This window comes from Perissodus microlepis, chromosome 23, assembly GCF_051167445.1.
Source record: "Perissodus microlepis isolate ML-2025 ecotype Zambia chromosome 23, ASM5116744v1, whole genome shotgun sequence".
Classification (NCBI taxonomy): domain Eukaryota; kingdom Metazoa; phylum Chordata; class Actinopteri; order Cichliformes; family Cichlidae; genus Perissodus; species Perissodus microlepis.
In genome coordinates, this window is record NC_140482.1 from 40297582 (window position 1) to 40439350 (window position 141769).

General features: G+C 41.4%; 7 protein-coding genes and 1 pseudogene across 16 annotated transcripts; all 8 read left to right on the forward strand.

Moving 5' to 3' along the window:
- Positions 1–7539: 7539 nt before the first annotated feature.
- LOC146362179 (vitamin D3 hydroxylase-associated protein-like) lies at positions 7540–16923 on the forward strand. 2 transcript variants are annotated; one of them, XM_084922456.1, is made up of 15 exons: positions 7541–8030; positions 8778–8891; positions 9006–9146; positions 9321–9454; positions 9862–10068; positions 10153–10193; positions 10312–10436; positions 10564–10689; positions 10825–10922; positions 11095–11194; positions 11383–11426; positions 11522–11561; positions 11637–11745; positions 12039–12184; positions 14024–16923. In XM_084922456.1, exons 1-15 carry the CDS (start codon positions 7782–7784, stop codon positions 14144–14146), a joined length of 1797 nt encoding a protein of 598 aa, XP_084778582.1. In that variant the 5' UTR covers positions 7541–7781; the 3' UTR covers positions 14147–16923. The 2 variants fall into 2 exon arrangements, with proteins under 2 accessions (XP_084778581.1, XP_084778582.1); XM_084922455.1 differs by having other exon boundaries at positions 7540–8030; positions 9862–10193.
- Positions 16924–19354: 2431 nt separating this feature from the next.
- LOC146362180 (vitamin D3 hydroxylase-associated protein-like) lies at positions 19355–29533 on the forward strand. Its single transcript, XM_084922398.1, has 15 exons — positions 19355–19786; positions 21892–22005; positions 22599–22739; positions 23068–23201; positions 23339–23545; positions 23637–23677; positions 23790–23914; positions 25499–25624; positions 25705–25802; positions 26043–26142; positions 26235–26278; positions 26385–26424; positions 26500–26608; positions 27506–27639; positions 28731–29533. Exons 1-15 carry the CDS (start codon positions 19562–19564, stop codon positions 28851–28853), a joined length of 1761 nt encoding a protein of 586 aa, XP_084778524.1. The 5' UTR covers positions 19355–19561; the 3' UTR covers positions 28854–29533.
- A 386-nt stretch (positions 29534–29919) lies between these two features.
- LOC146362181 (fatty-acid amide hydrolase 1-like) lies at positions 29920–47714 on the forward strand. 3 transcript variants are annotated; one of them, XM_084922457.1, is made up of 16 exons: positions 29974–29990; positions 30178–30581; positions 42550–42663; positions 42912–43052; positions 43196–43329; positions 43481–43687; positions 43771–43811; positions 43937–44061; positions 44294–44419; positions 44510–44607; positions 44842–44941; positions 45029–45072; positions 45178–45217; positions 45293–45401; positions 46300–46445; positions 47396–47714. In XM_084922457.1, the coding sequence occupies exons 2-16, from the start codon at positions 30357–30359 to the stop codon at positions 47516–47518; spliced, it is 1773 nt and encodes a 590-aa protein (XP_084778583.1). In that variant the 5' UTR covers positions 29974–29990; positions 30178–30356; the 3' UTR covers positions 47519–47714. The 3 variants fall into 3 exon arrangements, with proteins under 3 accessions (XP_084778584.1, XP_084778583.1, XP_084778585.1); XM_084922458.1 differs by lacking the exon at positions 30178–30581 and having other exon boundaries at positions 29920–29990; XM_084922459.1 differs by lacking the exons at positions 29974–29990; positions 30178–30581 and adding an exon at positions 34380–34397.
- Positions 47715–47818: 104 nt separating this feature from the next.
- Positions 47819–56947, forward strand: LOC146362182 (vitamin D3 hydroxylase-associated protein-like). 2 transcript variants are annotated; one of them, XM_084922461.1, is made up of 16 exons: positions 47819–48620; positions 49595–49783; positions 50139–50252; positions 50600–50740; positions 51185–51318; positions 51470–51676; positions 51760–51800; positions 51926–52050; positions 52246–52371; positions 53165–53262; positions 53497–53596; positions 53721–53764; positions 53870–53909; positions 53985–54093; positions 54653–54798; positions 56439–56947. In XM_084922461.1, the coding sequence occupies exons 2-16, from the start codon at positions 49604–49606 to the stop codon at positions 56559–56561; spliced, it is 1728 nt and encodes a 575-aa protein (XP_084778587.1). In that variant the 5' UTR covers positions 47819–48620; positions 49595–49603; the 3' UTR covers positions 56562–56947. The 2 variants fall into 2 exon arrangements, with proteins under 2 accessions (XP_084778587.1, XP_084778586.1); XM_084922460.1 differs by having other exon boundaries at positions 47819–49783.
- A 2685-nt stretch (positions 56948–59632) lies between these two features.
- On the forward strand, positions 59633–67625 carry LOC146362183 (vitamin D3 hydroxylase-associated protein-like). 2 transcript variants are annotated; one of them, XM_084922462.1, is made up of 16 exons: positions 59633–59858; positions 59945–60852; positions 61191–61304; positions 61556–61696; positions 61840–61973; positions 62111–62317; positions 62401–62441; positions 62567–62691; positions 62921–63046; positions 63137–63234; positions 63469–63568; positions 63662–63705; positions 63811–63850; positions 63926–64034; positions 64220–64365; positions 67311–67625. In XM_084922462.1, exons 2-16 carry the CDS (start codon positions 60673–60675, stop codon positions 67431–67433), a joined length of 1728 nt encoding a protein of 575 aa, XP_084778588.1. In that variant the 5' UTR covers positions 59633–59858; positions 59945–60672; the 3' UTR covers positions 67434–67625. The 2 variants fall into 2 exon arrangements, with proteins under 2 accessions (XP_084778588.1, XP_084778589.1); XM_084922463.1 differs by having other exon boundaries at positions 59633–59837.
- Positions 67626–67723: 98 nt separating this feature from the next.
- LOC146362184 (vitamin D3 hydroxylase-associated protein-like) lies at positions 67724–82699 on the forward strand. Of its 4 annotated transcripts, none has more exons than XM_084922467.1 (16): positions 67724–68042; positions 73700–73937; positions 74274–74387; positions 74736–74876; positions 75230–75363; positions 75515–75721; positions 75805–75845; positions 75971–76095; positions 76325–76450; positions 76541–76638; positions 76873–76972; positions 77097–77140; positions 77246–77285; positions 77361–77469; positions 77656–77801; positions 82104–82699. In XM_084922467.1, the coding sequence occupies exons 2-16, from the start codon at positions 73758–73760 to the stop codon at positions 82224–82226; spliced, it is 1728 nt and encodes a 575-aa protein (XP_084778593.1). In that variant the 5' UTR covers positions 67724–68042; positions 73700–73757; the 3' UTR covers positions 82227–82699. The 4 variants fall into 4 exon arrangements, 3 of the variants coding, with proteins under 3 accessions (XP_084778593.1, XP_084778592.1, XP_084778591.1); XM_084922466.1 differs by lacking the exon at positions 67724–68042 and adding an exon at positions 71320–72954; XR_014799508.1 differs by lacking the exon at positions 67724–68042 and having other exon boundaries at positions 70193–73937; positions 77361–77483; positions 82104–82216.
- Positions 82700–103167: 20468 nt separating this feature from the next.
- On the forward strand, positions 103168–119790 carry LOC146362185 (vitamin D3 hydroxylase-associated protein-like; annotated as a pseudogene). Its single transcript, XR_014799492.1, has 16 exons — positions 103168–103200; positions 106035–106190; positions 106402–106515; positions 106832–106972; positions 107115–107248; positions 108843–109049; positions 109135–109175; positions 109295–109419; positions 110421–110546; positions 111507–111604; positions 111803–111902; positions 112089–112127; positions 112205–112270; positions 118316–118424; positions 118855–119139; positions 119323–119790. The product of XR_014799492.1 is annotated as a vitamin D3 hydroxylase-associated protein-like (transcript).
- A 3260-nt stretch (positions 119791–123050) lies between these two features.
- LOC146362186 (vitamin D3 hydroxylase-associated protein-like) lies at positions 123051–137117 on the forward strand. The gene is made up of 15 exons (XM_084922468.1): positions 123051–123299; positions 124263–124376; positions 124617–124757; positions 125088–125221; positions 125437–125643; positions 125729–125769; positions 125889–126013; positions 127244–127369; positions 128321–128418; positions 128617–128716; positions 128903–128946; positions 129045–129084; positions 135068–135176; positions 135607–135752; positions 136101–137117. Exons 1-15 carry the CDS (start codon positions 123120–123122, stop codon positions 136221–136223), a joined length of 1728 nt encoding a protein of 575 aa, XP_084778594.1. The 5' UTR covers positions 123051–123119; the 3' UTR covers positions 136224–137117.
- The last annotated feature ends 4652 nt before the right edge of the window (positions 137118–141769 follow it).

Below are 141769 nucleotides of genomic sequence, written 5' to 3' on the forward strand. Positions count from 1 at the left end.
TAGTCTGCTCCAAGCATTTCTACAAAGGTAAGTCTTCTGTTGTAGTTATTACCTAATTTATCATAACATAATTGTTGATGTACGTTACAAATAAGTCTTATATTGATATGAATTGAATTCGTTGCGCTATGCTGCTTTGTTCGCTGTGGTTTTGCGGGCTAATGTTTGTTGTCTTTTGTAGGAAAACCAGCCTACAAAATGCAAGAATGCGATCCAGACAGCCTCCACCAGTGTGTGAATGTAAGAGTGAATGAATAATGGAATTGTAAAGTGCTTTGGGTGCGAGACCAAACAAAAAACAAGGAGCACAAGAGTCCAAAAACGCAGGAAAGCACATCAAGAGCCAAAACAGTTCAGGGGGCCGACCGTGCGGACAGCAAAGGCGGCGACGGGCAAACAGTTCTGGAGGCCGACCGTGCACACGGCAACGGTGGCGACGGGCAAACAGTTCTGGAGGCCGACCGTGCACACGGCAACGGCGGCGGCGCAGGCAAAACCACCAGGATTCACCAGGTGACGACTGAACAGACCTCCCCGGACCACCAGCAGACGTGAGGATGCGCTGGCTGGGTCCTCCAGGACCCCCAGCTAATGAGGCGCGGTGCTGGGTGGGCTCCTCGGACCCTCCAGCTGACAAAACTTGAGACTGGCTGGGTTCTCCCGAACCCCCAGCAGACGAAACTTGAGGCTGGACGGGCTCCCCAGGCCCTCCAGCCGACGAGGCAGGACGCTGGCTGGGTTCACCCAAACCCCCAGCTAACGAAACTTGAGGCTGGACGGGCAACTCAGGCCCTCCAGCTGACGACACTTGAGGCTGGACGGGCAACTCGGGCCCTCCAGCTGACGACACTTGAGGCTGGACGGGCAACTCAGGCCCTCCAGCTGGAGTAGATGCAGGGCCAGAGGCAATAGGGACCCCTGACTGAGGGTGAAGATGAGTGGCTGACTGAGCAGATGACAAAGCTAATGATTCCTCTACTAACTGCGCTACTTACTGGGCTATGGACTGTAACAAGGTTTGGAGAAAGTCTGATTGTGGTAGAGCCTGAGCTATGGGTAGCGGGGGTGAAGACTGAGCTACAGGTGACTGAATTTGAGATGAAAGCGGTGGTGGAGTAGGTGACTGGGCTACAGGCGGCTGCTGAGCAGGGAACACTGGACACTGGGCTACAGGTGGCTGCTGAGCAGGGGACACTGGAAACTGTGCTACAGGTGGCTGCTGAGCAGGGAACACTGGACACTGAGCTACAGGCGGCTGCTGAGCAGGGAACACTGGACACTGGGCTACAGGTGGCTGCTGAGCAGGGAACACTGGACACTGAGCTACAGGTGGCTGCTGAGCAGGGGACACTGGAAACTGTGCTACAGGTGGCTGCTGAGCAGGGAACACTGGACACTGAGCTACAGGTGGCTGCTGAGCAGGGAACACTGGACACTGAGCTACAGGTGGCTGCTGAGCAGGGGACACTGGAAACTGTGCTACAGGTGGCTGCTGAGCAGAAAACACAGGAAACTTAGCTGAAGGTGGCTGATGAGCAGCTAACTGAACTGAAGGTGGCTGCTGGGCAGCTAACTGAACTGAAGGTGGCTGCTGGGCAGCTAACTGAGCTGAAGGTGTGGAAATGAAAACTGCACCAGTCCGTACTACAGGAGAGAATAGAAGTGTGGTTGGGTGATGATGGCGAGGGTTGCATTTTTTCTTCAAGGATGGATCAAACGATTTGGCGATAAACCTTGGCAAAAAATGCTGCTGTCGTTGAGAGTACCAAGTGGCAAGGGCCTCCAGGAGAACAACTGAATCCTCTTTCTCAGGGCCGCCCATGCCAAACAGTTCAACCTGAAACGACAATAGATTGCGTTGGCCTGTACAGGAGGTAAAGGAAAAAAAATTAACAACAGCTGTGAAATGGAACAGTCCAAATCACCAAAGTAAACTGGACCTGGGCTTGTTGCAGGGATCTGAAGTTACTAAACATTTTGTGAGTGTATGCACTCACACTTAGGACCATATAATAATAAATATGTGCGTGATGAAAGTTGGGCAGCACGCTAACGTCCTTACTCCACTATGCTCGTATGGGTCTGACCCTTTCACTCCTTAGATTTTTTTTCCTCGTACTTTTCTTTTTTTTTTTTGCCTTTTCGTCAAGTCTGTCTTTGTACGGACCTGCCGTGCTCACCGTCGTTTTGTACATAACTGTTTTTGGGGCAAATAAAATGCAAGTAGGGATTAAAACCGCAGAATTAATGATTACCAGTGCTGGAAATGCTAGCGATTGATGCAGTGTTTTGATTTTGTTGCCACTCGTACCTACAATGCAATGCGCGAAATTCACGTGGTCTGTCAATCTCTATGGACTGATTCTTATATAGCACTTTTCTGCTCTACCGAAGTACTCAAAGCGCTGTATACAACATGCCACATTCACCCAATCACACCCATTCTCACAAGCACTGACTCAACTTTGCTTTGCTGTAAATGTTAACTAAATGTGTCATAAACACTTGAGCATGCGCTGCAAGTATAATGTGCATATGGTTTAAAGGTTAAAGAAATGTTGACCAATAAAATTAACTTTCTTAATGCTGTAGAGAAAATATAATATAATATAATATAATATAATATAATATAATATAATATAATATAATATAATATAATATAATATAATATCCATCCATCCATCTTCATCCGCTTTATCCGAGGCCGGGTCGCGGGGGCAGCAGCCTAAGCAGAGAGGCCCAGACCTCCCTCTCCCCAGCCACCTCCTCCAGCTTATCCGGGGGAACACCAAGGCGTTCCCAGGCCAGCCGAGAGATATAATCTCTCCAGCGTGTCCTGGGTCTGCCCCGGGGCCTCCTCCCGGTGGGACATGCCCGGAACACCTCACCTAGGAGGCGCCCAGGAGGCATCCTTGTCAGATGCCCGAACCACCTCAGCTGGCTCCTTTCGATGTGGAGCAGCAGCGGCTCTACTCTGAGCCCCTCCCGGATGGCCGAACCTCTCACCCTATCTCTAAGGGAGAGGCCAGCCACCCTTAGGAGGAAGCTCATTTCCGCCGCTTATATCCGCGATCTCGTTCTTTCGGTCACTACCCACAGCTCGTGGCCATAGGTGAGGGTAGGGACGTAGATCGACCGGTAAATTGAGAGCTTCGCTTTTACACTCAGCTCCCTCTTCACCACGACGGACTGGTGCAGCGTCCGCATTACTGCAGCTGCAGCCCCAATCAGTCTGTCGATCTCCGGCTCCCTTCTCCCATCACTCGCGAACAAGACCCCGAGATACTTGAACTCCTCCACTTGGGGCAGGAACTCATCCCCGACCCGGAGTGGGCACTCCACCCTTTTCCGGCTGAGAACCATGGCCTCAGATTTGGAGGTGCTGATCCTCATTCCCGCTGCTTCACACTCGGCTGCGAACCGTTCCAGTGCGAGCTGGAGGCCCCCACCCGATGAAGCCAACAGAACCACATCATCCGCAAAAAGCAGAGATGAGATTCTGGGGCCACCAAAGTGAAAGCCCTCCGCCACTTGGCTGCGCCTAGAAATCCTGTCCATAAAAATTATGAACAGAACCGGAGACAAAGGGCAGCCCTGGCGGAGCCCATCACCCACCGGGAACGAGTCCGACTTATTGCCGGCAATGCGAACCAAGCTCTTGCAATGGTTGTATAGGGATCGAATGGCCCGTAGCAATGGGCCAGACACCCCATACTCCCGCAACACCTCCCACAGGACACCCCGAGGGACACGGTCGAATGCCTTCTCCAAGTCCACAAAACACATGTAGACTGGTTGGGCAAACTCCCATGCACCCTCAAGTATCCTCGAGAGGATAAAGAGCTGGTCCAGTGTTCCGCAACCAGGACAAAAACCGCATTGTTCCTCCTGTATCCGAGGTTCGACTAGCGGACGAACTCTCCTTTCCAGCACCCTGGCATAGACTTTCCCAGGGAGGCTGAGGAGTGTGATCCCCCTGTAGTTGGAACACACCCTCCGGTCTCCCTTCTTAAAGATGGGGACCACCACCAGGGTCTGCCAGTCCAGGGGTACTGCCCCTGATCTCCACGCAACATTGTAGAGGCGTGTCAACCAGGACAGCCCTACAACGTCCAGAGCCTTCAGGAACTCGGGGCGGACCTCATCAACACCAGGGGCTCTGCCACCAAGGAGTTGTTTAACTGCCTCAGTGACCTCGCCCCCGGAAATTGGCGGGTCATTCCCCTCATCCCCAGACTCTGCTTCCTCCTCGGAAGACGTGTCAGTGGGATTTAGGAGGTCCTCGAAGTATCCCTTCCACCGCCTGACAATTTTCTCAGTCGACGTCAACAGCGCTCCGCCAGCACTATACACAGTGCAGGTAGAGCACCGCTTTCCCCTCCTGACGGTTTGCCAGAATCTCTTCGAGGCAGTCCGAAAGTCTTTTTCCATGGCCTCTCTGAACTCCTCCCACACCTGAGTTTTTGCTATGTATAATATAATATAATATAATATAATATAATATGTTGTCTGTCGCTGTTAGGTTTAATGTATGTGTTGTAGGTTGCCATTTAAAAAGCTACACAATGCCATTTAGAAAGCTAGAATGCTTCTGTTTGCTATCTAGGTAACCTACGCATATGACTACGTGCATGACATTGATAAGGGGAACAAGCAGCCTTGAGAAGAACAGATTCTACCAACAACAATCTGGGAGAGCTGCACTCCCATCATATAACCACACACAATGTATAATCATGCTTGCACAGCACAATCACACTTTGTAACCAGTTATAGTAATTTCTCATAGGTAATACAGCAACAAGCTTTATGAATATTCATGTGTGTAACCAATAAAAACAGCCTGCAGAGGGAAAGCAAGTTGAAGTGGGCTGGAGACAACTGCTTCTGTCTCGCGAGTGAAAATTTGAGCTCTGTGTGACCTCGTTCCTGGGTGAGCTTCTGTTTATCCAGCAGTATCAGGGGTAAAACTCTGACAGTCGCTCCCTTATGACCTTATGATATGTCACGGTGTGCCCTGACAGCACTCGCTTTTTGGCTCAAGCTTTATTTAGGAAGCAATCAATTTATTCATATAGCACTTTCAGACAACTCCCAGCTGAAAACAAGGTGCTGTACACTTGACATAAAAAACCCTATAAATTAATTTAAAATAAAAAATAATAATAATAATGATAATCAAAATTCAATTAAAACAATAAAATCAGCACATTAGATTAAATTAAAGCAGTTTGACCCTGTTTGCCTATGTTTTCTGGGACATCAGTAAGGATGCTCTTCCTTAACTTCAGCTTGGCCTTCAATACCATCATCCCAGACATCCTTATAGCCAAGCTGGTAAACTTGGACTTCCAAAAACTTTCTCACAGACCGTTCACAATCAGTCGAGATTGGCAACCAGAGATCATACACCCTGAACATCCTGCCCTCTGGAAAAAGGTTCAGGTCCATCAGGTTCAAAACCAATAGACTACATAACTGCTTCTTCCCATGCCAGGCCTGCCAGGGCTCTGCTAGGACCAAACACAATCACCTCTGTTTTGCTTGAATTACATTTTAAAAAGTTTAGGGCCATACATGTTTTAATATCTTCTAGACATGCCAGAAGCGGTTTAATGGAGAAAGCATCTTTCTGCTTCAGAGGCAGATAAATCTGGCAGTTGTTGGCAGTGGAAGGATAATCCATGCCTTCTAAGAATGGGGTAAATGGGCTGTAAATGTAATGAAAAGGGCAGAGGCCTTAGAATTGCGAACCTCAAACTGAAGAGCAGCAGAAAAGGTTTCATACACTAAAAAGTTAACACAGTTCTGACAGAAAGATAAGACCTAAACCAATTCAAAGCAGTACCATGAATGCCTGCAAGACAGGTTTCTTGGGTTGTACTAGGGTTGTACTACTGCATGCTTAAAATGAGCAGGGACTACACCAGATATCAAACTGCTGTTTATAATAGTAAGAACAGCCTGCCCTAGGCAATCTCCTTTAAAAATCGTTGAGGGACAGTATCATTTGGAGAACCAGAGGGCTGAACACAGCAAAAAAACTAGATGATAGTAGCACTGAAAATCATCATAGACCTGCACAACACTGACAACACCTCTTTATTGTGGTAACATGAGACTGTATCATTGAGGCCTGAGTTTTGCGAACCTATTGATGACATTTTCAGGGTCAATATTATTCAAGTATTGCTTTTCAATACATAATTTGCACCATATTATTTTTTAATTCTACCAAAGTACACTATTTAGATTCAGAAAAGTTTACATAACTATTTAGCCTTGTTGTGCAAACAAGCCTGCATAACTTAATAAATATAGAATTTGAAAAATAACAAACCTAAAAAGATACACTAGGGACTGGATACATGTTCTGATGAGTTTTGGCAAACAACCATTTGACTAACATGTCTGTCTCACCTGCTCTTGTTCCCTCTCTGTTCCTCTCTCTCCCTCTTTGTGCTGACAATCAAGCCAAACACCAACATCATCAAATATACAGTTTACATACTCTTCAGGTAAAAACACAAACACTTTTTTAATTGTAAAACATCAAATCAGACTAAATGTTTATTTATTTTAGATTGATAAATATAAAAAAACACATTTGTTAAATTTCAAAGTAAAGAGAGAAATTGTCTGTATTTTTTAATTGCAAATGGAACCCAAATTGTATTCAAAATTGAGCCACACTTATGGAGCTCCACAATTCTTTTCCTGGTGTCTTGGTTGATATCTCTTGATTTTCCCATGTCAAAGAAACAGGCTCTGTGTTTTGGGGGTGTCTTATATGCATCCACGTGGACTCTACTAACCTATCAGAAGTTTCTTAAGCTCAGAATGGAATCGTCTGGAGTTTTCTTATTAATTAAAGACACAATAAACTTAGTGCATATATACTCCTAAATTTGATGAAAGTGATAAAAAATAGACATCTCTCTCTCTCTCTCTCTCTTTACTCTGACATTTAACTAATTGAAAAAATATTTCAATATTTATTTATCTAAAACAAAAAAAATTACTAAATTGATGTTCAACAGTAAAAAAATTTTTTTATGTTTTTTTCCCCCTAAAGTGTAAATATCTGGTTTCAACTGTGAATATACTGCTGTGTACTGAAATTCCTCTTGTTTTGCATAGAAATATACTGAACAACATACAAAGCATAATATATAAAATATCATCTACCTGAGTTATTTCTTTGAAAGAAGCCCCTTATGTCCATTGTTGTGGTCATCAGTACATAACTGAAACCGATTTAGAGTGCTTTATTTAGCCGTGGAGGGTAACAACTGAAAATATGAAATAAACATACATGTAAGCTAAGACTGAAAAAAACAGCATTGTTGTTCGGCTTTTCATTTCGCCATTTGTTGATTCACTCGAAGAGCAAGTAACGTAATATGGGTCAAGTGATCAGTTTGATATCAATCTTTTGTGATACACCGTCATATTTACATTATTTGTACAGTAGGAATGATTTGCTTTGGTACCTGGTCAAACTTAAGCTCTCCTCTGTCTGCACTTCTACAGCAAACTCGCAGGCAGCAGCTTCTCCCCCCTCGCTCACGTGCGTAAGTGCTGTGCTCAGTCGGCTGAGCTCGGATCATACCAAATTTAGGGGGAATTTGCGCGCTATGTGCCTCGAATATTGTGTAGTTTTTGTTTTATACAGTTGTCAGTCAGGCATCTAACTATGAAATAAACTAGATTCCAAAAGACCCTGGGCTTCTGAAACAACCCGGGCTTAAGCCCAGTAAGCCCCCCTACCCGCTCCGCCGATGATTTATAGACCTAGGACAAAGACGAAAACCACGCAGAACACTGAACTGTTTATTAAGAGAGTGAAGATGGACAACTGGACAGCGGCTCTGCTCACTGGTGTTGCCTGCATTGTGGGATACCTGGTTGTGCGGGTGAAAAAGATCAACAGCCTCCGACAGGCGGAGGAAAAGATCAAGAGAGCCAGAAACAGGAGAGATGAGAGCTTGCAGCGCGCAGAGCAGGCGGTGCTCCGGTACAAACAGTCGGTGAGAGTTCAGAGCTTTAAACACTGAAATGTTTTTTTTCTTTAGATAGAAATCAAAACAAATTATGTGCTTTTAGTTCAGACCTGGCGGAGGTTTAGTTATTAATTATCAAATTGCTGACACTTTTTTGTCGACATGCTTACTTGGGCTGTTATGGCACCGCTATAATAGCGGACACAATTCCATACATACAATTCCATGGTTCTATGAACTCACCTAGCCAGCATTAGTCCAATTCGGTCCAAAGTCCATCAACTTGCTTGCAGCTGCGTTATTCTCCGAGTACGCCACAGCAAGGAGAGGACGGACGAGCACTCTGATTGGCTAATGGATTGTCCCCAGTGGGGCTCATGCTCCTTCCATGCTGGCAGGAGGGCTTTTAAACATGAGCATTAAAATAAAAGTTAAAAGCACACCAATAATATGCAGCTATTCTAGGTTGTTTGTTTGATTTTGGTCCATATTGACACAATAGCATTACCAGTTGCAGTTGATTTGTTGGTTGCACATCAGTGATGTAAATCTCCTGTTCCACCACATCCTAAGGGTGCTCTGTCAGATTGAAATCTGGTGATTGTGGAGACCATTTAAGCACTGTGAATTGTCATTGTCACGTTTGACAGAGTTTGTAAAGAAGTGGAAAATGGCCAAATGACAAATCCAGAATCTCTACATTCATATGCTTTTATTTGTTTGCTGCAGCTTTTTTAATGACATAATGATTCTGTGTGGGTCTGTGTCTTCTAGCATCCGACAACTGACTCTGCTTTCATCCTGACACTCTCCCTGTCTGAGCTGACACAGCAGCTGAAGGAAGGCTCACTTACCCCTGAGGATGTGCTTTACTCTTACATGGAAAAGGTTCAATGTTTCCAACAAGAGTTCAATATTTTACAGAGTGACTACAAAGATCAAGGTCCCTTCAAGGTAAATAAGTTAATCTCAAACTGTCTGTGCTTGTTTCCTTTCCAACAGACTCTGGCTGTAAACAAAAAGCTGAACTGCTGCACTGAAGTTTTGCTGGAGAGTTTGGACCAGCTGACAACTGTTGGCTCCAACAAGGATGGTCTCTTGTACGGAGTTCCAGTTAGCATCAAAGAAAATCTTGCATTTAAGGTATTACGAAGGTTAAATAATGTAAATATCAATTGCAGGCCTTCTGGTCAGTATTTCTAACTAATTTCTATGTTATGTCTAACTTATAGCATTCCCAAGCATTATTATTCACATCTTCGAAGCACCATTATCATCTTTTTTCTTCTTTCTTTCTCTTTTTTTTCACAACACAAGAATCATGACTGTTCTTGTGGTGTGGTCATTAACCTGGACAAGCCCGCTGAAAAGGACAGTGTGCTTGTTCAAGTCCTGAAGAAACAAGGAGCTATTCCCTTTGTGAAAACCAACTTGCCTCAAGGTCTTTTGAGGTAAATCTTTTATCGGTGATTGGCATAAATCTAGAGCCAATTTAAAAATACCGGTGTCTGCCATTTCTGCCCGTCGGCCTCCTAGATGCACCTATGGCATAAATTTGAAAATCCGGGTAATTTTTAGAAAAGCTGACCTATGACCTTAAGGTCGAAGTCATTGAGATTCAAAGTCATCCAAGATTTTTATATGATACACCAATTCGAAATTCCTATGTCACCTCACTTAATTCTGGAGTTATCACATTCACAAACTTGGGTATCCACTCTGCCCACCTGGAGGGGTGATGATAATACCCCATCTGCCTTTTATGTCTGATGTGGTTAAAACTCATTCAGTTGTCTTTGCTATTCCACATGTGCATAACATGCAAAGACTTCTCACCTTCTTGTCTGTTCAAATTCAGCTGTGACTGCAGTAATCCTATCTACGGGCAGACTGTGAACCCTCATAACCCCCAGAAGACCTCTGGAGGTTCAACTGGTGGGGAGGGGGCTCTCATTGGGGGAGGGGGCTCCCTGCTTGGTATAGGCACTGATCTAGGTGGCAGTATCCGTATTCCTGCATCCTTCTGTGGAATCTGTGGTTTCAAACCAACAGCGGGTCGGCTCAGGTGGGTCTCATTCAGTCAGTTTCCTGGAAAATTATTATACATTGCTGAGAATAACTTTTATCTCACATTTTGTGTAATGATTAGTTCACAGGGAGTTTGTCCAACTTATAGAGGGCAAAAGTCAGGTAAGTGACATATCTACTTAGCATATATACAGAGTCAATATTGGGATACTGATAGACAGTCTGGGGAAAAAACAGTCAGGGAATTTTGTTTACTGCTTCTTGTTTCATGTTAAACTAGTGCTATCTTCACCTGGACCCATGGCAAGAGATGTGGACAGCCTGGCTCTGTGCATGCAGGCACTTCTTTGTGACCACATGTTTTCTTTGGACCCCACTGTTCCACCATTACCTTTTAACATGGAGGTGTGTCCTGTACTGTGGGATTCATGTCACTTGTTGATAATCGTTTTTTGTAATTGCCTGTGCATATATATGCATAAATGGTCTCATTTCATGTGAGCATTAAAAACAAAAAGTGATTCCCTCTTAGATATACAGAACCACCAAACCTCTAAGGATTGGTTGTTTGGAAAACGATGGCTACATGCATCCATCTCCAAGCATGGCCCGAGGCATTAGAGAGGTGAAAGGTCTGTTAGAGCAAGCAGGACACACAGTAAGACACACACACACACACACACACACACACACACACACACACACACACACACACACACACACACACAAAAACAAAAACATATAATAATCATTTTCAAGTCATGTTTTTTAATGTTGGCATTTGTTTCTCTAGTTGGTCCCTTACCATCCATTGAAGATGGATGAAATTTTCCCTGAACTAATGGTAAAGGGTTTTTTAGCAGATGGAGGTACCAGCCTGTTAACCAAACTGTGAGTTTTTTCTTTTAACAGTTTAGTTAATAGGTTTTTAATACCTAGAGATGCTGCCATTGTCTTCTTGAGCACACAATGGTGTTGACTGGTTTTGAAACTATTCCATTAATTAGTTAAGTATCTCAAAATAGGCTTTTTTCTTATGTGCTAATGAGCCCTTTCTTTTTAGGAAGGGGGGACCCGAGGACCCTTGTCTGAAGGGACAGTTTCATCGTTACCGTCTTCCTAAGTGGTATAAGACAATCCATTCATTTCTGCTCAAATCTAAGGTAAGCCCTCCAATTCTGTGACAGACACATACAAAAATAGTCAAATAGATGGTCTATTTATTTAAATCACCGGATTCAGTGATTTAGCAGAATAATGCATATCTATCTATCTATCTATCTATCTATCTATCTATCTATCTATCTATCTATATATCTATCTATCTATCTATCTATCTATCTGTCTGCAGTCTCCTCGTGTCTCTGCCAACATAAGGGCTCTTTGTGGAGTTCGGTGAGAAAGTATTCTTGAAATGTTTTATTTGTACTTCATCCTTTGTTAGATTTTCATATTATACATGTTCTAGGAATGATATGCTTTATTCTTAGATCTGTTCCTGAGCTGTGGAAGCAACATGCTGCTGTTGAGGTACGGTCAGCTGATGATGCATGGTCACGTATGAAAATCTGAAGATGAAATTGAGATTTCCTGTGTTTTCTTTAGGACTACATTCATGAGACAATAGCACATTGGAGGAGCTGCAACATTGATGTACTACTGTGCCCTGTGATTGGACCAGCCTACAACTTGTTTTACTGTAGCAAAATTCCAAGTATGATACACTGAGTACAAGTGACAACATAGTGTTCTGTTTATCACAGTTTGTCCAATTTCAGCCACAAAACACTTGTTGATAAACTCCCTGTTAGAGAATGGATTATTTTTTGTGATTTTGCATTGAATCACAGCACAACTTTGACTCTTTGATTGTAACTGCTTTTTTTTAACATTACTTTGGCAAGAGCAGCCTGACAGCCTTGACAAATAAATTTCAATATTAATTATTATATTGAATATTAATAAATATTCTACATAATAATATATTTATATTTTCTGTTATTTCAGCTGCTATTAGTTACACAGTTGTCTACAATCTCCTTAACTTTCCTGCGGGTGTAGTCACTGTTTCCACAGTGACCGGAAAGGATGAGGAGGAACTCAAGCACTATAAGGGCTGTTATCAGGACATGTGGGACAAACTCTTCAAAGAGGTAGGCAACATGTACCAGTGAGATAAGACTGATTGAAAACATAGTCACTCGTCAGTTTATTTGGAATGCTACACAAAGATGTGATTAAAAACATACAGATTACCAAGTAGGGATGGGAATAGATAAGAATTTAGCGATTCCAATTGCAAATCAGTTCTCTGATCTCATTGGGTTCTCATTGGCTCCACTTTGAGAACCACCATTTCTAAGCAGCGTATCAAAGACATTACACTCATGCAAATTAACTGCATTGTGTGAGGTCAAATGTTTCTGCCTGTTTGAGGTGTATCAAAGTTGGTGTCATTACTCAAAAAAGAGATAAAGAAAGAGGAAAGTAACACATGCCAGTGAGGGATGACTAATTGAACACATAGTGTAGTTTAAGCTACTGTGACAGCAGGTTTTCCTGCAGAAATAATCTTCTGGGAGACACAGATGTAAAGCTTAAACTATAGATAATTTACTATGGCTAGATGAGAGATATCATGTCTCCAGTGTAGCACATGCTTGGAATACCTCACCCAGAAGGTGTCCAGAAGGCATCCTAGTCAGATGCCCGAACCACCTCAACCGGCTCCTTTCAATGTAGAGAAGTGACAGATCTACTCTGGCTTCTCTCGGATGGCTGAACACCTCACACTACTTCTAAGGGAGAGTCCAGTAATCCTTTGGAGAAGGTTTGGATCCGCGATCTTGAACTTTCGGTCACAACCCAAAGCTCATGACCATACTCCTCCCTGACTCAAAGTAGGCACTCCGTCCTTTTCTGGCTGAAGACCACAGTCTCAGACTTGGAAGTGCAAATTCTTATACCCACCGCTCCAGTTAGAGCTGGATACCACAACCTGATGAAGCCAACAGGAGCACATCATCTGTCAAAAGCAGAGATGAGATTGAAATGAGTCATGCAGGAGTTGTTTAACTACATCAGTCAAGTGAGGGTACCAACCGTCTCAACCAGTCAGTGAGAACTCTAACATACAGGCAGCAAGACTGTAGCCACTGCCCATAAGTTTCATACATTACATTCCACCTCCTGCACGTGGGGGGCCTACAGGAGGGCTGCAAAGTAACTTAAATGTGAAAGTAAGGTTGAAGTGGACAGTCTTACTCTGTATCTGATTTATATGAATATGATAAATGAATGAATATTAGCAGATTATTTCAATTGTGCTGTTGTAGACACGGCCGTCAGAGTCATGTTCCTATTACACCTCTGCGAAGATTAAAAAAGGTTTGTTACTGCAATTTAGGCCTCTTGAAATATAAAAGAAAGAATATAAAGTACTAAATAGTTTTTGTTTTTCAAAATCAGCCATTCTCCATTTTGCCAATTTTACATTATATATATATATATATATATATATATATACATACACATATATGTGTGTGTGTGTGTGTGTGTGTGTGTCAGTGTGTGTCAGTCTCTTAATCTCCCCTAATAAATAAAGTCTTCTGAATCTGAATCTCGGTTGTGGGTAACTGCAACTGACAAATAAAGGCCATCTCATCTCATCTCATCTCATAAAGAATGTCCAATAATGGGCAACCCTCCAGTGCTTTCGGAAAGGTCATTGCCCAATTTAATCCATCCCACACAGAACCAAGAACTGAACCAGATCAGACTATTGTGACTCCAAAATTTGTCAGTGTTTTGTATCATTTCCTTGTGGTTCTGTCATTTATTGTCTCATCTTAGTCTTTTTGCAGGTCTTCTGGCCTTGCACTTATACACAATCTGTATCTGAAATTCCACAGTTTGTCAGTAGGTGAAGGCAAAAGACTATGGTATGTTCATCTGCTGAGCGTTAAGTGACAGGTGTGTTTTTTTGTGTTCAGGCAGTGACTGGAGGCGAGGGTCTGCCTGTGGCGGTCCAGTGTGTTGCTCTGCCGTGGCAGGATGAACTCTGCCTGCGCCTCATGAAGGAAGTGGAACAACTGGTCAAACAGAGCAAGAAGTAAAGCTGATTTCTTTCTGAGTCTCACATGAAAGACTGCAGACTTCAGAGGAGACATGTTAACTTGAGTTTTCCCCATAAATGCTATTTAAATGTGTCAAAGGGTTGAGCATCCTTTGCACTGCCAGTAGGGTTGACTGGGGTTGGTTGTCACACTGTTTCACTTGCATGCATTGTTGATGATTGAAACCCTTATATAGGATTGGTTGTCACGAGTTTTGGGCTTTGTTGTCACTTTGTTGTAATTATCAAGTGAGCTTCAGTAAAAAAAAATGTACAAAAAAAATGTAGAACTTTTTCAATTTTTTCAGATTGTAAGTTTGGAAATGGACACCACATAATGCCCTTTGTATTCAAACTGAGTTTGAACCAGTGATAATTATTGTGAATGTATTTTATGAGCAATGGAATTAAGGAATTTACAGCACGTAATAATGTAGCCAAAAAAACAACAGAAGAGAGCAGCTTCCACATTCCACGACTGTATTTTGAACTCATGTATTATTGATATTATTGAAAAAAAAGTTCCAGAAGTTCCATATAGCTTTTAGAAGACAGGCTTTTTATTCAAAACTTCCCAACAGGTAACCTGAGCAGTAGTGAGCAAGGCAGTTTAAACATGTGAGAATTAAAACTGACTCAACTGCTCCATGTTTTAAGTCTTGATGCACGCTAGATAATAAAGGTTTCTCCGTTTTAGGGTTGCTAGTCTTGATCTAGCAACCCTTTAACTTACTCAGCTACTCAAGTCAGTCATGACAAATGTATACCCCTTGATAAAAATATGACCTCTATAAACATTTTTCAATTCAATTCAATTTTCAATTCAATTTTATTTATATAGCTCCAAATCACAACAACAGTCACCTCAAGGCGCTTTATGTTGTACAGTAGATCCTACAATAACAGATACAGAGAAAAACCCAACAATCATATGACCCCCTGTGAGCAAGCACTTTGGCGACAGTGGGAAGGGAAAACTCCCTTTTAACAGGAAGAAACCTCCAGCAGAACCAGGCTCGCCCACTTTGCACCAGAAAGAGGAAACCAGCGGATGTCGCGCTAAACAACAGCAGCACGTTTAAGCTTGATCAGCTGTTGTTAGAATTTATTTAATATTACTTTCTAGTATCAGCTGATGTTTGCTGGAGCCACAGCTGTAAAGCTGCTGGTCATTATGTCGGTTTGGTGAGAGGGAAACATGAAAATGAAACCAGGAGATGTCCTTACTGAATCATCAGAGCTGAACAGGTGATGGAGAAACACGTTTACCTTTTAGGTGACATGAATGAACTGAAGGGAAGTTATGAACTGTTTCTGAGAGACAAATAACACCAGGATCCTTTTCTAAGTAGCCGACAGCTGGTAACTGTGCAGGGGCGGGTCTAGCAAAGTTTTGCCAGGGGGGCAGGTAGGGCATTAACAGGGAAAGGGGGGCACAAAGAAATACTTTTCTTTCATATTCTCATTTACGATGTCTACCTTTTAATAAATAATTATCTGAATCTTACAACCAAAGTTTTTATCTGATGTAAAATGTATAGAAATCCATTATTGTATTCAGTAAATATTAAGTCTAGTATATATCCTAGTAAGTTATGGTATTCTTTCCTTTGGGAAGGTACCATCTGTGCAGTCTGCAATTCTGTTGAAGAAAGATGTTAAATCTATTTAATTACTGGAGAAAAATAACAGATTTCTGTGCATTTGTTTTATACGTGCATTAAATTAAAATCGGTTTTGTCAGTTAAGCATCTTGAGGCAGAGGGTGGGGGAGTGGTTCCCTATTTTTCTTTCTTTTCTTTTTTTGCTGGGAGTTGGCAACCCTATTAGTGAGGTATATGTAATTATAAATTAGGTTGTTTTATAGTTTTGCTAAGTACTGTTTAGAATACCAGAATAGGGAGGATGGTGTAGGTTTAAGTTTATTATAAAGGCTTTATGGCTTTTCCTATAATACCATGGTGGGCCGGTAACTAGTCAAAATGCCCGGGCTGATTTTTTGTCCCAGTCCAGCCCTGATCAGCTGTGTTGGATCAATGACACATCTAAAACCTGCAGGACACCGACCCTCGAGGCCTGGAGTCGCCCACTCCTACTGTAGACATTAAAAAGTCCATAGGAGAGATGGTAGCTGATTAAACAAGTGTTATGAGATAATAATAAAATGCAAAGATTAATGACAGTGCTTGAAACCATAAGGGAACACAACTGTGAGAAATAAACTTTTCTCTGCCTGTGAATCATTCCTTGCCTCTCTTCCTCCTTCCATCTCCTGATCTCATCTATCACTCTCCACTTGCTGTGAATCTGAGAACAAGGCACAATTTGCTATTACATTGATCTATTATTTAATTATCCACACTCTAAAACTCTTGCACCTAATTCATAATAAAGTAATAATAGAAAAATGTTATAGAACCAAAAGTTTGCTGGTGTGTTTATGTCTGGCAAAAGGTGTGGCAAAGGGCTGGGAGACCTGAAGTACCACTGACAGCCTAATTGGATAGCACCACATGCTTCATTGCCTGGGGGGTGTTTCATGTTTGTTTAATTGTCTTGCATTAGTTGGTTATATGGCAGCCATTTTATTTTCCCCGTGTGTGTCATTTGGTTTAGCTAAACCAGTATTTAAGTTCCCCCATTTCAGCAGGTCAGTTTATCTTATGTTTGTTTGAGGTTTTGTTAATTATTATCTTGAGTTTAGTCTATGACCTCTTTTATTGGTCTTCCTGTTTAAGTTTTGGCTTTGTTAAATATATCTTCATGTTTTTGGGTCAATAAAACCCCCTTTTTGAATTAAAACACCTGTGTCCTTTATGCTTTACTGCTTGGTCCCTGACAACTGGAATACCTCTGCAATGCAACAACTGGTACATGTGTTCATGTTACCTGTGCTCTTTTTATTCCAGCTGGTGAGGGATCCACTGCCTTTATCAGCCTCACACAGCTCATTTTGTCACCGTTTCCTCCTCATGTCCTCACAGGGCATGTCTGGACAATGTTATATCATGAGTAATAATTTTTATAAATTCTATATACATAAAATACACACACACACACACACACACACACACATACACGTACATAGCCTACTATGGCCACAAGTTTGCATCATGGTGCTGATCAAGAATCCTTCCCTTATTGTTTATTCCTAGTGCTATAATAATAAAGTAATTTTAAAAAATAAGTAATAAATATAAAATAAAGTATTTATGATGATTCAATTTGTTTGACTATTCACTCTGTGCAGGCAGAAAGCTTATTAAATGTTTAAACTGTAGAGATACAATCATTTTACTGCTGTAAAATCAGCATTTTTTCCTATTTAAAATATAAATCTAATATAATCTGCTTCTTAATGTATTTTCTTTAAAACACAGTGTTTTTTCATAATATCTTAATTACAATAATCCATAATTATGTGGATATGCATATTAGATCGTTTTAAATGAGATATAAGCCCTCCAGAAAGGCAGGGAAAGCCCTGTAAATTACTTTAAAACTAAATATGTTCCCTAAAACGGTGGACAGAGCTACAGACCCATGACATCCTTACCCAATTAACTAGTAGCTATGACCAGCACTATTTCACACAGCAGGCTCATTTGTTTCAGTTTATCATTTGTCACAAAACAGTTTACCAACGTGTACATATATGCTTAAACCTACACCGTACTCCCTATTCTGGTATTCTAAACAGTACTTACTGGAAATGAAATGAGAATAAGAAAGAAAAGTATTTCTTTGTGCCCCCCCTTTCCCTGTTAATGCCCTACCTGCCCCCCCTGGCAAAACTTTCCTAGACCCGCCCCTGCACAGTTACCAGCTGTCAGCTACATAAAAAAAGGATCCTGGTGTTATTTGTCTCTCAGAAACAGTTCATAACTTCCCTTCAACTCATTCATCTCACCTAAAAGGTAAACCTGTTTCTCCATCACCTGTTCAGCTCTGATGATTCAGTAAGAACATCTCCTGGTTTCATCTTCATGTTTCCCTCTCACCAAACCGATATCATGGCTCCAGCAAACATCAGTTGGTACTAGAAAGTAATATTAAATAAAATCTAACAACAGCTTCTCAAGCTTAAATGTGCTGCTCTTGTTTAGTGCGACGTCCGCTGGTTTCCTCTCTCTGGCGCAAATTGGGCAACAAACAAACAAGAGAGACGGGCCTTGCGACAGTAAAACCGATCAGCTGATCATTGATCAGTTTCATGATTGAAGTAGCAACATGAGAGGGAGGGGCAGAAAATGTGAGAAGAAGAGGCAGCTGTGCAGCTTAAAGACAGAATAATTACAGCTTTGTGTCTTTTTTTTCCCCATTCTAGCTGAAGTACGGGACCTTTCGTGTTCCTTTTCACCTCAATATGGAACTTTAAAGTTCAGCCTCCTCGGCTGTAATTGGTCCAGCCCAAAGTTGATCATGACCAATATTGCCAACTCACCACCTTTCATTGTTTATACCGTTAAAAAAACATCAGCCCATAGCACCGCCTCTGTCAGTGCGCCCCAGGGTGGCTGTGGCTACAACGTAGCTTGCCATCACCAGTGTGTGAATGGGTGGATGACTGGTTGTGTAAAGCGCTTTGGGGTCCTTAGGGACTAGTAAAGCGCTATACAAATGCAGGCCATTTACCATAAAAATGAAAAATCCCGATCAGCCTACTGGACAAATGCCCGGTATGCCCGATTGCCAGTCCAGCTATGTGTACAGCCTACTTGCTGGTTTTTGCTGCATCAGTCTGCGTCTCCCATTTAACTTGTGTTTCTCTAACAGCTCCTCACTGCTGAAACCGCAAAAAATGCGTGTGCTCTGTGCAAGCTTCCTGGTTCGTAACTAGCACACTCTGCAGTCAAGGATGATAATTGGTTAATTGTAGTCATTTGACTCATGCAGGCCAGATCCTTTTATTAAGCAAAACTGTGATCAATCGTTAAATATTATTGTTGAGGGGCACAAAACTCTACAGCACACACACACATTAAAACATTTTTTTATAAATTAAAATAAAAATTGCCTCAACAAAAGGCCACTTTGGGCACCCAGCAGGAAAGTTGCAGGTGTTGAGTGAAGCGGAAAAAAAGTGCGAGAGAGGGTGAGAGAAAGGAAAAAAAACAAAAAAAAACAAAACAAAACAAAAAAAACCCCAGGGCTCGCGATAAGGAGCCGGCTCGCGTCCTTCACGTCAAAGACCCGGCTCTAAGAGCCATTTCGTTCGCGACCGACCCATCACTAGTCACTTGCAATGTTGATCCTGGAACAACATTTACTATGTTGTTCCAGGATCAACACCAACACGACGAGATCATCCATTTGGCCGATTTAGGCACAACAGCGCCCTCTTGATTAGCATACTTAAGCCTGACTAAGGCCGACCTGTCCCGTTTAAAACTGGAGTTGCGGTGACAGGACAAAAATGCAAGCCTTGCAGAACATCCAGGATTTTCTCAAGGGAGTGAAGATGGACAGTCAGACGGCGGCTCTGCTCACTGGTGTTGCCTGTGCAGTAGGATCTGTGGTTGTGTTGGTGAAAAAGATCAGCAGCTACCGAAAGGCAGAGGAAAAGATCAGGAGAGCCAAAAACAGGAGAGAGGAGAGCTTGCAGCGGGGAGAGCAGGCGGTGCTCCGATACAAAGAGTTGGTGAGAGTTCAGCCTTAATTTAGGGTTTTTTTTGGGGGAAAGTTAAACATTGAATTTTCTGCTTTTAGTTCGAACCTGATGGCGTTTTCGACATAATTTATCAGATCACTGACAGCTTTTGTTGTCAGCAGGCTTACCTTGAGCATTAAAAAAATAAACTTAGCCGGACAAACACAGCGATAATAACCTACTGCTATTTCTAGATTGTCTTTTGCATTTACACTCTGTGGAGAAGTTATTTGAAACACCTTGCTATTATTGGGTTAGATTGCCTTTTCTTTTAAAGGCCACCCCCCACCCCCCAAATTCTTCCTGGCAGAGATTCAACTAGTTGTTTTCTTAGAGTTTTGATCCAAATTGACACAATAACATAACAGTTTTGGTGAGTTGTTGGCTGTACATCCATAATACAAATCTCCTATTCCAACACACCATAAAGGTCCTCTATTTGATTAGATTCTGGTGACTTTAGAGACCTGAATCAGAAGAAGAGTACAGTGAACTCAACACCAAGAAGAAGATTTGAACTTTGTTACATTAGTGCATTATCTTGCACAAATGTAACCGAGGACAAGGGGTGAATAAACGGGGCAAAGAAATAAATCGATCATTTATTTATTACATGAGTTAGACATACAAACTCCCAGTCATTTCCAGACAGGACTTACAACACATCCTGCTGATATCCCAGCTGCACATGAGACTTACCACACAAACTGTGCGAAAATAACAACACTGCAACCGCGTCACACCCCGCTTAGCGACACTGCAATCGTGGCACACACTGCAAACAATTCGGGTCTCGGCGCAGCTGGGAATCAGTGCTATGCATGGCCTGCGATCTGGGAGATAAAGGGAAGTGGCACAAACAATTAAACAAAAAACAAAAAGGGAGGTTAGTCCGCCCTTACACAGCTTACTCTCAATCAATAGCCGCCTTTACGGCTGGACGGACTAACCAAAACAAAATTACAAATCAATCAAAAGAACGAAAAAAGGACAGCAGAGACAGCACAGCTGAAAAACAAACAACATTATCAATTAAAATATTACCCAATAAAATATCAATTTTATGAAACCATTCAAAATCATGAAGCTAAAACAAACACTCAATATACCTACAATATTGATCAGTTTCCCTGCGCGCAGTCGATCTAGGGCTTGATCAGTTCTTCTATTAAAATTCGTGGTCACACTAAAAAAGTCCAATGACACATTAAAAATAGGCACATGCAATAGCAAACGATCCAAACAAAAATGGCAAAAGTCTCTTACCGACAGTATACCCACTCGCACCTGAGTGAATTAATTGCCTCTGGTTTTTTCCACAGAAGAGCGCTGACTTCACCCCACACACCCACTACCTTTTCATAGCTCTTCAGCCAATCACCTGGCAGAGAGCAACAAACTGCCAGGTGACACTTGTTGCACTAATGTAGCAAAGCAGCCATCCGAAAACGAATACAGTCAGGTATTTGTTTTTTTCTTTAGAAGTAAATATGGTTTTTCTGTTATTCTAAGGAAACCCTTGCAGAAGCTACTTTTCTGCCCGTGATGTGATTTATAAGCATAATAAGAAATACAGGAGCCTGTAGATGTTCTTGTTGAGAAGCCACTAAACGTTTGAGTATATGTATATCAACATCAACAAGGCATTTTCAAAACTTCAGTAGCATTTAAAATACTGAGATCGGAACATCTGGCACTGACAGTCATGCCACGTTTAGTCACATAAATCACGTTTCTTCACAATTTTGATGAATCTGAGCAGGTCATCTTGAACATGCTTCCTTGCCTAAATGCAGTGAGTTACTCAAAATGCTTTTGAGCAATTCATCCCTCTGATAGGTCCATACAAAAGTCAGTGCTCAGTTTTATTGAGCCTGTTCTGGTTCTATTCACATTGTTGTCTACACAATTTACGATGGGTTTTTCCTTCTATATGTCTTCATTGCTGTTTATTTCATTATTAGCAAGCTGTCTTTTATTAAATTTGGTAGGGAGATGCAACACTGGCAAATAAAGAATCTTGATTCTGTAGATCCATACCATTTTAGTTCTTTGTTGCAGCTTTTTTCTGACATGGTTCTTTGTGTGTCTTCTAGCATCCAACCACTGACTCTTCTTTCATCCTTGCCCTGTCTTTATCTGAAGTGACAAAGCAACTGAAGGAAGGCTCACTTACCCCTGAGGATGTGTTTTACTCTTACATGGAAAAGGTTCAGTGTTCAGCATGACGCAAAGGTTCACTGCCTAACACAGGAGTGGGCGACTCCAGGCCTCAAGGGTCGGTGTCCTGCAGGTTTTAGATGTGTCCTTGATCCAACACAGCTGATTCAAGAGGCTAAATGACTTCCTCAACACGTCCTGAAGTTCTCCAGAGGCCTGGTATTGAACTAATCATGTGATTCAGGTGTGTTGACCCAGGGTGAGATCTGAAACCTGCCGGACACCTGCCCTCGAGACCTGGAGTTGCCCACCCCTGACCTAACATAACACAGAGCTTACATAATGGATAAAATAGAGCAAAAGCTAATGTCTACACTAAATAATCAATTTCATTTTCCAGTCTTGTATCAGTGTTCTACTTTAGGTATACTCTCAGCTAACTAGGTATTTCTTATTACTTACACTTGTGTCTTTGCTACGGTTAAGGTTTATAGACATTTGGTCATAATATTTATGAAAGCAAACCAGATTCATTTGCCAAAGAAATATTTGAGTTTCCAAAAAGACTTTAATATTCCACAGAGGGCTTACAAAGATTGATATGTTTGTCTGAATCTGTCTGTGCTTGTTTCCTTTCCAACAGACTCTGGCTGTAAACAAAAAGCTGAACTGCTGCACTGAAATTTTGCTGGAGAGTTTGGACCAGCTGACAACTGTTGGCTCCAACAAGGATGGTCTCTTGTACGGAGTTCCAGTTAGCATCAAAGAAAATATTGCATTTAAGGTATTTCCCATCTACGGAAGAGGATTAGGACCAATGAAAAAAAAGTGGGCACGTCTTTTTTTTTCTACTTTTCTCAGAATTCTGGAAAAGAAGAAAAAAAAGACGTGCCCACTTTTTTTCCCAGTGGCCCTAATCCTCTTCTGTACCCATCAGCATTAGTAAGTATGTCATAGAATAGAACAGAATGCTTTTATTGTCACTATACAGATGTACAATGAGATACAGAGCGTCTCCTACTCAGTGTAAACAGTACTGAGTATAGTATTCTTGAGCATCATAGCTCAGGTATTTGATGTACAATTATTGTCTTTGTTTTTTCCAACACTAGAATCATGACTGTTCTTGTGGTGTGGTCATTAACCTGGACCAGCCCGCTGAAAAGGACAGTGTGCTTGTTCAAGTCCTGAAGAAACAAGGAGCTATTCCCTTTGTGAAAACCAACTTGCCTCAAGCTCTTTTGAGGTAAATCTTTTATCAGAGATTGACATAAATCTGGAGTACATTTAAATACTATGTGCACTTATTTAGTTGTCTTTGCCCATTACAAGTGTGCATAATATGCAAGGACTCATTACCCATATGTCTTTGGCCACATTCAGCTATGACTGCAGTAATCCTATCTACGGGCAGACTGTGAACCCTCATAACCCCCAGAAGACCTCTGGAGGTTCATCTGGTGGGGAGGGGGCTCTCATCGGGGGAGGGGGCTCCCTGCTTGGTATAGGCACTGATATAGGTGGCAGTATCCGTATTCCTGCATCCTTCTGTGGAATCTGTGGTTTCAAGCCAACTGCAGGTCGGCTCAGGTGGGTCTCATTCAGTCAGTTTCCTGGAAATTTATTATACATTGCTGAGTTAAGCGTTTATGTTTGTTAACACCTTTTGTGTAATGATTAGTTTACAGGGAGTTCGTCCAATTTATCGAGGGCAAAAGACAGGTAAGTGACATATCTACTTACTAAACAAAGTAAAATGTGACGTTACATAACTGCTGTAATATTCCACAGTCTGGGAATATGGTTTACTGCTTCTTGTTTTATATTAAACTAGTGTCGTCATCTCCTGGACCCATGGCAAGAGATGTGGACAGCCTGGCTCTGTGCATGCAGGCACTTCTTTGTGACCACATGTTTTCTTTGGACCCCACTGTTCCACCATTACCTTTTAACATGGAGGTGTGTCTGTTGATGACAATTTTTGTAATTGCCTGATAAGCTAGCGTATGATCTTTTTTTCACTCTTAAACAACAAGATATTGTTTACATAAATAAACATGCTTTTGTTTGCTTTGGATATTTTTGTAGGTGGTTTGTTGGATTTTCTTATTTAAACTCCTAAGACCCGAACTCTTCCATGGCATGCATTTTTAATTTCGCTTTGATATTTGGGCATATTGAGACCCGATGAATGTAAAAACAAAGAATTACCAGATTTTATTTTATTTATTTTTTTACCAGATTTTTGATTTTAAGAAAAATGAGAGCCACATATGAGGATATTCATTTAAAATTTCGATAGAACAGTGGCAGTATAACACCCTTGTAAGTGGACATCAGGCCCTTGTAGAGCAAAATGTAGTATTTTGGTCTACACAACCCAAAATGTGATGTCCACATATGTGGACGCCAGGTGCTAGGAGGTTAACCTGAAAGTTGAAGGTGAAATGAAGACTGTTCAGGATTATTTTACTGGACTTTGACCAGATAGTTACTAAATGTTCAAACTTGTAAATTAATGAAATGGCTTATTGTCTTAACACACTTATTAAATGTGTTAATGTCTTAGAATAAACAATACATTAAGATTTATATTTAAAAACAAGTTAACTAAAGGCCATCTTTTCCTTTCTTCTTTGGCTCTCGGAGGAGGCGGGCGCACTTTTTCTCCTCTCCCTTATCTTCCCTGCTTATGTCCTTGTCTAGTCTCGTGTTTTTTTTTGTATTTTCCCTGGAACATTCTCTCACAGTCTGTTCTCTAAAACCTAAAAGAGGAATTATGGATTGGATCAACTGGTCCCTAAATGCAATTGACACCCCTTTCTCAACGAGAAGTTTGGGCTTGGGTGAGCCTGAGTGCTGAAGATATCTACCTATTCGGAACCATGGTAACAGGGTTCTGGCTGATCGGAGCTGGCTTGGCCCTGACTTATCGAAGAATTAAGAAAGCGGAACCGGCTGTTCAAACCCCCACAAGGCTGCCCGCTGGGATTGGAACGATGGGAGAGGCGTGAGTTTCTCAAAATGGGCTCATTGAGTGCAGCACGGATAAGATCTTGGAGAGGCTACGGCTGCTGTGAATACTCAGAATAAGAGCTCTGACTGCAGACTGGATACATCTCGGAAGGGCTAGCCCGGAATAACATCTCTGGGTGCAAATTGGATGACATCTCGGGGAGGCACACTGCCGTGAGTTCTCAGAATCGGCTCCTTGAGCACAAGAAATGACAACATCACAGAACGCAAGTATGGCGAAGCTCGCAGCTCTCCAACGGGAGATTGAGAGACCAGTGTTGGACTGTAGAACTGCTTTGAAATTCATATGAGCTGTTCGCACTAAAGTAAAAAATACCATCACTTATGCGGATACCCCTTTGGCGCCAGCTGTTTACACAGCTGTTTTGGCTGTTTACTTAGCCTGGCAGGGCGAAGGACACTGTCTCAGCTGAACTATGGACACGCACACACATACATATACTGATACTGCAACTGACAAATAAAGGCTATCTCACCATCTCATCTCTCAAAATGATTGACCCTTAGATATACAGAAGCTCCAGACCTCTAAGGATTGGTTATTTGGAAAGCGATGGCTACACACATCCATCTCCAAGCATGGCCCGAGGCGTCAGAGAGGTCAAAGCTCTGCTAGAGCAGGCGGGACACACAGTAAGACGTCACCACACACACTGATTGCGGTCAAGTGTGTTATGTGAGCCATATGTCTTTAATATTATTTATGTCTTTAGTTTGTCCCTTACTGTCCACTGAAGATGAATGAAATTGTCCCTGAGCTGTGGCTTAGGGGCTTATTGGCAGATGGAACTACCACCCTGCTACAAAAACTGTGAGTTGGACCTTTTTTTTTTTTTAATAATTACTTAATATGTTCTTGTTAACTTACATCATCTAATAGCTAGAAATGTAATTTTTGTTTCAGTGCTAACCAGTGAACATCACCATTCTGACATTATCTATAGGGCACATGGGCTTGTGCTTCTTTTTGGAACCATTACAGTAATTTTTACTTCAGTTTCTCTGACCAGACTACTTTCCCATGTGCCAAGGATTCCTTTTTTAATTTTAGGAAGGGGGGACCTGTGGATCCTTGTCTGGAGCCACAAATTTTTGTATACAGGCTTCCTAAGTGGTTGAAGAAACTAATTTCATTCCTCCTCAAACCTGTGGTGCGTTGTTTCGTCTTCTGACAGATGTATATGAATTCATACATCAGTTTGATCTTGACAGTTTAATCTGATGAAACTTTTTTTTACCCCAGTCTCCTCACACTTCTGCCAGAATGAGTGCTCTTTGTGGAGTTGGGTGAGAAAGTATTCTTGAAATCGTTCATTTGTGCTTGAATCTCAGTTTCTTTGTTACATTTCCATGTGCTAGGAATTATATCCAAACGTTCTGCTTCATTTTTTAGATCTGTTCCAGAGCTGTGGAAGCAACATGCTGCTGTTGAGGTACTGTCAGCTGATGATGCATGGTCACATATGAAAGTCTGAAGATGAAATTGAGATTTCCTGTGTTTTCTTTAGGACTACATTCAAGAGACAATAGCACATTGGAGGAGCTGCAACATCGATGTGCTGCTGTGTCCTGTGATTGGACCAGCCTACAACTTCTTATACTGTGGCAAAACCTCAGGTATGGTACACTGAGTACAATAAAACAGCATAGTCTGTGCGTCACTTTGTTTTCAACAAATTGTAATCTCAAGGTAAACTATAAGATGTTTAGTTTTAAACATAAGTCACAAATAAGATCAGAAATATTTTTAGGTGACTGTTAGTTTTCTAAAATGTACATGTTCCAGAGATTACAGCTTTCCTGTCATTTATTTTGGAAGAGCCATTTCTGAGAGATGCTAGTCTGTTACCCCCGAAGGATGTCACCTGACATACAAAAAAACATGATGCAGAAAGTAGTGTTGATTTTGGGATCTTTTTGTTTTTACAAGACATTCCCTCTTAGTATTCAGTGAAGTCCCGAGGAAAGCGGTGTACTAAGTTTATGGAGAGCATTCTGCTGTGGTTCAAACCTGACACTGACAAATTTTTGAAATTTTGAACCGGAGCTGACTTTGTTACATTTGCATTGAAATATACACTGGGAGGTGTTGTGACAAGAAAGGCAAAGACATTCCAAAGCCCTGCGATGCTGAATAGAAGGCATTTGTACAACTTGATGAAGGCTTTCATGGGAAAGTTGCAATTTTATTTCAAGCCAGATGGAGAGCAACATTCATCCAGAGCTGGTTTGTTTAAAGATTCACAAAGTTCCACTTATTAGTGCAGCCCTCCAAGGCAGTTGTAGTTTCACATGTAGCCCCTTGGGAAAATTAATTGCCCACCATTGCTATAGAAATTACTCAGTTAAGAGAATTACATGTAGATTAGAACATTAAGACAAATGGCAATGTGAATGCATTTTTATTAAAATTTCCAAATCATGAGTTGATGAAATGGCAACAAAATTTGTAAGGGTTAAAGAAAGAATTCTCTTTCAGTATTCTTCATCATTCAATGTTTTGTTTTTTTTCAGTCAATACCAATTACACATTTGTCTACAATCTCCTAAACTTTCCTGCCGGTGTAGTCACTGTTTCTACAGTGACTGCAGAGGATGAGGAGGAATTCGAGCACTATCCCGACAAATTTAACAAGGTTTTGAAAGAGGTAAGTGAAACATACCAGTGAGGGAAGACTGATGAAATATATGGAGCTGGATCTACTGTAAGACTAGGTTTTCATGCAGGCATAATCTCTCAGGAGACACGGATGTGAAGCCTAAACTATAGATGAATTTATTATAGAATAAATTTCTGGGGGGGTTTCAGTCACCTGCATCTTTCTGTCCTGGACCAGCCTGGCTTGTTAGTGGAAGTTAGCGCTCTTAGGTTTTCTAAAAGTGAGGTCATTTCTGAGCTTCTTTAACAGGATAGACCTGTGATGACCATGATAATGTTATCATGCCATAGAACTTACAGCTGTTGACCTGTTTCACTAATGTTAAATGTCCAATATGGGTGACCAATCAATAGTGTCAGTAAGAGATCAGTGGACCTTTTACTTAATGTCATTCCCCAAATCCTCTGTGTATTTCAAAATGGCAATTAAATCAATGCAACAGCTCTATATTGCAGCCCTGATAAGTAACATCATGTGAAACATTTGTGAGGCACGTAATTTTATTCTGAATGTTACCGATTGGGTAAGAGAATTTTTTTTAAGTGTTTTCACAGTGTTGGTTGTTTATTCCAATAGTTGGATTGAGAAACCTCAATGGGCACTCAAAAGCATCTCCACTAAATAACCAACAAATTAACAAACAGATGACCAAAACTTTGACAATATGTTTAAAGTTAAAAAGCCCTTAGACTGGGAACATTGAAACCAGCATTTTTTTTCTTGCATTTTATTAAAGAAAATGCTGTATAAGAGATAGGGAAATCAACTGCCTTTACATGACTTTACATCATGGTTCCGGGAGCATTTATGTACTTAGAGATGTCCAGTGTGGTGGTGGTGGGTATAATGATAAAACAGACTCTTTAACACCAACATGTAAAAGGCCCATCCATACACAAAACCAAGAAATGAAACATATCAGACTATTGTAACTAGAAATATTGTCACATTCCTTGTTGCCATGCAGATATACACACAATGTATTAGTAGTTTCAGAGTTTGTCAGTAGATGGATGAAGGAGACTGTGGTGTGTCCAGCTGCCAAGCGTTAAGTGACAGGAGTGTGTTTTTGTGTTCAGGCAGTGACCGGTGGTGAGGGTCTACCTGTGGCGGTTCAGTGTGTTGCTCTGCCGTGGCAGGATGAGCTCTGCCTGCGCCTCATGAAGGAAGTGGAACAACTGGTCAAACAGAGCAAAAACTAAAGCTGCTTTCTCTCTCAGTCTCACAGGAGAGGCTGCAGACTTCAGAGGAGACATGTTAACTTGAGTATTTCCTGTAATAATGAGCTAATCGAGTCATAAATGGTGGATGAATCTTAGTAGTACAAGTACAGTCTATTCATTTTGTGTTTATTTTGGTCTTTGATTGTTTCCTAAAGGCTTTAGGAACTCTAACTCTTTCATTTTTCATCTTTCTTTCATACATTCATTTAATAAACCATGTGGTTTTTTTTGTCTTGCTATCCCCATCTATGCTTTATATTTCTTTATATCCATAACAGCAAACATGCTAGATCTTGTTGAGAAAATAAAATGTGAAATCATTAGGCAAGTCTGCTTTATTTGTATAGACCAAAATAACCTCACAGACAATAAAAAGACCAAAAAGCATACTAAACAATATTACAAAAAAGTCACAAATTTATTCAAACGGTTACAAGTAAACAAACAAACAAACAAGCAAACTATGTGAAATACTTAAATATGTACACATACAATATATGCAGACATGAGGAGAATGAGACAAGAAAAGCGGTCAAATATCCAGACAGAACTATGCCAGAAGCTTGTTGAGGGTTACCAAAACTTTCTGAGGTACAACTTGCAATCGGCCCACCATGGAAAAAAAGGACATTTCAAAGAAATTATTAGCCCAAAATGACCATAACATTCACTATATGTGTATTGTTCATCTGCTAATGACATTAAAACAAACCATTTATTTTTCTAATATAGTGGTTTGACATTGATATTTATAAACGAATAAAATAAATAGTTCCTGTTTTATAAGCCGTATTACATTTGATTTGATCTTTCAAACCTGCCCCGAAGATCTCTGATGGAGGGGAGGGGGGACTTTGTTTGGGGGTTGTTGGTGATTTTTGTGTTTTTGTTGTTGTTGTTTTTTTGTTGTAAAATGTTTCATATATTAAACGGAATTATGACATGATCATCGTGACAATAATAAAGGTTGAAACTGTTGTTATATATTTAATAATATTAAAAGTAACTAAACTCGAAACACTAATATCCGTTGTTCCGGAGGGAGAACAATTTCCGGGTCACGGAAAGCTAACGGCTGATGCGGTGCAGGAAGGGGAAAAAGAGGCAAGTTAGCGAGTAAGCGGTCGGCTCTCCTTTATCCTAATATAAAAATTATAATAATCACTATAAAATCCAGAACTTACGTGAAAATGTTTAGGTGATCGTTCTAAGGAGAAGTCTTAAATGGACTTTCTGTAATTAATTTGGATTCACACGCACTTCAACACATATTTGTTGTTTTTGTTTACTCTGTCATTCACAGTGTCGCGTTATTTGGAAGTACGCACGCGCAGTGAGTGAGCGTCATTGTTTCATTAAAGTAGGAGCTATTACTTGCTTAACGCGCCTATTTATTTTGCTCAAAGGTCAGCCTGCCCCATTTAAACAACCGTGTGTAAAGTCCACTTGTCATTTAGTCGAGTTTGCAGCAACAGGACAAAAATGCAAGCCTTGCAGAATATTGAACAGTTTATTAAGGGAGTGAAAATGGACAACTGGGCAGTGGCTCTGCTCACTGGTGCTACCTGCGTTGTCGGATCCGTGGTTATGCTGGTGAAAAAGATCAGCAGCCACCGAGAGACGGAGGAAAAGATCAAGAGAGCCAGAAACAGGAGAGAGGAGAGCTTGCAGCGGGCAGAGCAGGCGGTGCTCCGCTACAAAGAGTCGGTGAGAGTTCAGAGCCTTGGACTTTGAATTGTTTAAGTTAATCTTTGGAGATATTAGTTCAAATCCGGTGAACTATGGACAAACAATTTGGTAAATAATTATGTATTATTTCCGAAGTGCCTTAATTTTCAGATATTATATCAATAAGGTGCTGAAAACATTCCTCAGAGGCTTTGCTCCATATTGACATAAAAATCATGTGAATCGTTCGTTCCCACAGTTCTCCAAAGGTGCTTTATTGGATTTATTTACTATTGCAAAACATGGTGTTAAGTTGCAGACTTGCTTAGATTTAGCTTATTACACTGAAACACACTGAACGTTATCAGTATTTTATTATTTATTTCATTTCTTTGGATTTTTTTTATTTTAAATTCAGTCGTAATTAGTTGTTTATTGTTTTTTAGATTAGTTTTTATTGTATAAACATTTGTATTTTGGGGTTTTTAGTATTGCTTCATTTTTAGTATTACAATAGGGGTATTTGTTAAAGGCACCATTTAAGAAGATGATATATTTTTTACAATAGAAATCTGGAATTTGTAGGTGGTGGGTTTGATGGTCTCAGAATCTCATCTCTGCTTTATGCAGATGTGTTTCTGTTAGCTTCATCAAGCCATGATCTCAACCTTGCACTGGGGTGGTTTGTAGCCAAGTGTAAAGCCACTAGGATCACAAATGGCATCTTCAGTTCTGAGGCAACTGATGCCATTTGGGAAATGACGGAATGCCTGAGGTACCAGCACTGGGCACAATATTTAAATAAACCTCATTCTTGTTTACAAGTGAGAGCAGAGTAGAGCAGGAGAGTGACACGGGGCAGTTACTGTTCCATTGTGGTGAAAAGAGCTGAGCATTAAATTCATGATGCCACAGCACTTTGTCATTATGGGGCCTTGTGTGTAGGAACAAGCAAAGTCAAAAGCATTTGGTATTATTATTATTATTATCACCTGGCCAATACCATATCTACTGTGAAGCACATGAAACTTGTGAAACCAATCGACATACAGGCTAAGCAACCATAAGGAAATATATTTTTTGAAACATTAATCCTTTAGTTGTTCAAAGACGTGGAGACATAGGCCAACATGTCAGGAAGCTGTCTGAATCATAGTCATAGAAGTACCAAATGAGTGACTATACAGGGAGTGCAGAATTATTAGGCAAGTTGTATTTTTGAGGAATAATTTTATTATTGAACAACAACCATGTTCTCAATGAACCCAAAAAACTCATTAATATCAAAGCTGAATGTTTTTGGAAGTAGTTTTTAGTTTGTTTTTAGTTTTAGCTATTTTAGGGGGATATCTGTGTGTGCAGGTGACTATTACTGTGCAGAATTATTAGGCAACTTAACAAAAAACAAATATATACCCATTTCAATTATTTATTTTTACCAGTGACACCAATATAACATCTCCACATTCACAAATATACATTTCTGACATTCAAAAACAAAACAAAAACAAATCAGCGACCAATATAGCCACCTTTCTTTGCAAGGACACTCAAAAGCCTGCCATCCATGGATTCTGTCAGTGTTTTGATCTGTTCACCATCAACATTGCGTGCAGCAGCAACCACAGCCTCCCAGACACTGTTCAGAGAGGTGTACTGTTTTCCCTCCTTGTAAATCTCACATTTGATGATGGACCACAGGTTCTCAATGGGGTTCAGATCAGGTGAACAAGGAGGCCATGTCATTAGTTTTTCTTCTTTTATACCCTTTCTTGCCAGCCACGCTGTGGAGTACTTGGACGCGTGTGATGGAGCATTGTCCTGCATGAAAATCATGTTTTTTTTGAAGGATGCAGACTTCTTCCTGTACCACTGCTTGAAGAAGGTGTCTTCCAGAAACTGGCTGTAGGACTGGGAGTTGAGCTTGACTCCATCCTCAACCCGAAAAGGCCCCACAAGCTCATCTTTGATGATACCAGCCCAAACCAGTACTCCACCTCCACCTTGCTGGCGTCTGAGTCGGACTGGAGCTCTCTGCCCTTTACCAATCCAGCCACGGGCCCATCCATCTGGCCCATCAAGACTCACTCTCATTTCATCAGTCCATAAAACCTTAGAAAAACCAGTCTTGAGATATTTCTTGGCCCAGTCTTGACGTTTCAGCTTGTGTGTCTTGTTCAGTGGTGGTCGTCTTTCAGCCTTTCTTACCTTGGCCATGTCTCTGAGTATTGCACACCTTGTGCTTTTGGGCACTCCAGTGATGTTGCAGCTCTGAAATATGGCCAAACTGGTGGCAAGTGGCATCTTGGCAGCTGCACGCTTGACTTTTCTCAGTTCATGGGCAGTTATTTTGCGCCTTGGTTTTTCCACACGCTTCTTGCGGCCCTGTTGACTATTTTGAATGAAACACTTGACTGTTCGATGATCACGCTTCAGAAGCTTTGCAATTTTGAGACTGCTGCATCCCTCTGCAAGATATCTCACTATTTTTGACTTTTCTGAGCCCTCAAGTCCTTCTTTTGACCCATTTTGCCAAAGGAAAGGACGTTGCCTAATAATTATGCACACCTGATATAGGGTGTTGATGTCATTAGACCACACCCCTTCTCATTACAGAGTTGCACATCACCTAATATGCTTAATTGGTAGTAGGCTTTCGAGCCTATACAGCTTGGAGTAAGACAACATGCATGAAGAGGATGATGTGGACAAAATACTCATTTGCCTAATAATTCTGCACTCCCTGTATTTGGGTAAAAACACGATTCCTCCTTTTAATAGTTGACACAGATTTAGAGAATCAGTGCTGAGGTCTATCAGAATCAGAATCAGAATACTTTATTGATCCCTGGGGGAAATTATTTGGGGCTATTGGGGCTTTTCTGCTGACACATGGTTGTCTACAATTTTTCCAATCTCATTGTAATGGATCAATACAACAACAACAATAACAACAAACTTTATTTATATAGCACATTTAAAAACCAGTGGTGTACCAAAGTGCTTAACATAAAGAGGATAAGATGAAGTAACAGGGTGGATGAAGGCTATGGCAAAGTACCAACATGGTAGCATGTTAAATGGCATTAAAAACACAGATATATATTGTTACGGATTCAAATATTGGGGATGGATACAAGAGGAAAAACCACAATAACAACACTGGTCCGGCCGGGTTGAGTCAAACGATGATTTTAATGATCACACGCGTGGGAGATGGACACCGTACGCAGACAGCATCAGATCTCAAAATGGTGGAGCATTGATCAAACTCTTATAGCCTCTAGTAGCCCCCACCTAATCATAAAAGCCTAAACATTCACATTCTTTCGCTCACACAGTGCCTAAGCTACGACCTTGGCTCCCTGTTTATCTGCTCCTGCTGAGATGGGGGCAGAAAACTCCAGTATGTTCCGTTCTCTTCTAATCAGACAAATAAGGCGATGACTTTCTGCAAACAGTATTTCTCATAACTCAGCAGTATAATGCATCATAAAACAATATCATTCATTCACAATCAACCAGCAGTCTAATGTAATGCAACTCAGCTTAACAAATGCAATAGTTATCACCTTCTTCTAATTCAGGAGAATAATGCAAACTAAAACTACATAATAATTCACCATCTTTAATTAAGGATTTAACATGGCATAAAATAATATTATAATCTGACACTCCCCCTTTTGTGCTCTTTAGAATAAAGAGCACACCTACACCCTGTAGTCCAATGCGGCCGGGTTCATTTCTTCTTACGCCTGAGGCCCTTTGTCCCCCTGTTGGGCGAACCCTATGTGAGATGACCTCCGTGTTTGCGCAGTCCAGGTGCAAGAAGAACTATTATTCCAACAGTAGCAGGTACAGATGACACTCCCCAGTTCTCCCACAGCTTTATTTTGGTGCCACCTTATACCCTTCAGACGTACTCAGACTAGAACCTCTGTCCGAGGAGCTTTTAGCCTTTATTTTATTGCTGCAGCCACCAGTGTCTTCCAGTTGGGTGATCCACTGCTCTTCTTTCTTTAACCTCAGGGGTTAGACAACCCTTCAGTCGTTGCACAGATCAGGGGATTATTCTGCCCCGATGTCAAACAACAATCTGTGTATCCTCGGGTCCTGTGTATCCCGTGTATTCCCCAGAAAAAGGAACAGGAACGTGTCCCCCTTTTGCCCAAGAGCCTCTCGAACCTCGTTGGTCTGGTGTTCCTGGATCTCCGCCAACCCATTCATGGTTATTGCTGTGTTTATGGGATCCATCCTTTTGAGGTGACTTATCAGAGCCCAAAATGCCATGACACTTGGACCCAGTTGGTGTCTCGGCAGTCACTGTGTCTGCCTCTGCTGCGAAGCTTCCTCGTATATCTGTGACCTCGTCTGGTGTCTCTTCCTTTCTCTGTAAGAGACAGAAAACCAAAACACCTCTCTGCCTAGCCCTAATAATCTACTGTTGTTATCTACTGACCTTCTGGTGATTCAGAATTGGTTTAGAATATTCAGAATGTCCCAGGGACTTATTCTAATCATATCCTATGTGTGTGTAAGCGTGTTTGCATTTAGCCCTCTGCACTCAAAGTCAATACCTGCAATATATCAGTCCGGACCATCACGCCGGACGAAGCTTATGACCTTCAAAAGACCAAGTGCCAACTCCTTATAAGCACATTTGCAAGGTGTGTAAGAAATTATCAAAACCACTCATGTGTTTCCTTCCGCCTACTGTCCCACGGTTTCCTCTCCAGTGTGGTACTCAGCTTCTCGTGAACACAGGCATTTTATCTTCTAAACGCTATTCAATTCATTTCAATGATTAATGCTTAAGCATGGAAAAATGATTTATGCTTCTCACTGGTTCTCTAAAAAGTCCGGAGACCTCTTGGGTCACTATTAGCCCAAGCTTTACCATACCTAAGTTATTAAAACACAAATGAAGTCATAAAAATGTTCATATAACCCTTGTTTGATGTTAAAACCCAACTTCCCCCCCTTTTTTGACACATTCCAATGTGTCAAATCAACGGAGATAGAAAATTAAAAGAAAAGGTTAGTGACTTGTGATCTGTGTGCATTGCTCCAGTAGGCTCCGCCCGGAGCCAAGAAAAGCATGATATTTGTGTTGTGTAAGCGCGTGCGGCCTTCTATGCTCAAAGTCACTCCAGTCCATAGATCAGCCAGACATCGCGCTGACTGTAGCTCTTAACCCTTATTAACTTGAGCACAACTCTATAATGAGCAACAAACTGCAATATGTATAAAATGATCATGGTTACACCTGCAATGAAAGATCATACGATTATCCTGACACCTGTAAATAGAAGATTAACCTGAGGTTATGACAATCACCGGAAGACAAATGTTAGTATAATGTCAAAAGCTTCAATAAATCATTAATGCAATGCTTGTTATCTGATTCTGATGCAATAATAATGCTGATGCTAAAATAACAGTAAAACACCCCCTTTTATCCCGTTTACAAACTTCACAAATAAACGTTTATCCATGCCTCTTTTCAATTTCATTTCCCCCTGTTTTTCCCTCACTGACCACAGCAGGGGAACCTATGTTTTGATTCAGCCATGAATCCAGCTCACCTGATTCATCACTGAGCCCCATCGCCACTGGCGTCTGACAGGGTGGTGCTGCATATTCTTCCTTTAATGTCTCTATTTTCAATCTGTTAATTAGAGTGCTTAAACATGAAGTAGACTATGTCCACAACAAGTCAATACAGCTGTAAATGTGGCCAATTATCAATCTATAACCAAGCAACAACGAAAAATAGCTTTTATTTTATGCATGTTTTTAGTCAACCACTCACCCAGAGGATCTTCAATCCCAGAAAATTCCTTCTCCTCATTTAATAAGTCAGTCCTCCTTCCATGCCCTGGTAACTGGTCCATCCAGAGCCACATCATCTCGAAATATACATACAACAAGCCAAACCACACCTTGGTCACACCAACCTTTTTCCGCCCTGAAGATGTCCAATGCCATCTTAGTCTGGATCAGGGTTCTAATAGATTTGCAATTTTCATTAGTTTTGACTATGATTTAGTTTCGACTTCAGATTTTCAATTTTATATCAGTTGTAATTAGTTTTTACCAATTGTTTGCTAGTTCAGTCTAGTTTTTTTTTTTTTTTTTTGAAAATCCTTAGTTTCAGTTTAGTTTTGATCAGTTTCAGTTATAGTTTTAGTTGTGTTTGCAATAATTAAGTGTAACAAAATCCCAGTTTCATCATATCAGTCATGCTCTTCTGCTTATCCTTGGGTATTGAGACTATTAACTCTTGCAGCACCAGGTGTTCGCAATTTTGGTTCAAGTGAATTGATAATCTTTTTGTCGGCAATTGACTCACACAGTTATGTAGATGTCCCAGTCCTGTTGTCTTGGGATGCATCACTCTGCCTTGCATGGGGTTAGCTTCTGTTTTCTGGGGATGAGGGTTGAGTGGGGGAGCTCTCTGAGGAGGGGGAGTGTGCTCCCCCTTACCTTTTCAAGGTAAGCCAGGTCAGCCTTCTTGTGTGGGCTTTTCAAGTGCACTTTAAGGTTTGTAAAGTGGGATTTTTCCCCTTAGAAGTGTCCCTCATAATTTGTCTGTTTCCACTACAAGACACTTGCTTTATCCAAAACACAGTCATATTCAAAGTAATCCCAAATTGGACTCTGGCGCTTTCTCCCGACTTTTCCTGACATGATTCTGCGCGTGGACAGAGCAGCAACACAGACGACTCGACTAACGTACTGCCACCTGCTGGCCTAATGAGACACAGCAAGAAAAAAAAAATCTGGAAACTAAACTTCATTTCCACCCATGACTATTGTAGGACACGCACACCTCAATGAAAACTAAACCTATTTTTGCTATAAATTCAGTTAATTTTAGTTAGTTTTGTGAACACTCATTACAGTTTTAGTTAATTTTCCTTTTTTGTTCTTATTTTTATTTCTGTTAATGAAAATGTTTTTTCTTTCACTTCTAGTTTTCGTTATTTCGTTTACATGTACTCTATTTGAACAGGGATTTATCAGTGTCAAATGGGATTTTTTTTTTTTTTAGTGTGTGTCTGTAAATGCAAATCAATTTATTTATTTATTTATTTTTCTGAAAGGCAAATGTTAAACGGGCTCTAACAAATCCACTTCATTGCGTGCTCATAGATTTTCTTTTGTCAGGGTCGCTCACCTAATGTGGTTTATTTAAATTTGTGAATTATGTCACGCTTATTAGTGGCTCATGATTGCTTAAGGCCTATGTCTGAACTTGACTACAGAGGCAGAGCATCACTCCATCCTTTCAGGGTGAAGGACTCCACTTTCTTTGTGTCAAGGCAGCTCATAATTATCTTAATAGCTTTACCTAATCAAGTTATGGCTTACCATCACTTGTGTTATAAGTATGAAGTGTCCTAAATTCATTCAAATTTTGTTTCCAATTCACTTGCAGCATTTTAGACCGAATTATTAATGATAATAACCTTGCTCTGGACTGTCAAAGGTGACTTTAACGCTGACTGTTCCGACAATTCATTTTATAACATTCCCTGGTCAGATTAGCCAATCTCTGCACACTTGAATAAACATAATCAACATGGTCAATATTTTCCTGCGTGTTATTTCACCATGGTATCGATTCCAACTCTCCATCCGCATGTGGTTTGGCACATTATATTTATCTAAAACTCCACTCTGTCTCTAAATGCTTTGAAGAATTTTTCAAGGCGGGGATCAAATTTTGAGAATTTGACCATAAGTGAAAGTTATGGTGTTATCACCCCCTTTTGGGGCTTACCTTTCCCAGTTTTGATGATATTCCTTCCTATTCTTTGCAAGTACCCCCTTTTGGTGGCGAGAAACTGTTGGTGTGGTCAAGTGGGTGCTGTAAAAACAAAAGCCCAGGACAGAACAGTCACCAGTCATGTACTTCATACAAAATTAGCATATATTTGATTTCATCTTGATCCTCTGCGTGTAATGGTACATTTTAATTTGAATTTATCAAAGCTAAACACAATAATTTTTCCTTGTTTATTTTTCTCTTGTTCTTGTGCAGCACCACCTCTCAGCACATGCCCCTGTCGGTTATATCTCTACTTTTCTGAATTATTGACTATTTCAATGAAAGGACCTAAAAGATAGGGACCAGTGTTTATCCTTACATATCTCCATTTTGAATGTGACAAGTCTATCATTCCCCTGTTATTCACAGACCTCAATAGAGTGGTTTTTTTTGGCTTTTTTCTTTTCTTTTTTCGTCTATAAAAGTTAATTGACTTTTTACAGTGGGCTGCTATGGTTAATAATAACATGTTCAGTCATGAGTGAAATCAAACCTTTTCTTCAATTTAGCATTTAACCTTCCCAACAATATAATGTGATACATTAATCGAAACACAGCTACTAAAACACAATTTTCTTAATGCAAACATCAGTAACTCAAAATTAGCCACCAAAGGGTTAAGTCTGCAGTTCACGCTCATGTGAAGATACAGCCTCCCCCTTTAGTCTCTGTCATCCTTCTGTTCTTGTAAAAACAAATCAAAGTAAGACAAAACATCCACCCTTCTTTTACAGGCTGGGTGAATTGTTTGTGGACATTTACTAATCCTAAAGTCGGCACCGTTTTTGTCTCAGTATCAAATCAGTTAAAACTTTTAGTCGTCAGTCCATCACAGTCCAGTCACATGCATACATCCACACACATTCATACCAGAAGTTGCTGATAATGGAGTCTCACGCGCAAGCTATTCGAGCCTCCCTCACCAGCAAGATGACGTCATCATTTTAAAGGAAAACAGTTCCTTGTTTTTTGACTGGATTGACTCGCTGCAATCCTTTTAGGCTCAGGACTTCTCATGTGATCAATGTCCCATATAAGTGAATTTTTCCCCAGCCCATTATAATCATGGAGAAAAACACTTTGCGACTGTTTTCAGTAAGAATATTTTATAGCGCTTTAAAGTTCAATCTCTCAGGCCTGGATTAAAAGAGCTGATTTGTTAAATCAGGAACTCACAAAATACCAAAATATCACCACCGGTGGATCACACCTCTCAGATGTTCTTATTTCAGTGCACTGTAACAAAAGCAAAAACAAACGTAACCAATAAAATACTCATATAATAACAAATACTGGGGCCCATTGCAAACATGTCCAAGCATAAAACCATCTTTCTCTCTCTTAGAGAAAGAAAACAATCCAAACCTCACTGATGAAATCAACCTAGTGTTAACCAAAACCCAGAAATCAACCAAAACTTCGCCAGAAGGTTTTTCTCCCTCCTGGGACAATATTGTGTAGGAATACAGGGACCGTAACTCCTTTTTGCCCTGACAAAAGCATGTTGGATTTACTTGATTTTTTAATTTATATAAAAGCATAAAAGAACAATATGTGTAAAGGATAAAACAGTCAAAAATTTTAAAAGTAGTTAAGAATAGACCGGAGATAGAAATAAGCATTAAACTAACTAACAAGCATTAACTGGTAGAAAAAGGCAAGGCTAAATAGGTGGGCTTTTAACCGCGATTTGAAGGATCGAATGGAATCAGACTCACGGACAGCGATGGGGAGGTTATTCCATAGATTGGGTGCAGCCTAGGCAAACGCTCGGTCACCTCTAGTCTTCAGCTGGGATCTCGGCAGCACCAAGAGTGACTGGGAAGATGATCTTAGTACTCTAGCAGGGGTGTATAATCTAAGTAGCTCAATGAGGTAGCTTGGAGCTATATTGTTAATAATTCGGAAGGTGAGCAGCAGGATTTTGAATTGAATGCGATACTTAACAGGAAGCCAGTGCAGGTCGGCAAGGACAGCGTTAATAGAGACACGCCCCCCACTACCAGTAAGGAGACGAGCAGCCGTTTTCTGAACAATTTGCAGTCTATGGAGAAGAGTAGAGTTAAGACCAAAGTAAAGGGAGCTGCAATAATCCAACCTAGATGTCACAAAGGCGTGGATAAGCTTTTCCAGGTCTCTATGTGGGACATAATGTCTGGCCTTGCTAATAAGACGCAATTGAGAGAAGCAAGATTTGACAAGAGCAGACACTTGTTTGTCGAATTTAAAAGAGCTATCCAAAAACACACCCAGGTCACTAACAGTGTCGGTGAGGAAACTATCAAAGGAACCCAAGGCATCACGGAGTTGGCCACGGGGGATACTACTGTCAAACACGATGATTTCATTGAGCCAATTTTTGACCTCGCGCATGCACTCACGAAAACCGTGCTATGACATAGCAGGATCATCAGTTAATTCGAAATAGATCTGTATGTCGTCAGCATAACAGCCTAAGGGGAGCATATACAGTGAGAAGAGCAGGGGGCCAAGGACAGATCCTTGAGGCACGCCGGAGACAGGTGCAGCAGAGGAGAAATAAGGGCTGAAATTGATCGAGAAAGATATGCCTTAAACCAATCTACGGCGGCACCTCTAATGCCAACTGTATGTTCAAGCCTCGCTAATAGGATGGTATGATCTACCATATCGAAGGCCGAGGATCGATCTAGTAGGACCAAGACTGAAGAGCGTCCAGAGTCAGCAATCAGAAGGAGATCATTGAGGACTCTGAGCAAGGCCGTTTCAGTACTATAACAGGGTTTGTAAGTGGACTGAAATTTATCATTAATGGCATTCGCATCCAAAATACTGGAGTTGTGAAAGAACGATCCTCTCCAGTATTTTGGACAGGAATGGAAGCTTAGAAATCGGCCTATAGTTCGCGAGATCGTTATGATCAAGGTTCCTTTTTTTAAGAACAGGCTGGACAACAGCATGTTTGAAGGCTAAAGGAACAGAGCCTGCAAGTAGGGATAAATTCATTAGAGATAGGATGCTGGCTCCAATTACACTGAAGCAATCCTTAGCTATACAAGATGGAAGGATATCGTAGGCAGGAGAGGTATTGTTTGATTGGTCGATAAGTCGCTTGAGAGTATGGAGTGACACCGGCTCAAACTGTTGGAATGATGATGAACAACCAGGGCTGGGAATAAAACTGGACACTAAAGGGACCGAGGACTTAAGATATAGAACTTTATGAATAAACTGAGTTAGAAATTGTTCACAGAGAGCAGGAGAGCACGCCAGTGGCATATCAGGACAGGGGTTAACCAATGAATTGAAAATATTCAACAGGGATCGGGGTTGTGACCATTAGCATGAATAATTTTAGATAGGAAGGCAGCTTTGGCCATTTTAGCAGCAAGTTGAAATTGCAACCGGCTGGTACGCAGGATATCATAAGAAACCTGGAGTTTATCTTTCTTCCATCTTCTCTCATCGCAGCGGCACACATGTTGCAAGGCACGTGTAGAATCGTTTAGCCAACATCGGGAAATTATCTAGGGCGCTTCATTTTAACAGGGGCAACAGTATTGAGGATGGAGGAGCATGTGGAAAAAAGGGTGCTAGCAAAATCATCAACCATGGGAGATAGGGAACAGTCAGGAATGGAGGAGGCAAGTTTCGGAAAAGACAGAAAAATTCTCCACAGTTGCAGAATTAATTATACGTGTAGGGCGTAAGAGAGCCTCAGGGTGAGGATATTACTTAATTACATAAGTAATTAAGTAATACAGAGGTGGAACACAGACAAAGGAAAAATCCTGGTTCAATGCTTTTTTTGTTTAATTTAATTTATTTTATTTTATTTATTTTTGAACCAGAAAAATCCCTTGAGATTAACATCGGTTTTTCAAGGATAAATTGGTCAAGAGGACAAACCCTTACATTGTTACAAGTTACAATTCAAATATAACATCAAAACACTTAATAAGTAGTTAGAGACAAAATAATACAAAAATACATGATCCAGCTTATGAATGCCAATAACAGTCTTCGGTTACATAAGTCTTTTTGAGTGTTATGAACTCTGTCAGGGAGAGCTTTAATGTGTTCTGAAGGTTGTTCCATGACTAGGATGCAAAATTAGAGGTGATACTAAGCCTTAAATTCTTGCTTTAAATGTTTTTTTGAAGTAATGATTCTGTGTGGGTCTGTGTCTTCTAGCATCCGACAACTGACTCTGCTTTGATCCTGACGCTCTCCCTGTCTGAGCTGACAAAGCAACTGAAGGAAGGCTCACTTACCCCTGAGGATGTGCTTTACTCTTATATGGAAAAGGTTCAGTATCCAACATGACACAAAGGTTCACTTAATATAACAAAACAAATCTTTCATAATAGCTCAAATACACCAAATGCTAATTTTTAGAAGTAAGTAATCATTAGTAATCAAGTAATCATTTTAATTTTCAGGACTTGTCTCTCTTTTTTATTTTTGACAGGAATGTTCATCCCCTTGAAGCATGAAAATTTCTTTCAGGGAAAAACGTTTCTCTGAATCTGTCTGTGCTTGTTTCCTTTCAACAGACTCTGGCTATAAACCAAAAGCTGAACTGCTGCACTGAAATTTTGCTGGAGAGTTTGGACCAGCTGACAACTGTTGGCTCCAACAAGGATGGTCTCTTGTACGGAGTTCCAGTTAGCATCAAAGAAAATCTTGCAATTAAGGTATTACAAAGGTTATGCAATGCAAATTTCAGTTACAATTAAAGTATTTCCCATCAGTATTTATAAGTATGGTACAGTATTCTCGAGCATCATAGCTCAGGTATTTGATGTAACATTATCATCTTTGTTTTTTCCAACACTAGAATCATGACTGTTCTTGTGGTGTGGTCATTAACCTGGACCAGCCCGCTGAAAAGGACAGTGTGCTTGTTCAAGTCCTGAAGAAACAAGGAGCTATTCCCTTTGTGAGAACCAACTTGCCTCAAGCTCTTTTAAAGTACATCTTTTATCAGTTACTCACATAAAAATCTACAGCACATTTAAAACTGAGTGCATGTATTAAGTTGCCTTTGTCCATTCCAAATGTGCAAATAATGAAAATATGAATGAAAATAATATGCAAAGACTCATTAACTGTCTGTCGACAGCTATGACTGCAGTAATCCTATCTACGGGCAGACTGTGAACCCTCATAACCCCCAGAAGACCTCTGGAGGTTCATCTGGTGGGGAGGGGGCTCTCATCGGGGGAGGGGGCTCCCTGCTTGGTATAGGCACTGATATAGGTGGCAGTATCCGTATTCCTGCATCCTTCTGTGGAATCTGTGGTTTCAAGCCAACTGCAGGTCGGCTCAGGTGGGTCTCATTCAGTCAGTTTCCTGGAAATTTATTATACATTGCTGAGTTAAGCTTTATTAACACTTTTGGGTAATGATTAGTTTACAGGGGCTTCGTCCAATTTATCGAGGGCAAAAGTCAGGTAAGAAACATATCTACTTTACATATAAAGTAAATGTAGTTACATAACCACTGTATAGCAATATTTCACCAACACAAACTGTCTCAAATATTTGAGTCACTGCTTTATATTTCGTATGAAACTAGTGCCGTCATCTCCTGGACCCATGGCAAGAGATGTGGACAGCCTGGCTCTGTGCATGCAGGCACTTCTTTGTGACCACATGTTTTCTTTGGACCCCACTGTTCCACCATTACCTTTTAACATGGAGGTGTGTCCTGTACTGCGGGACTCATATCATCTGCTAATGTTTTTTTTTTTTTTGGTTAAAAGCTACAAATTAAGCCGATACATAGTTGTCCTAATGCTTCACTTTATATTACTCTTACCTCACCTGTTATTAATCTCCTGAGATACAGAACTAACTTTACAGGCTGTAATCTTAACCTTTGCAAACTGATTATGTTTAATTGACTGAGGAAGTAAAAATGATTGACCCTTAGATATACAGAAGCTCCAGACCTCTAAGGATTGGTTATTTGGAAAGCGATGGCTACACGCATCCATCTCCAAGCATGGCCCGAAGCGTCAGAGAGGTCAAAGCTCTGCTAGAGCAAGCAGGGCACACAGTAAGACGTCACCACACACACTATGATCACTGTCAAGCCACGCATGTGATATGAGTCATAGGTCCTCAGTGTTGATATTTGTGTCTTTAGCTCGTCCCTTACTGTCCACTGAAGATGGATCAAACTATCCCTGAGCTTTTGATAAAGGGTTTATTTGCAGATGGAGCTACCACCCTGCTACAAAAACTGTGAGTTGTTCCATTTAATAAGTCAGTTATTACCATTTGTTTTCTAAACTTAAATCATCTAACATTTAGAGATTTTGTTTCTTTTTAATTCTAACCACTAAACATCACCATGCTGCCATTGTCTTTATGAACAACATGGGGTTGTGGTTCTTTTTGAAACCATTACAGTAATTCTCAGTTCAGTGTCTCTGAACAGACTGTTTTCTCCTGTGCCAATGATCTCTTTCATTTTAGGGAAGGGGGACCTGTGGACCCTTGTCTGGAGCCTCAGGTTTTTCCTTACGGCTTTCCCAAGTGGTTGAAGAAAACCATTTCATTCTTGCTCAAACCCGTGGTGAGTCCTCTAATTCTGTGACAGAGATGTAGACATTTAGATCTAAATTGACATTTAAGATTTTGGTTTGGTTTTTTTTTTTGGCAGTTTCCTCGTGTTTCTGCCAACTTTGATGCTCTTTGTGGAGTTGGGTGAGAAAGTATCCTTGAAATCGTTCATTTGTGCTTGAATCTCAGTTTCTTTGTTACATTTCCATGTGCTAGGAATTGTATCCAAACATTCTGCTTCATTTTTAGATCTGTTCCAGAGCTGTGGAAGCAACATGCTGCTGTTGAGGTACTGTCAGCTGATGATGCATGGTCACGTATGAAAGTCGGAAGATGAAATTGAGATTTCCTGTGTTTTCTTTAGGACTACATTCAAGAGACAATAGCACATTGGAGGAGCTGCAACATTGATGTGCTGCTGTGTCCTGTGATTGGACCAGCCTACAACTTCTTATACTGTGGCAAGCTTTCAAGTATGATTCACTCAGAATGACAGACAACTTAGTTTCTGTATTTATCACTTTGTTTTCAAAAAAATTTAATTACAGGACTTTAAAGATGTTTAAAGTGTGAAGCAAAAGTCACAAATTAGATCAGATATTGTTACTTTAATAGTTTTTGAAAATTACAAAGATATGTAAAATATAAATGGCAAAAGATAACAGTAACTAATTTTTAGTTACTGTTTAATTTTTATTGTGTTTAGTACTTCTATTTGTAAATGAAGTTTAGCTACAGGTGTAATTCATGTTGTAGTGGATTCAGAGGGTTTCATCACTGGGGAACCGGATAGACATGATAAAAAAAAAAGAATGACAGTGTACAAAACATGTCTGTGAACTCAGTCATCCAGGTCACTGTAGTCTAAGGAGCTTGGAAAGAAAAACGTCATTGCTGCTTGTGACTTACACCCGTTTTCACACCTTGGATGGTGTGATTAGGTATAGGATCAATGGGTGGTCCATGACCCTCTTGGGGACACTCCCATGGGGCTTAAAATCTGGGACTCTCCACCAGCTGCTCTTGGAACTGAAGAAGCTTCTCGAATGAGAGGTGAAACGTCTTCAAGAAACCTAAAGAAGTCCAGACACTTTTATTTCCAAGCTCCTTAGTGTACAAAACAGTTACACGTTATAATACAACTGAACTTTGAAAAGAGGAAAAAAAAGAGACATTTCATCAAAGATGAGGACGACTCTCCAGACATTACTTGATTTAAAAAGTAACCTGGATCTGGATATAGAGCAATGCAAAGGCATTACTGCATTAACTAAATTATATTTAAATTAAACAATAATTGCATTTGTAAAGGTTAAGAATAGTGTTTATGTGTCTTTATAAGTAATTGATTTTTCTTTTCTGCGTTTTAAGCTGCTGCCAGCTACACGATACTCTACAATCTCCTTACCTTTCCTGCGGGTGTAGTCACTGTTTCCACAGTGACCGCAAAGGATGAGGAGGAACTCAAGCACTATAAGGGCTGTTATCAGGACATGTGGGACAAACTCTTCAAAGAGGTAGGCAACATGTACCAGTGAGATAAGACTGAGTGAGAACATAGAGCCAGATTTACTAACACGTTGTGTCAGGACAAACTTTTGGCATGAAAAAAAATAGATTTTTCCAAAGCGAGTGCAGTAAGAAGACTTCGGTTAAGAAGTGGGGGCTCAGAGACTTTTGTAAATAATCCATTTGCACGTGTTTAATGTTTATATCCACGCTGTAGACTGCGTCACTATTTTCCTCTTCTGGCATATGAACTGAAATCAGCTGATTGCAGCACATGTGCAAGTGCAACCATTGAGCAGGATCCATAGGCAAGCAGACTAACAATTCCAAGGTACAGAGCTACCAAGCCACTTAATGCTAAATTTGCTCAATAGCTTCAGAGATGACCTGGAGCCTCTAACCTAAAGGAGTCACACAATGCCAGCGGCAACAAAACTGCTTCCAGCTCTTCAGTTTCACAGCCTGTGCAATAGGGTTCAAAGGGAAACGGCCAAAAAATGGAGAAACAGGCAGGAGGACAGCACTGATTTTAGACCCCATCCTCAGAAGAATCAGACCTTTGATGGACATTAAAGCAATGTATTTATGTTGATAAACTTTAAAAATACGTTTTTCCTTAATAAAGTTTTATCACACTCCACTTAAACGGTTATAATTCCAGGAGTGTAAACAGCACACGGTTTTCAGCACATCAGCTGTGCTCCAACACCATTACTTATTACTGGTGGATCTACACAAATTCAGCTGCATGCACTTTGACAATACATGAGATCACAGATAAACACATGTACACACATGACTTCCCCATGAAATCAGCAAATCCATTTTTTTTTCCAGGTAAACACCTTTCAGCACTATTTGGGGATTGTGCTCTTTTGCCCTGTTTAGTAAATTACACATTTAGGTGGTGCGTTCAGCTGCTGAGCATTGAGTGACAGGAGTGTTTTTTTGTGTTCAGGCAGTGACTGGTGGTGAGGGTCTACCTGTGGCGGTTCAGTGTGTTGCTCTGCCGTGGCAGGATGAGCTCTGCCTGCGCTTCATGAAGGAAGTGGAACAACTGGTCAAAGAAAGCAAGAAGTAAAGCTGCTTTCTTTCTCAGTCTCACAGGAGAGGCTGCAGACTTGAGGGGAGACATGTTAACTTGAGTATTTCCTGTAATAATGAGCTAATTGTGTGATAAATAGTGGAGTATTCTCTACACTACAAGCTTAATCTAGGCACTTTTTGTTTTTTGGCTGTTTGTTGAAGGTTAAATAAAAGGTAATTGGTAAAACACATTTTTTGTTCTTATTGTTGTAGGTCTTTTGTCGTATTACCATCCATTTCATGTAATAAAGTATGAAAAGGCACTAAAAGAACGAAAACTGGAATCATGTCAACAGTAGGCAAAGAGACAGTGCTAGTACATGTGTAAAAATGTTAAGAATTAGCATTAAATAATAAGTATGTAAAGTAATATTACTGTTTGTGCACATAACTCTACAATTTACATTGTATACATATACCAATTAGTACATACTACATTTGCTTTTGTTTACAACAACAACAACAAACTTTATTTATATAGCACATTTAAAACCAGTGGTGTACCAAAGTGCTTAACATACAAGAGGGTAAGATGAAGTAACAGGGAAGGATGAAGGCTTGTTACGACCCGTCTAGGGCCAGGCAATAACATGAGTGAGGCACTCGCTCCCCCCCCCCCAAGACCCAAGCAGCCACAGGAAACAAATCCGTTAGTTATAATGTGATTTATTTACAAAGTGAAAAAAAGGAACAACAAAACGGGAGTGTCAACACTTCAGGGTGAGCCAAGGCCAAAATAATAAACAAAAACAAATCTACACAAATCCCGCTCCCCTGACCTTACCAAAACAAAGTCAAAAGTAAAGACAGAGTCTGACCTCCTTAACTAATTCAAAACAGGAAAAAACGGGTGATCAAAAGAAACGGCAGCTCACCCCTACCCACTCCACTTCCACAACTTTTAAGCCGCACTGTAGCCAGCGGCTGCCACAGTTACACCGCTGGGTCATGAGGAGAAACGCGAGGACCTCTCCTGCTGTAGCACTCCAGACTCCTTTTAATGGGCGGGTCCTCCAGCTGGAACCAGTCACGTCGGGGCGGTGTATCCACGCACCAATCGGAGCAGGGCCCTGGCACAGCTGAATTAACATAAAAAGGTACATCACCTGCACAAAACAAACACATGAACATGCACGTTTGTAACAGGCTATGGCAAAGTACCAACACGCTAGCAGGTTAAATGGCATTAAAAACATAGAAGCAAAAGAAATGCATATAAAAGCATAACAGAACAATATATGTAAAGGATAAAACAGTCAAAAATTTTAAAAATGATTAAAAGTAGTTAAGAATAGACCAAAGATAGAAATAAGCATTAAACTCACTAACAAGAAAAAGGCAAGGCTAAATAGGTGGGCTTTTAACCGCGATTTGAAGGATTGAATGGAATCAGACTCGCGGACAGCGATGGGGAGGTTATTCCATAGATTGGGTGCAGCCAAGGCAAACGCTCGGTCACCTCTAGTCTTCAGCCGGGATCTCAGCAGTACCAAGAGTGACTGGGAAGATGATCTTAGTACTCTAGCAGGGGTGTATAATCTAAGTAGCTCAATGAGGTAGCTTGGAGCTATATTGTTAATAGAGCTGGGCGATATAAGATTTTTTCATATCACGATATGCTTTTTTCATTTCAGGCGATAACGATATATATCACGATATAAGCCAAATAACTATATTTGTAGTTGTATCCATAATTTCTTGGAGCTAATTAATTTTAAAGTGTTGAATGAAGTTTATTATTTATGTTTTTGTGCATATAGGCTAAGTTAGTACTGTGTTATGCTATTAATTACATAGCATATTGATTTTTTGTTAGTGGGTTAATCACTCTTTCTCACGCTCATATTAGTTGTTGGTGGCTACTGGTTAATGAGTAACTAAAAAAGGCTTTTTGTCTGTCCTGAAGTTAATCAACCCTAAATGCTCACCACGCCCACTTTAGTTCACAGCTAAAACAAGGCAAGCCTGTCGCGTTTAAACAGCTGTGTGTTAGGTCCATGTGGCATTTAAACCACTTTGCAGCCCCAGGACAAAGACGAAAATCATGCAGAACACTTTACTGTTTATTAAGAGAGTGAAGATGGACAACTGGACAGCGGCTCTGCTCACTGGTGTTGCCTGCATTGTGGGATACCTGGTTGTGCGGGTGAAAAAGATCAACAGCCTCCGACAGGCAGAGGAAAAGATCAAGAGAGCCAGAAACAGGAGAGATGAGAGCTTGCAGCGGGCAGAGCAGGCGGTGCTCCGGTACAAACAGTCGGTGAGAGTTCAGAGCTTTGGGGGTTTTTCTACTTTCTCTTTATGGAGAAATCTCAGCTAATGATCTGCTTTTAGTTTAACCTGGCAGAGGTGTAGTCATTAAATACCAAAATACTGGCACTTTGCAATGTCTCCATCCTTGGGCCTACTTGAGCATGAAAATTAAAGTTATGCCTTTGCAGACCGTTTAAGTGCAGTGAACTCATTGCTGTGTTTGAGAAAGTTTGTAAAAAAAAAAAAAAAAAGTGGAAGGAAGAATCCTGAATCTGTACATGGATGTGGTTGCGTCTCTTTGTTGCAGCCTTTAAAAGAAATAATAATAACATAATGATTCTGTGTGGGTCTGTGTCTCCTAGCATCCAACAACTGACTCTGCTTTGATCCTGACGCTCTCCCTGTCTGAGCTGACGCAGCAGCTGAAGGAAGGCTCACTTACCCCCGAGGATGTGCTTTACTCTTACATGGAAAAGGTTCAATATCCAGCATGACACAAATCTTTCATAATAGATCAAATACAGCAAAAGTCATTTTTTAAACAAGTAATCATTTAAATTACTCAGACTTATCTTAATGTTGTTTATTTTTGACATTACTCCTACTTATAACTCACTGCTTTTTAGTTCTTTTTACACAGAATTGTGTCTTATTACAGTTAAAGTTTAGACACACTGGATAATAATATTCATATAAGCAACACAGACTGATGTGTCAAGTAATGTTTGTGTTTCCAACAAGAGTTTAATATTTTACAAAGATTAAAATCCCTTTAGGTAAATAAGTTAATCTCAAACTGTCTGTGCTTGTTTCCTTTCAACAGACTCTGGCTGTAAACCAAAAGCTGAACTGCTGCACTGAAGTTTTGCTGGAGAGTTTGGACCAGCTGACAAGTGTTGGCTCCAACAAGGATGGTCTCTTGTACGGAGTTCCAGTTAGCATCAAAGAAAATCTTGCATTTAAGGTATTACGAAGGTTATGCAATGCAAATTTCAGTTACAGTTAATAATAATAATAATGGATTGGATTTATATAGCGCTTTTCAAGGCACCCAAAGCGCTTTACAATGCCACTATTCATTCACACACTGGTGGAAGCAAGCTACGGTTGTAGCCACAGCTGCCCTGGGGCAGACTGACAGAAGCGAGGCTGCCATATCGCGCCATCGGCCCCTCTGGCCAACAGCAGTAGGCGGTAGGGTAAAGTGTCTTGCCCAAGGACACAACGACCAGGACAGAGAGCCCGGGGATCGAACCGGCAACCTTCCGGTTACAGATGACCGTGGCTCAGGGGGTTGGGAGTATTGAAGTATTTCCCATCAGTATTTATAAGTATGGTACAGTATTCTCGAGCATCATAGCTCAGGTATTTGATGTAACATTATCATCTTTGTTTTTTCCAACACTAGAATCATGACTGTTCTTGTGGTGTGGTCATTAACCTGGACCAGCCCGCTGAAAAGGACAGTGTGCTTGTTCAAGTCCTGAAGAAACAAGGAGCTATTCCCTTTGTGAAAACCAACTTGCCTCAAGCTCTTTTAAAGTACATCTTTTATCAGTTACTCACATAAAAATCTACAGCACATTTAAAACTGTGTGCATGTATTAAGTTGCCTTTGTCCATTCCAAATGTACAAATAATGAAAATATGAATGAAAATAATATGCAAAGACTCATTAACTGTCTGTTGACAGCTATGACTGCAGTAATCCTATCTACGGGCAGACTGTGAACCCTCATAACCCCCAGAAGACCTCTGGAGGTTCATCTGGTGGGGAGGGGGCTCTCATCGGGGGAGGGGGCTCCCTGCTTGGTATAGGCACTGATATAGGTGGCAGTATCCGTATTCCTGCATCCTTCTGTGGAATCTGTGGTTTCAAACCAACTGCAGGTCGGCTCAGGTGGGTCTCATTCAGTCAGTTTCCTGGAAATTTATTATACATTGCTGAGTTAAGCTTTATTAACACTTTTGGGTAATGATTAGTTTACAGGGGCTTCGTCCAATTTATCGAGGGCAAAAGTCAGGTAAGAAACATATCTACTTTACATATAAAGTAAATGTAGTTACATAACCACTGTATAGCAATATTTCACCAACACAAACTGTCTCAAATATTTGAGTCACTGCTTTATATTTCGTATGAAACTAGTGCCGTCATCTCCTGGACCCATGGCAAGAGATGTGGACAGCCTGGCTCTGTGCATGCAGGCACTTCTTTGTTACCACATGTTTTCTTTGGACCCCACTGTTCCACCATTACCTTTTAACATGGAGGTGTGTCCTGTACTGTGAGGTTCATATAATCTGTTAATGATTTTTTTTTTTTGGTTAAAAACTACAAATTAAACCGATACATAGTTGTCCTAACCCTTCACTTTATATTACGCTTTACAGGCTGTAATCTTAAACTTCGCAAACACATCTGATTATATTTAATTGACTCAGGAAATGAAAATTCTTCACCCTTAGATATACAGGAGCTCCAGACCTCTAAGGATTGGTTATTTGGAAAGCGATGGCTACACGCATCCATCTCCAAGCATGGCCCGAAGCGTCAGAGAGGTCAAAGCTCTGCTAGAGCAAGCAGGGCACACAGTAAGACGTCACCACACACACTATGATCACTGTCAAGCCACGTATGTGATTTAGGGCTGTGCGATATCACCAAAATCTCATATCCCAATATAGGACATTTTTCATCCCGATAACAATAGATATCACAAAATAGGGCATTTTCTGTAAATTCTGTAAATCCCGGGCAACTCGACTTGCGTGAAGTATTTTCAGCTGGGCGTTGTGTACCTGGAGTCGAGTACTTTGACCGATGCATGAAGCTATACATTTTTAAACATAAGTAACAGGGGCTCCAATTTCTATTTGTATGTATTTATTACACGGCGTGCTGCGGGGAAAAGCCTGTTCTAATGTTTGAGTCTAAAGTTTATTTTGAGCACCTGATGGCTCTTTTTTGCTTCCCATCCATAAACTCGCTCCATACGCTTTCACATGATTCTTGTGTAGGTGGTAGAAGAAGTTTGTCGTGTTTGAGTCTGTGGTGGTGAGCGGTTTGCAGCGTAATTTGCATAGTACAGTTTTCCGGTCCGCGTCAGTCTTTTCATAACCAAACCATGTCCATGCTTCAGATTTGTTTTGACTGGTCCTTCCCTTTGAAGCTACCTGGTGTTGCCTCATTTTCACTGGCTAAGCTGGTATTCTCTGTGCCCCGATGAAAAAATATTGCTGTAAACAGTTTATTTTGCGACACCATGACAAACGATAGCATATAATTTGAAATGATAGATGTTTTCATATCGTCATCTGATATATTTCGACATATCGCATAGCCCTATGAGTCATAGGTCATTAATCCTGTCATTTGTGCCTTTAGCTCGTCCCTTACTGTCCACTGAAGATGGATCAAATTATCCCTGAACTATTTTTAAAGGGTTTATTTGCAGATGGAGCTACCAACCTGCTACAAAAACTGTGAGTTGTTCCATTTAATAAGTCAGTTATTACCATTTGTTTTCTAAACTTAAATCATCTAACATTTAGAGATTTTGTTTATTTTTAGTTCTAACCACTAAACATCACCATGCTGCCATTGTCTTTATGAACAACATGGGGTTGTGGTTCTTTTTGAAACCATTACAGTAATTCTCAGTTCAGTGTCTCTGAACAGACTGTTTTCTCCTGTGCCAATGATCTCTTTCATTTTAGGGAAGGGGGACCTGTGGACCCTTGTCTGGAGCCTCAGGTTTTTCCTTACGGCTTTCCCAAGTGGTTGAAGAAAACCATTTCATTCTTGCTCAAACCCGTGGTGAGTCCTCTAATTCTGTTCCAGAGATGTATAAATTTAGACATTGGTTCTTAAGTTAATTTGACAGTTCAGTCTAATAAAACATTTAGACTAGAATAATGCTGGGCTATAATTTTTTGGGCAGTTTCCTCGTGTTTCTGCCACCTTTGGTGCTCTTTGTGGAGTTGGGTGAGAAAGTATTCTTGAAATTTTTCGTTTGTGCTCAATTCTTCGTTTCTTTGTTACATTTCCATGTGCTAGGAATTGTATCCAAACATTCTGCTTCATTTTTAGATCTGTTCCAGAGCTGTGGAAGCAACATGCTGCTGTTGAGGTACTGTCAGCTGATGATGCATGGTCACGTATGAAAGTCTGAAGGAGAAATTGAGATTTCCTGTGTTTTCTTTAGGACTACATTCAAGAGACAATAGCACATTGGAGGAGCTGCAAAATTGATGTGCTGCTGTGTCCTGTGACTGGACCAGCCTACAACTTCTTATACTGTGGCAAACTTTTAAGTATGGCTGATTATGATAGCTGTAAACTATAAAAGGCAAAAGATTGCAGGGACTAAGAAAATAACCGCTCTACTTTTCCAGTTTAATTTTTATTGTGTTTAGTACTTCTATTTGTAAATGAAGTTTAGCTAAAGGTGTAATTCATGTTGTAGTGGATTCGGAGAGTTTCCTCACTGGGGAACCGGATACATATAAGAAACAAAACAGAATGACAGTGTACAAAACAGTTACATGTTACAATACAAGAGTGTGACAGGACTTAAAAAAGTGAAGAAAAAGAGACATTTCATCAAAGATGAGGACGACTGCTTTTGTCTACTGCTGAGAAAACTGGGCATTAAAGGACAGAGTGCAGCACAGTAAGAGTAATGAAACTGTCTCCAGACATTACTTGATTAAAAGGTAACCTGGATTACAACATCTGGATAAAGAGCAAAGCAAAGGCATTACTGCATTAACTAAATTATATTTAAATTAAACAATAATTGCATTTGTAAAGGTTAAGAATAGTGTTTATGTGTCTTTATAAGTAATTGATTTTTCTTTTCTGCGTTTTAAGCTGCTGCCAGCTACACGATACTCTACAATCTCCTTACCTTTCCTGCGGGTGTAGTCACTGTTTCCACAGTGACCGCAAAGGATGAGGAGGAACTCAAGCACTATAAGGGCTGTTATCAGGACATGTGGGACAAACTCTTCAAAGAGGTAGGCAACATGTACCAGTGAGATAAGACTGAGTGAGAACATAGAGCCAGATTTACTAACACGTTGTGTCAGGACAAAACTGGGTTTTAGCATTAAAAAGGCATAAAGTAGATTTTTGTAAAGAAAGTGCAGTAAGAGTAAAATTAGTGCTGGGTATCGATTTTGACTCGAGTTGATTCAGTTTTATCGCAGACATCCAGAAATATTATAATTCTGATCATTTATCAGTACATATCCCTATTGCTATATCTATGTATAAAAACAAAGCTGACACATGTGAGACCTCATTAGAGGTGTAAGCATCACAGCAGATGCCTTTGTGTCAAAGTAACTGAGGATAAAATACAGAGAATGTGAATGAGATTTTCCTGGCCTGTCTTTTTATAGCAGATAAATGCCTTAAAATATTGTGCAGTAGATTAAAAACTGTTGCAGTTGTTTCTGTTCTGGACGTTTTCACTGTACCTTAACGCTCGTTCTTTTCTGCAATTTAAAATAAAAGTAATGTTTATATCCACGTTGTAGACTGTGTCACTATTTTCGCCCTGTGGCATATGAATTGAAATCAGCTGATTGTATCTCATGTGCAAGTGCAACCGATAAGCAAGATCGATAGGCAATCAGACTAACCATTCCAAGGAACTGACTACCAAACCACTTAATGCTAAATTTATTCAATGAAGTCAGAGGTGACTTGTAACCTTCAAGCTAAACGAGTCACACAATGCCAGCGGCAACAAAACTGCTTCCAGCTCCTCAGTTTCACAGCCTGTGCAATAGGGTTCAAAGGGAAACGGCCAAAAAATGGAGAGACAGGCAGGAGGACAGCACTGATCCTCAGAAGAATCAGACCTTTGATGGACATCATACTAAACAATGTATTTATGTTGATAAAATTTATTAAGTAAAAGTGTGCTTTTAAAGTTTTATTATACTCCACTTAAACAGTTATAATTCCAGGATCATGAACAGCACACGGTTTTCAGCACATCAGCTGTGCTCCAACACCATTACTTATTACTGGTGGATCTACACAAATTCAGCTGCATGCACTTTGACAATACGTGAGATCACAGATGTACACGCGTACACATAAATCTGGTGTTTTAGACTCAGTGTCAGGCTAGCTTTTCATGCAGCAACAACAAGTCAGGAGACCCTGATGTAAAGTCTAAAATATAGATTTTATTTTTTGAATACTTGTAAATGTGCGTCAGTGTACTTTAATGTGGTTTCAATCAGCTGCTGTAGCACATCTGTCTCGGGCTATGGAGAGCTCATCGTTTGATGTTCCCTATTACTCATCTGTGCATGTTGAAGTAATAATAAACATTACTTGCTTGAATCTAATTTTCCCTTAGTATCAGTTTTATCTTGTAATAGCTAAATTAAGAAATGCAATTTAATGCAATTTTTTTCTGTGGAATGTTATTTAAAAATGTGATGTATTACTCTGGACATTCACTTCAATTCTATGTACTTAACATGACTTTACACAGAACCAAGAACTGAACCACATCAGTCTATTGCGGCTCCAGTATTTATAGAGGTTTTCTTTTTATTACAGTAGGTGGATGAAGGAGACTGTGGTGCGTTCAGCTGCTGAGCATTGAGTGACAGGAGTGTTTTTTTGTGTTCAGGCAGTGACTGGTGGTGAGGGTCTACCTGTGGCGGTTCAGTGTGTTGCTCTGCCGTGGCAGGATGAGCTCTGCCTGCGCTTCATGAAGGAAGTGGAACAACTGGTCAAAGAAAGCAAGAAGTAAAGCTGCTTTCTTACTCAGTCTCACAGGAGAGGCTGCAGACTTCAGAGGCAACAAGTTAATTTGAGTATTTCCTGTAATAATGAGCTAATGGTGTCATAAATGGAATATTCTCTGCACTACAAGCTTAATCTGGGCACTTTCTGTTTTTTGGCTGTTTGCTAAAGGTTAAATAAAAGTTAACTGGCAAAATTATGCATTTATGTTTTTTGTTCTTATATTTTAAAGGCGGGTCTTTTATATTGTCTTGCTATCACCATTGTTCTCATGATCATTTATCCACTTTTAGGAACCAGCAGTCAAAACGCTTCATCTTTTAGTGTATTTATTAAAGCATTGGATGATCAAAAATCAGCACATACATGGATCTCTTCTGTTCAGAAAACTACAGTCTGCAAGCAGTCAACTTCCAAAAGAGAGTAAACTATATTAGCAGTTATAGAAAGATTTACATTTTTTTTACATTACATTTTTTAATTATATTAAAAAAAATGATAAATTACTCTTTCTGGACTTTAAAGTGGGCTAATTGCCTGTTGACCGCTCCTTTCTGATAGTTAACATGTTCCCTGACAGCACTCACTGAATTACTTTGAACTAAAATTATTGTAAAATAATAATAAGAAACCCCCAACTTATTTTCATTGATGGTGATATGAGTTAGTACATAGTACATTTGCTTTTGTGTCATATGTCATTCATTATGTAAACTTTTGGGAAAATATAATTTATTTATGATAAAATTAAAAAAATCAAAATGTTGCATTCTGAGCAGAAGATGATACAAAACTGAGAAGGCTGACAGAAAGAGTTCTATTTGCTAGGCCTAATATGATGAACCACATCCCCTAAAATCGAGAGAGTCACAAGCTCAAACTGAGTAAAAACAACAGAGACAGAGAGGTCAGAGTCAGAAGCTGTATGAGAGCCCTGGTGGTGACATCCTTTACTATAAAAAAGCTCAGAAAATGATTGCACATATTAGCAGAAACTTCCAAACAGACATTCAATGGAGTATTAAGAACAGCCTCAATGGTTTTAAATAACACAAGTGGGTTATGACTGTTGGAAGAAATAATATTTGCAAAGTATTCCCTTTTTGCCTCTTTGGCAGTGTTCTAGTAGCAATTCCAGCAGTCTTAGAGTTTGAAATGACATCTAGAGCCACAGATTCCAAGATAGTTTGACAGCAAGAATAAGACCAGGAATTAAGGTCTTCTGTATCAGAGGAGACAAAGTCAGAAGGGCCACAGGGCTGATTAAAAGCAGCAGAAAACTGCGTGGCAGTGGAGGGGTTAATAACCCGACAGTGCAGAGCGGCAGCGCGAGATTTAACTGCAGTATGTATAAAAGCAACATTGAATAACACAGGCATATGATCTGAGTGCACAGAGTCACAGATCTCCAGGTTAGTGACAGGCAGACCACATGAAAGAACAAGGTCCAGTGTGTGTCCGTGCTCATGTGTAGGGCCAGGCACGGACTATACCAGGTTAAAAGAGTCAAAAGGCCCAAAAAGTCCTTTACCAGTGGTTTATCAGGACAACACACGTATATTAAAATTGCCAGCAATAAGAACATGATCATAGTTGGGCATAATCCCAGCTGGAAAATCAGAGAAGTCGTTTATGAAGTTCTTGTTGTATTTCGGGGGGCGATAGATGAGGCGCAGAAAACCGGGTTTGTGTGACTCACCTCAAGCGAGGTAAGTTCGAAGCTGGAGAATGAAGGCTTCAGAAAACACTGCTTACATTTGTCATCCTTTTTGTAAATAGCCGCTGTGCCTCCACCTCCGCCTGACGTCCGTGGCGAGTTAAAGTAGCAGCAATCCACTGGTAGAAGTTCAGACAGAGCACTGGACTCACCACCACTCAGCTACGTCTCAGTCACACACAGGAAATCCAGATCACGGGAACCGAAAAAGTCCAGAAGATCAACAAAAGTGTCGTTCAAAAGCGATCTGTCACTCACCAGGCCAATCCTGGCAGGAGCTGGAGCAGGAGCAGGAGCAGGAGCTGGAGCAGGAGCAGGAGCAGGAGCTGGAGCTGGAGCTGGAGCTGGAGCAGGAGCAGGAGCTGGAGCTGGAGCAGGAGCAGGAGCTGGAGCAGGAGCAGGAGCTGGAGCTGGAGCAGGAGCTGGAGCTGGAGCTGGAGCAGGAGCTGGAGCTGGAGCAGGAGCAGGAGCTGGAGCTGGAGCAGGAGCAGGAGCTGGAGCTGGAGCTGGAGCTGGAGCTGGAGCAGGAGCTGGAGCTGGAGCAGGAGCAGGAGCAGGAGCTGGAGCTGGAGCTGGAGCAGGAGCTGGAGCTGGAGCAGGAGCAGGAGCAGGAGCTGGAGCTGGAGCAGGAGCAGGAGCAGGAGCTGGAGCAGGAGCAGGAGCTGGAGCACGGGCTTCAGCAAGTCGAGAAATCCGACGCAGCGGCCTCAGGTTTCACGGCGGAGGTCATCAAAGCCGACCACGGGCACTAAGCAGACATCAACAGGAAGCAGGAAACGCCGAGACACAAACAATCTTGGGAACAATCCATGCGCTGGTCAGAAAACAGCAGAAAAATTCCTTCGGGAAACCTTTAGCTTCAACAGCCGATATCATTAATGTAAATTGCAATACAAAGTTATGTGAACGTAGTTTCAAAAGGATTACATCCGAGGCTTTTATTCGTTGTGAAGTTATTAAAGTTTAAATCGTGTAACAGATACATATATAAAATAAAAATATGAAATGTTGATTTGAAAACATTTAAAACATTAAATAACACCAGCTACAGTAGTGGTGGTTTGTTGTTCGGGAGAACAGTTTCCAGTATGTTGGCTGATCAATTTTTTGCGTTTAAAAATAATCGTTACGCTGATTTAACGCTTTACAAGAAGTGTTTTTCATTATTATTTTGTATTCATATTTACATACACTTTATATATTGTTTATTGTGTTGTTGGACTAGAAATCTTTTAAGTCAACAGTGATACCAATTTAATGGGATTTAGTTGCATTTAATTTGTATGTAAGTGTAGCCGGATGGGCTACTCGCCTTTCTTTTTCTCTCTCCCTCGCTCGCTCTACTGCGCCACTAGGTTAATTGGGAACCCACTTGCATATTGATTGCAGGGTGGCGCCAGTCCATATAAAGTTAAGCCGGTGTTCTCCTGGTTTATTCCTCCCATCCGTTTGGCAAAAAGCAGCAGTCAATGCTGGCACACCACAACGGATTGATCAGCAAGCGAGTAGATCATATGACAACTACAGCGCGGCAGTTTCTGTTTTATTCCGGCGTTGCGGAGAGAGGTGCTCGAGTTATCTCCACCAGTGAGAGTATAGCGCCTCCGGCCCTACTACTTTTATTAGCGTTCACAATTACCGGAGGCTAATGTTATATTTATCTGTTGTTTTAGGGTTTGATTGCTGCCTTCACATCTCCGTGGCAAACTGCCCGACCTTAATCGGAAGAGTGAAACGCCTTCCCAGCTGCTGTTGTGAGGGCTCCTCCTCGGTGGAGCCTGCTGTCTTGTCTTGTCTCGTCGTGAAACTGTAGGCTTATCTTTTTCTCGTTCGCCTGGTTTTATTTTATTTTTTTCTGGATTGTTGCTTGTACCTACGCCTCTATGATCGGGCTGGAGCGATCCTCTGCCCGAGTGTCGTGCTGGGAACCGTAAACTGCCTCAGTTGCCGATCTCAGCCTGTGGGGAACCAGACCGGCTTGTGATCGACGCCTAATTTAGCTGAACAATAAATGTTTATGTCAGTGGATAACCATTTAGTATTTCTCACTCAGAAAAATCAAGCTATTCTTACTGCTGTGTACTCACAATGAATAAGTTGCTCTAACTCAGCAATCTTAAGTAAGCTGTACTTTTCTTTAAGGCAACGATTTTGCATAATTTCTTTACATTCTGAGAACTAATTAGATTTTACATTTTAGAACGTGGGTTATTATTGAAATGAATGGCCATGTTGCTGTGCATGTAGATTAGGGAAGCTACGGTACATGCACAACACGGCCACGCCTAAAACAAGACAAGCCTGTCGTCGTGTTTAAACATCTGACTGTTAGGTCCACTTGGATTTTTGCAATTTGACGAAAGCCACGCAGAACACTGAACTGTTTATTAAGAGAGTGAAGATGGACAACTGGACAGCGGCTCTGCTCACTGGTGTTGCCTGCATTGTGGGATACCTGGTTGTGCGGGTGAAAAAGATCAACAGCCTCCGACAGGCAGAGGAAAAGATCAAGAGAGCCAGAAACAGGAGAGATGAGAGCTTGCAGCGGGCAGAGCAGGCGGTGCTCCGGTACAAACAGTCGGTGAGAGTTCAGAGCTTTGGGGGTTTTTCTACTTTCTCTTTATGGAGAAATCTCAGCTAATGATCTGCTTTTAGTTTAACCTGGCAGAGGTGTAGTCATTAAATACCAAAATACTGGCACTTTGCAATGTCTCCATGCTTGAGCATGAAAATGAAAGTTATGCCTTTGCAGACCGTTTAAGTGCAGTGAACTCATTGCTGTGTTTGAGAAAGTTTGTAAAAAAAAAAGTGGAAGGAAGAATCCTGAATCTGTACATGGATGTGGTTGCGTCTCTTTGTTGCAGCCTTTAAAAGAAATAATAATAACATAATGATTCTGTGTGGGTCTGTGTCTCCTAGCATCCGACAACTGACTCTGCTTTGATCCTGACGCTCTCCCTGTCTGAGCTGACGCAGCAGCTGAAGGAAGGCTCACTTACCCCCGAGGATGTGCTTTACTCTTACATGGAAAAGGTTCAGTATCCAGCATGACACAAAAGTTCACTGCCTAAGATAACGCAGATCTTTCATAATAACATATTTTAAAAGCCAGTATTTTTGGCCTATGATGAAATACAGTGATATAGATTACTTTGTGTATACACTAAGTCTTCCATGTTTCCAACAAGAGTTCAATATTTTACAAACTTTGATTACAAAGATCAAGGTCCCTTCAAGGTAAATAAGTTAATCTAGATTTGTCTGTGCTTGTTTCCTTTCAACAGACTCTGGCTGTAAACCAAAAGCTGAACTGCTGCACTGAAATTTTGCTGGAGAGTTTGGACCAGCTGACAAGTGTTGGCTCCAACAAGGATGGTCTCTTGTACGGAGTTCCAGTTAGCATCAAAGAAAATCTTGCATTTAAGGTATTACAAAGGTTATGCAATGCAAATTTCAGTTACAGTTAAAGTATTTCCAGTCAGTATTTATAAGTATGGTACAGTATTCTCGAGCATCATAGCTCAGGTATTTGATGTAACATTATCATCTTTGTTTTTTCCAACACTAGAATCATGACTGTTCTTGTGGTGTGGTCATTAACCTGGACCAGCCCGCTGAAAAGGACAGTGTGCTTGTTCAAGTCCTGAAGAAACAAGGAGCTATTCCCTTTGTGAAAACCAACTTGCCTCAAGCTCTTTTGAGGTAAATCTTTTATCAGAGATTGACATAAATCTGGAGTACATTTAAATACTATGTGCACTTATTTAGTTGTCTTTACCCATTAAAAGTGTGCATAATATGCAAGGACTCATTACCCATATGTCTTTGGCCACATTCAGCTATGACTGCAGTAATCCTATCTACGGGCAGACTGTGAACCCTCATAACCCCCAGAAGACCTCTGGAGGTTCATCTGGTGGGGAGGGGGCTCTCATCGGGGGAGGGGGCTCCCTGCTTGGTATAGGCACTGATATAGGTGGCAGTATCCGTATTCCTGCATCCTTCTGTGGAATCTGTGGTTTCAAGCCAACTGCAGGTCGGCTCAGGTGGGTCTCATTCAGTCAGTTTCCTGAAAATTTATTATACATTGCTGAGTTAAGCTTTATTAACACTTTTGGGTAATGATTAGTTTACAGGGGCTTCGTCCAATTTATCGAGGGCAAAAGTCAGGTAAGAAACATATCTACTTTACATATAAAGTAAATGTAGTTACATAACCACTGTATAGCAATATTTCACCAACACAAACTGTCTCAAATATTTGAGTCACTGCTTTATATTTCGTATGAAACTAGTGCCGTCATCTCCTGGACCCATGGCAAGAGATGTGGACAGCCTGGCTCTGTGCATGCAGGCACTTCTTTGTTACCACATGTTTTCTTTGGACCCCACTGTTCCACCATTACCTTTTAACATGGAGGTGTGTCCTGTACTGTGAGGTTCATATAATCTGTTAATGATTATTCTTTTGGTTAAAAACTACAAATTAAGCCGATACATAGTTGTCCTAAGGCTTCACTTTATATTTCTCTTACCTCACCTGTTATTAATCTCCTGAGATACAGAACTAACTTTACAGGCTGTAATCTTAACCTTTGCAAACTGATTATGTTTAATTGACTGAGGAAGTAAAAATGATTGACCCTTAGATATACAGAAGCTCCAGACCTCTAAGGATTGGTTATTTGGAAAGCGATGGCTACACGCATCCATCTCCAAGCATGGCCCGAAGCGTCAGAGAGGTCAAAGCTCTGCTAGAGCAAGCAGGGCACACAGTAAGACGTCACCACACACACTATGATCACTGTCAAGCCACGCATGTGATATGAGTCATAGGTCCTCAGTGTTGATATTTGTGTCTTTAGCTCGTCCCTTACTGTCCACTGAAGATGGATCAAATTTTCCCTGAACTATTGATAAAGGGTTTTTTAGCAGATGGAGCTACCACCCTGCTACAAAAACTGTGAGTTGTTCCATTTAATAAGTCAGTTATTACCATTTGTTTTCTAAACTTAAATCATCTAACATTTAGAGATTTTGTTTCTTTTTAGTTCTAACCACTAAACATCACCATGCTGCCATTGTCTTTATGAACAACATGGGGTTGTGGTTCTTTTTGAACCCATTACAGTAATTCTCAGTTCAGTGTCTCTGAACAGACTGTTTTCTCCTGTGCCAATGATCTCTTTCATTTTAGGGAAGGGGGACCTGTGGACCCTTGTCTGGAGCCTCAGGTTTTTCCTTACGGCTTTCCCAAGTGGTTGAAGAAAACCATTTCATTCTTGCTCAAACCCGTGGTGAGTCCTCTAATTCTGTGACAGGAACATATTAATTTAGAGATTGGTTTGAAAATTAATTTTACACCTCAGTTTGTCTTCTTCTTTTGGAAGTTTCCTCGTGTTTCTGCCAACTTTGGTGCTCTTTGTGGAGTTGGGTGAGAAAGTATTCTTGAAATTGTTCATTTTTGCTTGAATCTCAGTTTCTTTGTTACATTTCCATGTGCTAGGAATTGTATCCAAACGTTCTGCTTCATTTTTAGATCTGTTCCAGAGCTGTGGAAGCAACATGCTGCTGTTGAGGTACTGTCAGCTGATGATGCATGGTCACGTATGAAAGTCGGAAGATGAAATTGAGATTTCCTGTGTTTTCTTTAGGACTACATTCAAGAGACAATAGCACATTGGAGGAGCTGCAACATTGATGTGCTGCTGTGTCCTGTGACTGGACCAGCCTACAACTTCTTATACTGTGGCAAGCTTTCAAGTATGATTCACTCAGTATGACAGACAACTTAGTTTCTGTATCTATCACTTTGTTTTTAAAACACTGTAATCTAAGAACTTTAAAGATGTTTAAAATGTGAACACTTTAAACAACAACATTTAACAACATTTTTAAAGCTAAGAATTGTGTTTATGTTTCTTTATTTTTGTTTTCTACACTTTCAGCTGCTGCCAGCTACACGATACTCTACAATCTCCTTACCTTTCCTGCGGGTGTAGTCACTGTTTCCACAGTGACCGGAAAGGATGAGGAGGAACTCAAGCACTATAAGGGCTGTTATCAGGACATGTGGGACAAACTCTTCAAAGAGGTAGGCAACATGTACCAGTGAGATAAGACTGAGTGAGAACATAGAGCCAGATTTACTAACACGTTGTGTCAGGCCAGGCCATCCAGTACATTACTTAATTATTCCCAGGTGAAGCCAATTTGTTACACAACTCATTACATTACATTCGTATTTCTCCATAAAATTAGTGCTGCGTATTGATTTTGACTCCAGTCGATTCAGTTTTAACTCAGATCTCCAGAAATATTATAATTCTGATCATTTATCAGTACATATCCCTATTTTTATATTTGTATAAAAAAAGCTGACACATGTGAGACCTCATTAGAGGTGTAAGCATCACAGCAGATGCCTTTGTGTCAAAGTAACTGAGGATAAAATACAGAGAATGTGAATGAGATTTTCCTGGCCTGTCTTTTTATAGCAGATAAATGCCTTAAAATATTGTGCAGTAGATTAAAAACTGTTGCAGTTGTTTCTGTTCTGGACGTTTTCACTGTACCTTAACGCTCGTTCTTTTCTGCAATTTAAACTGACTGTGTCACTATTTTCGCCCTGCGGCATATGAATTGAAATCAGCTGATTGTATCTCATGTGCAAGTGCAACCGATAAGCAAGATCGATAGCTAATCAGACTAACCATTCCAAGGAACTGACTACCAAACCACTCAATTAATGTTCCCTCTAAGCTAAGCGCGTGCGCAATTGCGCACTGCTGGCACGGCCTCTGCGCACAGAAAATCTGCGTTGCGCACAAAAAAATTCTAACCTGAATGAAGTCAGAGGTGGCTTGTAACCTTCAAGCTACATGAGTCACACAATGCCAGCGGCAACAAAACTGCTTCCAGCTCTTCAGTTTCACAGCCTGTGCAATAGGGTTCAAAGAGAATTGGCCAAAAAATGGAGAGACAGGCAGGAGGACAGCACTGATTTTAGACCCCATCCTCAGAAGAATCAGACCTTTGATGGACATCATACTAAACAATGTATTTATGTTGATAAAATTTAAAAAATACATTTTTAAACAGTTATAATTCCAGGAGTGTAAACGGCACACGGTTTTCAGCACATCAGCTGTGCTCCAACACCATTACTTATTACTGGTGGATCTACACGAATTCAGCTGCATGCACTTTGACAATACGTGAGATCACAGATGTACACGCGTACACATACAGGTCCTACTCAAAAAATTAGCATATTGTGATAAAGTTCATTATTTTCTGTAATGTACTGATAAACATTAGACTTTCATATATTTTAGATTCATTACACACAACTGAAGTAGTTCAAGCCTTTTATTGTTTTAATATTGATGATTTTGGCATACAGCTCATGAAAACCCAAAATTCCTATCGCAAAAAATTAGCATATCATGAAAAGGTTCTCTAAACGAGCTATTAACCTAATCATCTGAATCAACGAATTAACTCTAAACACCTGCAAAAGATTCCTGAGGCTTTTAAAAACTCCCAGCCTGGTTCATTACTCAAAACCGCAATCATGGGTAAGACTGCCGACCTGACTGCTGTCTAGAAGGCCATCATTGACACCCTCAAGCAAGAGGGTAAGACACAGAAAGAAATTTCTGAACGAATAGGCTGTTCCCAGAGTGCTGTATCAAGGCACCTCAGTGGGAATGTGGGAAGGAAAAAGTGTGGCAGAAAACGCTGCACAACGAGAAGAGGTGACCGGACCCTGAGGAAGATTGTGGAGAAGGACCGATTCCAGACCTTGGGGGACCTGCGGAAGCAGTGGACTGAGTCTGGAGTAGAAACATCCAGAGCCACCGTGTACAGGCGTGTGCAGGAAATGGGCTACAGGTGCCGCATTCTCCAGGTCAAGCCACTTTTGAACCAGAAACAGCGGCAGAAGCGCCTGACCTGGGCTACAGAGAAGCAGCACTGGACTGTTGCTCAGTGGTCCAAAGTACTTTTTTTTGGATGAAAGCAACTTTTGCATGTCATTCGCAAATCAAGGTGCCAGAGTCTGGAGGAACACTGGGGCGAGGGAAATGCCAAAATGCCTGAAGTCCAGTGTCAAGTACCCACAGTCAGTGATGGTCTGGGGTGCCATGTCAGCTGCTGGTGTTGGTCCACTGTGTTTTATCAAGGGCAGGGTCAATGCAGCTATCAGGAGATTTTGGAGCACTTCATGCTTCCATCTGCTGAAAAGCTTTATGGAGATGAAGATTTCATTTTTCAGCACGACCTGGCACCTGCTCACAGTGCCAAAACCACTGGTAAATGATTTACTGACCATGGTATTACTGTGCTCAATTGGCCTGCCAACTCTCCTGACCTGAACCCCATAGAGAATCTGTGGGATATTGTGAAGAGAAAGTTGAGAGACGTAAGAGCCAACACTCTGGATGAGCTTAAGGCCGCTATCGAAGCATCCTGGGCCTCCATAACACCTCAGCAGTGCCACAGGCTGATTGCCTCCATGCCACGCCGCATTGAAGCAGTCATTTCTGCAAAAGGATTCCCAACCAAGTATTGAGTGCATAACTGAACATAATTATTTGAAGGTTGACTTTCTTTGTATTAAAAACACTTTTCTTTTATTGGTCGGATGAAATATGCTAATTTTTTGAGATAGGAATTTTGGGTTTTCATGAGCTGTATGCCAAAATCATCAATATTAAAACAATAAAAGGCTTGAACTACTTCAGTTGTGTGTAATGAATCTAAAATATATGAAAGTCTAATGTTTATCAGTACATTTATCAGTACAATTTTTTTTCTGTGGAATGTTATTTAAAAATGTGATGTATTACTCTGAACATTCACTTCAATTCTATGTACTTAACATGACTTTACACAGAACCAAGAACTGAACCACATCAGTCTATTGCGGCTCCAATATTTATAGAGGGTTTTTTTTATTACAGTAGGTGGATGAAGGAGACTGTGGTGCGTTCAGCTGCTGAGCATTAAGTGACAGGAGTGTGTTTTTGTGTTCAGGCAGTGACTGGTGGTGAGGGTCTACCTGTGGCGGTTCAGTGTGTTGCTCTGCCGTGGCAGGATGAGCTCTGTCTGCGCTTCATGAAGGAAGTGGAACAACTGGTCAAAGAAAGCAAGAAGTAAAGCTGCTTTCTTACTCAGTCTCACGTGAGAGGCTGCAGACTTGAGAGGAGACATGTTAACTTGAGTATTTCCTGTAATAATGAGCTAATGGTGTCATAAATGGAATATTCTCTGCACTACAAGCTTAATCTGGGCACTTTCTGTTTTTTGGCTGTTTGCTAAAGGTTAAATAAAAGTTAACTGGCAAAATTATGCATTTATGTTTTTTTGTTCTTATATTTTAAAGGCGGGTCTTTTATATTGTCTTGCTATCACCATTGTTCTCATGATCATTTATCCACTTTTAGGAACCTGCAGTCAAAACGCTTCATCTTTTGGTGTATTTATTAAAGCATTGGATGATCAAAAATCAGCACATACATGGATCTCTTCTGTTCAGAAAACTACAGTGTGTCCGAAAGTCTCCTTATATTTCAATCGCATCGCCATAAGTGCAGTGTTCATTTCTGCCGATAAGTTCCACTTTGTTCTTACTGTTTGCTACGGTGATGACGTCACATGCTTTTACGACGGTCCTGCTGTATCACGAGTCGGAGGAGCACTAGGCATGTTTTTCTCCATGAGTGTGGGGGAATAGCGATCTCCAGCCGTGTGCGTTCCTGTGCAAATGTAAGTCAAAATCCCTCCAGTTCTACGAGTCCATTTCCACTTATAGCACGGGTTGTACTTTGACGTTAATTACAGGGGGTTTATGCTAGGAGATTTATCGAGATTGATAGAGGCATGTGACTTACCACCGTAGCATTTGTTGCGGGTTGGATCTGTGCACCGCAGTTGGGTTATTTAGCCACTAGAGGGCACTGAAGACCACGTAATTGCTGACCTTTCCTAATTTGGGGGCATTAGGTCTTTTCTGTTGCCTGAGATATGCAGATATTCTTGTTTCCTGCCTGTTCAAATGGGATTGTGGGACTTTCTTATGTCAGAGCATTCAGCTGATTATTTGTGTTACAGTTCATTATATTGGCATGATGTTGGGAAGTGACGATTGTTATATTTACATGTGAAAATTGTTTCTTCTTGCTTCTTGTTATTCAGAACCACACGTCTGTCCACCACTCCCACATTCGTTAAGTATGCCTACTGCTGTACTGTTGAGCTGCTGTTAACTTCCATTAAAGTATATCCGGACATCACTCTCTGTGCCCCACTCTCTGACCGGAGTTTAAGTCCTGAGGGAGCTATCATCCCAGCATCCCAGAGATAACTCTCTAACATACAGTCTGCAAGCAGTCAACTTCCAAAAGAGAGTAAACTATCTTAGCAGTTATAGAAAGATTTACATGAGAATGTGCATCTGTCTGATTGGTTGAAAGAATGACACAGGGAAAGAGCCGTGGTTAAGACTTGGCAGTCCCTGATTTGTTCTCCTGATAGTCTTTCCACGTGGCAACAGTCATTGGCTTACAGTGAGAGATCTCACTTGACAGAGTGCCCCGTGTGAGAAAACACCTTACCTCGGTTGTTATCAGGGATGTTTTATTGTCATGCTGATATCAGCTTTAACCGACACAATAAAGTCTCTCTTTATTATTGCAGAGAACACTATGTTATCACACCCAGAGCCAAGAAGGTTTCTCCTGTATGAAACTGTGTTGTTCATATACACACACAGGCCCTGAACTATTACATCTTTTGGCAACAACAAGTTGTGGAATGGCTGATTCCACTTTCCTTTATCCCTGCAATACAAAAAATATAGAAGTATAAAAGGACATCTTAACCATACATGAAAATATTTCTCCCTAACACCATCCATTTCATGTAATAAAGCATGAAAAGGCACTAAAAGCTTGAAAACTAAAAGCATGTCAATATTAGGCAAAGAGACAGTGCTAGCACAAGTTTAAAAATGTTGAAAATTAACATTAAACAATAGGTATCGAAAATAATCTGCACAAAACACACCTATATCTCTTTGCTCTAAGCTGTCTGTAACATTAGTTTTATGTATTTTACTAAAGTCAAGTCAGTTGTATTTGTACAGGCTAAAGCCATGTGTGTTTAAATTGCTTCACAGGTAATGTTTAAAAAATAAGCTCACTAACATATAAAACAGAAACTGTGTGTGTGTGTGTGTGTGTGTGTGTGTGTGTGTGTGTGTGGGGGGGCAAGGTGTTTCTGCGCAGTGTACCAGGGGCACGGAGAAAAGTTGTCGTACTATAGGCACGAGCAGTGTGTGTGTGTGTGTGTGTGTATTTTAGTTAATGAATGGCAATGAGCAATCTGTGTTGCAACATCTGTGTCCTGAATGTGCAGCAACTTATAGATACTAATCTTCAGAAAAAAGGTTTTGAGGTCAAGGTACCTGGTGCAACCCAGTTTATTTTTTAAATATAGTTGGGATACCATGATATTTACCCAACAGCATATGTTTCAAAGTATTTTGGATGGAATTATATTATAAAAATGATAAATTACTCTTTCTGGACTTTAAAGTGGGCTAATTGCCTGTTGACCGCTCCTTTCTGATAGTTAACATGTTCCCTGACAGCACTCACTGAATTACTTTGAACTAAAATTATTGTAAAATAATAATAAGAAACCCCCAACTTATTTTCATTGATGGTGATATGAGTTGGTACATAGTACATTTGCTTTTGTGTCGTATGTCATTCATTATGTAAACTTTTGGGAAAATATAATTTATTTATGATAAAATTAAAAAAATCTAAATGTTGCATTCTGAGCAGAAGATGATACAAATCTGAGAAGGCTGACAGAAAGAGTTCTATTTGCTAGGCCTAATATGATGAACCACATCCCCTAAAATAGAGAGAGTCACAAGCTCAAACTGAGTAAAAACAACAGAGACAGAGAGGTCAGAGTCAGAAGCTGTATGAGAGCCCTGGTGGTGACATCCTTTACTATAAAAAAGCTCAGAAAATGATTGCACATATTAGCAGAAACTTCCAAACAGACATTCAATGGAGTATTAAGAACAGCCTCAATGGTTTTAAATAACACAAGTGGGTTATGACTGTTGGAAGAAATAATATTTGCAAAGTATTCCCTTTTTGCCTCTTTGGCAGTGTTCTAGTAGCAATTCCAGCAGTCTTAGAGTTTGAAATGACATCTAGAGCCACAGATTCCAAGATAGTTTGACAGCAAGAATAAGACCAGGAATTAAGGTCTTCTGTATCAGAGGAGACAAAGTCAGAAGGGCCACAGGGCTGATTAAAAGCAGCAGAAAACTGCGTGGCAGTGGAGGGGTTAATAACCCGACAGTGCAGAGCGGCAGCGCGAGATTTAACTGCAGTATGTGTAAAAGCAACATTGAATAACACAGGCATATGATCTGAGTGCACAGAGTCACAGATCTCCAGGTTAGTGACAGGCAGACCACATGAAAGAACAAGGTCCAGTGTGTGTCCGTGCTCATGTGTAGGGCCAGGCACGGACTATACCAGGTTAAAAGAGTCAAAAGGCCCAAAAAGTCCTTTACCAGTGGTTTATCAGGACAACACACGTATATTAAAATTGCCAGCAATAAGAACATGATCATAGTTGGGCATAATCCCAGCTGGAAAATCAGAGAAGTCGTTTATGAAGTTCTTGTTGTATTTCGGGGGGCGATAGATGAGGCGCAGAAAACCGGGTTTGTGTGACTCACCTCAAGCGAGGTAAGTTCGAAGCTGGAGAATGAAGGCTTCAGAAAACACTGCTTACATTTGTCATCCTTTTTGTAAATAGCCGCTGTGCCTCCACCTCCGCCTGACGTCCGTGGCGAGTTAAAGTAGCAGCAATCCACTGGTAGAAGTTCAGACAGAGCACTGGACTCACCACCACTCAGCTACGTCTCAGTCACACACAGGAAATCCAGATCACGGGAACCGAAAAAGTCCAGAACATCAACAAAAGTGTCGTTCAAAAGCGATCTGTCACTCACCAGGCCAATCCTGGCAGGAGCTGGAGCAGGAGCAGGAGCTGGAGCAGGAGCTGGAGCAGGAGCTGGAGCTGGAGCAGGAGCTGGAGCACGGGCTTCAGCAAGTCGAGAAATCCGACGCAGCGGCCTCAGGTTTCACGGCGGAGGTCATCAAAGCCGACCACGGGCACTAAGCAGACATCAACAGGAAGCAGGAAACGCCGAGACACAAACAATCTTGGGAACAATCCATGCGCTGGTCAGAAAACAGCGGAAAAATTCCTTCGGGAAACCTTTAGCTTCAACAGCCGATATCATTAATGTAAATTGCAATACAAAGTTATGTGAACGTAGTTTCAAAAGGATTACATCCGAGGCTTTTATTCGTTGTGAAGTTATTAAAGTTTAAATCGTGTAACAGATGCATATATAAAATAAAAATATGAAATGTTGATTTGAAAACATTTAAAACATTAAATAACACCAGCTACAGTAGTGGTGGTTTGTTGTTCGGGAGAACAGTTTCCAGTATGTTGGCTGATCAATTTTTTGCGTTTAAAAATAATCGTTACGCTGATTTAACGCTTTACAAGAAGTGTTTTTCATTATTATTTTGTATTCATATTTACATACACTTTATATATTGTTTATTGTGTTGTTGGACTAGAAATCTTTTAAGTCAACAGTGATACCAATTTAATGGGATTTAGTTGCATTTAATTTGTATGTAAGTGTAGCCGGATGGGCTACTCGCCTTTCTTTTTCTCTCTCCCTCGCTCGCTCTACTGCGCTCGCTCTACTGCGCCACTAGGTTAATTGGGAACCCACTTGCATATTGATTGCAGGGTGGCGCCAGTCCATATAAAGTTAAGCCGGTGTTCTCCTGGTTTATTCCTCCCATCCGTTTGGCAAAAAGCAGCAGTCAATGCTGGCACACCACAACGGATTGATCAGCAAGCGAGTAGATCATATGACAACTACAGCGCGGCAGTTTCTGTTTTATTCCGGCGTTGCGGAGAGAGGTGCTCGAGTTATCTCCACCAGTGAGAGTATAGCGCCTCCGGCCCTACTACTTTTATTAGCGTTCACAATTACCGGAGGCTAATGTTATATTTATCTGTTGTTTTAGGGTTTGATTGCTGCCTTCACATCTCCGTGGCAAACTGCCCGACCTTAATCGGAAGAGTGAAACGCCTTCCCAGCTGCTGTTGTGAGGGCTCCTCCTCGGTGGAGCCTGCTGTCTTGTCTTGTCTCGTCGTGAAACTGTAGGCTTATCTTTTTCTCGTTCGCCTGGTTTTATTTTATTTTATTCTGGATTGTTGCTTGTACCTACGCCTCTATGATCGGGCTGGAGCGATCCTCTGCCCGAGTGTCGTGCTGGGAACCGTAAACTGCCTCAGACCGGCTTGTGATCGACGCCTGGACAATTACTACCAGCACGAGTTGTAGTTGACTCGTGGGGCGTAAGCCTTCCAGTATGGTGTGTGTGTGTGCGTGTGTGAGTGCGCGCGCGCGTGTAATTTCTTTTATTAAAGTTGGTTTTAGTTTTTTATGATCTGTAGCGAGCCGGACGCTCAGTGTCCTTTTATTCTTTTAACGTATTTCTGTGTTTTATTTCAGTGAACTGAGGACGTGCCAGTGGCCCTGAGACCTCAGGTGGTCATTTTCGCACTTTCTTTTGTACAGCACCGGGTGGGCTGTAGTGATTTTCTTCTTGTGGTGCGTCGTTGTTGACAGTGTCCTAAAACTTTAGGACACTGTCAACAACGACGCTACATTTGGTTTTCTAATATATATATTTTTTTTTTACTATAAATAAAACAGTTTTAATATTGGAGCCAATCTGCCTCGGTGTGCATCGTTGAATCTGTGCGGCCTCTCTTTATTCCTTTTATCTATTTTTCTTAAATATATATTTCCTGGGGGTGAAATTCCCCTAGGTAGCGTTGTCATTTTATTATTCTTTTATAACCCCGCCGACCACTTGGTCACATAAGCAAAATGTTAAAACGTAAGTTACCACAAACTATTTTTTAATTTAGCTGAACAATAAATGTTTATGTCAGTGGATAACCATTTAGTATTTCTCACTCAGAAAAATCAAGCTATTCTTACTGCTGTGTACTCACAATGAATAAGTTGCTCTAACTCAGCAATCTTAAGTAAGCTGTACTTTTCTTTAAGGCAACGATTTTGCATAATTTCTTTACATTCTGAGAACTAATTAGATTTTACATTTTAGAACGTGGGTTATTATTGAAATGAATGGCCATGTTGCTGTGCATGTAGATTAGGGAAGCTACGGTACATGCACAACACGGCCACGCCTAAAACAAGACAAGCCTGTCGTCGTGTTTAAACATCTGACTGTTAGGTCCACTTGGATTTTTGCATTTTGCAGCCACAGGGCAAAGACGAAAGCCACGCAGAACACTGAACTGTTTATTAAGAGAGTGAAGATGGACAACTGGACAGCGGCTCTGCTCACTGGTTTTGCTTGCATTGTGGGATACCTGGTTGTGCGGGTGAAAAAGATCAACAGCCTCCGACAGGCAGAGGAAAAGATCAAGAGAGCCAGAAACAGGAGAGATGAGAGCTTGCAGCGGGCAGAGCAGGCGGTGCTCCGGTACAAACAGTCGGTGAGAGTTCAGAGCTTTGGGGGTTTTTCTACTTTCTCTTTATCGAGAAATCTCAGCTAATGATCTGCTTTTAGTTTAACCTGGCAGAGGTGTAGTCATTAAATACCAAAATACTGGCACTTTGCAATGTCTCCATGCTTGAGCATGAAAATGAAAGTTATGCCTTTGCAGACCGTTTAAGTGCAGTGAACTCATTGCTGTGTTTGAGAAAGTTTGTAAAAAAAAAAAGTGGAAGGAAGAATCCTGAATCTGTACATGGATGTGGTTGCGTCTCTTTGTTGCAGCCTTTAAAAGAAATAATAACATAATGATTCTGTGTGGGTCTGTGTCTCCTAGCATCCAACAACTGACTCTGCTTTGATCCTGACGCTCTCCCTGTCTGAGCTGACGCAGCAGCTGAAGGAAGGCTCACTTACCCCCGAGGATGTGCTTTACTGTTACATGGAAAAGGTTCAATATCCAGCATGACACAAATCTTTCATAATAGATAAAATACAGCAAAAGTCATTTTTTAAACAAGTAATCATTTAAATTACTCAGACTTATCTTAATGTTGTTTATTTTTGACATTACTCCTACTTATAACTCACTGCTTTTTAGTTCTTTTTACACAGAATTGTGTCTTATTACAGTTTAAGTTTAGACACACTGGATAATAATATTCATATAAGCAACACAGACTGATGTGTCAAGTAATGTTTGTGTTTCCAACAAGAGTTTAATATTTTACAAAGATTAAAATCCCTTTAGGTAAATAAGTTAATCTCAAACTGTCTGTGCTTGTTTCCTTTCCAACAGACTCTGGCTGTAAACCAAAAGCTGAACTGCTGCACTGAAGTTTTGCTGGAGAGTTTGGACCAGCTGACAACTGTTGGCTCCAACAAGGATGGTCTCTTGTACGGAGTTCCAGTTAGCATCAAAGAAAATCTTGCATTTAAGGTATTACAAAGGTTATGCAATGCAAATTTCAGTTACAGTTAATAATAATGGATTGGATTTATATAGCGCTTTTCAAGGCACCCAAATCGCTTTACAATGGCACTATTCATTCACTCACTGGTGGAAGCAAGCTACAGTTGTAGCCACAGCTGCCCTGGGGGATCGAGCCGGCGACCTTCCGGTTACAGATGCGCTTCCCAACCCCCTGAGCCACGGGGCGACCGTGGCCCCTCTGGGGGTTGGGAGTATTGAAGTATTTCCCATCAGTGTTTATAAGTATGGTACAGTATTCTCGAGCATCATAGCTCAGGTATTTGATGTAACATTATCATCTTTGTTTTTTCCAACACTAGAATCATGACTGTTCTTGTGGTGTGGTCATTAACCTGGACCAGCCCGCTGAAAAGGACAGTGTGCTTGTTCAAGTCCTGAAGAAACAAGGAGCTATTCCCTTTGTGAGAACCAACTTGCCTCAAGCTCTTTTAAAGTACATCTTTTATCAGTTACTCACATAAAAATATACAGCACATTTAAAACTGTGTGCATGTATTAAGTTGCCTTTGTCCATTCCAAATGTGCAAATAATGAAAATATGAATGAAAATAATATGCAAAGACTCATTAACTGTCTGTTGACAGCTATGACTGCAGTAATCCTATCTACGGGCAGACTGTGAACCCTCATAACCCCCAGAAGACCTCTGGAGGTTCATCTGGTGGGGAGGGGGCTCTCATCGGGGGAGGGGGCTCCCTGCTTGGTATAGGCACTGATATAGGTGGCAGTATCCGTATTCCTGCATCCTTCTGTGGAATCTGTGGTTTCAAGCCAACTGCAGGTCGGCTCAGGTGGGTCTCATTCAGTCAGTTTCCTGGAAATTTATTATACATTGCTGAGTTAAGCTTTATTAACACTTTTGGGTAATGATTAGTTTACAGGGGCTTCGTCCAATTTATCGAGGGCAAAAGTCAGGTAAGAAACATATCTACTTTACATATAAAGTAAATGTAGTTACATAACCACTGTATAGCAATATTTCACCAACACAAACTATCTCAAATATTTGAGTCACTGCTTTATATTTCGTATGAAACTAGTGCCGTCATCTCCTGGACCCATGGCAAGAGATGTGGACAGCCTGGCTCTGTGCATGCAGGCACTTCTTTGTGACCACATGTTTTCTTTGGACCCCACTGTTCCACCATTACCTTTTAACATGGAGGTGTGTCCTGTACTGTGAGGTTCATATAATCTGTTAATGATTATTCTTTTGGTTAAAAACTACAAATTAAGCCGATACATAGTTGTCCTAATGCTTCACTTTATATTTCTCTTACCTCACCTGTTATTAATCTCCTGAGATACAGAACTAACTTTACAGGCTGTAATCTTAACCTTTGCAAACTGATTATGTTTAATTGACTGAGGAAGTAAAAATGATTGACCCTTAGATATACAGAAGCTCCAGACCTCTAAGGATTGGTTATTTGGAAAGCGATGGCTACACGCATCCATCTCCAAGCATGGCCCGAAGCGTCAGAGAGGTCAAAGCTCTGCTAGAGCAAGCAGGGCACACAGTAAGACGTCACCACACACACTATGATCACTGTCAAGCCACGCATGTGATATGAGTCATAGGTCCTCAGTGTTGATATTTGTGTCTTTAGCTCGTCCCTTACTGTCCACTGAACATGGATCAAACTATCCCTGAGCTTTTGATAAAGGGTTTATTTGCAGATGGAGCTACCACCCTGCTACAAAAACTGTGAGTTGTTCCATTTAATAAGTCAGTTATTACCATTTGTTTTCTAAACTTAAATCATCTAACATTTAGAGATTTTGTTTCTTTTTAGTTCTAACCACTAAACATCACCATGCTGCCATTGTCTTTATGAACAACATAGGGTTGTGGTTCTTTTTGAAACCATTACAGTAATTCTCAGTTCAGTGTCTCTGAACAGACTGTTTTCTCCTGTGCCAATGATCTCTTTCATTTTAGGGAAGGGGGACCTGTGGACCCTTGTCTGGAGCCTCAGGTTTTTCCTTACGGCTTTCCCAAGTGGTTGAAGAAAACCATTTCATTCTTGCTCAAACCCGTGGTGAGTCCTCTAATTCTGTGACAGGAACATATAAATTTAGACATTGGTTCTTAAGTTAATTTGACAGTTCAGTCTAATAAAACATTTAGACTAGAATAATGCTGGGCTATAATTTTTTGGGCAGTTTCCTCGTGTTTCTGCCAACTTTGGTGCTCTTTGTGGAGTTGGGTGAGAAAGTATTCTTGAAATTTTTCGTTTGTGCTCAATTCTTCGTTTCTTTGTTACATTTCCATGTGCTAGGAATTGTATCCAAACATTCTGCTTCATTTTTAGATCTGTTCCAGAGCTGTGGAAGCAACATGCTGCTGTTGAGGTACTGTCAGCTGATGATGCATGGTCACGTATGAAAGTCGGAAGATGAAATTGAGATTTCCTGTGTTTTCTTTAGGACTACATTCAAGAGACAATAGCACATTGGAGGAGCTGCAACATTGATGTGCTGCTGTGTCCTGTGATTGGACCAGCCTACAACTTCTTATACTGTGGCAAAACCTCAAGTATGCCAAACTGTGTATGACAGACAACTTAGTTTTTGTATCTATCACTTTGTTTTTAAAACACTGTAATCTAAGAACTTTAAAGATGTTTAAAATGTGAACACTTTAAACATCAACATTTAACAACATTTTTAAAGGCTAAGAATTGTGTTTATGTTTCTTTATTTTTGTTTTCTACACTTTCAGCTGCTGCCAGCTACACGATACTCTACAATCTCCTTACCTTTCCTGCGGGTGTAGTCACTGTTTCCACAGTGACCGCAAAGGATGAGGAGGAACTCAAGCACTATAAGGGCTGTTATCAGGACATGTGGGACAAACTCTTCAAAGAGGTAGGCAACATGTACCAGTGAGATAAGACTGAGTGAGAACATAGAGACAGATTTACTAACACGTTGTGTCAGGCCAGGCCATCCAGTACATTACTTAATTATTCCCAGGTGAAGCCAATTTGTTACACAACTCATTACATTACATTCGTATTTCTCCATAAAATTAGTGCTGCGTATTGATTTTGACTCCAGTCAATTCAGTTTTAACTCAGATCTCCAGAAATATTATAATTCTGATCATTTATCAGTACATATCCCTATTTTTATATTTGTATAAAAAAAGCTGACACATGTGAGACCTCATTAGAGGTGTAAGCATCACAGCAGATGCCTTTGTGTCAAAGTAACTGAGGATAAAATACAGAGAATGTGAATGAGATTTTCCTGGCCCGTCTTTTTATAGCAGATAAATGCCTTAAAATATTGTGCAGTAGATTAAAAACTGTTGCAGTTGTTTCTGTTCTGGACGTTTTCACTGTACCTTAACGCTCGTTCTTTTCTGCAATTTAAACTGACTGTGTCACTATTTTCGCCCTGCGGCATATGAATTGAAATCAGCTGATTGTATCTCATGTGCAAGTGCAACCGATAAGCAAGATCGATAGCTAATCAGACTAACCATTCCAAGGAACTGACTACCAAACCACTCAATTAATGTTCCCTCTAAGCTGCGCACGTGCGCAATTGCGCACTGCTGGCACGGCCTCTGCGCACAGAAAATCTGCGTTGCGCACAAAAAAATTCTAACCTGAATTGAAATTAAAATTAATACTTTAACAATTCTGTTTTGTAGTGTTAGTCAGTGAGTGACTGGCTGCTCCCGTATGGGATTAGAACGATGCCACCTTATCCCATAGTCCAGCCAATGATGCGATTCACATTCGTATATACGCAGCTAATCAACGTGGTTGACAGGCTATGACAGCGTCCTTATGTGCCGACACCGGTCTTTTAGCTGGCAAAGCGGCGTGGCTGATGTGGAGTGAAGACATGTTAATGACAACGTGTACAACCATTGGAGATGTGAGCAGGACAGACGGAGAAATTGACGGAAAAAGTGAGGACTTTATACCAGTTTTTAAATTGTGTTGATAGGCCACGTAAAACCAGAGTTATGATAAAAATATCTGCAATGTTTGGTTTTCTTCCTTCCTCTATCGTGGTTTACATTTACTGACCGAGGCGAGGCTGCCATATTGCGCCATCGCCGCCAGTAGGCGAAGTGTATTGCCCAAGGACACAATGACTGAGACTGTCCGAGCTGGGGCTCGAACCAGCAACCTTCCGATTACAAGACGAACTGCCAACTCTTTGAGCCACGATCGCACTATAACTGTATAATTAATTGCCCAGCATTGGTGGTTATTTACTGTATTTTGCAGACAGAGTTACAGGACTCTCTCCCAGACCACAGACTCAGACTCATAATACAAGTCAGAGCTATATAAAAAAACTAATAAAAAAAAAAGAAAGTTGTGTTTTCGAAATTGGAGTTCAAGTTATTTTTACTTCCAATAGTGTTAACATACTACACAGGTCAATGACTAGATTTTTTTTTTTACATTTTCATTGTAGGTGGGCTAAAGCACTTAATTAAAAGTAGTGTAACATAAATGTAAATACTGTAATTTGATTATTTTAATAAACCATGTAACTTGGATGGATTCGATGCTGGCGTGACCACAGTGCACACGTCTGCTGTTGCTCACAGTGGTCCAAGGGACCGCTCAGGGAGTTTTTGTGTTCGCTCAGACACGTGAAAAATTGAGGGAACATTGCACTCAATGCTAAATTTATTCAATGAAGTCAGAGGTGGCTTGTAACCTTCAAGCTAAACGAGTCACACAATGCCAGCAGCAACAAAACTGCTTCCAGCTCTTCAGTTTCACAGCCTGTGCAATAGGGTTCAAAGAGAAACGGCCAAAAAATGGAGAAACAGGCAGGAGGACAGCACTGATTTTAGACCCCATCCTCAGAAGAATCAGACCTTTGATGGACATCATACTAAACAATGTATTTATGTTGATAAAATTTAAAAATACATTTTTCCTTAAAGTTTTATCACACTCCACTTAAACAGTTATAATGAGTGTAAACAGCACACGGTTTTCAGCACATCAGCTGTGCTCCAACACCATTACTTATTACTGGTGGATCTACACAAATTCAGCTGCATGCACTTTGACAATACATGAGATCACAGATGTACACGCGTACACATACAGGTCCTACTCAAAAAATTAGCATATTGTGATAAAGCTCATTATTTTCTGTAATGTACTGATAAACATTAGACTTTCATATATTTTAGATTCATTACACACAACTGAAGTAGTTCAAGCCTTTTATTGTTTTAATATTGATGATTTTGGCATACAGCTCATGAAAACCCAAAATTCCTATCGCAAAAAATTAGCATATCATGAAAAGGTTCTCTAAACGAGCTATTAACCTAATCATCTGAATCAACGAATTAACTCTAAACACCTGCAAAAGATTCCTGAGGCTTTTAAAAACTCCCAGCCTGGTTCATTACTCAAAACCGCAATCATGGGTAAGACTGCCGACCTGACTGCTGTCTAGAAGGCCATCATTGACACCCTCAAGCAAGAGGGTAAGACACAGAAAGAAATTTCTGAACGAATAGGCTGTTCCCAGAGTGCTGTATCAAGGCACCTCAGTGGGAATGTGGGAAGGAAAAAGTGTGGCAGAAAACGCTGCACAACGAGAAGAGGTGACCGGACCCTGAGGAAGATTGTGGAGAAGGACCGATTCCAGACCTTGGGGGACCTGCGGAAGCAGTGGACTGAGTCTGGAGTAGAAACATCCAGAGCCACCGTGTACAGGCGTGTGCAGGAAATGGGCTACAGGTGCCGCATTCTCCAGGTCAAGCCACTTTTGAACCAGAAACAGCGGCAGAAGCGCCTGACCTGGGCTACAGAGAAGCAGCACTGGACTGTTGCTCAGTGGTCCAAAGTACTTTTTTTTGGATGAAAGCAACTTTTGCATGTCATTCGCAAATCAAGGTGCCAGAGTCTGGAGGAACACTGGGGCGAGGGAAATGCCTGAAGTTTTTTCATTTTTCAGCACGACCTGGCACCTGCTCACAGTGCCAAAACCACTGGTAAATGATTTACTGACCATGGTATTACTGTGCTCAATTGGCCTGCCAACTCTCCTGACCTGAACCCCATAGAGAATCTGTGGGATATTGTGAAGAGAAAGTTGAGAGACGCAAGAGCCAACACTCTGGATGAGCTTAAGGCCGCTATCGAAGCATCCTGGGCCTCCATAACACCTCAGCAGTGCCACAGGCTGATTGCCTCCATGCCACGCCGCATTGAAGCAGTCATTTCTGCAAAAGGATTCCCAACCAAGTATTGAGCGCATAACTGAACATAATTATTTGAAGGTTGACTTTCTTTGTATTAAAAACACTTTTCTTTTATTGGTCGGATGAAATATGCTAATTTTTTGAGATAGGAATTTTGGGTTTTCATGAGCTGTATGCCAAAATCATCAATATTAAAACAGTAAAAGGCTTGAACTACTTTAGTTGTGTGTAATGAATCTAAAATATATGAAAGTCTAATGTTTATCAGTACATTACAGAAAATAATGAACTTTATCACAATATGCTAATTTTTTGAGAAGGACCTCTACATAACTTTCACGTGAACTCTGCAAAACCATTTTTTTTTCTAGCTAAACACCTATCCGCACTATTTGGGGATTGTGCTCTTTTGCCCTGTTTAGTAAATCTGTTGTCTTAGACTCAGTGTCAGGCTAGCTTTTTATGCAGCAACAACAAGTCAGGAGACCCTGATGTAAAGTCTAAAATATAGATTTTTTTTTTGAATACTTGTAAATGTGCGTCAGTGTACTTTAATGTGGTTTCAATCAGCTGCTGTAGCACATCTGTCTCGGGCTATGGAGAGCTCATCGTTTGATGTTCCCTATTACTCATCTGTGCATGTTGAAGTAATAATAAACATTACTTGCTTGAATCAAATTTTTCCCTTAGTATCAGTTTTATCTTGTAATAGCTAAATTAAGAAATGCAATTTAATGCAATTTTTTTCTGTGGAATGTTATTTAAAAATGTGATGTATTACTCTGAACATTCACTTCAATTCTATGTACTTAACATGACTTTACACAGAACCAAGAACTGAACCACATCAGTCTATTGCGGCTCCAATATTTATAGAGGGTTTTTTTTATTACAGTAGGTGGATGAAGGAGACTGTGGTGCGTTCAGCTGCTGAGCATTAAGTGACAGGAGTGTGTTTTTGTGTTCAGGCAGTGACTGGTGGTGAGGGTCTACCTGTGGCGGTTCAGTGTGTTGCTCTGCCGTGGCAGGATGAGCTCTGTCTGCGCTTCATGAAGGAAGTGGAACAACTGGTCAAAGAAAGCAAGAAGTAAAGCTGCTTTCTTACTCAGTCTCACAGGAGAGGCTGCAGACTTCAGAGGCAACAAGTTAATTTGAGTACATTCTGTAACAATAAGCTAATCAAGTCATAAATGGTGGAGAATTCTTAATCTCGACACTTTTTTTTGGCTGTTTGCTAAAGGTTAAATAAAAGTTAACTGGCAAAATTATGCATTTATGTTTTTTGTTCTTATATTTTAAAGGCGGGTCTTTTATATTGTCTTGCTATCACCATTGTTAGCATGAACAACTGGTCAAAGAAAGCAAGAAGTAAAGCTGCTTTCTTTCTCAGTCTCACAGGAGAGGCTGCAGACTTCAGAGGCAACATGTTAACTTGAGTATTTCCTGTAATAATGAGCTAATGGTGTCATAAATGGAATATTCTCTGCACTACAAGCTTAATCTGGGCACTTTCTGTTTTTTGGCTGTTTGCTAAAGGTTAAATAAAAGTTAAATGGCAAAATTATGCATTTACGTTTTTTTGTTCTTATATTTTATTTTATTTATTTATTTATTTATTTATTTTTTGTGTCCCGTTTGGATCTTTAGCCATCAGAATTGTTGTCTTAAGGCCAAGAAAGATGCCAAGCAGATTTATTTTACCAAGTGGATCATCATGGCCTTGCCATATTGGTCCATTTGATTGACCTTTATTATAATTATGAATTTATTTTATTTTCAGTTGCTACAAACGGGACAGACATGACTGGGGGATAGGACAGGGAGAAAGAATGAAAGAAAGAGAGGGAGAGAAAGAAAACCAGAGGGGAGAAGAGACGTGAGAAAGGGGGAAGAAAGGAAAAAACAAACAAACAAACAAACAAAACACCTGGATCACCTGTATGGAGAAAAAAAACAGAAGAGAAAGCAAACAACAAAGAGCAACATAATAAAAAACAGCACCATCACAATAAACTAGCTAGCAGTAGATAACAGTAGATACTAAATAATAAACGATATTGTGCAGCACGCAAGATAGACAGCGCACAATGTGCTTTGAGGCAGCAGCCAAGAAAGGTGTAGTCCGCGTCTGTGAACACCCGTGTGTACACCTGTGTGGATCAGCATGCTTGTATTCCAAAGGTTTCTCCATGTAACGATCTGCTAGGGAGTGTGGGGAGCCATAGCCCCGTCCACCAGGGTATGAAGCAGGTATGGAGGAGATCCAGGCCCCAGATATCCAGAGGCCCCAGAGTACAAGGACCCGAGGAGGACCACCAAAGGGGGGGGAACCGTGCCACCCTCCTGGGAAGAGCTGAGTAGAGCCCCAAAGGAGAGGTCACCCCGCAGCTACGGAGCAGAGGCCAGAGGGGGTTGCAGTGGCGTGCCCGCGGGCTCTGCCGGCAGCCAGCTGTGCCAGAGAGGACCGAGCTTCAGGCCCAGAGGCCAGAGGCCTGAGGGCATCCCACCCCCCGGAAGGAGCCCAGCCGGGCCACAGGCGCCCGGCCCCGCCAATCGGCCACCAGGAGTGAGCCGGTACATGCGTGAGCGCCCAGCCCCAGACGACAAGGACCACCAACACACCAACGTCTGAGGGCATCAGCCACCGGCAGGGAGTGTGGTGAGGGGAGATAGGCCTCCATACTTTAGAGGGCCTGAGATGTACCCAGAGAGGTTGAGTCTAAGACCCAACCTGACATATAGACACAGACGAACAGGCACACGCGGACACAGACGTGCATTCCCACCCCCATATGCACAACCAAATACTCGGCACTCACCCAACGTGTAGACAGACACAAATAGACACTGCACAGACAGTCGCACTCCCCAAACATACTCTATATCCCAGGTCCAGGTACCCCCGCCCCCAGAGGGGCAAGCCGCACCTAGACCCAGGAGATGTAACCCTTCTCTCTGGGATGGAGGCAAGCGGACCACCTCCTTATCTGCAGTAGCAGGGAGGCCCCGCATCCCAGACCCCAGTCTGACGGCTAACAGAACCGGGGTGAGTGAAGACCTCAAACCTCCCTACGCCCGCTCATATGTAGTGTTGCTGTGTGCTGTTCTAAAGTGCATTTAAAACTCAGGAGAGCATGGTACTAGCTTCCTCTCAGAGAGCAGCACGGCTCCTCCCGAAAACCCTTAGTGTCTAAATGCATTTAAAATTGAGGGTAGGGCACCAGCGCCAGAGGTGGGTTGGAGTACAACGACTTTATATTCTTATATTTTAAAGGCGGGTCTTTTAAATTGTCTTGCTATCACCATTGTTAGCATGATCATTTATCCACTTTTAGGAACCTGCAGTCAAAACGCTTCGTCTTTTGGTGTATTTATTAAAGCATTGGATGATCAAAAATCAGCACATACAATGATCTCTTCTGTTCAGAAAACTACAGTCTGCAAGCAGTCAACTTCCAAAAGAGAGTAAACTATCTTAGCAGTTATAGAAAAGATTTACATGAGAATGTGCATCTGTCTGATTGGTTGAAAGAATGACACAGGGAAAGAGCCGTGGTTAAGACTTGGCAGTCCCTGATTTGTTCTCCTGATAGTCTTTCCACATGGCAACAGTCATTGGCTTACAGTGAGAGATCTCACTTGACAGAGTGCCCCGTGTGAGAAAACACCTTACCTCAGTTGTTATCAGGGATGTTTTATTGTCATGCTGATATCAGCTTTAACCGACACAATAAAGTCTCTCTTTCTTATTGCAGAGAACACTATGTTATCACACCCAGAGCCAAGAAGGTTTCTCCTGTATGAAACTGTGTTGTTCATATACACACACAGGCCCTGAACTTTATACATCTTTTGGCAACAACAAGTTGTGGAATGGCTGATTCCACTTTCCTTTATCCCTGCAATACAAAAAATATAGAAGTATAAAAGGACATCTTAACCATACATGAAAATATTTCTCCCTAACACCATCCATTTCATGTAATAAAGCATGAAAAGGCACTAAAAGCCTGAAAACTGGAAGCATGTCAATATTAGGCAAAGAGACAGTGCTAGCACAAGTTTAAAAATGTTGAAAATTAACATTAAACAATAGGTATCGAAAATAATCTGCACAAAACACACCTATATCTCTTTGCTCTAAGCTGTCTGTAACATTAGTTTTATGTATTTTACTAAAGTCAAGTCAGTTGTATTTGTACAGGCTAAAGCCATGTGTGTTTAAATTGCTTCACAGGTAATGTTTAAAAACTAAGCTCACTAACATATAAAACAGAAACTGTGTGTGTGTGTGTGTGTGTGTATTTTAGTTAATGAATGGCAATGAGCAATCCGTGTTGCAACATCTGTGTCCTGAATGTGCAGCAACTTATTGATACTAATCTTCAGAAAAAAGGTTTTGAGGTCAAGGTACCTGGTGCAACCCAGTTTATTTTTTAAATATAGTTAGCATACCATGATATTTACCCAACAGCATATGTTTCAAAGTATTTTGGATGGAATTATATTATAAAAATGATAAATTACTCTTTCTGGACTTTAAAGTGGGCTAATTGCCTGTTGACCGCTCCTTTCTGATAGTTAACATGTTCCCTGACAGCACTCACTGAATTACTTTGAACTAAAATTATTGTAAAATAATAATAAGAAACCCCCAACTTATTTTCATTGATGGTGATATGAGTTAGTACATAGTACATTTGCTTTTGTGTTGTATGTCATTCATTATGTAAACTTTTGGGAAAATATTTTTTAATTTGATCATAAATAAATGATCAAAGAACATGATCATAGTTGGGCATAATCCCAGCTGGAAAATCAGAGAAGTCGTTTATGAAGTTCTTGTTGTATTTCGGGGGGCGATAGATGAGGCGCAGAAAACCGGGTTTGTGTGACTCACCTCAAGCGAGGTAAGTTCGAAGCTGGAGAATGAAGGCTTCAGAAAACACTGCTTACATTTGTCATCCTTTTTGTAAATAGCCGCTGTGCCTCCACCTCCGCTTGACGTCCGTGGCAAGTTAAAATAGCAGCAATCCACTGGTAGAAGTTCAGACAGAGCACTGGACTCACCACCACTCAGCTACGTCTCAGTCACACACAGGAAATCCAGATCACGGGAACCGAAAAAGTCCCGAAGATCAAAAGTGTCGTTCAAAAGCGATCTGTCACTCACCAGGCCAATCCTGGCAGGAGCAGGAGCTGGAGCACGGGCTTCAGCAAGTCGAGAAATCCGACGCAGCGGCCTCAGGTTTCACGGCGGAGGTCATCAAAGCCGACCACGGGCACTAAGCAGACATCAACAGGATCCAGGAAACGCCGAGACACAAACAATCTTGGGAACAATCCATGCGCTGGTCAGAAAACAGCAGAAAAATTCCTTCCGGAAACCTTTAGCTTCAACAGCTGTAGCAGTCCCCTGGACCAAGGAAGAAATAGAGAGAGCCTTGATGGGTGCAGTAATTTTTACATTGAGATTCATTCAGAATCTAACAGTGCTGAGGTACGCCAATGCACCGTGAAAACTAAACAAAAACACAAAATATTGTGGCGTGTTGGGGGAACAGCTAGTTCTCTCCCATCATGCCTTGGGACATGTGCTGCTGTTTAGATGTTCTTGTTTTATTGTTTATGGTTACGTTACTTTTAACTGTTATCTTGCATGTTGTGTTTACGCTGTGGTGCAGAGTCACTGACAGATGTTGTTTTGTAGAGAGTGCTGTACCATGAGTGACTTCTGTTGTGCTGTTGTTGAACCTTGAAGCACATTGTAGCACAAGCAAGTGTTATAATAAAGAGCTCCCCCTACCTGCTTGGGGTTGAATAACAAGCTCAATTTCTCTCTGTGAGCTTCTCTGTTAAGATTCCTCTGCATGCCACATTGGTGTCAGAAGTGGGATTCCAAGAGCATGGCCACTATTCTGAAAGAGGAAGAGGAGCTGAGGAAGATTGAGGAGCTTATCACTCGCCTGGAAGCGGTGAATGGGGGAGAGCCCCGGGCAGCAGCAAGTCAGCCAGGGGAAGATCTGTGGGGCTTACCAGATGGAGCCTCACACCCCTGCCCACTGGGGAGCTGTTGGAGCCGCCAAGGCATGCTGCAGGCTCCAAGACCACGAGCAGCCAGCCAGCCTCCACTCATGGTGATGCCTGGGAGCAGCACACCCTCATTGCTGGCAGCCAAGGGGGACAACGCCAACTGTCTCCAGGACCAAGTGCAGCCACCACTGCCATCAGGGGCTCCTGTCCAGGGGAGCATGAAGCTGCCACGTTATAATGGGGAGGCACCTCCAGAGACCTACCTTATCCAGGTACAGCTGGCTGCTCAGCTAAATGGATGGTCAACAGAGGAGACAGCTGTCCAAGTCGCCCTCGCCTTGGAAGGCAGGGCCCTGCAGATCCTCACAGATCTTCAGCCAGAAGAGCGTTTAAGTTGGCCTCCTGTTGCCAGAGCAATGCAGAGCAGGTTTGGCCTCCGTACACATGCAGATGATGCCCGGGATAAACTTGCTAGCTGCCCACGGAGACAAGAGGAGAGTCTGGGTGCTTATGCTGCTGACCTACGTCTTTATGCACGTAGAGGGTACCCTGCTTTTGATGCTGCAGCACAAGAAGAGCTTGCTCTCCAGGCTTTTGTCCGGGGTCTCCAGCCAAAACGACTACAAGAGCACATACGTCTGCATGCACCAGAAACCCTGGCAGCAGCTCTAACTGAGGCCGAAAGAGTGGAGCATGTGCTCAGCCCAGGTGCACGCAGCCCTGGCATAAGTCACCAAGTGCGCCAAACGGACTACAAAAGGAGCGACCAGGAGGAGGAGGCCCGCCAAACCACCAACACACCACCCTGGCGATCTCGGCGAGGGAATAGGCGAGCAGGAGGCCAATCCAGTGGTAACTGCCATCGGTGCGGAGAACCAGGCCACATCGCACGCTACTGTCCAGCGCCAAGCCCACAAAGCCTGGCACCCCAGCTGCCGTTAAACTAAGGCGGGGTGGCACAACGGAGGAACTGCCCCCTGCCACCACTCTGTCCTCCGAATCACACTTGCGGGTTGGCCGGCTCGGCCAGACACGGGGACTGTATCTGGACTGTGACCTTGCCGGCACCACCTGTAGAGCCCTGATAGACACTGGATCCACGCTTTCCTTGGTACAGGCCGGAGTCCTCCCTGGTACTGATGGCCCAATACCGCAGGGTTGGCAGCCTACTCAGCGCCACATCACCACAGTCACGGGGGAGCGTGCCAAAGTTAAGGGGGAAAGATCCCTCCCGGTGACTGTTGCTAACTGCACTGTGGACCACCAGTTCTGGCTAGCCAGCATCCAGGACCAATGCATCATTGGCCTGGACCTGCTAGCCAAATGGGAGGCCACAGTGGACGTGTCCCGAGCAATCCTTTACCTGGGCACGGAGGCTGTGAAGCTCCACACCACAAAGGAAGTCCCGCTGCCTGCCTCCACTTTTTCAGCCAGTGTCAGGAAGCCTGAGGACCTGTCGCCGCTGGCGGGGGAAGGGGCCTCCCCTTCACCAGCAGTACCGCAACTGTCTACAGAGACCAAGCAAGCTATCGAGGACCTATACCAGAGGAGCTGCGAGGGTCTTCAGGCTGAGCAGCGACGGCAGCTGCGAGAGATACTCGACTTGTTTGCCGACATCTTTGCGGCCAAGGATGAGGACTGCACGCAAACCAGCCTGGTGCAACACGACATTGACACTGGGGATGCACGGCCCATTCGCCTCCACCCTCGTCGCCTTCCCCTTGCCAAGCGTGCCGCAGCAGAGCAGAAGATAAGGGAAATGGCAGAGGCGGGCATCATCGAACCCTCAAACAGCCCCTGGGCAGCCCCGGCTGTACTGGTTCGGAACAAGGATGGCACCTGGCGGTTTTGTGTCGACTATCGTCTACTCAACAGCATCACACGCAAGGACTCCTACCCATTGCCCCGGATTGATGATGCCCTCGACGACATTGCTGGGTCCTGCTGGTTCAGTTCCCTCTATTTGCGCAGTGGCTACTGGCAGGTGGAGCTGACGCCAGAGGCCCGCCCAAAGACTGCTTTCTCCATTGGCCAGGGACTGTGGCAGTTTAAGGTGATGCCCTTCGGCCTCTGCAATGCCCCAGCCACATTCGAGCGCCTAATGGAGAGGGTTCTGGCTGACATCCCCCGCGACCGCTGTGTGGTCTACCTGGATGACCTCCTCGTTCACGCGACAGACTTCGAGAAAGCCTTGGCTAACCTGACTGCTGTTTTCCATGCTATCCGCCAGGCTGGCCTTCGCCTCCACCCCAAAAAGTGCCACCTCTTCCGAAAGGAGACGACCTTCTTGGGTCACGTTGTGAGCGGAGCAGGGGTTTCCACTGACCCTGCGAAAGTGGCCGCTGTGAAAGACTGGCCCATTCCGGGCAACACTGCCGAGTTGCGGAGCTTCCTTGGCCTGGCATCATACTACCAGCGTTTCGTCAAGGACTTTGCTACCATTGCAAGCCCCCTGCACTGGCTCACACAGAAGGGCCGGGAGTTCCACTGGAGTGAGGACAGTGCCGTGGCATTTGATCGGCTCCGATCTGCACTGGTTGAGGCACCGGTGCTAGCCTACCCAGACCTGCAGCTCCCTTTTGTCGTGGACACCGATGCCAGCAACACAGGGGTGGGGGCTGTACTGTCGCAGGAAGGCCCTGAGGGGGAGCGGGTCATCTCCTACTACAGCCCTTCCCTCAGCAGACCGGAGAGGAACTATTGTGTCACCCGTCGAGAGCTGCTGGCCATCATCCTGGGTCTCCGCCATTTCAGACCCTACCTTTACGGGAAGAAGTTCCTCCTGCGCACAGACCATGCGTCCCTCACTTGGCTGCTCAGTTTTAAAGAACCGGAGGGACAGCTAGCCCGGTGGTTGGAGACGTTGCAAGATTACCACTTTGAGGTTCGTCACCGGGCGGGACGTCTCCACACCAATGCAGATGCCCTCTCCCGACGCCCTTGTGAGGAAAAACAGTGCATGTACTGCCAACGCTTGGAGGACCGGGAGGGCATGACTTCAGTGATCGCGTCACCACAGGGCGGCCCTGAGAATGACTCTGTTCCAGGTGGGCATTGTAGCAGTCTTCAGGTCCAGTCCGCCGCAGGGGATACTGAGGGTCTGGAGGCCATGGATCCCCAACAGCTGCAACACGACCAGAACCAAGACCCTGCCCTTTCCCAGGTTCAGTGTTGGATTGGAGCTGGTCAGAGACCATCATGGCCAGAGGTATCTGCACTGGACCTCGAGACCAAGGCTCTCTACTCCCAATGGGCCAACCTCACAAACCAAAACGGCCTCCTCTATTGCCGCTGGCAGGCTCCCGGGGGTCACCGTGAGGTCTTCCAGCTCGTGGTACCTCAACAGTTGCGGTCCAGGGTGCTCCAGCTGGTCCATGGTGCAGCGGGGGCAGGACACTTTGGAGTTACCAAGACTCTGCGGCGGCTTCGGTCTCGGTTCTACTGGCCTGGGTGTCGCCAGGACGTAGAGCTCCATGTCCATCGGTGCGATGCCTGCACGGCTCAGAAAGGGCCTTCCCAACGCTCTCATGCCCCCTTGCAGCAGTATCAGGTGGGGGCTCCCATGGAGCGGGTTGGTGTGGACATCCTGGGACCCTTCCCCACCACTGACCAGGGGAACCGCTATGTCCTGGTTGCCATGGACTACTTCACTAAGTGGCCTGAGGCCTATGCAGTCCCTGACCAGAGTGCTGTTGCCTACCGTTCTGCAGTCCAGGAATCTACTAAGTGCACTCCAGCGGCCTTGATGTTCGGTCATGAGCTTCGTACCCCAGTGGACTTGGTGTTTGGATCCCCCCCCGAGCAGGAAGTGTGCGGGGACCCCGGGTTGGACTACCTCCACAACCTCCTCGCCCGGCTCCGAGAAGTGCATCAGTTGACCAGGCAGGCTCTCCGAGATGCAGGCTCCCGGCAGAAGCGAGCTTATGATACCCGCTGCAAGGGGGAAGGACTTTCGCCCGGTCAGCATGTGTGGGTCTACAGCCCAGAGAGGAAGAAAGGGCTTTCTCCCAAACTGATGAGCCAGTGGGTTGGACCCTGCACTGTTCTCGAGAGGCTGTCCGACGTGGTCTACAGGGTGCGGCTGGTCAAACGGAACAGGGTGGTCGTACTCCATCGTGATCGCCTGGCACCCTATCAGCCCTTGAGTCCATCCAGGGAGGAGTCAGGGTCCCAGCTTCAACTGCAGGCCCCCAACCTGGCCTCGGAGGCGGCTGGGGGACCCACGGAACGTCCTCAACGAAGCCGTCGCCTTCCCCAACACCTCAGAGACTTTGCTATGGACATGCCGGTTGCTGGGGACAGCTAACCACTCAGGTGGGGGCTGTGTGGCGTGTTGGGGGAACAGCTAGTTCTCTCCCATCATGCCTTGGGACATGTGCTGCTGTTTAGATGTTCTTGTTTTATTGTTTATGGTTACGTTACTTTTAACTGTTATCTTGCATGTTGTGTTTACGCTGTGGTGCAGAGTCACTGACAGATGTTGTTTTGTAGAGAGTGCTGTACCATGAGTGACTTCTGTTGTGCTGTTGTTGAACCTTGAAGCACATTGTAGCACAAGCAAGCGTTATAATAAAGAGCTCCCCCTACCTGCTTGGGGTTGAATAACAAGCTCAATTTCTCTCTGTGAGCTTCTCTGTTAAGATTCCTCTGCATGCCACAATATATTTTCTTAGATGCTTATTACAAATATGAAATCAAACAAAGCAGAAAATACAACAAAATATCAACTAAGCAATCAAATACAACTTAAAACATGTACCTCGCTCCGCATTCCAAGGGCTGCAAATTGTTAATTTCGCTAGAGTCTGGTATCACGCTGCTTCACGCTTCATTGAGAGCTGCCTACTGGCCCATGTGCGCCACAAAAACCGGTCTGAGCCGGAAGTGCAGCTTGCTGCTAACCAAGCGACAGAGCCCTGTACTGGCTACTACGTGTAGCTGCTCAGGCTTAGATCAATAAACAAAACTGGACCTTTACACTCCCACCAAATCATGTATTATAAACAACATTCTATACATGATTTCCAGCTTTAACATATGCACATTACTACAAGAACAACACAATTTCAAGTACATCATCAATAAACCTTCTCTAAAATACGCCTGGTGTGACAGTATTGATTGAAACATCAATTAGTTATTTTCTAATAGAACTACAAGCTTTTGAACAGGTCGCTCAACTATGTGAGGTTTGTGTGCTGTTCCCTGCTTCTTTGTTAAGCTTCGATCACCAACTTGAAGCTTGACTCTGTGGACCAAACCGTCATCTTCTTCTGGTGCTTCAACCACTCGAGCCAGTTGGAGTAATCTGGGTCCAAAACTCCGTCCAAAGTCAGGTCCCAAAGTCAAACAAACACTGAGAGTTAAAAACGGTCTAAATTCTTTCATCTTTAATAAAATGATCAGCGTTGCTGCTTTACCAGGTGTAACAATTAAGTTTAACATCCATGCATCCATGAAAACAGAAGTTATTAAATTTAACGGAGTTACAAGTTAACAGGAAGTTAGCTCGCTAGTTTACACCTAAACATGACATACCATGTTCTGACCGAGAGATTTTGGAAACTAATTAAAACGTACAGTTCTGCTATCACTTCCGACATAAATGAAGACAGAAAACTAAACAACAGTGGCGTTTGTAGGGTTACTGAAGTTGGACTACCTGGTATATAATGTTGTGCTACGTGATTGCTAGCGACACAGCTATGTTAGCATAACATAACATAACTGTTAATGCTGATATATAGTGACACAGTTACATGGGTGATTAATCCTTTTGGTTTTTTGTCTTTAACTTTATCAATAAAACAGCTGCATCTTTCATTAACCTTTGTACTATTTTCATCAGTTCATTTTGCAGTTAACATATGAATATGTTGGATGATCTGTCTGCTGTCACTGGGTGGTGCTGAGGTCTGAATCTGAGGGCAGCTCCTGTAATCACAAAGACAACAGAACCATCCATCCATCCATTCGCTTCCGCTTATCCTTTTCAGGGTCGCGGGGGGCGCTGGAGCCTATCCCAGCTGTCATAGGGCGAGAGGCGGGGTACACCCTGGACAGGTCGACAGTCTGTCGCAGGGCTAACACACAGGGACAGACAACCATTCACACTCACATTCACTCGCACATTCACACCTAGTGGTAATTTGGATTATCCAATTAACCTATCCCCACAAGCTGCATGTCTTTGGACGGTGGGAGGAGGAAGCCGGAGTACCCGGAGGGAACCCACGCAAACACGGGGAGAACATGCAAACTCCACACAGAAAGACCCCATCAAGCTCAAATATAAATTTTATCCCTCAAAATTGAAATAAAGCTGATTCTTCTGTCCTCACACACTCAGGATCTGAAGTTCTTCTCTTGCATTTTTTTCAGTATTACAGTACACTACAGTACTTTAATCCATAGTTCCTGATTAATGAGGAGTTACTGAAGTACAAGCTTTTAAAAATTTTTTCACTGTCTTTACAGATGTGGCAAGAGACTGAAAAGATGCTGTTGTTTGCACATATTTAATATTCAGCTCTGCACAGGAGCTGCAGCAGGGTGCAGCCTGTTGTTTATAAAGTATAATACTTGTAATAAAAGTACAGTAACAGTAATTAGTGACTGAGCAGCCCGGGGTGTTTCTCTTGATTTCTTTAGTCAGGGTAAATTCATTCACCTGCATGGGTTAGCTAAACGAACCCTGACAGCTGAGTGCTCATAGCTAGCTAGGTCTCAGGAGCTAGCTAAGGACAGTAATTACGGAGTAGTTTACAAACACATTTAACACAGCGGGGCCTCGGGTCCTTCAGTCGGGTAGTCCAGTTTACTGAAGAACACCTCAGGCTGTCAGGTTAAAACACTCGGTCGTCTTTTCGTAGCATAAACGCTGTCCCTCCTCTCAGAGCCTACGCTCTATCTGCTATTCCCGAACAGAGATACGCAAGTTTTTGAAACTGAAAGTGTCATTTTTGATTAACCACTGGATGCCAAGCACATGTCCTTCAGCTGTTGTGTCAGATTTGAGATCGAGCGGTTCTGTGGTGTCTGCTCTGTCTGAGGGTTCCAGCTGTGAATCGCATCGCTTTGGTTTTGAGTTGAACTCGTGCAGATGCAGACCGCCAAGTCTACAAAGTGCTTGTGTTTCGGTGATGAGTTCTTGTGCCTCTTTAACTGATGGGACACTAGTTAGACCATCGTCTACATAAAAGTTCATTTCAACAAACTCTGAGGCCTTAGGATTGTCTGCTCTGTGCTGTTGTGCTAAGTATTTCAGACCGAAATTAGCACATCCAGGGGAAGAACTGGAACCGAATAGATGTACAGCCATTCTGTATTCTCTGGGTTCTGTATCTAATTGTCCATCCTGCCATCACAGAAATCTCAGATAGTTGCGCATATCTGGACATAGGGCTGGGCGATATGGCCTAAAATCCATATCGCGGTATAATTTGAAGCACGTGCGGTAACGATATATATCGCGATATATTCTTTTCTTCTGTATAACGTATTTTCCACACTATAAGGCACACTTAAAATCCTTTAATTTTCTCAAAAATCGAGAGTGTGCCTTATGTATGAATTCTGGTTGTGCTTACTGACCTCAAACCGATTTTGGCGTGTAGAAATCTGTTAAAAAATGTTTTAGTACGACTTTGGTAAGCCGCACTGCTTGATGGATTGTCAGAGCATTACGGCTGCTGTGGTGAGGAGCTTCACGGAGTAATCTGGGTCCAAAACTCCGTCCAAAGTCAGGTCCCAAAGTCAAACAAACACTGAGAGTTAAAAACGGTCTAAATTCTTTCATCTTTAATAAAATGATCAGCGTTGCTGCTTTACCAGGTGTAACAATTAAGTTTAACATCCATGCATCCATGAAAACAGAAGTTATTAAATTTAACGGAGTTACAAGTTAACAGGAAGTTAGCTCGCTAGTTTACACCTAAACATGACATACCATGTTCTGACCGAGAGATTTTGGAAACTAATTAAAACGTACAGTTCTGCTATCACTTCCGACATAAATGAAGACAGAAAACTAAACAACAGTGGCATTTGCAGGGTTACTGAAGTTGGACTACCTGGTATATAATGTTGTGCTACGTGATTGCTAGCGACACAGCTATGTTAGCATAACATTAGCACAGTGAAGCTGGAGGATGAACGCCAACTTTTTTTCCACTCGATAAAAGTTAACGTGACGGATTCTGGTGGTCAGGGACAAATGCAATCGCATAGCAGGATGCTATACACGGGGCAAACTTCAGTCAGGAGAACAACTGAGATTATTCATCCACAATACGAGGTTAGTTATTAACCCTTTATGACCTACCATAGAACCAAGTCCGCCAGAGCTTACTTTATATTTTTACATGCTGTAGTGCCATTTTTTGGGAGCATTTCAAGTTGCTATACATCAATACAACTGTTATAGCCCAAATTTTAATAATATTTATGCATTAAATCCATAGTAACCACATAAATTGCAAAAAAGTGCAATAAACTACAGAAAATCTTTTTTTTTTTTTTTTTTTTTTTACATATATTTCTAATTAGAGAAATTTAAGAGGTTTAGCCCTCAAAACTTTAAATACAAAAAAGTTCCAAAAAATTGTTTACAACCACAGGAAATTTATTTTGAGTGTCTTCATAGTTTTATTTTTGAGATACACCAATTTTTATATACTGCAGAAAAAATGAAAAACAATCCTATAATGCAAATTTGCAAAGAAAACAGCATGTGCATCAAAATAAACTATTTAAAGCAGTGCAATTTGAGTTCCAGAAACTATTCAGAAAAGCATAAAGTCAAACATGACAAACACCAGTATAGGCTTTTAAGGCCTACAAGTAAAAAACTACATTTTCTGCGAAAATGACGTCACTTCCGGTTTCGGGCAGGTAATGGCGGAGATGCGATCGTTCGCGCTGACGTCTATGTCAATGTAGGAAGTGTTACGAAAAGACGATTGAAGTGTGTTTCTGGATTATTATGTTTTTGTTCCTGCAAGTGCTTTTTATGCAATTTTTGCAAAGCTATATGTGGAAGGAAACCGTGACCTAGCACAAGCTGATGGCATGAGATGTAAGTACAACTCCTCCGGTTTCATATGCCAAAAAAATTATTGCGCTAGCTTACGTGGTTCCGGTTCTACAGGGATATAAAAATAGTTACGCAAAACGGAGCATGCCCGCTCCGACCGGCTTTAAAGGGTTAATATACTGCAACAATATGGGAATAGAACAGCTGCGAGAGAATTCAACATTAATGAATCAATGTTACGGAAGTGGAGGAAGCGCAGTTTTTGGCTTTCCTCATATTTTAAAAGTGCTTCACTTCTTTGCTATGACTGTCGCCCGGCATAATTTGCAGATGATAATGATTGTAGCCGCTGCGATGCTTTCGACCATTGACTGTAGAAAAGATGGATGACGCGACACCGCCTCCTACCATTGTGCAAAAATGAAGCCAAAATACCCCGCTTGTGGAGGCTGCCATCTTGCAAATTTGAAGCCAGAGTCTGCGCAGTAGTGACTTGAGGTGGAGCGACTGTGTAACGCTCCCGCCCACGCACCCGCTGGACGTGACCGCTAACACGCCCCTCTACACTTTTTACGTAGCCCGGCGACTCAAGTTTTTTTGCTGGTTTACCGCGACTGACGACTCGTTTAATTAAGGTAAATACAACCACGTCACTGTTATAAAAAAAGACACACAGCTTATCATGTTATAGTTCTAAAATCGCTGTTGTTAATTCGTTTGCTAGATTAGCCGCTAGCATACGCACTGTGTTGGAGGCTTGTTGCTAGCTAGTTAGTGATGCTACACACCTGTTACTCTAATAGTCTGTGTTATTGAAGGATTCAGCACTTCTTATGTTTTTTTTTTATCCATTTTTAGACAGCGATGAGATCAGCTGCACACTCCACAGAGGCCCAGAGTTACTGTTAATATCAAAAATATATGCTGTCCTTTGAGATTTTAACATAAGACTGTGAGTTTAATGGATCTAAAACTGTTTAAATCTTCAGAGCCCTCTACAACCTGGTAACATGGAGACTTTAAAAACAGCAGCATGAGGTTTCAGTAGTGTAGTGTGATTTGTTCTTTTCATTTAATAATAATCCATATTATATCAACAGCTACATTCACCCTGGAGAGAAACTAGTGAGGAAGACCATCAGGACCAAGCTGAGTTTCCTGGGTCCAGAGGTTTGGAGAAACTTCTTCCCTTTCTTTCATCACAGCTGTCCTGTGCCAGAAGTTCTGTTAACCCACTGAAAGAGGCATCATTTAAGAAACAACAGGAAGACTGAAGCTCATCGCATTGATCAAGCAGGACTCATGATCTTCACCAGCAGCTCCCTGACAGGGAAATCTTCAGCACTCCTCCATAGGCCCGCCCCAGGAGATGAATAAACCCAGCATTTCATGAACACTGTGATGGAGACCTTTGCTTTGTGTAATGTTATAAATACTCAGATACTCCCCAGAGACTCCGGACTTTTACATAAACATAATATATTCAGTCCTGTAGAAAGTGATATATATAAAAAAATATATGATCCTCTCTGGTTACTCTGGTATGAATAACTCTGAATTACTTTATGGTAAATAACACTATCTGCAAAAAACTGTGAAAGAATTCCAGATGACAAGTTTGTAGTTCAACATACAAGTGACAACCTTTGACCTTCATCAGGTTTTATTAAATTGTGTTAGAGAAAATCTCATATGCTCTTCATGCAGCTGAGTACATCAAGTGTTTAAAACGGAAGCTGTGCAGGTCTGAGATCAGCAGCTCTCTGAAACACCAAACTGAGGTCCTGTTAATGCTGATATATAGTGACACAGTTACATGGGTGATTAATCCTTTTGGTTTTTTGTCTTTAACTTTATCAATAAAACAGCTGCATCTTTCATTAACCTTTGTACTATTTTCATCAGTTCATTTTGCAGTTAACATATGAATATGTTGGATGATCTGTCTGCTGTCACTGGGTGGTGCTGAGGTCTGAATCTGAGGGCAGCTCCTGTAATCACAAAGACAACAGAACCATCCATCCATCCATTCGCTTCCGCTTATCCTTTTCAGGGTCGCGGGGGGCGCTGGAGCCTATCCCAGCTGTCATAGGGCGAGAGGCGGGGTACACCCTGGACAGGTCGACAGTCTGTCGCAGGGCTAACACACAGGGACAGACAACCATTCACACTCACATTCACTCGCACATTCACACCTAGTGGTAATTTGGATTATCCAATTAACCTATCCCCACAAGCTGCATGTCTTTGGACGGTGGGAGGAGGAAGCCGGAGTACCCGGAGGGAACCCACGCAAACACGGGGAGAACATGCAAACTCCACACAGAAAGACCCCATCAAGCTCAAATATAAATTTTATCCCTCAAAATTGAAATAAAGCTGATTCTTCTGTCCTCACACACTCAGGATCTGAAGTTCTTCTCTTGCATTTTTTTCAGTATTACAGTACACTACAGTACTTTAATCCATAGTTCCTGATTAATGAGGAGTTACTGAAGTACAAGCTTTTAAATTTTTTTTTACTGTCTTTACAGATGTGGCAAGAGACTGAAAAGATGCTGTTGTTTGCACATATTTAATATTCAGCTCTGCACAGGAGCTGCAGCAGGGTGCAGCCTGTTGTTTATAAAGTATAATACTTGTAATAAAAGTACAGTAACAGTAATTAGTGACTGAGCAGCCCGGGGTGTTTCTCTTGATTTCTTTAGTCAGGGTAAATTCATTCACCTGCATGGGTTAGCTAAACGAACCCTGACAGCTGAGTGCTCATAGCTAGCTAGGTCTCAGGAGCTAGCTAAGGACAGTAATTACGGAGTAGTTTACAAACACATTTAACACAGCGGGGCCTCGGGTCCTTCAGTCGGGTAGTCCAGTTTACTGAAGAACACCTCAGGCTGTCAGGTTAAAACACTCGGTCGTCTTTTCGTAGCATAAACGCTGTCCCTCCTCTCAGAGCCTACGCTCTATCTGCTATTCCTGAACAGAGATACGCAAGTTTCACCGTGACCGCAGCTGCCAGTCAAAGCTGCTACGATGACATTTCACCCCAATTTAACATCACCGCGTTCGGAATTAGAATCAAACTTATGGGAAAGGAGACCTCTTGGACATCAATCAGCGTGATGAGAACTATTGAAAACAAAAGAAAGAATCTTTGGAAAAAAATTAGCCAGACACCAGGGTGCGATAGAGACGTTTTGGCTTCATTTTTGGGGTGCTGTCACGTTGTCCATGTTTTCTACAGTCAATGCTTTCGACCAAAACAGGCGCAGCTTGATGACATCATCAACATGTGCTATCGCGATAGAGCGGTATAATCAAAATCTCTATCGTTGGCCAAATTTATATCGTTTATATCGCCCATCCCTATCTGGACAAACAGAGAACTGATGGAACATTCTCTCGATATCACAGATTATGGCTACATTTTCCTTTCTGAAACGACAGAGTACCCCCACCAATGAGTTGATCATATCTGGACCTGTGAGAAGAGTGTCGTTTAATGAGACACCGAGAAATTTTGCTGAACAGTCAAAGACGACTCTTAGCTTGGCTGGTTTTTTCGGGTGATATACCCCATGGTGTGGGATGGACTATGCAGTCTCGCCATCAGACAAAGGAAGGGCTAATTCTGCATCACCACTGCTGATAATGTCTCTCATAAAGGAACAGTAATGTTCATTATACTGTTTATCAGCCTTTAGCCTTTTCGTCAGGTGTTGCAGTTGGACCGTGGCTAGCCTTTTGTTGGGAAGAGCTGGTGGATCATTGCCCTTGAAAGGAAGCGGCATCTCATAGTGCCCATCTGGTCTTTGTTTTATTGTATCACTGAGGATTTATATGAAGCGAACATTATCCTGAGATACATACTTATCCTCATAGTTTCTCTCATTAAAGTCAGTCTCAAGGACTTTGAGTACATCTGTAGCTGATGGTATGGGCATTTCTTTGACTGTGATCCTGTGCACATAACTCTGGTTACCTTCTCTGTCTAGGTGGGGATTACCAGAACCAATAATACTCCATCCTAGTAGGATTCTTTGTGCGAAAGGTTCGTTTATTTTGCCTGTGACAATCTCTAGGGGGGCTAGTGCTGATGGGCAGTCATAACCAATCAATAGACCTACTTCACAATTCTGCAATGGCTGTAACTTGTTAGCTAAGCCTTCAAGGTGTGGCCACTGAAGTGCAGTTTCCTTGGTAGGGATATGAGACTTGTCAACTGGGTTAAAGTCACGAGAGTAGGCTTGTTCTATTCGGACACGAGTCTCAGAGTCAAACCCACGCACCTGTAAGTTGTTGGCAAGTTTACTTGCAACAACTGTGTCGACGGAAGTCATGGTGCTAAGCTTTAACTGCACTGGTTGGGCATCTACATTTAGTTCTGAGGCCAAATCCTCTAAAATAAAGGATGAGTCACTCTGGGTGTCAAGCAAAGGTGGAAAGTAACAAATTACATTTACTTTTTATTTTTTTATTTTTTAAAAAGTATTGTACTTCGCTACATTTTCAATCACACCCGTTACTGAGTAAATTAAAAGAACAAACAAAAAAACAACAACAACATTGCGCTTCGGAAATACTGCAGGGAATGATGGGTAGTAGAACAAATTAGCGTTGGGTCACGATAAAAATGGAGTCTGACATCGGTGGTACGGATCCAGCGAAAAAAGAAACCCCATCGAATTCTGCTGACCCTGAACTCGAAGAAACCGATGTGAACCCCTGGCCGTATTTAAGGGACCATTTCGGCTTCAAGTGCAAGAAAGGCAACAGCTTTATTACGCAGTGTAAGCTGTGTTTGCCCAGAGAGACCGAGTTAGCAGCTTTTAAAAATTCCACATCAAACCTGCGCAAGCATGTAGAGGTAAGTTAAATGAAACTTGTACATTTATTTTAGCAAAAAAGGCTGTGCTCAAGTTAATCACATTAAGTTAAGACATAAGCTGTTATTGGGCACGTTGTTGTCCACGCAACTTAAAATATCTTTACTTGATTGGTAAATTGCCAAAAGAAAATGTGTTCACTTTTCCTGTTTGTTAATAATAATAATTTATTTAAAAAAAATTAGTTAAATTAGACAGAAGACAGACGCGGCTACTTTCTTACTTAAGTCACATATGTTCACACTGCAGGCAAAAGAATAACATGTGCTATGTGCAGAGGTGTTTTTTTTCTGTTCTCAAACTGATCTCCCTGTTGGAGCTCAGTCTAGCGGGACTTATTTTTTTCTCCTTATCTTTCCTCACGTGGTGCATTTTCCATCGTTATACCTCTCTGACCTGTCTTCCCCATGTGATGTTTGTATAATGTATGTATGGTCGGAGGGTAAGATGACGCTGGCAAAGGTCGGCAACCTTAACCCAATTTCCTTCGGGGTCAACCTTCAGGATCAATAAAGTTTTATTGAATTGAATTGAATTGCTCCTCAAAATTAATAGAGCAGGGCCAAGTTTAAAAAAATTAAAACACATTTTTATAGCAGCTGCCGTACAGCTCAATTCAGTACTTGTTCTCTTATTTGACAGTTTAAAACACATTCACATGTAAAAGAATTATATGGTTTTGACAGTTTGGTTGGTTGGTTTGGTGACCATTATCCATTTTGATGTATAGACTTGCAGTTTAACTGCCACTGCGCTTTAATTTGTAAAGTTTTTCTTTTAATTAAAAAACAACTACTTTGAGATTTATCCCATTGTCTTTTTTGCACTACTCAGAAGAGGCTGTCCTCCTGCTGACAAAAAAGTAACTATGTAACTTTTACTCTGAGTAAATTTTAAATGAGCTACTTTTTACTTTTACTTGAGTAAATTTTTAGACAGGTAATTTTACTTGTACTTGAGTAAAATTTCAGCAAAGTAATAGTACTTTTACTTGAGTAAAATATTTTAGTACTCTTTCCACCTCTGGTGTCAAGCAGGGCATATGTAAGTATTTCTTTCTCAGGCTCAGATGCAACTGACACAAATACTGGTACTATGCTGGATGTGGAAGATGTTTTGCTTGTTAGTACATGAGTCATAACATTATGCACTTCCTTGTTTGCACCTTCATCTGGGGATTTAGAATCCTCAGTTTTCCTTTCTTTAGGTTCATTCCCTCTTTTTGTGTGTAGACAGGTGGGGTGACGCCGGCCACACTTACTACAGGAGTGACGTCCTCTGCATTCTTTGGTTACATGACCCCTTCTCAAACATCCAAAGCAGAGAGGATTTTCCTGAATGAAAACTTTCTTGTCATCACTAGTTTTCGCTGCAAAAGCAGGACACTTAGCTATGCCATGCGATTCTTCTTTGCAAAACAAACATGGGGGTTTAGGTCTAGAAGTGGATACTGAGCTTGGTGGAGACTTTGGTTGAATGGTAGTACTGAGTGCCTTCGCTCTTTTAACGTGCTGCTCTTCTGATGCCCTTTCGTTCATTAGGAATGGTGAGGCAACAGGATTGCAAACTACTTTAGCTTCGTTTTGTATGAACTTTGTAAAGCGAGCGAAGTTGGGGTAGTCTTGGCTTTTGTCTAGCTCCTCGACTACAATGCGGCTCCATCTCTGTACTATCCACTCAGGCAGTTTTCTTAGAAGCTTGTGATTTTCCTCACAATCAATAAGGATATCTAGGCCTTTGACTTGAGGGATAGCCTCTGCACAGCTTTGGAGAAAATCTGCAAACTCCCTAAGTGCTATAGGATCATTGACAACTATTTTAGGCCATTTTGTGAGTTTAGCCCTAAAGGCTCTTTGGATAACGAATAGGCTGCCATACCTTTCCTCTAGAACGCTCCAAATGCCTGCGTATGCCTGCTCACTGTTGCGGAAGAAATATCCCTCTACTGCCTTTCGTGCTTCACCTGCAAGATAGCTCTTTAGATACAACATTTTCTCACACACAGGTAGAGGTTTGTCACCAATTAGTGCCATAAAGGATACCTTCCAATCCATAAACTTTAGGGGGTCACCACTAAAGATGGTGGGCTCATGTACAGGAAGCCTGTTTAGGGTAAGAGAGCTGGCAAGGGCTTGAACTAAGCTAAGTTCTTCTCATTCTGGAGTAGTATTGTGAGGTCTAAATGTCGGTACTCTTTCCTTTTAAAGTCGATCATTAAAGAGCTGATTGATATTTTCCTGTCATTTAGCAATAACTTCACAAATGTCAGTTGTAAGCACTGCACAAGCATCCATTCGCTTAACAATGTCTGGTGTCATGGATTGGCTGCGGCGAATGGGTTCATAATGCTGTTGTACTACAGCGTGCTTGTCTCTTATGTCATGACTAACATTATTTAGTTCTTTAGGTGAGCAGAAAGTTTTCAGCTTTGTTCTGATTTCTTTAGCTGCCTTCTTCCAAGTGTCATAAACTTTGTTAAATGCCTTCTCATTTTTCTTTGCCTCATATTCCTGCATTTCTTTACCTTTTTCAGTTAAATGCCTTTCCCGATTGCTGGTTCTCACTCCTTGTTGCTGTGAGTCGTCGGCTTCTTCAGCAGGGTTCAACATTTTGTTACTGTAATCTGTATGTTGCTCTATGTGATAACGTCTGGACTTACTTTAACTTTTTGGAAACAATGCTCACCTCAGACGTTTACATCACATAAATAAACAGATTAGCACCCACATATTAGACAAAATGTAACTGTAAATCCTGCTGATATACCATAACGTTACTTTCAAGAAGAATAAACCCATACAATTTAAAGATTGTAATTACTTAGTGCAATGCAGTATACTTTTAAGGCTGTAAACCACAAAATATTTAAGGCAAGTAACTCTGAATTAGTGTGCAGACATTTTAACTTTGTTATCAGCAAAGTCCTTAATGGGCATAACACCTGCACCTTTGTAAAGTGACCATCAGAGTTCAAAGTGGAGGTAGGCGACGAAGCAATGATGATGTTGACTGGTGTAGAAATCTCTCACAGCTGACACACGGACCCAGCTCGACAGGCACGGGCTGCACTCATCTGGCATGGTAGCTAGCAAGTAGTCTTCACTCTGTGACCGAGTTTTCACTGTAGCAGTTCCCCGGACCAAGGAAGAAATAGAGAGAGCCTCGATGGGTGCATTAATGTTTACATTGAGATTCATTCAGAATCTAACAGTGCTGAGGTGCGCCAATGCACTGTGAAAACTAAACAAAAACACAAAATACATTTTCTTAGACGCTTATTACAAATATGAACTCAAACAAAGCAGAAAATACAATAAAATATCAACTAAGCAATCAAATACAAGCTGGAAGTGCAGCTTGCTGCTAACTAAGCGACAGAGCCCTCTACTGGAAACTACGCGTAGCTGCTCAGGCTTAGATCAATAAACAAAACTGGACCTTTACAACAGCCAATATCATTAATGTAAATTGCAATACAAAGTTATGGGACGCTTAAACGTAGTTTCAAAAGGATTACATCCGAGGCTTTGATTCATTGTGAGATTATTAAAGTTTTAAATTGTGTAACAGATACATATATAAAATAAAAAATATGAAATGTTGATTTGAAAACCTTTAAAACATTAAATAACACCAGCTACAGTAGTGGCGGTTTGTTGTTCAGGAGAACAGTTTCCAGTATGTTGGCTGATCAATTTTTTGCATTTAAAAATAATCGTTACGCTGATTTAACGCTTTACAAGAAGTATTTTTCATTATTATTTTGTATTCATATTTACATACACTTTATATATTGTTTATTGTGTTGTTGGACTAGAAATCTTTTAAGTCAACAGTGATAAAAATTTAATGGGATTTAGTTGCATTCAATTTGTATGCAAGAAAAATGTTAAAACGTAAGTTACCACAAACTATTTTTTAATTTAGCTGAACAATAAATGTTTATTCAATTCAATTCAATTCAATTTTATTTATATAGCGCCAAATCACAACAAAAGTCACCTCAAGGCGCTTCATAGATACAGAGAAAAACCCAACAATCATATGACCCCCTATGAGCAACATGGGATCATATGATCAGTGGATAACCATTTAGTATTTCTCACTCAGAAAAATCAAGCTATTCTTACTGCTGTGTACTCACAATGAATAAGTTGCTCTAACTCAGCAATCTTAAGTAAGCTGTACTTTTCTTTAAGGCAGTGATTTTGCATAATTTCTTTACATTCTGAGAACTAATTAGATTTTACATTTTAGAACGTGGGTTATTATTGAAATGAATGGCCATGTTGCTGTGCATGTAGATTAGGGAAGCTACGGTACATGCACAACACGGCCACAACTAAAACAAGACAAGCCTGTCGTCGTGTTTAAACATCTGACTGTTAGGTCCACTTGGATTTTTGCATTTTGCAGCCCCAGGGCAAAAACGAAAGCCACGCAGAACACTGAACTGTTTATTCAAACAGGAGAGATAAGATAAGATAAGATAACCTTTATTAGTCCCACACGTGGGAAATTTGTTTTGTCACAGCAGGAAGTGGACAGTGCAAAAGTTATGAGGCAAAAATTAGGATACAATAAGAATAAATACAGTACACAACTGTACAGAATAGAATAAAAATAAAATACTATATACAGTAGAATAAAATAAAATAAATATACAATAAGATAAAAATAGAATACAAATACAAATGCTATATACAACTGAGTAAACGTGGCAGAAAAGATTATTGCACTTAGTGTTATTGCACATTTGTGGATGTGTGTGTTTGATCAGTTGAAGTCTTTGTTGTGGAGTCTGACAGCAGTGGGGAGGAAAGACCTGCGAAATCTCTCCGTCCCACACCGTGGGTGCCGCAGTCTCCCACTGAAGGAGCTGCTCAGTGCTGTCACAGTCTGCTGCATGGGGTGGGAGATGTTGTCCAACAGGGATGACAGCTTAGCCGCCATTCTCCTGTCACTCACCACCTCCACTGGGTCCAGAGGGCATCCTAGAACAGAGCTGGCCCTTCGGATCAGCCTGTTCAGTCTCTTCCTGTCCCGGCAGAGATGAGAGCTTGCAGCGGGCAGAGCAGGCGGTGCTCCGGTAAAAACAGTCGGTGAGAGTTCAGAGCTTTGGGGAGTTTTCTGGGGGCAAACCGTTTAAGTGCAGTGAACTCATTGCTGTGTTTGAGAAAGTTTGTAAAGACGTGGAAAATTGGCAAAGGAAGAATCCTGAATCTGTACATGGATGTGGTTGCGTCTCTTTGTTGCAGCCTTTAAAAGAAATAATAATAACATAATGATTCTGTGTGGGTCTGTGTCTCCTAGCATCCGACAACTGACTCTGCTTTGATCCTGACGCTCTCCCTGTCTGAGCTGACGCAGCAGCTGAAGGAAGGCTCACTTACCCCCGAGGATGTGCTTTACTGTTACATGGAAAAGGTTCAATATCCAGCATGACACAAATCTTTCATAATAGATAAAATACAGCAAAAGTCATTTTTTAAACAAGTAATCATTTAAATTACTCAGACTTATCTTAATGTTGTTTATTTTTGACATTACTCCTACTTATAACTCACTGCTTTTTAGTTCTTTTTACACAGAATTGTGTCTTATTACAGTTTAAGTTTAGACACACTGGATAATAATATTCATATAAGCAACACAGACTGATGTGTCAAGTAATGTTTGTGTTTCCAACAAGAGTTTAATATTTTACAAAGGTGATGGAGATGATGATGTTTCCTTTCAACAGACTCTGGCTGTAAACAAAAAGCTGAACTGCTGCACTGAAGTTTTGCTGGAGAGTTTGGACCAGCTGACAACTGTTGGCTCCAACAAGGATGGTCTCTTGTACGGAGTTCCAGTTAGCATCAAAGAAAATCTTGCATTTAAGGTATTACAAAGGTTATGCAATGCAAATTTTAGTTGCAGTAAAGGCTTTCCAGTCAGTATTTATAAGTATGGTACAGTATTCTTGAGCATCATAGCTCAGGTATTTGATGTAACATTATCATCTTTGTTTTTTCCAACACTAGAATCATGACTGTTCTTGTGGTGTGGTCATTAACCTGGACCAGCCCGCTGAAAAGGACAGTGTGCTTGTTCAAGTCCTGAAGAAACAAGGAGCTATTCCCTTTGTGAGAACCAACTTGCCTCAAGCTCTTTTAAAGTACATCTTTTATCAGTTACTCACATAAAAATCTGCAGCACATTTAAAACTGTGTGCATTAAGTTGCCTTTGTGCCTCAACACCTAAACAGTAAAAAAAAATATCCATCCACCCATCCATCCATCTTCTTCCGCTTATCCGGGGCTGGGATGCGGGGGCAGCAGCCCAAGCAGAGAAGCCCAGACTTCCCTCTCCCCAGCCACCTCCTCCAGCTTATCTGGGGGAACACAGGGGAATTCAGCTTTGTTGGCCTGGGTATTCCCAGGCCAGCTGAGAGATATAATCTCTCCAGCGTGTCCTGGGCCTGCCCCAGGGCCTCCTCCCGGTGGGACATGCCCAGAAAACCTCGCCCAGGAGGCATCCTTGTCAGATCCCCGAACCACCTCAACTTTCTCCTTTCAATGTGGAGGCGAGCGGCTCTACTCTGAGGCCCTCCCGAATGGCCGAACTTCTCACACTATTTCTAAGGGAGAGGCCAGCCACCCTTCAGAGGAAGTCCATTTCCATGGCTTGCATTCGTGATGTCGTTCTTTTGGTCACTACCCACAGCTCGTGACCATAGGTGAGGGTAGGGGCGTTGATCGACTGGCTTCACCAAAACAGACCGGTACAGCGTCCGCAACACTGTAGCCGCTGCACCAATCCATCTGTTGATCTCCCGTTCCCTTCTCCCATCACTCGGGAACAAGACCCCGAGATACTTAAACTCCTCCACTTGGGGCAGGGTCTCGTCCCTGACCCGGAGTGGGCACTCCACCCTTTTCCGGCTGAGGACCATGGCCTCAGATTTGGAGGTGCTGATTCTCATTCCCACCGCTTAACACTCGGCTGTGAACCGTTCCAAAGCGAGCTGGAGGCCATCACCTGATGAAGCCAACAGGACCACATCGTCTGCAAAAAGCAGAGACGAGATCCTGAGACCACCGAATTGAAATTAATGTATTTGTAGTGCAAACAAATGGCAGTTACGCTATAGGCAGTATAATAATGGACGAATGCAGCTAGGACACCAACCATTGCTTTCTGGAGTCCAACCTCAAGGTGAACTTTTCCACCATTGCCAAGTTGGTTGCAAAAAGCTAAACCTGACATGGAGGAGTGGGTCTAAATGTGAAACTGAATTAAGGTCTTAATAATAATGTTATTTATGATCTCTGAATTTCACTTACAGGTTTTCAAAATATTAAGGTATGGCATTTGTGTAGTCTTTGATGCACTCTCGTGTTCTTTAATTTACATCACAAGGATCATGACTGTTCTTGTGGTGTGATCATTAACCTGGACCAGCCCGCTGAAAAGGACAGTGTGCTTGTTCAAGTCCTGAAGAAACAAGGAGCTATTCCCTTTGTGAAAACCAACTTGGCCCAAGCCCTCATGAGGTACATTTTTTAATCAAGAATTCAAATTTAAAACAAATTATAACACAGTTAAAAACTCTGTGTACTCATGGGTGAATGAGGAGAGTTCTTTAAGTCCCCTGATAGAGTAGAAACACACTATATAAGAACCAATACATGTACCATTTGCATCTTCCATGTGTGTATTTTATGTAAAGACTCATAACCTGTCTTTGTTTCTCTGCATCCACCTTTAGCTATGACTGCAGTAATCCTATCTACGGGCAGACTGTGAACCCTCATAACCCCCAGAAGACTCCTGGTGGTTCATCTGGTGGGGAGGGGGCTCTCATTGGGGGAGGGGGCTCCCTGCTTGGTATAGGCACTGATCTAGGTGGCAGTATCCGTCTTCCGTCTTCATTCTGTGGAATCTGTGGTTTCAAGCCAACTGCTCACCGACTGAGGTAGATCCTTTTTAGTCATAGAAAATGATTGTAAATTGATGAGTTAAGGTTTCTTTATTTGTTAACACCTTTGGATAATGAACAGTTTACAGGGTTTTCGTTCAATTTGTCGAGGACAAAAGTCAGGTAAGGAACTAGCACATGAAGTAAATGCAGATTATATATAACCAGTGTCTAATAATATTACACAAATTTTCTGGAACATTTTGTTCAAAACATTTGCTTTATGCTTCTTACTAAACTAGTGTCGTCATCTCCTGGACCCATGGCAAGAGATGTGGACAGCCTGGCTCTGTGCATGCAGGCACTTCTTTGTGACCACATGTTTTCTTTGGACCCCACTGTTCCACCATTACCTTTTAACATGGAGGTGTGTCCTGTACTGTGGGATTCATGTCCTCTGTTGATGATCATCTTTTCTATATATTTTCAGATCATTCATAGATATTAGAAACTAGAAATTAATCAAGTTAATTTTCTTAACACATCTCTCTATGCTAAAAGACGAAGTTCTAAAGGACAAAGTTAATAGTCTTCCTATAACATTTCCAAGTGCTTTTTTTTATGAGAGCAAAGGATTTTCAACATTTTCACCATTTCTAAATATACCGGTTTTCTTTTGAACACATACACTATTTCTGTTTACACACAATCTTTGAACTGTAGCAGAAATACAACAAAATTAACCTGGGCCAATAATATAATAACCCCCGGAAAAGCTGACCTTTTTAAAAGTCATTGCATTTGTAATGTTCAAAGCTCTTCAAGTCAAGTTAAAACTGAGGGCTATTTTCCAATTTACAGTACAAAAACCTCAGGAAGGGTTTGTGCTGTTGAGAAAGTGTCATGTAAAAAAAAAAGCAAATAAATACATAAATAAAGTTTTAGACTTGAGAAAAAGAATTGTTAATCCTTGCAAAGGATGAGATGGTTATACAAAGTTATCACAGCATTTCCAAGTGTCACAATGTGGAGTCAGAAGTATCAAGAAATTCAAAGAGAGCCACAGAGTACAGAACAAGCCTGGCAGAGGTGAAAACTGAAAGATTTCATTGATTCTGGGAAGAAAACTAGTGAGAAATATGTCTAAAGACCTTAGCCAAGACACTAGGGAATGTCTTAACCAAGCCTGGAATTGTAATCTCAAAGAAAACATTCGCTATAACCCTGCATACAGTCAGGTCCATAAATATTGGGACATCGACACAATTCTAACATTTTTGGTAAAATAATGTAACCATCCAAAATAAAATTAAGATGCTTGGAAAAAAACGTGTTAACAATCCCTTGCTCTTCTTAACAGCACTTGGGAATACTTTTAAAAAGCTGAAATTTTCTTTGGTGGGCTAATAATTCTGTCCTCATCTACAGATATACAGAAGCTCCAGACCTCTTAGGATTGGTTATTTGGAAAATGATGGCTACTTGCAACCGTCTCCAAGCATGGTCCGAGGTGTCAGAGAGGTCAAAGCTCTGTTAGAGCAAGCGGGACACACAGTAAGACGTCACCACACACATGTAATCGTTACTGTCCTGAATTGTTATGAACCCCCTGTTATGTTACAGGACAATCAATCAATCAATCAATCAAGGCTTTATTCGCCACGTGCACGTTGCCCTGCTGTGAAATGGGACCCCCCCCCCCCCCCCCCCGATCTTACACACACAACACAGACATCACATGGGGATACAGGTCGGAGATCGGTAGCGTTACAGAAAAACACTGAAATATACACTACAATGGGAAAGTACAAGAGGAAAAAAAGAGACCTCTACTCATGCTGGGCTCCTGCGAGGACAGCATGAGAACAGGAAACAAAAAAAACTCCTCTGCACAAAAAGCACATAAATGTCCACAGCACAACATTATGGAACACGTGACAAGCCACAGGGTTGGGTAGGGGGTGAAGAGTAATCCGAAGCAAACGCAGCAGCCATCCTGCCCTGCGCTATTATTCCAGCGCGGGCCCAGACCCGCCGTGTTCCCAGGAGGGAACAAGCATCGAAGGCGTTTGGAAAGGGAGGGGGGATGAGTGAGTGCATATCAGTGTATGTGTATGTGTGTGCGTGTCCAGAGTTCAGCTGAGACAGTGTCCAAACTGACCCTTTTAAAAGTTAAGCCATCTAAAAAATCAAAAAAATTGTTAAAAGTATTTTTTTTATATAAAACTTCTTCTGCTTGGCTTAAAGAGTGTAATGAACTAATAAAATCTCTCTGCATGTTTATTTTACATAGATATTGTTGGGGTCAATTTGACCCGTCAGTAACTCATACACTGACGGGTCAAATTGTCCCCATAAGTGACCATTGGTCCCCACAAGTATAGTCGCGTGCCAATTTTCTGTCCTCACAAAGATGTCTAAATATGTACACACACACACACACACACACTAATAATCACTGCCTAGTATTTGATATGAGCCATACATCTTTAATGTTCTCTTTTATGCCTTTAGTTGGTTCCTTACTCTCCACTGAAAATCAGCCAAATTGTTCCTGAGCTATTAATAAAGGGTGCATATGCAGATGGTGCTACCACCCTTCTACAAAAACTGTGAGTTGTACCTTTTAATAATTCATCTAATCACTTCTCATGAACTTAAAACATCTAATAAATGTATGATTTTTTTTCAGTGCTAAGTTGCAGGTGCTAGCATGATAAACTAAAATACTGTAGAATACTAAAATCATTACATGTCATTAAGTGTCAACACAGTTATTTTGTGTGTGTAAATAATTCATTTCATTTTAGGAAAGGGGGACTTCTGGACCCTTCTCTGAAGCGGCAGGTTTTTATGCACTCGCTCCCTAAGTGGTTTAAGAAAATCCTTTCCTTCCTACTAAAACCTGTGGTGAGTTTTCTCATTTGGTGACAAACATGTGTAAATTCAAGCACAGGACTGAACATAATCTTGGAACTTTTATCTGATAGAGCCTATGTTGTAAAGTGCCAGAATGTTTAAACTCACAGATTTTCAATGGGATTAAAGCCATGGCTTTGTGCAGGCCAGTCAATAACGTTCACTTGTTTTTTGCAGTCACCTCGTCTGTCTTCCAACATGAGTGCTATTTGTGGAGTTTGGTGAGAAAGTATTGTTGAAATTCATCATCTGTACATGATTCTTTTTTCATATAATACATGTGATGGGCAAAGTCACAAAATAATGCTTTATTTTTTAGATCTGTTTCCGATCTGTGGAAGCAACATGCTGCTGTTGAGGTAACTTTAACTTTCAACTAATGATGCATGGTTGAGTATCACAGTACAATTTCAAAAGAGGTGGGACACTGTGTATAATGTAAATTAAAACAGAATGCAATGATTGGCAAATCTTACCGACCTATATTTATCCACAATAGCACATAGAAAACAAATCTAATATTCAAACTGAAAAAATAATGTATACCATGTTCAGAAAAATGATTCTTCTACTACAAAGCCATGCTGTTGTAATAGCTGCAATATACACTTTAGCATTGACTTGCTCAAATATCTTCAGCCAGAAAATATCATTCTAATGGAAGTTTTATGTTCCTCTAAACCTAAACCTGTACACAACTTTCAGCATTAAAAAGTGTCTTTACAGATATGCAAGCTGCCAATGCCATGGCGCTGAAACAAGCAGGCTTTTGAACTGAGCACTAATAACAAGCCAGATGGTTCCTTTTTCTTTAGTCTGAAGGATGCCGCATCCATGTTTTTCAAAACTAATGTCAAATTTTGATTTGTCTGGCCACAAAACAGTCTTTTACTTTGTGTCAGTCCATTCTAAAGAGGTTTGGCCCAAAGAAGGTGGTGGTGGTGTTTATGGATTATGTTCATATATGAATTCCCGTTTGCATGAGCTTTAGAGCTTTAGGCTGTATTTCAATAGCGACAGCTCATTTGGAAGAATTGAACATGATTTACTGAGATACAGAGTTCAGCTACTGGTTTAGCGATTGACCCATCATAGCAGAATCTTAGAGGTGATAGGAATTAGAAGTAGAGTATGGTAGTGGTGAAGATGAAGCTGGAGGCTTGCATGGAGCTCTGAGTGGACAGGCTAGAAGATGAGTGAACTAGAACAACGCTGTCGACACTGAGTTTGGCAGTGTGGAAAGAAAAAGTTATATAACAAAGATTAGCAGCCAAACATCCAGGACAGCAGGCAGATGAGTGATCTTATAGAGACAACACATAAGATTCATTTGTGGATAGCATGGCGAACTGTGTTTGCAGACAGTGATATCTGGAAATGTTGCTGAGCCAAAGCAATGATTTCCATGACAAAATCATCCCTGTTTTTAATGCACTGCTGCCCAAGGGCCCAAAGTTCACAAACACAAACTTTTGGCCTTGTCCCTTGCACAGAGAGATTTCACCAGAGTCTCTGAATCATTTAATGATAATGTACTGTAGATAATGAGATAGTTAAAAGTCTTTTTGTTTGTCAATTTTACATTGACAAATATTATTTTGAAATTGTTCTGTAATATGTAGATGCAGTTTTCTTTACTTCTGAGAAACTCTGCCTCTCTGAAATACTTTATTTTTCCATCAGAGTCATGATACTGACCTAATTAGCTGCATCAGTTTCATCCAGCTCTTTATTTCTCTTTTTTCACATATCTTTTGGCTTTTGTTGACCCCCTTACACCTTTTTTAGGTCTGTTTTTGTTGTCATCAAAAACAAAATAAGGTAATGTTTTTCACGAAAAAATTAAAAACATTCAAAAAGGTGCAAGTGAAACTTAATATGCTGAATGAGAAATGTAGTTGAGTAATGAAGTGGTTCTAATACCCCACCTCCCGACCCTTTGGCGTGTGTGTATGTGCTTCTGTGCTGAGATTATTTGGGGAAAGCAAACACAGCACGCAGCCCAGATCTTGTCCGAGGTCTTAATGTTTGGTCAGAATGACAAAGCAAACATTCAGATAATGTCAAATTGTAACATGTGGAAGATACAGTGAGAAAAGTATCCCTGTTTGATGAAGTTGACAAAAGTCATGTTGAAATTAATATTCATATCTGACTGAGCTAATGTTAAATCCTGGTCAAGTAAAATAGCATAAACTGAGTTAAACATGAAGGGAAGTATTTTCATGTGTGATTTAATATCCATATAGAAAAGAAGAAAATGTAATAAAGCGATTTTAATGAAGTAACCTCTACCTCATAGATACCTCAGAGATAAAAGTGGGTGAAAAGTCAGAGAGAGAAAGGTTCAAGGTCAACAACACTGAGTGAATTTACGCAGAGGAAGAGGGGACAAGAGAGTGGGGGATGCAAATGTGAAAATTAGTATAGAAGAGGGCCTTCAGGGAACCAATCCAGGGCGAGAATGGCATTTTTTGAAGGAGAAGGTGGCTGAAGCAGTCCACAGAAGCCAAATCGAGGGAGGCTCCAGCCAAGAAATTGGTGTATAGACCCACAGAAACTGGTGCTGGAGCAGAATAACGTCATCACAGTGGCCCGCATGTGGCCTCTATCTGGGGGCCCAAGAGATAGTGACTCAGGAGGCATGGGTCACCCTGCGTAATGTCTGCAGGTGGGAGAAGATATCTGCACATCAGTGGAGAAAATCCCTCATTTGATGGACAAAAAAGCAGAAGAGCAGAAGAGTTCATGTGGAAATTGGGGCAGGTCTATGACACACTGGGCCATGTAGCCAGTAAGTTGAGACAGAGAGCCACTGGCAGACAGCAGCAGATCTGCATTCCCACATGCCAAATTAGGCAAGATCGGAAGGTCACAAACTCTGTAGTTTATGGAGCCCAGTGAAAATGATAAGAACAATAAAAATAAAAAAAGAAGACTGCGTCACAAAAACAATCCAAGCTGGGAGAGAAGCAGGGACCAATGGCCAAGAATACCAGACCCACCACCCAGAGAGAAGAGTGATTATTCTGCAGCCTGAGGGTCACAGAAAAGTAAATATTTGGGAACAAGGGCGTGTGTGTGTGTGTGTGTGTGTGTGTGTGTGCGTGTGTGTGCGTCTGCGTGTGCGTCTGCGTGTGCGTGTGTGCGTGCGTGTGTGTGTGTGTGTGTGTGTGTGTGCGTGTGTGTGTGTGTCTTTGTTGGTGTTATTTGTACCGAGGGGGTATGCAAACATGGCACACAGCCCAGAGCCTGTCTTGGTCAAATTGACTAAGTAAACAAGAGAATGTCAGATGTGTGATTTAAAAAAAAAAACAAAAACACTTATATTGTGTATATTGTTATTGGCATAGTTATAAATAAAAAGTAAGAAAAGCAGTCCTATGTGAATAAGTTGATGAAAATCGCGTTGAAATTAATATTCATATGTCATTGAGCTATTAATAAATCCTAGTGAAGAAAAATAGCATAAACTGTGTACGGAAGTATATTCATATTGTGATTTAATATTCATATGTGATAGAATGTTTGATAAATCATGTTAAAGTGCAACATAGAAAAGTAGAGAATGCAATGAAGTGATGTTAATGAAGTAACCTCTGCTCTAGTTAAAAGTGGGTGAAAAGTAAAGACAGAATCATAAGGTATGTAGGTAAGATGCAGTAGGTATGGATATGAGATACCTATTGTGAACAGAAAATTTACAAGGTGGTAGAAAAAATGACTATGTTGGTGGACAACATATATAGAAAACCATCTAAGGTTTTAAGGTAAACCAGCATTTAAGGAGTGGATGGATACAAAATCAAACCAAAAAGTTCTTTTTATTTATGGGGATTTCAACACAGATGTGATAAGTCCAGAAAAACATTAATAGACTGTATCTTAACTAATGAATCAGAAAACAAAATTGCCTTCTAATTAGTGACATCAGTGATCATTGTGCGTTTTTTCCAGTATATGACAACAATCATAGTAACGACAAACAGGAAAATAAATTAAAATAAAACAGGTGAGAACAGAGGAGTCCATGAATGCATTTAAAAGTGACCTACTTGAGGGGAAATTTGGAGGTAGTGTATAAGGAAAGGGATATTGATAAAGCTTATGAGACATTCTTAGGAAAATTTAAATTATTATATGACAGGCATTGACTAATAAAGCAATACTGCAACAAAGAAAAATATGCAGTTAGCCCATGGATCACAATAGGATTACAAAATGCACGTAAAAAGAAAAATACCATATATACCATAAGAATACCATATGAAATTAAAAAGTATAGAAGCAAAAAGGGGCTGAAAATAAATATAACAAAATGTAAATTAAATAAATTAAATTAAATTTTGAGGTTATGTAAAAACAAAACTTGTGCAAATTTATTAGACATGAAGAAAAACATTAACAGGGATTTGGAAACCATTAAACACCATTATAATAATAATAATAATAATAATAATAATAATAATAATAATAATGGATTGCATTTATATAGCGCTTTTCAAGGCACCCAAAGCACTTTACAATGCCACTATTCATTCACTCTCGCATTCACACACTGGTGGAGGCAGCTACAGTTGTAGCCACAGCTGCCCTGGGGCAGACTGACAGAAGCGAGGCTGCCATATCCCACCATCGGCCCCTCTGGCCAACACCAGTAGGCGGTAGGGTAAAGTGTCTTGCCCAAGGACACAATGACCAGGACAGGGAGGCACTTAAATTACCCTGTGTAATAGGGTATTAATAAGGATACAAATATTAGTGATGTTGGTGAAGTAGTTCATGAATTTAAAAGATTCTTTGTAAGTGTTGGACCAGACTGATAGAAGTTTTGCAGCGAGAGCAGACAAACGTCAATGTTTGTATCACCTGTGGAAGAAAAGAAAATCATGGACATTGTTGGGAAACCACAAAATCAAACTTCTACAGACTTTAATGGCAGTGATACAAAAATTGTTAAATAAACTATTGATGGTATCTCTAAAGCTTTAAGCATAAATGTGCGAATTCTCTCTACAAACTGGTGCATTACCATCACAAAAGTGATACAATTGTACAAAAATGGAAATCACAAATTACATGTACAGACTTTCACAATTCTCCAAAATACTGGAAAAGGTTTTCATTAACAAGCAGGGTTTCGTGAGGCTATGGGCAATTCGTTGATAAACATAAAATATTAATGGACTCAGTATGGTTTCAGATCAAACAAATCAACTATGGCATTACTGGAATTAATTGAAAACATCACTAATAACATAGATACAAAACACAATATAACAAGACAATGCACAGAGTTTTCATTGATCCAAAAAAGCTTTTGATAAAATTAATCGTGAAATATTGAAATATTACTTGATATGTCTTTGATGTACAGGATAAACAATTTTGATCCCAATACGGACCTTTGTAGGACTCTACAAACAATGTCTGCACACTCTAAATGAAAATCCACCAATTTTCCCAATTTTTCCAAATACCTCTAAACCCGCTGAAGCACAGCTCCTTTAACGTCACAATGCTCCATTTTATCTTACTGCATTAGGGCGCATTCAGAGCAGATCTTGAAAATTGTCACACAAGAAATGATTCAGTTAAAAACATGGTTTGATAAAAACTAGTTATTACTAAATTTGAACAGAGCAAGTGTATATAAGAGCTGGGGGGAAGAAATGATGATTACTGTAAATCAATAGATTGCTAAGCACGAGGTAGGGATTAATAAGTATGTACATACTACTCCATTTTGGACGTGATGATCAAGTGATTTCATGTCATATATGTGTGTGTGCACGCCCGTGTGTGTGTGTGTGTGTACATATATATATTCAGCTATCTATGTATATGTGTATGCGTATATATTTGTTTGTTTGTTTTGTATGTCTGAATTATAAAAGGTTATCCCATTATCCCATTCCCATTGCTTCCAACCTCAAGAAGGACTGTGCAGTTCCCCTCAGCCATCGGTTCCATCCAAGCCCTGCACTGCCTGCTGTGTAATACTCATAAGATCAGAGACTAGACTATTTATCTAGAGTTCCTGTTTTGGAGTGCTGGTTCCACAGATCAACATAGGAGGAGACCTCAGAGTAGAACCAGGACATGCAGAAGAGGTTATTTCTCTTGGCTAGCCTTGAAAGGCCTCGTTGTTCCCTCGGATAAACTAGAGGAGGTGGCTGGGGAGAGAGAGGTCTGGGCTTTGCTTCTTAGGCTGCTAACCCTGTGACCCGGCCCTGAATAAGTGGAAGAAAATGGATGGATAGATATTAAAATTTCTCAGTTTAAATATTTCAAAATTTGTAAATCACTGCATTTTGTTTTTGTTTACATTTTACACAGTCTCCCAAATGTTTTGGAATCGCAGTTGTATAAAGGATCAAGAAAATTTCCTGTTTTTTCTTTAGGACTATATTCAAGAGACAATAGCACATTGGAGGAGCTGCAATATCGATGTGCTGTTGTCCCCCATGATAGGGCCAGCCAGCAGGTTATTGCACGCTGACAAAGTTCCAAGTATGGTATACTGAGTATTAAAAAAAAGCATTATTGTCCATCTATCTCTCTCTTTTTTTTTCATTATTGTAATCTCAGGATAAGTTTGTGGATGTATGAAATGCTCCTAGGTGGCAGCATAGTTCCTGGGATTTGGGATCACATAAAAATTATCTCATAAAAAATTAGGATTGCTGCCCTTCTGTAGTGCTAACACGCATGATTAAAAAAGGCAGAGAGTGAAGAAAAACAATATCTCCAGACATTAGTCAATTAGGAAAGTCACCTGTAGATTAGAACATTTGGACAAATAATAATATAAAGGCACTGTTACACTAAATAAATCACTTGTTAATTAAAGAGCAACAGAATTTTGAAGGGCTAAAGAAAAGTGAATCTGTCTTAAAATATTTCATCATAACTAATCTACTTGTATTTTCTGTTATTTCAGCTGTTGTCAGTTGCACGATGCTCTACATTCTCTTAAAATTTCCTGCGGGTGTAGTCACTGTTTCCACAGTGACTGCGAAGGATGAGGAGGAACTCAAGCACTATAAGGGCTGTTATCAGGACAGTTTAGACGAGTCCCTCAAAGAGGTAACACATACCAGTGAGGGGAGACAGATTGAACACATTTACTGTGAGACCAGTTTTTCATGCAGTTTCAAAATTTCTAAACAAATGAATACAACTTTCAACTACACTGACTACACACAGGAAGATTTCAGGTGTGGTGGTGGGTAGGCCCATCTATCCTACATGGAACCAAGAGCTAAACCAGATCAGACGATTGAGACATTTTTTTTCTTGTGGTTCTTTAATTTATTGAATCTCAGTTATACATGAACTTTATTAAATGTTCCACAATTTGTTAGTCAGCTCGAGGCAGAAGACTGCGGTCCAGCTGCTGAGCGTTAAGTGACAGGAGTGTGTTTTTGTGTTCAGGCAGTGACTGGTGGTGAGGGTCTACCTGTGGCGGTTCAGTGTGTTGCTCTGCCGTGGCAGGATGAGCTCTGCCTGCACTTCATGAGTGGAACAAGTGGAACAACTGGTCAAAGAAAGCAAGAAGTAAAGCTGCTTTCTTTCTCAGTCTCACAGGAGAGGCTGCAGACTTCAGAGGAGACATGTTAATTTGAATATATCCTGTAATAATGAGCTAATCAAGTCATAAATGGTGAAATATTCTCTGCACTACAAGCGTAATCTATGCACATTTTGCATTTTGGCTGTTTGCTTAAGGTTAAATTAATGTTAAATTAAAATTAATAATGGATTGGATTTATATAGCACTTTTCAAGGCACCCAAAGCACTTTACAATGCCACTATTCATTCACTCTCGCATTCACACACTGGTGGAGGCAGCTACGGTTGTAGCCACAGCTGCCCTGGGACAGACTGACAGAAGCGAGGCTGCCATATCGCGCATACGGCCCCTCTGGCCAACACCAGTAGGCGGTAGGGTAAAGTGTCTTGCCCAAGGACACAACGACCAGGACAGAGAGCCCGGGGATCGAACCGGCGACCTTACGGTTACAGATGCGGTTCCCAACCCCCTGAGCCACGGTCGCCCGTTTATACATAAATTATACATTTACGTTTTGTTTTGTTCTTATTTTTTTAAGGCAGGTCTTTTGTATTGTCTTTCTATCACCATCATGTAATAAAGCATGAAAAGGCACTTCAAGGTTTAACAAAAACTGGAATCTGTCACGGCTGCAGTGGCAGATGTGTGGTGTGTGAGAGAGGACCCAAACGCTGGCACTGGCTTGGATGTGAGCGAGCTTTATTTAAACGTTGGTGGCACAAACAGAAACACGCCGAGCAAAAACAGAACCTAAAGATAACCTAAACTGGGAATGACTAACAAAACCAACCTGAACTGGCGACTCTGGGAGAAAACACAGGCAAGAAACACTGCGTGTTATACCTGTATAACCATGCACGAGACAAATAAAGAATCTTGAATCTAGAGATGTCTCTGAGACTAGAAAACGCACATTTCTCTGCTGTAAGCTGTCTGTGAAACACATTGAATAAAATGAATTCTATGTATTTTTCTAGAGTCAAGTCAGTTTTATTTGTACAAGTTACAGTCAAGTTAACGTTTAAAGGCTTCACAGGCAACGTTTCAAAAATAAGGTCATTGACATATCAAAACAGACAGAAACGATATGTGTCACGGTTTGGCATGGCAGACCGTGGGGGGTGTAGGGAAGGAGGACCCAGGCGCGGTGCTCTGTGTGCGAACAGTGCGTTTATTTACAGTGTGTGGTACAAAACAACAATAAATCCCCGTGTTTTCCCCAGACTCCCGTGTCGTGTCCTCCTAGTGCTCTCTGCTCCCGTGTCTGCACTCCCGGTGCTCGCTGCTCTTCAGGCCTTCCACGCTCCTCCTGCGGGAAACAATAGCGGCAGCTGTCAGGACACTAAACAATGGCAGGCATGCACTTAACGACACAACCTAAACTGGATGACTAACGTGGAGTCTCAAGCAGTGATCCCGCGTCGGTGGGAGCTCCAAGACTCTCCTGAGTAGCTCCCCCGACGAGGCCTGATCAGCAGCAGGTGTGTGGCTTCGGGTGTGGCCAGTCCGCCAGCAGGGCCACACCCACCAGGCCTGAAGGCGCCTGCAAACCAGTGTTCATACACACCCACACACACACAAGCACGGAGAAAGAGCAGCAGCAACACCAAAAATACATATGTCACCAGTCCATGACTGCCCAGGGATCCTGGGCCGCCCAGACCCAGGACCCTGACAGTACCCCCCCTCTAAGGGTCGGCTCCCGACGACCCAAAACAAAAAACACAAACAAAAATTACAGTACAACCAACCCAGGGCGGGTGGCGGGGGTCCATGACGGAGGGCCAGAACCGAAACAAGCAAAAACCACAAAAGAACAACCCCCCCAAGGTCACAGTCCCAAAGTCCGACCGCGCATCCCGCAGCGGAGCAAAAAAGAAAAACGCCACAAAACAGTCTCAGGCGGCCCATCATTACAACACAAGAGTTCAGGAGGCCTACCTCGGGTCCCGTGACGGCAGTAGGACGCTTCAGGCGGCCGACCTCGAGTCCAGTGGGGGCAGCGTTGCAGCCCCGGCGGGCGGCCATGGGTCCGGCAGCAGCAGCAAAACGGTTCTGGGGGCCTGCCACTGATCCAGTGGCGGCGGAGCCGCAGCTCCGGTGGCTTGCCACGCGTCCAGAGGTGGCGGCGCTGTACCTCCGCCGCCTGCCACAGGTCCGGCAGTAGCGGCGAAACGGTTCCGGCGGCCTGCCCCGGGTCCGGTGGCGGCGAAGCTGCCCCTCCGGCGGCTTCCCCCGGGTCCGGTGGCGGCGGCGCTGCCCCTCCGGCGGCCTACCCCGGGTCCGGTGGCGGCGGCGCTGCTCCTCCGGCGGCTTGCCCCGGGTCCGACGGCAATGATGCTGCTCCTCCGGCGGTCTGCCCCGGGTCCGACGGCAACGGCGCTGCTCCGGTGAGCAACAGCGAGGAGTGGCACATGGCCTATGAAGCGCCGGTCGCTAACGTGGACGCGCTAGACGTGGGCGGCGTGGAGGGCGCGCTAGACGTGGAGGTCCCTCTGACTCGCTGACCTCCAGTTCTGGCTGAGCGAGTCCCTCCAGACCTCCGAGCTCCTCCGGTGGCAGCGCGGGCTCCACAGGCTCGCTGAGCTCCTCCCGCTCGCCGATCTCCAGCTCCGGCTCGCCGAGCTCCCCCGGCTGCGGCGCGGGCTCCTCCGGCTCGCTGAGCTCCTCCTGCTCGCCGATCTCCAGCTCCGGCTCGCCGAGCTCCCCCGGCTGCGGCACAGGCTCCTCCCGCTCGCCGAGCTCCTCTGCTGGCAACGCCGGTCGCTCCGGCTCGTCGAGGTCCTCCAGCAGCGGCGCTGGCTCCTCAGCTGGTGGCTCGCTGAGCTGCTCCGGCTCGCTGAGCTGCAGCGGTGCTGGCTCCTCAGCTGGTGGCTCGCTGAGCTGCAGCGGCGCTGGCTCCACCGGCTCGCTGAGCTCCTCCGGCAGCGGCGCTGGCTCCACCGGCTCGCTGAGCTCCTCCGGCAGCGGCGCTGGCTCCACCGGCTCGCTGAGCTCCTCCGGCAGCGGCGCTGGCTCCACCGGCTCGCTGAGCTCCTCCGGCAGCGGCGCTGGCTCCTTTTTTTTTTTACCTTTTACCTTTTTACTATTTGCCTGTGGCACTTCTCTACTGATAGGTATCATGTTATGTACACATGTAAACAAACACACACACACACACACATGTGTATATACGCCTGTGAGGCATTGGCTGGTGCCACAGCTAATATGTCTTTTAATGTCACACATTGTGCTGAATTCATTTTTACTTTCATTTTCTTTTTCTGTCTTAGCCTTTCAGCTGAAAGTTTTCACACTAAATTCTTCAATAAGTCACAGCGAAGGTAGGAGAGGCCCAAGTGTCATTAAGAGATTTGATTGGGTATTACAGTGTCGGCAATGAAAATGAACGAATGGGCTAGAATGGGCTGCCAGTATGGTACAGTGCGCAGCGGTGCTTCAATTGGCCCCGAGGTGCGTCGGGTAAATTAACTGTCCACCCCTAAATTAAGGCAAGGTACATGCACAACACGCCCACAGCTAAAACAAGATAGCCTGTCGTGTTTAAAAAGCTGTGTGTTAGGTCCACTTGGATTTTTGCATTTTGCAGCCCCAGGACAAAGACGAAAGCCTGTTTATTAAGAGAGTGAAGATGGACAACTGGACAGCGGCTCTGCTCACTGGTGTTGCCTGCATTGTGGGATACCTGGTTGTGCGGGTGAAAAAGATCAACAGCCTCCGACAGGCGGAGGAAAAGATCAAGAGAGCCAGAAAATGGAGAGATGAGAGCTTGCAGCGCGCAGAGCAGGCGGTGCTCCGGTACAAACAGTCGGTGAGAGTTCAGAGCTTTAAACACTGAAATGTTTAACTTTTTCTTTAGATAGAAATCAAAACAAATTATGTGCTTTTAGTTTAAGCCTGGCGGAGGTTTAGTTATTAATTTCCAAATTACTGACACTTTTTGTTGTCAACATGCATACAAAAACTTAAAAACACATTAATATTATGCTGCTCTTCTGGATTTGTTTTGTTGGCCCAAGTTGACACATAACTTCACACACGCGGTTTGTCAGCTGCACGTCTCCTGTTCCACCTCACCCTGAAGTTGCTCTGTTGGATTGAAATCTGTGGTGGCCCCTAGAGACAAAGCACGTACAAAATCCAAAACACTTACAAAAGTTTTGGATTTTGTACGTGTTTTGGAGTTTGTGCGTGCTATTTGGAATTTTTAAGTGTTTTGGAGTTTGTACATGCTTTGTCTCTAGGGGCCACTGTAGAAATCTGGTGATTGTGTAACGCGAGGGCTCACTAGATGGTTTGGAATCTCTCTGAATAATTAGGAACAGCAAGATGGAGACGGATAACTTTTTAGCAGCCTCTTTACTCTCCGCACACCGCAACAACTCACACTTCCTGTGTACCGCTCTCATGAATACTTCACTGGCCTCTCAGAAGCCAGGAAATCTTAAACTCAGATCAGAACAGGGAAAACAACTAGGTAGATATAACACATACTTATTACTGGTTTGAACATGCATGTCTAAACATTCAAACGTGTAAACATGTAAATATCAAAACACGTAACCACCAAATAGCTACATAACTAGCTTTATAACCTTTGTAAACACCTCTTTGTATATCAAATTAGATTTAAATTTACTTCTACACTTTACAATTGTGCAGAAGTACAGGAAGTAGGAGTCCTGAATCTATACACTGATGTGGTTTTCTTTCTTTCTTACAGCTTTATAAATTTTTATAACATAATGATTCTGTGTGGGTCTGTGTCTTCTAGCATCCCACGACTGACTCTGCTTTGATCCTGAAGCTCTCCCTGTCTGAGCTGACACAGCAGCTGAAGGACGGCTCACTGAACCCTGACAATGTGCTTTACTCTTACATGGAAAAGGTTCATTATCCAGCATGACACAAGAGTTCACTGCCTAACATAACACAGATCTTTCTATCTGAAGGTTGACTGAAAGACAATATATACACACCAGTTTATTTTAGCTAGCATAAACACTAAGTAATCTATTTTATTTTCCAGTGAGAGTTTAATATTTTACAGAGTGCTTACACAGATCAGTATCCCTTTAAAGTAAATAAGTTCATCTGAATCTCTCTGCGCGTATTTCCTTTCCAACAGACTCTGGCTGTAAACAAAAAGCTGAACTGCTGCACTGAAATTTTGCTGGAGAGTTTGGACCAGCTGACAACTGTTGGCTCCAACAAGGATGGTCTCTTGTACGGAGTTCCAGTTAGCATCAAAGAAAATCTTGCATTTAAGGTAAGAATAATTTAATAAATTAATGTATTTGTAGTGCAAACAAATGGCAGTTACGCTATAGGCAGTATAATAATGGACGAATGCAGCTAGGACACCAACCATTGCTTTCTGGAGTCCAACCTCAAGGTGAACTTTTCCACCATTGCCAAGTTGGTTGCAAAAAGCTAAACCTGACATGGAGGAGTGGGTCTAAATGTGAAACTGAATTAAGGTCTTAATAATAATGTTATTTATGATCTCTGAATTTCACTTACAGGTTTTCAAAATATTAAGGTATGGCATTTGTGTAGTCTTTGATGCACTCTCGTGTTCTTTAATTTACATCACAAGGATCATGACTGTTCTTGTGGTGTGATCATTAACCTGGACCAGCCCGCTGAAAAGGACAGTGTGCTTGTTCAAGTCCTGAAGAAACAAGGAGCTATTCCCTTTGTGAAAACCAACTTGGCCCAAGCCCTCATGAGGTACATTTTTTAATCAAGAATTCAAATTTAAAACAAATTATAACACAGTTAAAAACTCTGTGTACTCATGGGTGAATGAGGAGAGTTCTTTAAGTCCCCTGATAGAGTAGAAACACACTATATAAGAACCAATACATGTACCATTTGCATCTTCCATGTGTGTATTTTATGTAAAGACTCATAACCTGTCTTTGTTTGTCTGCCTCCACCTTTAGCTATGACTGCAGTAATCCTATCTACGGGCAGACTGTGAACCCTCATAACCCCCAGAAGACTCCTGGTGGTTCATCTGGTGGGGAGGGGGCTCTCATTGGGGGAGGGGGCTCCCTGCTTGGTATAGGCACTGATCTAGGTGGCAGTATCCGTCTTCCGTCTTCATTCTGTGGAATCTGTGGTTTCAAGCCAACTGCTCACCGACTGAGGTAGATCCTTTTTAGTCATAGAAAATGATTGTAAATTGATGAGTTAAGGTTTCTTTATTTGTTAACACCTTTGGATAATGAACAGTTTACAGGGTTTTCGTTCAATTTGTCGAGGACAAAAGTCAGGTAAGGAACTAGCACATGAAGTAAATGCAGATTATATATAACCAGTGTCTAATAATATTACACAAATTTTCTGGAACATTTTGTTCAAAACATTTGCTTTATGCTTCTTACTAAACTAGTGTCGTCATCTCCTGGACCCATGGCAAGAGATGTGGACAGCCTGGCTCTGTGCATGCAGGCACTTCTTTGTGACCACATGTTTTCTTTGGACCCCACTGTTCCACCATTACCTTTTAACATGGAGGTGTGTCCTGTACTGTGGGATTCATGTCCTCTGTTGATGATCATCTTTTCTATATATTTTCAGATCATTCATAGATATTAGAAACTAGAAATTAATCAAGTTAATTTTCTTAACACATCTCTCTATGCTAAAAGACGAAGTTCTAAAGGACAAAGTTAATAGTCTTCCTATAACATTTCCAAGTGCTTTTTTTTATGAGAGCAAAGGATTTTCAACATTTTCACCATTTCTAAATATACCGGTTTTCTTTTGAACACATACACTATTTCTGTTTACACACAATCTTTGAACTGTAGCAGAAATACAACAAAATTAACCTGGGCCAATAATATAATAACCCCCGGAAAAGCTGACCTTTTTAAAAGTCATTGCATTTGTAATGTTCAAAGCTCTTCAAGTCAAGTTAAAACTGAGGGCTATTTTCCAATTTACAGTACAAAAACCTCAGGAAGGGTTTGTGCTGTTGAGAAAGTGTCATGTAAAAAAAAAGCAAATAAATACATAAATAAAGTTTTAGACTTGAGAAAAAGAATTGTTAATCCTTGCAAAGGATGAGATGGTTATACAAAGTTATCACAGCATTTCCAAGTGTCACAATGTGGAGTCAGAAGTATCAAGAAATTCAAAGAGAGCCACAGAGTACAGAACAAGCCTGGCAGAGGTGAAAACTGAAAGATTTCATTGATTCTGGGAAGAAAACTAGTGAGAAATATGTCTAAAGACCTTAGCCAAGACACTAGGGAATGTCTTAACCAAGCCTGGAATTGTAATCTCAAAGAAAACATTCGCTATAACCCTGCATACAGTCAGGTCCATAAATATTGGGACATCGACACAATTCTAACATTTTTGGCTCTATACACCACCACAATGGATTTCAAATGAAACAAACAAGATGTGCTTTAACTGCAGACTGTCAGCTTTTATTTGAGGGTATTTACATCCAAATCAGGTGAACGGTGTAGGAATTACAGCAGTTTGCATATGTGCCTCCCACTTGTTAAGTGAACGTTATTGACTGGCCTGCACAAAGCTATGGCTTTAATCCCATTGAAAATCTGTGAGTTTAAACAAAGACCAAAGTAAAATAATGTAACCATCCAAAATAAAATTAAGATGCTTGGAAAAAAACGTGTTAACAATCCCTTGCTCTTCTTAACAGCACTTGGGAATACTTTTAAAAAGCTGAAATTTTCTTTGGTGGGCTAATAATTCTGTCCTCATCTACAGATATACAGAAGCTCCAGACCTCTTAGGATTGGTTATTTGGAAAATGATGGCTACTTGCAACCGTCTCCAAGCATGGTCCGAGGTGTCAGAGAGGTCAAAGCTCTGTTAGAGCAAGCGGGACACACAGTAAGACGTCACCACACACATGTAATCGTTACTGTCCTGAATTGTTATGAACCCCCTGTTATGTTACAGGACAATCAATCAATCAATCAATCAAGGCTTTATTCGCCACGTGCACGTTGCCCTGCTGTGAAATGGGACCCCCCCCGATCTTACACACACAACACAGACATCACATGGGGATACAGGTCGGAGATCGGTAGCGTTACAGAAAAACACTGAAATATACACTACAATGGGAAAGTACAAGAGGAAAAAAAGAGACCTCTACTCATGCTGGGCTCCTGCGAGGACAGCATGAGAACAGGAAACAAAAAAAACTCCTCTGCACAAAAAGCACATAAATGTCCACAGCACAACATTATGGAACACGTGACAAGCCACAGGGTTGGGTAGGGGGTGAAGAGTAATCCGAAGCAAACGCAGCAGCCATCCTGCCCTGCGCTATTATTCCAGCGCGGGCCCAGACCCGCTGTGTTCCCAGGAGGGAACAAGCATCGAAGGCGTTTGGAAAGGGAGGGGGGATGAGTGAGTGCATATCAGTGTATGTGTATGTGTGTGCGTGTCCAGAGTTCAGCTGAGACAGTGTCCAAACTGACCCTTTTAAAAGTTAAGCCATCTAAAAAATCAAAAAAATTGTTAAAAGTATTTTTTTTATATAAAACTTCTTCTGCTTGGCTTAAAGAGTGTAATGAACTAATAAAATCTCTCTGCATGTTTATTTTACATAGATATTGTTGGGGTCAATTTGACCCGTCAGTAACTCATACACTGACGGGTCAAATTGTCCCCATAAGTGACCGTTGGTCCCCACAAGTATAGTCGCGTGCCAATTTTCTGTCCTCACAAAGATGTCTAAATATGTACACACACACACACACACACACACTAATAATCACTGCCTAGTATTTGATATGAGCCATACATCTTTAATGTTCTCTTTTATGCCTTTAGTTGGTTCCTTACTTTCCACTGAAAATCAGCCAAATTGTTCCTGAGCTATTAATAAAGGGTGCATATGCAGATGGTGCTACCACCCTTCTACAAAAACTGTGAGTTGTACCTTTTAATAATTCATCTAATCACTTCTCATGAACTTAAAACATCTAATAAATGTATGATTTTTTTTCAGTGCTAAGTTGCAGGTGCTAGCATGATAAACTAAAATACTGTAGAATACTAAAATCATTACATGTCATTAAGTGTCAACACAGTTATTTTGTGTGTGTAAATAATTCATTTCATTTTAGGAAAGGGGGACTTCTGGACCCTTCTCTGAAGCGGCAGGTTTTTATGCACTCGCTCCCTAAGTGGTTTAAGAAAATCCTTTCCTTCCTACTAAAACCTGTGGTGAGTTTTCTCATTTGGTGACAAACATGTGTAAATTCAAGCACAGGACTGAACATAATCTTGGAACTTTTATCTGATAGAGCCTATGTTGTAAAGTGCCAGAATGTTTAAACTCACAGATTTTCAATGGGATTAAAGCCATGGCTTTGTGCAGGCCAGTCAATAACGTTCACTTGTTTTTTGCAGTCACCTCGTCTGTCTTCCAACATGAGTGCTATTTGTGGAGTTCGGTGAGAAAGTATTGTTGAAATTCATCATCTGTACATGATTCTTTTTTCATATAATACATGTGATGGGCAAAGTCACAAAATAATGCTTTATTTTTTAGATCTGTTTCCGATCTGTGGAAGCAACATGCTGCTGTTGAGGTAACTTTAACTTTCAACTAATGATGCATGGTTGAGTATCACAGTACAATTTCAAAAGAGGTGGGACACTGTGTATAATGTAAATTAAAACAGAATGCAATGATTGGCAAATCTTACCGACCTATATTTATCCACAATAGCACATAGAAAACAAATCTAATATTCAAACTGAAAAAATAATGTATACCATGTTCAGAAAAATGATTCTTCTACTACAAAGCCATGCTGTTGTAATAGCTGCAATATACACTTTAGCATTGACTTGCTCAAATATCTTCAGCAAGAAAATATCATTCTAATGGAAGTTTTATGTTCCTCTAAACCTAAACCTGTACACAACTTTCAGCATTAAAAAGTGTCTTTACAGATATGCAAGCTGCCAATGCCATGGCGCTGAAACAAGCAGGCTTTTGAACTGAGCACTAATAACAAGCCAGATGGTTCCTTTTTCTTTAGTCTGAAGGATGCCGCATCCATGTTTTTCAAAACTAATGTCAAATTTTGATTTGTCTGGCCACAAAACAGTCTTTTACTTTGTGTCAGTCCATTCTAAAGAGGTTTGGCCCAAAGAAGGTGGTGGTGGTGTTTATGGATTATGTTCATATATGAATTCCCGTTTGCATGAGCTTTAGAGCTTTAGGCTGTATTTCAATAGCGACAGCTCATTTGGAAGAATTGAACATGATTTACTGAGATACAGAGTTCAGCTACTGGTTTAGCGATTGACCCATCATAGCAGAATCTTAGAGGTGATAGGAATTAGAAGTAGAGTATGGTAGTGGTGAAGATGAAGCTGGAGGCTTGCATGGAGCTCTGAGTGGACAGGCTAGAAGATGAGTGAACTAGAACAACGCTGTCGACACTGAGTTTGGCAGTGTGGAAAGAAAAAGTTATATAACAAAGATTAGCAGCCAAACATCCAGGACAGCAGGCAGATGAGTGATCTTATAGAGACAACACATAAGATTCATTTGTGGATAGCATGGCGAACTGTGTTTGCAGACAGTGATATCTGGAAATGTTGCTGAGCCAAAGCAATGATTTCCATGACAAAATCATCCCTGTTTTTAATGCACTGCTGCCCAAGGGCCCAAAGTTCACAAACACAAACTTTTGGCCTTGTCCCTTGCACAGAGAGATTTCACCAGAGTCTCTGAATCATTTAATGATAATGTACTGTAGATAATGAGATAGTTAAAAGTCTTTTTGTTTGTCAATTTTACATTGACAAATATTATTTTGAAATTGTTCTGTAATATGTAGATGCAGTTTTCTTTACTTCTGAGAAACTCTGCCTCTCTGAAATACTTTATTTTTCCATCAGAGTCATGATACTGACCTAATTAGCTGCATCAGTTTCATCCAGCTCTTTATTTCTCTTTTTTCACATATCTTTTGGCTTTTGTTGACCCCCTTACACCTTTTTTAGGTCTGTTTTTGTTGTCATCAAAAACAAAATAAGGTAATGTTTTTCACGAAAAAATTAAAAACATTCAAAAAGGTGCAAGTGAAACTTAATATGCTGAATGAGAAATGTAGTTGAGTAATGAAGTGGTTCTAATACCCCACCTCCCGACCCTTTGGCGTGTGTGTATGTGCTTCTGTGCTGAGATTATTTGGGGAAAGCAAACACAGCACGCAGCCCAGATCTTGTCCGAGGTCTTAATGTTTGGTCAGAATGACAAAGCAAACATTCAGATAATGTCAAATTGTAACATGTGGAAGATACAGTGAGAAAAGTATCCCTGTTTGATGAAGTTGACAAAAGTCATGTTGAAATTAATATTCATATCTGACTGAGCTAATGTTAAATCCTGGTCAAGTAAAATAGCATAAACTGAGTTAAACATGAAGGGAAGTATTTTCATGTGTGATTTAATATCCATATAGAAAAGAAGAAAATGTAATAAAGCGATTTTAATGAAGTAACCTCTACCTCATAGATACCTCAGAGATAAAAGTGGGTGAAAAGTCAGAGAGAGAAAGGTTCAAGGTCAACAACACTGAGTGAATTTACGCAGAGGAAGAGGGGACAAGAGAGTGGGGGATGCAAATGTGAAAATTAGTATAGAAGAGGGCCTTCAGGGAACCAATCCAGGGCGAGAATGGCATTTTTTGAAGGAGAAGGTGGCTGAAGCAGTCCACAGAAGCCAAATCGAGGGAGGCTCCAGCCAAGAAATTGGTGTATAGACCCACAGAAACTGGTGCTGGAGCAGAATAACGTCATCACAGTGGCCCGCATGTGGCCTCTATCTGGGGGCCCAAGAGATAGTGACTCAGGAGGCATGGGTCACCCTGCGTAATGTCTGCAGGTGGGAGAAGATATCTGCACATCAGTGGAGAAAATCCCTCATTTGATGGACAAAAAAGCAGAAGAGCAGAAGAGTTCATGTGGAAATTGGGGCAGGTCTATGACACACTGGGCCATGTAGCCAGTAAGTTGAGACAGAGAGCCACTGGCAGACAGCAGCAGATCTGCATTCCCACATGCCAAATTAGGCAAGATCGGAAGGTCACAAACTCTGTAGTTTATGGAGCCCAGTGAAAATGATAAGAACAATAAAAATAAAAAAAGAAGACTGCGTCACAAAAACAATCCAAGCTGGGAGAGAAGCAGGGACCAATGGCCAAGAATACCAGACCCACCACCCAGAGAGAAGAGTGATTATTCTGCAGCCTGAGGGTCACAGAAAAGTAAATATTTGGGAACAAGGGCGTGTGTGTGTGTGTGTGTGTGTGTGTGTGTGTGTGTGTGCGTGTGTGTGTGTGTGTGTGTGTGTGTCTTTGTTGGTGTTATTTGTACCGAGGGGGTATGCAAACATGGCACACAGCCCAGAGCCTGTCTTGGTCAAATTGACTAAGTAAACAAGAGAATGTCAGATTTTAACATGTGTGATTTAAAAAAAAAAAAAAAACACTTATATTGTGTATATTGTTATTGGCATAGTTATAAATAAAAAGTAAGAAAAGCAGTCCTATGTGAATAAGTTGATGAAAATCGCGTTGAAATTAATATTCATATGTCATTGAGCTATTAATAAATCCTAGTGAAGAAAAATAGCATAAACTGTGTACGGAAGTATATTCATATTGTGATTTAATATTCATATGTGATAGAATGTTTGATAAATCATGTTAAAGTGCAACATAGAAAAGTAGAGAATGCAATGAAGTGATGTTAATGAAGTAACCTCTGCTCTAGTTAAAAGTGGGTGAAAAGTAAAGACAGAATCATAAGGTATGTAGGTAAGATGCAGTAGGTATGGATATGAGATACCTATTGTGAACAGAAAATTTACAAGGTGGTAGAAAAAATGACTATGTTGGTGGACAACATATATAGAAAACCATCTAAGGTTTTAAGGTAAACCAGCATTTAAGGAGTGGATGGATACAAAATCAAACCAAAAAGTTCTTTTTATTTATGGGGATTTCAACACAGATGTGATAAGTCCAGAAAAACATTAATAGACTGTATCTTAACTAATGAATCAGAAAACAAAATTGCCTTCTAATTAGTGACATCAGTGATCATTGTGCGTTTTTTCCAGTATATGACAACAATCATAGTAACGACAAACAGGAGAATAAATTAAAATAAAACAGGTGAGAACAGAGGAGTCCATGAATGCATTTAAAAGTGACCTACTTGAGGGGAAATTTGGAGGTAGTGTATAAGGAAAGGGATATTGATAAAGCTTATGAGACATTCTTAGGAAAATTTAAATTATTATATGACAGGCATTGACTAATAAAGCAATACTGCAACAAAGAAAAATATGCAGTTTGCCCATGGATCACAATAGGATTACAAAATGCACGTAAAAAGAAAAATACCATATATACCATAAAAATACCATATGAAATTAAAAAGTATAGAAGCAAAAAGGGGCTGAAAATAAATATAACAAAATGTAAATTAAATAAATTAAATTAAATTTTGAGGTTATGTAAAAACAAAACTTGTGCAAATTTATTAGACATGAAGAAAAACATTAACAGGGATTTGGAAACCATTAAACACCATTATAATAATAATAATAATAATAATAATAATGGATTGCATTTATATAGCGCTTTTCAAGGCACCCAAAGCGCTTTACAATGCCACTATTCATTCACTCTCGCATTCACACACTGGTGGAGGCAGCTACAGTTGTAGCCACAGCTGCCCTGGGGCAGACTGACAGAAGCGAGGCTGCCATATCCCACCATCGGCCCCTCTGGCCAACACCAGTAGGCGGTAGGGTAAAGTGTCTTGCCCAAGGACACAATGACCAGGACAGGGAGGCATTTAAATTACCCTGTGTAATAGGGTATTAATAAGGATACAAATATTAGTGATGTTGGTGAAGTAGTTCATGAATTTAAAAGATTCTTTGTAAGTGTTGGACCAGACTGATAGAAGTTTTGCAGCGAGAGCAGACAAACGTCAATGTTTGTATCACCTGTGGAAGAAAAGAAAATCATGGACATTGTTGGGAAACCACAAAATCAAACTTCTACAGACTTTAATGGCCGTGATACAAAAATTGTTAAATAAACTATTGATGGTATCTCTAAAGCTTTAAGTATAAATGTGCGAATTCTCTCTACAAACTGGTGCATTACCATCACAAAAGTGATACAATTGTACAAAAATGGAAATCACAAATTACATGTACAGACTTTCACAATTCTCCAAAATACTGGAAAAGGTTTTCATTAACAAGCAGGGTTTCGTGAGGCTATGGGCAATTCGTTGATAAACATAAAATATTAATGGACTCAGTATGGTTTCAGATCAAACAAATCAACTATGGCATTACTGGAATTAATTGAAAACATCACTAATAACATAGATACAAAACACAATATAACAAGACAATGCACAGAGTTTTCATTGATCCAAAAAAGCTTTTGATAAAATTAATCGTGAAATATTGAAATATTACTTGATATGTCTTTGATGTACAGGATAAACAATTTTGATCCCAATACGGACCTTTGTAGGACTCTACAAACAATGTCTGCACACTCTAAATGAAAATCCACCAATTTTCCCAATTTTTCCAAATACCTCTAAACCCGCTGAAGCACAGCTCCTTTAACGTCACAATGCTCCATTTTATCTTACTGCATTAGGGCGCATTCAGAGCAGATCTTGAAAATTGTCACACAAGAAATGATTCAGTTAAAAACATGGTTTGATAAAAACTAGTTATTACTAAATTTGAACAGAGCAAGTGTATATAAGAGCTGGGGGGAAGAAATGATGATTACTGTAAATCAATAGATTGCTAAGCACGAGGTAGGGATTAATAAGTATGTACATACTACTCCATTTTGGACGTGATGATCAAGTGATTTCATGTCATATATGTGTGTGTGCACGCCCGTGTGTGTGTGTGTGTGTACATATATATATTCAGCTATCTATGTATATGTGTATGCGTATATATTTGTTTGTTTGTTTTGTATGTCTGAATTATAAAAGGTTATCCCATTATCCCATTCCCATTGCTTCCAACCTCAAGAAGGACTGTGCAGTTCCCCTCAGCCATCGGTTCCATCCAAGCCCTGCACTGCCTGCTGTGTAATACTCATAAGATCAGAGACTAGACTATTTATCTAGAGTTCCTGTTTTGGAGTGCTGGTTCCACAGATCAACATAGGAGGAGACCTCAGAGTAGAACCAGGACATGCAGAAGAGGTTATTTCTCTTGGCTAGCCTTGAAAGGCCTCGTTGTTCCCTCGGATAAACTAGAGGAGGTGGCTGGGGAGAGAGAGGTCTGGGCTTTGCTTCTTAGGCTGCTAACCCTGTGACCCGGCCCTGAATAAGTGGAAGAAAATGGATGGATAGATATTAAAATTTCTCAGTTTAAATATTTCAAAATTTGTAAATCACTGCATTTTGTTTTTGTTTACATTTTACACAGTCTCCCAAATGTTTTGGAATCGCAGTTGTATAAAGGATCAAGAAAATTTCCTGTTTTTTCTTTAGGACTATATTCAAGAGACAATAGCACATTGGAGGAGCTGCAATATCGATGTGCTGTTGTCCCCCATGATAGGGCCAGCCAGCAGGTTATTGCACGCTGACAAAGTTCCAAGTATGGTATACTGAGTATTAAAAAAAAAGCATTATTGTCCATCTATCTCTCTCTTTTTTTTCATTATTGTAATCTCAGGATAAGTTTGTGGATGTATGAAATGCTCCTAGGTGGCAGCATAGTTCCTGGGATTTGGGATCACATAAAAATTATCTCATAAAAAATTAGGATTGCTGCCCTTCTCTAGTGCTAACACGCATGATTAAAAAAGGCAGAGAGTGAAGAAAAACAATATCTCCAGACATTAGTCAATTAGGAAAGTCACCTGTAGATTAGAACATTTGGACAAATAATAATATAAAGGCACTGTTACACTAAATAAATCACTTGTTAATTAAAGAGCAACAGAATTTTGAAGGGCTAAAGAAAAGTGAATCTGTCTTAAAATATTTCATCATAACTAATCTACTTGTATTTTCTGTTATTTCAGCTGTTGTCAGTTGCACGATGCTCTACAATCTCTTAAAATTTCCTGCGGGTGTAGTCACTGTTTCCACAGTGACTGCGAAGGATGAGGAGGAACTCAAGCACTATAAGGGCTGTTATCAGGACAGTTTAGACGAGTCCTTCAAAGAGGTAACACATACCAGTGAGGGGAGACAGATTGAACACATTTACTGTGAGACCAGTTTTTCATGCAGTTTCAAAATTTCTAAACAAATGAATACAACTTTCAACTACACTGACTACACACAGGAAGATTTCAGGTGTGGTGGTGGGTAGGCCCATCTATCCTACATGGAACCAAGAGCTAAACCAGATCAGACGATTGAGACATTTTTTTTCTTGTGGTTCTTTAATTTATTGAATCTCAGTTATACATGAACTTTATTAAATGTTCCACAATTTGTTAGTCAGCTCGAGGCAGAAGACTGCGGTCCAGCTGCTGAGCGTTAAGTGACAGGAGTGTGTTTTTGTGTTCAGGCAGTGACTGGTGGTGAGGGTCTACCTGTGGCGGTTCAGTGTGTTGCTCTGCCGTGGCAGGATGAGCTCTGCCTGCGCTTCATGAAGGAAGTGGAACAACTGGTCAAAGAAAGCAAGAAGTAAAGCTGCTTTCTTTCTCAGTCTCACAGGAGAGGCTGCAGACTTCAGAGGCAACAAGTTAACTTGAGTAGATCCTATAAATGAGAGCTGAATCTTTCATAAATAGCAGAGCATTCTCTTTTTTTACAAATATAATCTGGCAATTTTTGTGCCTTGACTATTTGGTAAAGTTTAAATACATTTTAACAGTTAAAATTCAGGTTAAAGTCAAGGCAGTTTTATTTCTTTATGCCAAAATCACATGTAAAGGTTCTTCACAGGGAATGAACAAATAAATACATACAGCCATTAATAAATGGAACAGTACATTTTAAAAAATTGAAATCACTAAGATATTAAAACAGACATAATTTATATGTATAGGAGTGTGTGTGTGTCTTCTTATTCAGTCATAATGACGGAGATATTCATGATACAATATCTGGGTTACAGAAAGTTGGAGGACGCAATGAAGTAAGTTAAAAATCAGCATCTGCTGTCAGTCAGGATAAACATATTGATACTATTTTAATGAGAAAACTTTAGGGGACCATTCGTCCTCGTCATACTCGAGAGGTCAAAGTAGATTCTGCTGCCCGATATTTACCCTGTAATATATGCTTCAGCACAGTAAGGTGTATTAAACCCGCTAAATAATGCTCTTTTGTTTTCTTTAGACTTTTAAGTCCACTAATTGTCTGTTGACAGCTCCCTTCTGACATGTAACCGTCTCCTGGCAGCTCTCACTGAATTACTTTGAAACTAAAAACTGCTATTCTTAGGTGAGCTCTACTGATTATCAACTCCTTCCCTATGAAAAGTTACTGCGTGTGCAGTTAATGCGCAGTGATTTACAATAGACATACATTTTGTTTAACATGCCATTCACCAGATGATTTCTATTTTGGAGTTTTTCTTTTAATCATAACAAATGAGTGGTAAAATGCTTAAGTTGAGTCATGACTAGTTCAATTTTCCTTGCAAATTTCATGAATGGAAGTAGTAGACCAACATGGTTGGTCAAAGCTTTAAAATTAACATTTTGTAAATAGATGTGTAATTAGCACATGGAGCCATCTGGTAAATGGTAAATGAACTGGTTCTTATATAGCACTCTTCTACTGTAAGCAGCCAAAGTGCTTTATTTAACATGCTTCATTCATCCATTGAAACGCAGTCACACAAGCACTTTTTCTACACCTAAGGGCATTCTATCTGACATTTACACATATTCATACTCTGATGAATGCATTGGACAGCAACTTTTCAGTCTCTTGCCCAAGGATACTTAGGCAGACTGGAGACTGGAGCATCCAGGGCTCAAACCAGCAACCTTCCAATTAGTAGATGAGCTGCTCTACCTCCTACACTACAACCACCTGATGAGCCATTGTCAGGATGTCAGGGGAACATGACGGCTTCCACAAATGTTGCACACTCTGTGGTGACCCTATTTTTATAGGATTAAGCTTAAGTTTATGAAAATTTCTCAGTTTGTTGGAAGATGTAATTACACACTAATTAATGTATATTTATGTATTCAATATTAAGTTTTTGTATTAAATAACCTTAAAAAAAATGACTGCCTGCACATTTAACAAACCAACCCTTCTGGAGGAATGCTACTGTCCACCCGTTTCTTGTGAATAGCTGTTTCAGGAAGACCCCCACCCCCTCATAAACTTCTACCAGAAGAGTTCACCCTTTTATCAAAGTATATTGAGATTCATTTCAAACATGCTTTCAACCTGTGGTTATACATTTTATTTTGTTAGTAGATTCTTACTGTTCTTGTTTTTGACCCAGCAGTTTTTGCTGTTGTATGAATAATGTGGTTCATTATTGACATGAACATGAATATTAGTGCTTTATTACTAGATAACCAACAGAACTTTACACTACCACTGATTTTTGAGGTTGCATCTTCATGCTAATTTGCCCCCTTTAGAAAGTTAAAATGTTAATCAATTCAACTCAGCTCTTTCACATGCAAAAACAAAATAAATATCATGCAAAAGAAAAAAAACAACAACAACAAAAGTGTGACTCAAGTATGATTCAAAAGTATTTTTAGTATTAATACTAAATATAGTTAAGATCTTAACTTAATTATCATTAGCATTATTAATATGTTAATTGTGTCATAAATCATGACACACTCTCTCTGCAAGTGTATCTAGAAAGTTTTTTGACTCTTTGCTAAAGATTGAATAAATGTTAACTGTAAAAATTAAGGTTTTATATTTTTTTAAGACCAGGCTTTTTATTTTGTCCTGTGCTCAATTTTACGTAACGTAATAAAGCTTGAAATTAAATTACGGACTTCAGAGAAAATGCAGTCATGTAAAGTCATGTAATAAAAAATGTTGAAAATTAGAATTCATAACAGGTATGAAAATTGGTAGCACACCCATGTTTCTTCACCCCAACCAATACATTTAATAATACAATACATTAAATATACATATGTGGTTAGACTACATGTCTTTGGAGTGGATCGCAAGTTCAATTCCCGCCTGGGGTGTCTGTATCCAGTAAGGGTCCTAAGGCTAGACCCCCCCATGCTAAGCGAGCCTACCGCAGACATGATAGATGAATATGAAGGCATGCTGGCTCGGACGTCGCCCGGCTCAATAAGGTCCGCGCCAGGTGATGAGGAACCAGGGCACCCTGACAAGAAATGGGCTACTGGAACAAGAAGCTATCGGTGAGCAAGAGACAAAAACAGGGCGTTGTTGGCATGCTACTACGCAAGTAACCCTGGCAGAAGGGGTTGCATGAATAGGATGAGGGACCTATGGATTCTTCAATACCCAACATCCACAATGACGACAAAACAACTAGTAGCTCAGTGTTCCAACATTCGAAAGAAGGGACTGCTCTCACAGCTAGAGATTGATGAGGTACAACATAAATGCCACGGCAAGGGGGAGCCAGGACACCAGGTCAGGGGGGAGATATCATCACCCCCACCTGAGATTGGGTACCAAGCCCCAAGTGCGATAGGAGAAGGATCGTTGAGTGTGAGAGGAACTGACCTGAAAGATAAGATCATGGCCAAGCTTGAAACCTGGACCCCCCCATAGGCAGTTACCCAGACTACATGAAGTACCCTCAGAAGGTCTGCTGGATGATGTTACGGACGATACCTAAAGCCATCATTACCAAGACTAACAAGCTGATTTACAATATGGCAGCAGTGACAAGTGAGATGCGTGGCTACAAGTTGAACAGACACAAGGGGCAGTACCCTCCATGGAGAAGGAGGCTAGAGGTTAAGATCAAGGTAGCACTGAGGGAGGTTAGCCAACTATCAAAGCTGCAAAAAGGTGTGACGAGGTGTCCCGTTTGGTTCTTTTGCCATCAGAATTATTGTCTAAAGGCAAAGAAAGATGCTCAACGGATTTACTTTACCAAATGGACCATCCCAGCCTTACCGTAATGGTCTATTTGATTCACCTTTGCTTTTATTGTTTATTTTATTGTATTTTATTTTCACTTGCTACACACGGGACAGACATGACTGGGGGAACGAAAAGGGTGAAAAGGTGTAAAAGAAAGAGAAATACAAAAACCAACAAAACAAACAGAGAAAAAATACATATATGAATCATCTGGATCACCTGTTGAGAAAGAAAAAAGAGAAAACAAGCAAAAAAAAGAGAGCAATATAATAAACAACATCATTGCGATGATCTATGTGAATATAACAGTAAATACTAAATATTGAATATTATTGTGCAGCACGTAGGATCGACAGCACACAGTGTGCTTTGAGGTAGGAGCCAAAAAGGGTGTCGTTTGTGTGTGTGAGCTCCCGTGTGTACACCTGTGAGCATGATTCCTTAGTATAATATGAAATAAATTCTACATGTGTCAAGTTGTGTGCCAATATTTGCTGTGTAGTAGAACTGAGACATTAGTCATTACAAAAATTTATTTGAAATAATATTTAAATTCTCGGTAGAGAAAGCAGCTGGTGTCCTACAGCTCCAGGTGGTTTGCTACGGCGTTGATTAGCCTTTCCTCCATATTGAATGAAGAATGAATGGCTTTGGCTGGATCTGCCCCTTTGACCTAGGTCAGAGCATCACGTCACCAGGCTCCTAAATGGTTGTCGCAGCGTGACTTGACGCTGGAGTTCCGATTTTTCCAACTTGAGCAGTAAACGCAATACGGTCAAATGCACAAAATGCAACACACAAACAGCCGCGCGTATTTTTATTCGCGCGAGCAAGTAGCGCGACTGACGCGTTTTTGCATCGCAAATCTGCTTCTGAATTTTCGCGGGATGTTCCAGAGGGTGAATCGGGAGCCCAGGAGGTAATAGCAAAGAGCGACAACCGCCCACCGAATGGCCAGGCACTCAGCAATGCTATACCAAGATTCACGCTCTGACAGTTTCCTGCTGATATAGACCACAGGGCAGTGACTCCCTTTACCTGAATGGCCTCCAGCCCTCTGTTCAAGGCATCAATAGGCAGAATAAAAGGGAGGGAGAAATGGGAGTGTGAAGCAGGTGTTCCCCGCAGAGAGCCTTCTTCACTTGCACGAATGCCACCTGGCACTGCTACCTCGACAGGACCAGACCTGGGGCACCTTTCCAGGTGAGATAAGTCAAGGGGCTGATCAGGTTTTTCAAAGAACCGTCTCAACACTTTTTTATGCTCTCTCTTTCTAGTCCCTGTCAGGACTCTTGCTGCAGCATTTTGGATTAACTGAAGTTTTTTCAGGGAGTTTTTTTGGACATCCTGATAATAACGAATTACAGTCGTCCAGTCTGGAAGTAATAAATGCATGAACTAGTTTTTCAGCATCACTCTGAGACAGGATATTTCTAATTTTAGAGATGTTGCGCAAATGGAAGAAAGCAATATGTGCATTGAAGGACATGTCCTGGTCCATGAGCGCTGGAAAGTGGCTGGGGCTCCGAACAAACCGAATGGAAGTGTGACAAATGTCAGCAGAGAAGTGGTTTCAGCCTCTCTCCATGCTTTAAGGAGGTTGAGGTGTTATACCTGTGTGACCATACCATTTCATGGTCTACGTCACCCCCTCGCCATGTGACCACAAAGGGTCCTTGCCACTTGGTGAGTAAGTTTGACCTGGAATAAAGGAGTAATACAAGCACTTTATCTTTACCTTCCTCCCAGTTTTCTTTAATTAGGTCAAACAACCCCCATGGCTTCCGGATGAACAGTTATTCAAAGGAAGAAAATCCCATTGAGGCCTGGGGCAGATCCCGCACTGCAAACAACAGAGGGTCTAACCAGCAATCCCAATTGCATTCATCCTCATGAATTAACTTACGGATCATGGACTTTAAAGTTTTATTCAGCCTTTCCACCGGCCCATTAGACTGAGGGATAGTGTTGGGATGTGGATATATATTTTTAATGCTTATTTTCTGATTATATTGTTTTATGTATTTTAATAAGAGAGGCCTTTGGAAACCAAGCCCAGACTAGACAAAAACTAGGTCAGAGGGTGACAGGTCGCCCTGGCAACAGACTTTAGAAAGGGGAAGTTTAGTGCAGAGCTGCACAGGAAATCAGACACAAAAAGAAAGA

Excerpts from the sequence above, each read along its gene's own strand:
- LOC146362182 (XM_084922460.1), top strand. The coding sequence starts at position 49,568 with ATGCAGAACACTTTACTGTTTATTAAGAGAGTGAAGATGGACAACTGG. Across the intron at positions 52,372-53,164 it reads TAGAGCAAGCAGGGCACACA|CTCGTCCCTTACTGTCCACT; the intron begins GTAAGACGTCAC and ends TTGTGCCTTTAG. Across the intron at positions 54,799-56,438 it reads GGGACAAACTCTTCAAAGAG|GCAGTGACTGGTGGTGAGGG; the intron begins GTAGGCAACATG and ends TTTTGTGTTCAG.
- LOC146362181 (XM_084922457.1), top strand. The coding sequence starts at position 30,357 with ATGCAAGCCTTGCAGAATATTGAACAGTTTATTAAGGGAGTGAAAATG. Across the intron at positions 43,330-43,480 it reads TTGCCTCAAGCTCTTTTAAA|CTATGACTGCAGTAATCCTA; the intron begins GTACATCTTTTA and ends GTCTGTCGACAG. Across the intron at positions 46,446-47,395 it reads GGGACAAACTCTTCAAAGAG|GCAGTGACTGGTGGTGAGGG; the intron begins GTAGGCAACATG and ends TTTTGTGTTCAG.
- LOC146362186 (XM_084922468.1), top strand. The coding sequence starts at position 123,120 with ATGGACAACTGGACAGCGGCTCTGCTCACTGGTGTTGCCTGCATTGTG. Across the intron at positions 123,300-124,262 it reads TGCTCCGGTACAAACAGTCG|CATCCCACGACTGACTCTGC; the intron begins GTGAGAGTTCAG and ends TGTGTCTTCTAG. Across the intron at positions 124,758-125,087 it reads AAGAAAATCTTGCATTTAAG|GATCATGACTGTTCTTGTGG; the intron begins GTAAGAATAATT and ends TTACATCACAAG.
- LOC146362183 (XM_084922462.1), top strand. The coding sequence starts at position 60,673 with ATGGACAACTGGACAGCGGCTCTGCTCACTGGTGTTGCCTGCATTGTG. Across the intron at positions 60,853-61,190 it reads TGCTCCGGTACAAACAGTCG|CATCCGACAACTGACTCTGC; the intron begins GTGAGAGTTCAG and ends TGTGTCTCCTAG. Across the intron at positions 63,569-63,661 it reads CATTCTTGCTCAAACCCGTG|TTTCCTCGTGTTTCTGCCAA; the intron begins GTGAGTCCTCTA and ends TTCTTTTGGAAG.
- LOC146362184 (XM_084922467.1), top strand. The coding sequence starts at position 73,758 with ATGGACAACTGGACAGCGGCTCTGCTCACTGGTTTTGCTTGCATTGTG. Across the intron at positions 74,877-75,229 it reads AAGAAAATCTTGCATTTAAG|AATCATGACTGTTCTTGTGG; the intron begins GTATTACAAAGG and ends TTCCAACACTAG. Across the intron at positions 76,096-76,324 it reads CATTACCTTTTAACATGGAG|ATATACAGAAGCTCCAGACC; the intron begins GTGTGTCCTGTA and ends ATTGACCCTTAG.
- LOC146362179 (XM_084922455.1), top strand. The coding sequence starts at position 7,782 with ATGATTTATAGACCTAGGACAAAGACGAAAACCACGCAGAACACTGAA. Across the intron at positions 10,690-10,824 it reads TAGAGCAAGCAGGACACACA|TTGGTCCCTTACCATCCATT; the intron begins GTAAGACACACA and ends TTGTTTCTCTAG. Across the intron at positions 11,746-12,038 it reads TTACTGTAGCAAAATTCCAA|CTGCTATTAGTTACACAGTT; the intron begins GTATGATACACT and ends CTGTTATTTCAG.
- LOC146362180 (XM_084922398.1), top strand. The coding sequence starts at position 19,562 with ATGCAAGCCTTGCAGAACATCCAGGATTTTCTCAAGGGAGTGAAGATG. Across the intron at positions 19,787-21,891 it reads TGCTCCGATACAAAGAGTTG|CATCCAACCACTGACTCTTC; the intron begins GTGAGAGTTCAG and ends TGTGTCTTCTAG. Across the intron at positions 23,546-23,636 it reads CCAACTGCAGGTCGGCTCAG|TTTACAGGGAGTTCGTCCAA; the intron begins GTGGGTCTCATT and ends TGTAATGATTAG.